This window comes from Delphinapterus leucas, chromosome 5 (assembly GCF_059928025.1).
Source record: "Delphinapterus leucas isolate spDelLeu-1000000601 "Yukka" chromosome 5, BTC_Dleu_Yukka2, whole genome shotgun sequence".
NCBI lineage: Eukaryota > Metazoa > Chordata > Mammalia > Artiodactyla > Monodontidae > Delphinapterus > Delphinapterus leucas.
In genome coordinates, this window is record NC_143133.1 from 27,476,326 (window position 1) to 27,620,504 (window position 144,179).

The 144,179-nt window shown below is 39.3% G+C and overlaps 1 protein-coding gene across 1 annotated transcript; it reads left to right on the forward strand.

Annotated features, from left to right (window-relative positions):
- The first annotated feature begins 8,491 nt into the window (after positions 1-8,491).
- Positions 8,492-74,515, forward strand: LOC111186131 (uncharacterized). Its single transcript, XM_089911243.1, is given in 3 exon segments — positions 8,492-8,838; positions 16,438-16,478; positions 73,818-74,515. Coding segments are annotated over 3 exon segments (876 nt in total). The 3' UTR covers positions 74,306-74,515.
- The last annotated feature ends 69,664 nt before the right edge of the window (positions 74,516-144,179 follow it).

Consider the following 144,179-nt stretch of genomic DNA (forward strand, 5'->3'; position numbering starts at 1 on the left):
TGCTCCATGATTGGCAGATCAGCCAGTGAATTCACATCTGTTAGGCAGCAAATAAACATCATGGAAACCAGGGCAAATTCAGTAAGTAAAATTTCATCTTTTCATTATTATTTTTTTCGAGCAATGAAGGCTATCAGTTCAGGAGAGTGCTAGCTCTCTTAACCATCTAACCGGAAGTCAGTCAGGCGAGAGGGAGCCCCAGAAAGGGTTTGTGGCCAGGCAGGGTGGTCACAGATGAGTAGGGATGCAGCTGCCCCCACGCCGATTGCACACACACTAGCTGCTCAGCAGAGACTTTATGAAGGAGACTTCAGGCAACAGAACAAAAATCTCTGGCTTCCTGCCATATATGCTGGCAGCAAATAAGAGACAACAGAAGGGCACAAGCTTAGGCACAGCACTGCTGAGGGTTGGAGCCTTCCTGGACCTGGGGAGGAGGAACCTGCTGAGTCCAGACAACTCAGGAAGACTGACATCTATCTGGGCCCACCTGCACTTACCCTTTCCTAAATGCAGAAAGCACAAAAGAAGAGTACCAGGAGTATAAAAGGCATGGTATTTTAATGTAGATATTGAAACAAATGATCATAATTACCTTATTTAAAACTATAGCTCTTTGAGAGAGTATGGCTAAGAAAACCCCGAAGTTCTCTCTTTTTGCTTTGCCCAGGAACTATTTAGCCCAGTGACTACATAGCCCTTGGCCCAGACATACTTGTCTGTCATTTACTTCAAAGACTTCAGGGTAGGCAGCGGGATAATGTGGTTGTACACTGATTTTAATCCACACTCTGAGGGCAGCTAAATCACGTTTCCTAGGGGGTGGTTTTTGGCACTGGACAAACCCTCACCAAGAGTCCAAATTCCCAAGGTTGCTTGGGCAAACACTTCAGTCATCTCCCTCTGAATCTGTGCAAGAGGGGTCATTAATGAACACAAGGGCCTTAGATATAATCTATTAATGGTGAACTGAGTGGTGCTCAGGCAATGGGGACTGGCTGGAAATGATGGATGGAAAGCTCTGCCCTGCAGGGTCGAGCACCTGTCCAGCCCAGCAGCATAACAATTTTAAGACAGCTCTTATGACAAAAACTTCATTTGTTCCTGTGTCTGTCACATAACAGAAAATTCTGTCACCTGATCCAAATACAGGGTTAGGAACCCTGCTGCCAGACTATCATAACATTGCCTCAGATGGACCTCCCATATGTTGGTGATTTCAGGAAAGCATGAAAGGGTGGAGACCAGAAGTTGCATTCCAGGTTGTATGACTGCTTTTGTGCTAGCTCGCTATTAAATGTATGTTCATGGAACACAATTTGGTCCAACACGTGCTTTTATTGTATTATGTCACATGGTAGTTAGGTTGTAGATGGGAGAGAAGACGACTCACTCACTTCCTCTACTCATAGCACCTACTATGTGCACAAAAAGAACCTGGGAACTGTGACTGCCCACACTCTGAAGAGAGACCAGTGGTGGGCGCCACTCATCCCACCACTGCCCACCTCTGCTTGTGTTTGTTCTTCCTGAACAAAGAGGGAATTAAAAGGGAAATTTCCCACATGTAAGTCCCCCTCTAGAACAAGGTATTACTATAAAAGTTTTGAAGTTACATTTACTTCTATAATCTCCAAGTTTGTTAGCAAAATGATAAAACAGTACAGACAAGAATGCTATATATATGGGTGACGTGAGGTTGGTGGCTGAACTTTAATTGATCCCACTAACTGCTGACAAGATGAGCACTGTGGGATTCTAGGATGACTAGAGGCACGGCCTCTGAAGGTTAAGTAAGCTGTGAAATGCACGTCCCTTTCAGTAAATAGGATCAGTCAGGCCCTTTGCTTTGGGTTTTGTTTTTAAGCCTTGTCAGATTATATATCAAGGTTTTTTTTTTGAATATATGCCGCAGGTTCTTATTAGTTATCCATTTTATATATATTAGCTTATATATCAAGTTTTGTTGTTTTTCACCAAAAATTATGCAGTGGACTTTGCTGCCAGTGTAGCAATTTACTGAAAATACCTGTGTATGTGTGTTAATTCATTGATTAGCATTCTGTAGTATATAATCATGAATCAATACTCCAGGTCAAGAAAAGAGAAACTTTCATGGAAGACAATAAGAGGGTAAATATTCTCTAAATCATCTTTGTCCTCAAAGATACTACATACAGCCATAGTCCTAAAGAAAATCATTAAGCCAAGCTGGACTTCTTTTCTAATTTTCCCTTTGTTTCAGTCAATACAAGAACTAAGATGGAGTGTAAAGAATAGAATCCTCCTGGAAAAATAAGAGACCTTGACATCATTCCCGTTACCAACCCCAAAATTGCTCTTATAGATTAGAAACAACTTAAAAGTCAAGCAGGGCTTCTCTGGTGGTGCAGTGGTTAAGAATCCACCTGCCAATGCAGGGGACACGGGTTCGAGCCCTGGTCCGGGAAGATCCCACATGCCTTGGAGCAACTAAGCCATGCGCCACAACTACTGAGCCTGTGCTCTAAAGCCCGTGAGCCACAACTACTGAAGCCCACATGCCACAACTACCAAAGCCCACGTGCCTAGAGCCCATGCTCTGCAGCAAAAAGAAGGTGCAGCAATGAGAAGCCCACCCACTGCAACGAAGGGTAGCCCCACTCGCCGCAACTAGAGAAAGCCCACGCGCAGCAACAAAGACCCAATGCAGCCAAAAATAAATAAATAAAATAAATTTAAAAAAAAAAGTCTAGCAGATCTAAGTTCAAATTTCCCTTCTTTCATTGCAGATACCTAACTTCTCTGAACTATGATTTCCTCATCCATCAACAAAACATATTTAATAATATCTACCTTGCAATGTTGTTTTAAGGACTAATACAGATAACAGATAAAGAGCACCTGAAAGAATGCCTAACACATAATCTGTGCTCAATATATGACAGTGTTATTATTTTTCTTATTGACCTTATTTCTGTGAGTAATAATATTGTCATTCATTAGTAGCTTGCCTAGAATGAAGGAAGCAGTAATATCTATAAATAATTCATGACATTCCATGAAATAACAGTCATCTTCATTGCCTGGAAGCAATAAATAAATTAAAATTCTGATTTTCTTCATGATGTGACAAGAATGTGAATGGGATCAAAATATGCTGCCCCCAAATATGCCACTTTGGCATAAAAATTGTTTTGAGCTGAAGGCAATTAAAATGCAGCGAATGTAGAATGTAGAAAGAGATCTCTGCTCTCACCCTATCTGCCTAAAAGTGAAACATAAATTTCCCTTTTTGAAGTTGTTCTCCCTTTCCTCTCCAAAACCAGGAAAAGGAAAACAACCATTATTACTGGAGACAGAAAGATGACACCAAAATCAGTCTGCACAAACAAACCTTACTAAAATAAATTTTATCTTTCATAACTTTCCCCCATATACTTACTTTCCCCCAATATACTTTCCCTAGAAGCCCAAACCCTTTTTCTCCAAAATTTATCACTCTTTGTTTAAACGGTATATGAGATCTCAAGGCTAACTGCTTCTTTAGATCTTTGTTTCCTTTCTATGAAGGGCTCTGTACCCTAAAATTAAACTATTAACATCAAATAAAACGTGTATGCCTTTTCTCCTGTTAACCTTTTTGTCAGTTTCAGTCTAATCTGAACATCTCAATAACAGAAGGTAAACGGTAGATTAAAAGTTTTTTTTTCTTCCCCTACAAATTTGTATATGTTTTGAAACTAAGAACTATTCATCTTAATTTTAGGGGAGACAAGTAAATAAACAGTTTGAAAGAGCACTTAGTGCTATTCCTTTTGAGTTAGATCTTTGCTACACATCCAAGGAGCAGCAGAATCAGCATCACCTGGGAGCTTGATAGAAATGCAAAATTTGAAGGCCTATCCCAGACCTACGGAATCAGAACCTGCATCTTAACAACCTCCAGGGGATTTGTATGCACTTTAAAGTTGGAGGAACACTGGACCCTTACTGTCCATATTCCTCCACTTGCCAGCCAACTCAGAGTGGTGACATTCTATTATTCTGTTTCTAATCAGTAGGAGGTGACTAAGTAAATTATTACAGCATAGAAACTGTTATTTCTTTTTTTAAAACCCAGTTAGAGGCTTGTACAATGTGTAAAAGGCTCGGAATACCCATGGTGCCAAATTCTGGACAAATACATTCTTGTGAATTTAAACATGGTGGAAGAATATTTCCTAATGATTTTTCAAGCTGCCTAAGCCTAACCATGAGCACCTGCCCTTTGTGCTATGGCCAGTGTAGCACAGATACATTTTACATAATATGTTATGGTGAGCTCAAAAAGCAGACTGCCTTACATACACTGCTGATTTGATATTTCCTGACTTTTTGAAATACGAATGCTCAGTAAGTCTGAGGAATACCTTCCTCCATTTCTTAGAAGACTAATTTCATCCACATCACATGTCTATTGTTCACAGTCCTTTTAAAATATTTTCTTTTTTTTTTTTGCTTTAATTGACAAAGACTCTTTTTACCAAAATTTAGTTAGGTTCCTTTGAGCCCTCAACTAAGCCTCAATCTTGACCCCCATCCTTGCTGGGACTGGAGAGCCCAACTTTAGCAAGAATCCTGTTAAGTCAGTTTGGAAAGAATCTCCCACCCAGGATATCTGAGCAAATTCTTCATCTCCCATTCTTGGTATCTAGTCACCCTGGCTTGCCTTCAGCAAGAATCCTAAGTCAGTTCAGCAAGAATCCTCCTCCTCTGGATGTCTCCTCTTATTATTTTCCATCCACTGGCCCCCTCACTCCGCTCACTAGTTCTAAATCCCCAGCTCTCTTCACTATATTGAGAGTTGAGCCTGATCTCTCACTTCTATTACTGTAGTCTTGACATCTTTCATAATAGTTCCAAGTAGTCTTCCTTACCATTTTAACAAGTGTCAGAATAATTTTGTCTTTAACAATACCCTTTTTAAAACTTCTTATTAAGAAGCTGCCAGAAAAAAAAAGAAAAAAAAAGCGACAGCCAGAGCACAGAAACATTGGCAAGAACTGTAGCTTACTCCCTGAGAACTGTAAAGCACTGGGAACAGTGTGTTTGAACCAAGTTTATTTTATTAAAAGTATATTTGAGACTATTTAGCTCAAAACAAAACAAGTTAAGTTATTCAAGGCTGTGATTTTACCCAGAATGCTAGATAGAGATAGTCTAAATAAAATCAAACATCTAAACGATGGTCCAAAGATGTGAAGCCCCCAAATATTAATGATCTATTTCTGTTGGGAGTATAAATAGAAATGAGCCAGCTGAACAGAGGTCCAGTGATCCCGCATTAACTTACCTCTTGGGCAAGTACCCACATCTAAGTTTCACTCATACTGCTCAATTGAAGTCCCAGAAACGAGACAACAGGAGACTCTTCTCACATCCCTCCAAAGGCCATCAAAAGGACAACAGGGTGGTCAATTTCCAAAGGTCCGGGCACTCTACATAATACTGCCCCCATCACATCAAGCATTCTCACTGGGGATAATTTTTATTTTTTAAAAAATATTTACTTATGTATTTATTTAGGCTGTGCCGGGTCTTAGTTGTAGCATGCAGGATCTTTAGTTATGGCATGCAGGCTCCTTTATTTTATTCTATTTTTATAGTTGCAGCATGTGGACTCTTAGTTGCAGCATGCATGTGGGATCTAGTTCCCCAACCAGGGATCAAACCCAGGCCCCCTGCATTGGGAGCACGGAGCTTTACCCACTGGACCACCAGGGAAGTCCCCCACAGGGGATATTTTTTAAAAGACCTCTAAATACTCTCAAGTCTAAAAATTAACAAAATAGGTCAAAGTAGATGTAGTTACTAAAATGTGGATAGACGATAAGACAATTTCAGGCCACTTTTACAGGCATCTCCTTGGTTGAGTGCTTCATTATCCATACCTGTGTTTCCCAGGGCTGCGTTCTATAGAACACTAGCCGATGAGATGTTTTAAAAAAAAAAAAAAAAAAAAAAAAAGGTTCCTTGATCAAATTAACTTGGAAAAGAATGAATGCTCTATCCTCCCTGAAAAGAATCATATGTTCATTAGCATACAAAAGATTCTAAATCATATTAGCATGTAAGGTTCTGAAAAGTTCCGAAGGAAAGGAGCCTGTATAACTTTCTTTAAGCCAGGGTCTTCCCAAATGCAATTGCCACAGAACGTTTTCTTTAAATCCCACACTGTATGGGAATTCCCTGGTGGTCCAGTGGTTAGGAGTCGGCGCTTTCACTGCTGAGGGCCTGGGTTCAGTCCCTGGTCGGAAACTAAGATCCTGGAAGCCGCGTGGCCCAGCCAAAAAATAAAAAGTTTATTTTAAAAATCTCACAATGTGAATTACTCACTGAAAATCGCTGAACCTTATGGTGAGGACTTCATCTTCTTGGAGAAAGAAAAGGAGGAGGAGATGGGAGGGACAGGTGTCTTATATTATCAGTGAAGCTTATTTTAAAAAAAGGATTAAGGTATGGCATTCACAATACTCGTAGACACACAAATACACTACCATCATTACTTCTCATCTCTCCAAAAGTATAGAATAATGAGGAAATTTTGCTTTTCCTTTAAAGGTGGAGAGCCTAGAGGTAGAGTGCAGTCATCCACAAGAACCCCTACTGGTAACAGAGTTAGAAAGTGAGGACAGGCATGGAGGGTGAGAGGCGTTCCGTATGGGGCTGGGACGAGACACCTGCACCTGACAAATCATTCCCATTTATTCAGAAGGATGAAACACAATCACTGAGGGCACTAGAAGACTGGGAGGAGGGCAGGAGAAAGCAAAGAATGAGGAGGGTAACAGAGGCGATCGCTGCACCCATTGTTATTCACCATTTGCTGTTTCCTTGAAGAGATGGGTAACTTGGTGGTTAAGCTCAGGGACTCTGAGTCTGAACCCTGGCTCTGTCACTCTCCAGGTGTGAGGTCTCGGATAAGTCACTTAACCTTCCTGTGCCTCTAGTTTTCTTGCATATAATCATACTTACCTCATAGGGTCGTTGTGAAGTTAGTATGTGTAATTCGATTATGGCAATGCCTGGCACACAGTAAAGTACTAGAGACATATTAGCTATAATCCTTACAGGTATTTCTGCTATAGCTTGATGTATACATCCTGAAAAAAAATTCTATATTCTACAAAACTGTGCTCTAAAAATACAGTCTATGGAGGGCAAAAGAGGAATAGAGGGACTTCTTAAAACCTATGCAACCTGTCATCAGGGCACTACCAAAAACTATAACTGGTATTGCTTGGACTTCCTGGCCAGGCAACTTAGCTGAAAGTTGCCTCAGCAGGTGTTCAAAATGCACAAAGACAATCGAGTAGAAATGTGGACAATACTTCAGTCTGAGCAGGCTGGTAGGTACCAAGAGAATGCAGATGGACACAGGACTCTGGGCCAGAGGGGCTGGCACAGAGGTGATCCCAGGAGGGCAATGCAACCCACCAGGAGTCGTAAGAGGCGTGCGGCCAGGGGTGTGTCCATCTGGGAAGGTAGCCCTTGGTCCAGACACTCGTTTTTAATTTTCACAAAATCCAGCAGAAAGTATCCCTGGTAACAGTGCAATTTATCTATTCCAGGGTCTCCACTGAGAGAAAGAGACAATTAGGAAGCTCACTGTTTCCACACATCTAAGCCACATCCTTTCACCCAGCTTTTTCAGTACTACAGTTAGTTGTTTGCTGTCTGTTTGCCTGAATCCTTTGTCATTCTCAGTTAATTTTCAACTCATGGAGAAAAGAGGAGTAATTATATATTAGCCCCCTGCTTAATACATTTTCCCATTTTAAGATGAGGAAACAGGAAAAAAATCATTAACTTGCCCAACGTCAGGCAGCCGTGCAGAGAGCAAGTTCACGGGCTGTGCCCAGAGAGTGGGTAGCCTGTCTTATTCAATGTATTTGTGGGATTAAGAAACTGAACTGCAAAAACAACACTTGTGTCATTCGGAGCTTAATGTTTAGAAACAAACTAAAATCTTTTTTGAGGTTTGTCTATATACCTTCAACCTAACTCTTCAACACCCAATCAGAAACACAAGTAATATTATACATAGACGCAAATAATCAAAATCAAGCCAGAGCACCTCACCCCCCATGCTACCCCATTCCTCCCACACCGAGCCCCTTCTCAGCACCCGGGCCTCCCATTCTTTTTCCTCACCCGAGCCCCCACCTCTGCACAATTGGTCCTAAACTGAACCCTCCATCACAAGCTCATTATGAACCCATTATCCATCTCTATCAGGTGTTGCTCCTGAATCCACTCTTCTACCTGTAACTCCAATCTTGATCAATCATTTCTCACTATCTCTTAGGCTAGAACTCTTCAGCACCTTCTTGAAATACTACTTCCAGACAGCTGAACTGCTGAATCATGTGGATCTAACCTCTCATTCCTACAGTACTGGCCCTTATCGTCTGTCCCCTGGAGTCTACAACACGCTCCCAACTTATCTCCTGCCTCCCTGCCACCACCTATGGGGTCTTCTACCAATGTGACCGTGCGGGAGCACAACGCTATCCCGCCACCACAGCACGGCAGGCCATACATCATCTGGACAGCCAGTGGACAAGACGTCCACTGTCTACGGGTTCCTCTCCTACCACGTGCCTTAAAATTCCTTAAACATGCCAGATTGGCTCTTAAATTTTTGGTCCTTCAATCATGTGTTTCTGCCTGGAAGACCCCTCCTCGACTCCCAGGCCCCACCTCCTCCAGTTCTACAATCTATATAACCTACTTCCTACTAAACGCCCCCCCACCCCAAGTTTATAAGACTCCATTTAAGAATTATTTCCAGAGGAGTTTCAAGATGGCGGAAGGGTAAGACGCGGAGATAACCTTCCTCCCCACAAATACCTCAGAAATACACCTACATGTGGAACAACTCCTACAGAACACCTACTGAACGCTGGCAGAAAACCTCAGACCTCCCAAAAGGCAAGAAACTCCCCACGTACCTGGAGACAAAAGAATAGGGACGGGACCTGCACCAGTGGGAGGAAGCCGTGAAGGAGGAAACGTTTCCACACACTAGGAAGCCCCTTCGCGGTGGAGACTGCGGGTGGCGGAGGGGGGGAAGCTTCGGAGCCGCGGAGGAGAGCGCAGCCACAGGGGTGCGGAGGGCAAAGCGGAGAGATTCCCGCACAGAGGGTGGGTGCCAACCGGCACTCACCAGCCCTAGAGGCTTGTCTGCTCACCGCCGGGGCGGGCGGGGCTGGGAGCAGGCTCGGGCTTCCGGTGGAGCGCAGGGAGGGGACTGGCGGCGTGAACACAGCCTGAAGGGGTTAGTGCGCTACGGCTGGCTGGGAGGGATTCGGCGGGAAAAGCCTGAACCTGCCGAAGAGGCAAGAGACTTTTTCTTCCCTCTTTGTTTCCTGGTGCGCAAGGAGAGGGGATTAAGAGCGCTGCTTAAAGGAGCTCCAGAGACGGGCGCGAGCCGCGGCTAACAGCGCGGACCCCAGAGACGAGAATGAGACGCTAAGGCCGCTGCTGCCGCCACCAAGAAGCCTGTGTGCGAGGACAGGTCACCATCCACACCCCCCTTCCGGGGAGCCTGTGCAGCCCGCCGCTGCCAGGGTCCCGGGATCCAGGGACAACTTCCCCGGGAGAACGCACGGCGCGCCTCAGGCTGGTGCAACGTCACGCCGGCCTCTGCCACCGCAGGCTTGCCCCGCATCCGTGCCCCTCCCTAGCCCCCGGCCTGAGTGAGCCAGAGACCCCGAATCAGCTGTTCCTTTAGCCCCATCCAGTCTGGGCGGGAACAGACACCGTCAGGCGACCTACAGGCAAAGACAGGGCCAAATCCAAAGCTGAACCCCAGGAGGTGTGAGAACAAAGAAGAGAAAGGGAAATCTCTCCCAGCAGCCTCAGGAACAGCAGATTAAATCTCCACAGTCAACTTGATGTACCCTGCATCTGCGGAATACCTGAATACAACGAATCATCCCAAATTGAGGAGGTGGACTTTGCAGCAAAGATACCTTTTTTTCCCTTTTTCTCTTTTTGTGAGTGAGTATGTGTATGCTTCTGTGTGTGATTTTTGTCTGTATAGCTTTGCTTTCACCATTTGTCCTAGGGTTCTGTCTGTCCGTATTTTTTTTTTTAGTATAGTTTTTAGCACTTGTTATCATTCGTGGATTTGTTTTTTGGTTTGGTTGCTCCTTTCTTTCTTTCTTTTTTTCTCCCTTTTATTCGGAACCATGTGGATGACAGGGTCTTGGTGCTCTGGATGGGTGTCAGGGCTGTGACTCTGAGGTAGGAGAGCCAAGCTCAGGACATTGGTCCACCAAAGACTTCCCAGCTCCATGTAATATCAAACGGCGAAAATCTCCCAGAGATCTCCATCTCAAAACGAAGACCCAGCTCCACTCCATGACCAGCAAGCTGCAGTGCTGGACACCCTATGCCAAACAACTAGCAAGACAGTAACACAACACCACCCATTACCAGAGAGGCTGCCTAAAATCATAATAAGGTCACAGACACCCCAAAACACACCACCACACGTGGTCCTGCCCACCAGCAAGACATCCAGTCTCATCCACCAGAACACAGGCACCAGTCCCCTCCACCAGGAAGCCTACACAACCCACTGAACCAACACTGGGAGAAGACACAAAAAACAACAGGAACTACAAACCAGCAGCCTGCGAAAAGGAGACCCCAAACACAGTAAGTTAAGCAAAATGAGAAGACAGAGAAACACACAGCAGATGAAAGAGCAAGGTAAAAACCCACCAGAATTAACAAACAAAGAGGAAATAGGCAGTCTACCTGAAAAAGAATTCAGAATAATGATAGTAAAGATGATCCAAAATCTTGGAAATAGAACGGAGAAAATACAAGAAATGTTTAACAAGAACCTACAAGAACTAAAGAGCAAACAAACAACAATGAACAACACAATAAATGAAATTTAAAATTCTCTAGAAGGAATCAATAGCAGAATAACTGAGGCAGAAAAACGGATAAGTGACCTGGAAGATAAAACAGTGGATATAACTACTGCAGAGCAGAATAAAGAAAAAACTGAAAAGAATTCAGGACAGTCTCAGAGACCTCTGGGACAACATTAAACGCACCAACATTCGAGTCATAGGGGTCCCAGAAGAAGAAGAGAAAAACAAAGGGACTGAGAAAATATTTGAAGAGATTATAGTTGAAAACTTCCCTAATATGGGAAACGAAATAGTTAATCAAGTGCAGGAAGGGCAGAGAGTTCCATACAGGATAAATCAAAGGAGAAACATGCCAAGTCACATATTAATCAAAACATCAAAAATTAAATACAAAAAAAAAATATTAAAAGCAGCAAGGGAAAAACAATAAAAAACATACAAGAGAATCCCCATAAGGTTAACAGCTGATCTTTCAGCAGAAACTCTGCAAGCCAGAAGGGAGTGGCAGGACATATTTAAAGTGATGTAAGGGAAAAACCTACAACCAAGATTACTCTACCCAGCAAGGATTTCATTCAGATTTGACAGAGAAATTAAAAATTTTCCAGACAAGCAAAAGGTAAGAGAATTCAGCAACACCAAACCACCTTTACAACAAATGCTAAAGAAACTTCTCTAGGCAGGAAACACAAGAGAAGGAAAAACCCTACAAAAACAAACCCAAAACAATTAAGAACATGGTGATAGGAAAATACATATAGATAATTACCTTAAATATAAATGGATTAAATGCTACAACCAAAAGACACAGACTGGCTGAATGCATACAAAAACAAGATCTGTGCATAGGCTGTCTAAAAGAAACCCACTTCAGACCTAGGGACACGTACAGACTGAAAGTGAGGGGATAGAAAAAGATATTCCATGCAAAAGGAAATCAAAAGAAAGCTGGAGTAGCAATTCTCATATCAGACAAAATAGAATTTAGAATAAAGACTATTACAAGAGACAAAGAAGGACACTACATAATGATCAAGGGATCAATTCAAGAAGAAGATATAACAATTGTAAATATTTATGTGCCAAAAACAGGAGCACCTCAATACATAAAGCAAATGCTAACAGCCATAAAAGGGGAAATCGACAGTAACACAATCATAGTAGGGGACTTTAATACCCCATTTCACCAATGGACAGATCATCCAAAATGAAAATAAATAAGGAAACACAAGCTTTAAATGATACATTAAACAAGATGGACTTAACTGATATTTATAGGACATTCCATACAAAAACAACAGAATACACTTTCTTCTCAAGTGCTCATGGAATATTCTGCAGGATAGATCATATATTGGGTCACATATAAAGCTTTGGTAAATTTAAGAAAATTGAAATCGTATCAAGTATCTTTTTCGACCGCAACGCTATGAGACTAGGCATCAATTACAGGAAAAAAAATCTGTAAAAAATACACACACATGGAGGCTAAACAATACACTGCTTAATAACCAGGAGATCACTGAGGAAATCAAAAAATACCTAGAAACAAATGACAATGAAAACACGATGACCCAAAACCTATGGGATGCAGCAAAAGCAGTTCTAAGCGGGAAGTTTATAGCAATACAAAAAAATCCTACCTTAAGAAACAAGAAACATCTCAAATAAACAACCTAACCTTACACCTAAAGCAATTAGAGAAAGAAGAACAAAAATCCACAAAATTAGCAGAAGGAAAGAAATCATAAAGATCAGATCAGAAATAAATGAAAAAGAAATGAAGGAAACAATAGCAAAGAAAAATAAAACTAAAAGCTGGTTCTTTGAGATGACAAACAAAATTGATAAACCACTAGCCAGACTCATCCAGAAAAAAAGGGAGAAGACTCAAATCAATAGAATTAGAAATGAAAAAGAAGAAGTAACAACTGACACTGCAGAAATACAAAGAATCATGAGACATTACTACAAGCAACTATATGCCAATAAAATGCACAGCCTGGAAAAAATGGACAATTCTAAGAAAAGCACAAGCTTCCGAGACTGAACCGGGAAGAAATAGAAAATATGAATAGACCAATCACAAGCACTGAAATTGAAACTGTGATTAAAAATCTTCCAACAAACAAAAGCCCAGGACCAGATGGCTTCACAGGTGAATTCTATCAAACATTTAGAGACGAGCTAACACCTATCCTTCTCAAACTCTTCCAAAATATAGTGGAGGGAGGAACACTCTCAAACTCATTCTATGAGGCCACCATCACCCTGATACCAAAACCAGACAAAGATGTCACAAAGAAAGAAAACTACAGACCAATACCACTGATGAACATAGATGCAAAAATCCTCAACAAAATACTAGCAAACAGAATCCAACAGCACATTAAAAGGATCATACACCATGATCAAGTGGGGTTTATCCCAGGAATACTGTGATTCTTTAATATAGGCAAATCAATCAATGTGATACACCATATTAACAAACTGAAGAATAAAAACCATATGATCATCTCAATAGGTGCAGAAAAAGCTTTTGACAAAATTCAACACCGATTTATGGTAAACACCCTCCAGAAAGTAGACAGAGAGGGAACTTACCTCAACATAATAAATGCCATATATGACAAACCCACAGCCAACATCATTCTTAATGGTGAAAAACTGAAAGCATTTCCACTAAGATCAGGGACAAGACAAGGTTGCCCACTCTCACCACTGTTATTCAACATTGTTTGGAAGTTTTAGCCAAGCAATCAGAGAAGAAAAAGAAATAAAAGGAATCCAAACCAGAAAAGAAGAAGTAAACCTGTCACTGTTTGCAGATGACATGATACAATACATAGAGAATCCTAAAGATGCCACAAGAAAACTACTAGAGCTAATCAGTGAGTTTGGTAAAGTATCAGGATACAAAATTAATGCACAGAAATCTCTTGCATTCTTATACACTAATGATGAAAAATATGAAAGTGAAATTAAGGAAACACTCCCATTTACCATTGCAACAAAAAGAATAAAATGCTTAGGAATAAACCTACCTAAGGAGACAAAAGACCTGTATGCAGAAAACTGTAAGACACTGATGAAAGAAATTAAAGATGATACAAACAGATGGAGATATACCATGTTCTTGGACTGGAAGAATCAACATTGTGAAAACGACTCTACTACCCAAAGCAATCTACAGATTCAGTGCAATCCCTATCAAACTAACACTGGCATTTTTCACAGAACTAGAACAAAAAATTTCACAATTTGTATGGAAACACAAAAGACCCCGAATAGCCAAAGCAATCTTGAGGAAGAAAAACGGAGCTGGAGGAATCAGGCTCCCTGACTTCAGACTATACTACAAAGCTACAGTAATCAAGACAGTATGGTACTAGCACAAAAACAGAAATATAGATCAATGGAACAGGATAGAAAGCCCAGAGATAAACCCACACAATTATGGTCATCTTATCTTTGATAAAGGAGACAAGAATATACAGTGGAGAAAAGACAGCCTCTTCAATAAGTGGTGCTGGAAAACTGAACAGCTACATGTAAAAGAATGAAATTAGAACACTCCCTAACACTATACACAAAAATAAACTCAAAATGGATTAAAGACCTAAATGTAAGGCTAGACACTATCACATTCTTAGAGGAAAACACAGGCAGAACACTCTATGACATAAATCACAGCAAGATCCTTTTTGACCCACCTTCTAAAGAAATGGACATAAAAATAAACAAATGAGACCTAATGAAACTCAAAAGCAAAGGAAACCATAAAGAAGATGAAAAGACAACCCTCAGAATGGGAGAAAACATTTGCAAATGAAGCAACTGACAAAGGATTAATCGCCAAAATTTACAAGCAGCTCATGCAGCTCAATATCAAAAAAACAAACAACCCAATCCAAAAATGGGCAGAAGACCTAAACAGACATTTCTCCAAAGAAGATATACAGATTGCCAACAAACACATGAAAGAATGCTCAATATCATTAATCATTAGAGAACTGCATATCAAAACTACAATGAGATATCATCTCACACTGGTCAGAATGGCCATCATCAAAAAATCTACAAACAATAAATGCTGGAGAGGGTGTGGAGAAAAGGGAAGCCTCTTTCACCGTTGGTGGGAATGTAAATTGATACAGCCACTATGGAGAACAGTATGGAGGTTTCTTAAAAAACTAAAAATAGATCTACCATACGACCCAGCGATCCTATTTCTGGGCATACACCCTGAGAAAACCATAATTCTAAAAGAGTCATGCATATATACACTACCAAACGTAAAATAGATAGCTAGTGGAAAGCAGCCGCGTAGCACAGGGAGATCAGCTCGGTGCTTTGTGACCACCTAGAGAGGTGGGATAGGGAGGGTGGGAGGGAGGGAGATGCAAGAGGGAAGGGTTATGGGGACATATGTATTTGTATAACTGATTCACTTTGTTATAAAGCAGAAACTAACACACCATTGTAAAGCAATTATACTCCAATAAAGATGTTTAAAAAACAACAACAGGACTTCCCTGGTGGCGCAGTGGTTGAGAGTCCGCCTGCCGATGCAGGGGACACGGGTTCGTGCTCCGCTCCGGGAGGATCCCATGTGCCGCAGAGCGGCTGGGCCTGTGAGCCATGGCCACTGAGCCTGCGCGTCCAGAGCCTGTGCTCCACAATGGGAGAGGCCACAACAGTGAGGCCCGCGTACCGCAAAAAAAAAAAAAAAAAAAAAAAGAGTCATGTACCACAATGTTCATTGCAGCTCTGTTTACAATAGCCAGGACATGGAAGCGACCTAAGTGTCCATTAAGAGATGAATGAATAAAGAAGATGTGGCACATACATACAATGGAATACTACTCAGCCATAAATAGAAACAAAACTGAGTTATTTGGAGTGAGGTGGTTGGACGTAGACTCTATCATACAGAGTGAAGTAAGTCAGAAAGAGAAAAACAAATACCGTATGCTAACACATGTATATAGAATCTAAAAAAAAAAAAAAAAGGTCATGAAGAATGTAGGGGCAGGACGGGAATAAGGACGCAGACCTACTAGAGAATGGACTTGGGGACATGGGGAGGGGGAAGGGTAAGCTGGGACAAAGTGAGAGAGCGGTATGGACATATATACACTACCAAATGTAAAATAGATAGCTAGTGGGTAGCAGCCGCATAGCACAGGGAGATCAGCTTGGTGCTTTGTGACCACCTAGAAGGGTGGGATAGGGTGGGAGGGAGGGAGACGCAAGAGGGAAGAGATATGGGAACATATGTATAACTGATTCACTTTGTTATAAAGCAGAAACTAACACACCATTGTAAAGCAATTATACTCCAATAAAGATGTTTAAAAAAAAATCATTTCCATTGTTGTGCCTTTACAAACCCACATTCCCTCCTCCATCCCCCAACTTCTGTAAAAGTGCCCATCCCTTCTTTTTGGTCCCCATTCTTTGTCATATAAAGTTCCACCTTAGTCCTTATAACACTCTTATTGCCCTTATTTCCTTACAGGTACATCTCCGTCTATTACACTCTAGGCTCCCTGAGGACACGTACTGTACCTAAATTGTTTGTTTCTCTGGTGCCTAACATTATTCCTGGCATGTAGCTGTGGGCTATTAAATGCTTGTTTACTGAATGAATAAATGACACGTATGTTTAAGGTATTTATTTCTACACCACTTTGTGGTCATTCCTAGACATGGCACCTTCTCCAGGATCCTGAAATCCTGTGAATTAAGAAACATTCCCAATTTCTCCAAGATTTCCTCCTATTCTTAACAGTTCAAAATATTCATAAAAGATGGAAGACTCAATTGATTAGCTAACTTGTAATAGTTGTTCTACTGTTAAAAGGAAGACTTTTTTAACGACTGAAAGTAAGAACAATAAAAGCTCAAGGAGTCAACCTCTCAAATTGTTCTGTATTTATTAGAAAAAACAACTGTGTGGATGTAAGTAAGACAAAACTTCTGCTTTTAATATTTTCCTTTAGTAAATTAAGTTCCAGTAGATACTTCTAGAGCATCCTTTGGCCTTTCCATCACATATTTTATGCTGTTGTACAAAGTCAATTCAAATTTACCACTATACATCAGAGAGAAACCAGAGTCATTATAAATAAATAACATTTTCTAAGATGAAGGGTCCAGAAAGTGGCTTTAAATATTAAATGTACCCAAATGTTTTCTTTTAAAATCAATAAGCCCAGATGACAACATGTCTTTTCTCCAAATTCCTGCTTAATTCCTTCTGATGCTTTCTTGATTGAGGCCATGTGTTATCTTGAGAGCTTTTTTTTTTCCTGTCAGTATTCCACTCCAATACTCTCACTTAGGATTCAGCAAAGAAAAGGGTCTTATATTCCAACAAGGAATGCATCAGAAGAACTCTAAATTGGATACTTACAAATGCCATGTCATTTACAGAAGTTCTTAACTAGGAAATGGAGACATTTTTTGTTGTTTAATATGTAAAGACTCACATCTTAGCCTGGAAATTTAACCTCAAACATATTAAATAACTCATGTTATTCTAACTTTCTTGACTAATCAGTTCCACTGATTTTTTTGTTGTGTTTAGTCCATACTAGACATGTAGGGAAAGGGAGGGCAGACATAAGAAGTAAAGGAAATCCTCTTGACCTCAATAAAATTAGTTGAAAAAATAAAACAAAAAATAAATAAGTTGAGAATTATAAAATAATAATTTTTAAGTACAATAGCAGAGATGCCAACTAGAGGTACACAAAGAGCCATCTAGGAGAGGTGGACAGTGAATTGGAAATTTAGGAATATAAAGGGTTAGGGGGCTGTCCTTCAAGGAGAAATGTCCACTTGGGGAAAGATGCAATAGGAATGAGCATGGAATGTTCCAAGAACATTATCTTTCTAAAGTGCTGTTTGTAAGCTGGAGTATGTTGTAAAAGAATGTCATGCATTAGGGCAATGAAGAGACACTCGAATGCCAATGTGCATCTAATCCAAAATACCTTGGATTTATAAACATTCTTCTTTAGGAAGCAAACCAGAAGTGAAGGAGAACACTTACAGATTGGACAAATCCATTCGAGGGTGCTAAGGGTCCGTCCTAAGTTAATGGTAGCAATACTGGAGAATGATCAAATTACCGAAGCATTTTAAAGAAAAGGAATGATACTAAAATACTCAACTTTGTGGCATATGAGGGAAGTCAAGTTAAAGGTGGTGAAAAGTTCTAGTGTAACAAGAGCAGTCGGGGAGGAGAGCTGTCTTTGAGGGGAATATGATGAACATGGATGCAGGATGAGAGTGGGAGAGCAGGAAGGAGACTTGTGTGTCAGGGGAGGAGGAGAAATGTTCCTCCCACTCCCGATGTTTCCTCCATGTGGACAGATGTCCAGTAGTGCAACCCCCTCGGCCTTGCTCCATCTCCTCACTCACTTCTCCCCACAGAAGGCTGACTGAGGAACTTGAGAGCAAAAGCTGGACATGTACAGCATCTCTCCTTTTTCTCTTTATCTTTGGGCAGCAATCGCCAGTAGGAAGTGCATCCTGCTGTACACCACCTGTTTAAGTTTTACAGTGGACTAATTTTAGGTCCAGCATTAGGAACTCTATTTCTCCCAAGTATAAGCCACCTTTTCCAGTTGCAACTTTATTAATAATAAAGATGGTATTTTGGTTTCATTTGTCTTACTCCTAGTCTATCCCTTAACTGGCTCATATCTTGGGTGTGGAGGATGAGTGCTAGTCATTGGTCCCCTAAAACCTCAGTAACATCCTTGAGGCAATGAGATCATACACAGCGATGCTAACTTAAGAAATATCAACATATAGGTCAAGGTTAAAGATGAATTCCCTAGGAGCAAGTATAGAGAAATAAGAGCAGAAGATGGCAGACAGAGAGATGAATGACCAAACGAGGGTCACCAGCACATGCTAATGCATTCCAAGTAAAAAGACCAGCATGGGCAAAGTCAGGAAACTATGGGGCAACACAAGGAAAAGGCGATTCACCTTGTTTAACTAAACTATAAAGTCTGTGTAGGGAATGGAAGAAAGGAACAAAGGATAGGCTGTAAAGGTAAGTCAGAGCCAGATTTTAGAAAAATTTAGACATTTCTGCACAGCAATGGGGAAACCTTAAGTATTCTAAACAGATCTATAACTAGACATATGCTTCTTTAAGAAGCATAAACTGGAGGCAGTATATTGACAAGCCTGGAAAGGGGAGAGATGTCATATAAGGAGGAGAGAGAAATCCATACAGGAGTGATAAACCATGTGTGCAGTGGAATGGAGACAGAGAGAGAGAATGGATATAAGAACTATTACCGAATTGAGTGGTCTTAGGCAACTCTTCATTATAGGGGACAAGAAAAAATAGAAAGAGATATTTCAAGACTTCAGAGCTGTATAATACAAAGACCGGTAATGTCACTGAAAGAAATAAAAAAGTTGGGTAGGACACCAAAACTACAGGCAACAAAAGCAAAAATAAGTGGGACTACATCACACTTAAAATCTTCTGCACATCAAAAGAAACAATCAATAGTGTGAAAAAGCAATCTACAGAATGGAAGAAAAAAATTGTAAAGCATATATCTGATAAGGGGTTAATATCCAAAATACATAAGGAAATTTCACAACTCAGCAACAACAAGGACAACAGCAACATCCAATATTTAAAAAATGGGCAAAGGACTTGAACAGACATTTCTCCAAAGAAGATATTCAACATCACTAATCATTAGGGAAATGCAAATCAAAATCATATGAGATGGGCTTCCCTGGTGGCGCAGTGGTTGAGAGTCCGTCTGCCGATGCAGGGGACACGGGTTCGTGCCCCTGTCCGGGAAGATCCCACATGCCGCGGAGCGGCTGGGCCCGTAAGCCATGGCCGCTGAGCCTGCGCGTCTGGAGCCTGTGCTCCGCAACGGGAGAGGCCACAACAGTGAGAGGCCCGCGTACCGCAAAAAAAAAAAAAAAAAACCATATGAGATAGCACCTCACTCTCATCAGGATGGCCACTATCAAAAAAAAGGAAAATAACAGGAATGGTGAGAATGGAGAGAAATTGAAATGCTTGTGCACTGCTGGTGGGAGTGTAAAACGGTACAGCCATTACGGAAAAGAACATGGAGGTTCCTTAAAAGATGAAAAATAGAATTACCATATTATCCACCTATCCTACTTCTGGGTATTTATCCAAAAGATTTCAAAAGAGAATCTCAAAGATATCTGCACACGCGTGTTCATCACAGCATTAACACAATAGCCAAAAGATGGAAATAATCCAAATGTCCACTGACAGATGAATGGATAAAGAAAATGTGGAATATACAAATAACAGAATGTTATGAAGCCTTAAAAAGAAGGAAATCTTGTCATGTGCTACCACATGGATGAACCTCAAGAACATTATAAGTGAAATAAGCCAGTGATGAAAGGACAAATGCTCTATGATTCCACTCATGTTAAGTATTTCAAGTACACAAAATCAGAAATAGAAAGTAAAAGGGTGGTGCCCAGGGCAGGGAGAAGGCAAGAGGAAGAATTAGTGTTCAGTGGGTGCAGAACTTCACTGTAACAAGATGAAAAAGTCCTAGAGATCTGTTGCACAATAATGTTAATATACACTACTAAATTATACACTTAAGAATGGTTATTATGGTAAATTTTGTTATGTTCTTTACCACATTAAAATAAAAAGAAATAGAGAAGTAAAGAAGAGGAACTTGTTTATTTGTTTGGTAGGGGGGAGTTGATGTTAAGCCTGATTTTATCACATATATATATACACCCTGCACCTAGTGCCAAAATTTCCTCTATAAAAATAGCAGATTATGTTGTCAACTCTGCATGCTTGAACACATCAATTTGTTTTACATGTCACTTTTTTGGGACTGTGCCCCACTTCAACTTTGGCCTCCATACAGATGCTCCTGTAAATCCCTTACATGGTTCAATAAACATGGACTATGAAACAACATTCTACCCTACTGATGCCAAAACAAAACACTCCAGGATAAATGCAATTTTGCAAATTGTTTCACAGTCCAGCAGTTGCTATTTCATGTTCAGAATCAGAAGTCTGCTCCTTTTTATTGCAAAACAGCATATGCACATCCATCAAACTCTTGTTCCATTCCTTATGAGAAGGGTAAGTCAGAGCCAGAAAAACTGACCTTTTTTTTTTTCTACTACAACTCCATTTCAATTCAGGTCAATGCACTTCAGTTTAAAAGACATTTATTTTATGTCTATTTTTGCCTGGCACCAAAGATCAAAGGTGAGTCAGTCAAGACTCCTATCTTCAAAGAGCTCAAAATCCAACAGGTGAGACAACTACGTACATAAATAAATATAATAATAAAAGTTCTCTTATAGAAGCATTATCAAATGCTATAAAAACAGATTGGGGAAACCAACTTCTTCCTGCAGTATTCACACACACACACACACACACACACACACACAAAATACGGAAGTGACATTTAAGAAGGAGAGAGAAGGAAGTGGCATTTTGAGGTTCTCCTATGGCCTGGGTACTTTACATAGATTCTCTTATTAAACCCATGCAATGAGGAAACCAAGGCTCAGATGAGGCTCTTCAGAGGCTCTCCAAGTCTGCCTAGCTCCAAAGCTCATGCCCTTTCAGGTGAGTAACGGTGTGGCCAGTGTACAACAAGGAGGCACCACTCAGGAATGAAGGAATGGGAGCAAACACAGACCCACAGGGGCCTGAAGTGTGTGAGAGGGGTGATTAATGCCATGTGACTAGAGCAGAGAAGATGATGGAAATACTGGCTAGAGGTAAGTTTGGGAAGGTCAGCTGGGCCTGGATTGTGAGGGTCTTCTATTTACCAGCAAGTAATCTGAATTAAAATCCTGAGGCCAGTAATTTTCAAATGACACTCTAAGGACAATGCCCATATAAGAAGTTCTGAATATTTTTTATATGGGGAATTGGGGGTAGGATTTATTTTAAGAAAAAAAAAGTGTTCTATTTCTAAAAATCGTATTTAAAGAAAACCCACAGGAGGAAATGGAGGGTCACTACAGACTTTTAATCATCCATATGTGCTTTAGAAAGATAAATATGGTGGCTGTGTGGGGAGGACGGTCATCTAAGGAAACAACTTTTGGACTAGAGACCAGTCAGGGGGCTTCAGAAATAATATAAGATAAAGCTTCTTAGGGTCTGCATAGACACAGACAGTGGTAGAAGGATGGATTCAATAATTAAAATATATAGAACTTGGTGGCAAATTTGTTGTGGGGAATAAAAAAATCAAGAATGACTAAGTTTTCTAGTTCAAACAACATAGTAATAACCACTAACTAAGACTGAGAAAATTTGGTAAGAGGAGTCGACTTGGAGAAAACAATTAGTTCACACTTGTTTCGTTTTGACATGTTGAGTTTGAGGTGTCTGCAGGACACGCAGAAGAAGACATCACATGTGTGAATTAATTAGATGGGGGAATTCTTTCACAGTGTATATCAAACCAACACAATGTACACTTTAAATATCTTATAATTTTATATGTCAATTATACCTCAATGAAGCTGAAATTTTTTTTAAAGAACTAATGAACCATAAAAAAAAAAAAGCATCACAGAGTAGATAGATCTATGAATGTGGAACATGAGAGAGTGGGGCTGACCCACTCATTTAGCAGGGACCACTCATTTTGCCTTCTCCTCTTCTTCCTCATAGTTATTAAACTCACCGTTTTCACAGAGCACATGGCCACTCATTTCCCAGCCCCTCTTGACGCTACAGGTGGTCAGGAGACTATAACCTCATCAATGCAATTTCAGCAGAAACACTGTATACAATTTCTTTATCATTTCCTTTGGAAATTCTTGACCTTCACTTCCTGGGTGTTGGAACATAGACATGGTGCCACTGGGCTACTGCAGATGGTGCAGATAAAGACAGCGCCTTAGGGGATGGTGAAGCAACAAGAGATAAGAAAACTGAGATCCTGGGTGACCAGATGGAGCAGAATCACACACCTACCTCTTTGTTACAGCAGCTTAGCCTCACTCTGACTAATGCATGGGGCATCAGCATATAGTTCAAACCTCAGGATGAATGAGATCAGCAGAAAAAAAGAGAGAAAACTTAAAGGAACACAAACATGAACAACAATCTCTAAAAAATGAAGAAAGGCCCTTTTACAAGACCAAAAAGAAACAGCCATAGGGGTAGGAGAAGGTCAAGAGAGAGGAGAGTACTTCGGACAGGAAGAAGACTGGTTTAGAGATATACAATGGGGCAGAGGAAAACTAAGATGGAGATTTAAAAGAGGCTAATCAATTTAGTGAAGAACAAAATTTATCTTTGTTCTTTGCCAGAACAAAGTCAGTGAAGCAGTAGGGGTGGTGGCCTATTAAAAGTTAATAGGAAGGAAGGAAGCAGCTAGAGTTGCGGAAGACTACTGTTTCAAGAAGTAAAGAGGGGGCTTCCCTGGTGGTGCAGTGGTTAAGAATCCTCCTGCCAATTCAGGGGACACGGGTTTGAGCCCTGGTCCGGGAAGATCCCACATGCCGCAGAGCAACTAAGCCCGTGTGCCACAACTACTGAGCCTGCGTGTCACAACTACTGAAGCCCACATGCCTAGAGTCCGTGCTCCGCAACAAGAGAAGCCACCGCAATGAGAAGCCTGCGCACCACAACGAAGAGTAGCCCCTGCTCGCCGCAACGAGAGAAAGCCTGTGCACAGCAATGAAGACCCAACGCAGCCAAAAATAAATAAATAAATAAATGTTTTTAAAGAACAAAAAAGGAAAAGGAAGAGAGACGGAAAAAAGTATTTTGACGGTCATTTTATATAAGCTTAAAACTCCTAAATGTATGGTGACTCAAAGGAATTAGAAACCAAATAAGAAGGCTTATTTTCCATTCTATCGATAGATCTGATGGGTTCCCCTTGCCAGTACCAACGCTGTAAGTCAGAAGTAAGGGAGGAGGCCAGTGTAAGGTTTTACCCTAACCTTAGAACTTCCAATAGTTAGACAACATCCCAAGAAAATCTCTAAGATTTAACAATAACTTTTGGAAATTCACAGTTTTGTAAACTCTTCAGTAAAATTTTGCATGTTGACAAATATCTCCAAACTGCCATTGGTGGTGCCTCTGTTACAAGATGGCAACATAAAATCCACACGGGTGCATAAGACGGGAAGCTAGTGATGGTTAATTTCCCAAAAGACATGCTATTTCCATCTATCACATCCCTGCAGGTACAACACTCCCATCCAACTTTCCCATCCCCAAGAGAGGGCTCCAGGTGCATGCTCTTCTTTAATTGGTTTCTACTCTCACCTTCCTTTTAAGTCATCATTTTCTGGGATAATTGGTATCTGTGAATTTTCACTAGAGTCCGTGTCCTTCTACTGAAAAGGAACTTAAATTACAACCTAAGGAAGAAATAGATTCTCTGTTTAACTGAATTTTCCCTGTTGTTTAATAACTAGTTCCATTTGCTGCATTCTGTAGTTATACATAGAGAGAAAAGTTAAAAAAAAAAGAGTAAATTATGTTCATCAATATTTGAGCCCCATCTTCAGATAATTGATTTTATTAATTGATTACAATTTTATTCTAATAACTAGGCAATAGATTTTACATTATTCCACATTCTTTTCTTTTACCTGCTAGTGAAATTTTATATGCACATTAATTGCTAAGTACAGGTTTTGCAAAAAATGTTTGAAAGCTATCTTGCAGTTTCCTTTGAATCACAGGATTTCATGAACCACTGTTTATCCCTTTCTACAGCTGTACTCTTCATATAGGTTATGGTGGGGATGCTATCAGTATAAACCAAGGGTAATATAAGAAATTTCTCTTTGAAATGCATCGCTGTGTTTAAAGATAAGCTGAATACATTATTCTTTATATTACACAGTAAACTCCTTCTGTTATACCATAAGAAGAGTTTCTCTCTGGTCCTGATTCCAGGAAAAACTGTTTCATGTGAGCAACTGACATCATAATTTTCTAGATATTGAAAATCAAATAACCAACTGCTTCCTTCATAGGCTTCCAGTAAGCTTAGCACCAAATTACTGTTCTCCCCTTACAAATGCGTAAGATTTTGTGGTATATATTTTTCAGAGGCTCAGTCCTAAATCCATTTTGTGGTATATATTTTTCAGAGGCTCAGTCCTAAATCCATTTTACTTTACAGCCCTTATCTTTCCTTTGCCTTAATTGTCTTACCTAATTTTAATTTAGCTTTTTCCTTATTCTCTCTCTATATATTTGGGAGTTTCCTCAAATTTTAAGTAGGGAAGGATATAAATGGATGGATCAACTGATGGATTATTGACATACACACTTGATATTGCTAGGATTTCCATCCTAAATTAATGCATTCATTCATTCATTGAGCCATTCATTTGCCAAACACTGGTCCAGTTCCTGCTAAGGGAAAAGCATTGAAACAGGCACACAACAGATATATTGATGGCTCCTACCCTCAGGAACTTTACTTTGTGCAGGTAAGCCATAATATACAACTAATAATATATGATTAAAAAGTGATCGGTGTCATAAGAAAGTGCAATGAAAGTCTTATCTGACAAAGATTGCGTTGCCAACCTATGCTAAGGACCATCTTTCCATGAACCCAGAAGAGGAGGCTAAAGCTCTCTTCACGTCACTGTTGGAAGTTTCAGGTGAATCAACATAAGTTATCAGTTACCATTCTGGACCGCTTCAGAGGAACTCTCTTCTCAAAATAGGGAAAAGATTAATATAATTTTTAAACTAATGGATTCCAGTCCAGCGATTCAGAAATAGTATTCACAGTAGTAAATTTTTCTACACGCCTTGAAAAACATCAAGACATTATCTTGCTTTTCGAAACAATTTTGTTTGTGTTGTCATAGTCACAAAATGTTTTATGCATGTAATATTATTCTAAATATTTATTAACAGAAACTTAAGTTATTCTTAATATCAGGTTTTTAATTTAAATTATGAAAGTTGGTTGCTTTACAGTCTAAATAAACTAAGTTCCACATAAGTAGTAGAGACAGAATTAAATAGGAAAAATGTCATTTAGGAGATATTTAGAGTCAGCTCCGCTATGCCCTTTTTATTTTCTTTATTTTTTCAGGGCAATATAGTTAGTTAAGTTTTAGAATGAAAGACCACATTAAGAACAACAGTTCCTGAACATGATACACTGGTATCCTTGAGAAGGTCATTAATAAGCATTCTTTTTAAATATATATATATATATATATAAAAAGAGAAAAATATTTCATTGCAAAATACATTTGGAATCACAGACAATAGCAAGAATTCTCTGTAGCTTTCCCATATGCTAATGTGTATTAAAGAGGAAGGTGAGTGGGAAATGTATAATAGATAGCTAGTGGGAAGCAGCCACATAGCACAGGGAGATCAGCTCGATGCTTTGTGACCACCTAGAGGGGTGGGATAGGGAGGGTGGGAGGCAGACGCAAGGAGGAGATATAAGGATGCATGTATGTGTATAGCTGATTCACTTTGTTATACAGCAGAAACTAACACATCATTGTAAAGCAATTATACTCCAATAAAGATGTTAAAAAAAAAAACAACAAGAGGAAGCTAAGTGGGTAGGAGCATACAATGTATTGAATATTTCAATGTTATTTGACTCAGAACACTTTTTTTTTTTTGGCTGCATCAAGTGGCTTGCAGGATCTTAGTTCCCGGACTAGGGATGGAACGGAACCTCGGGCCACGGCAGTGAAAGCGCGGAGTTCTAACCACTGGACCTCCAGGGAACTCCCTCACAACACTTTTTAACGCAGAACTTCTTTAACATTTCATGGGTCACTAGAGCGCCAGTTTGGTAAATGTTGCTCTAGGGCCCACTTCACATCACTGTCAGGTGTTCTCAGATAAATCAAATGTGAGACCTTAATGGAGCTTCTGGTATTTGGATGAAAACAGAAAGAAGAGTTGAGGGAGAAGTGCTAATTTAATATGAGTTTCTCCCACAAAAAATCCCTGAGCAAATCAGAGTCATATGTCTCTGTGGTAGCTAAGTAATGCCTCCACCACAAGATGTCCACGCCCTAATCCCTATAACCTGTGAATGTCACCACAGATGGCAAAAGAGAACTTGCAGGTGTGATGAAGCTAGGGATTTTGAGATGAGAGATTATCCAGATGGGCCCAGTGTAACCCCAAGGATCCTTATGAGGGAGGCAAGTGGATCAACAAGGGAGAAGGTGATGTGATGACAGAATCGGAGGCTGGAGTGATGTTTTTTGAATATGGAGGATGGGGTCAGGAGCCAAGAAATGCAGGCAGCCTCTAGAATCCGGACAAGGCAGGGAAACAAATTCTCCCCCAGAGCCTTCAGAGGAATCACAGCCCTGCCAACACCTTGGTTTCAACCCAGTGAAACCCACTTGGGACGGCTGATCTCCAGGCTGTAAGGTAATACGTTTGTGTTGTTTTAAGCCAGTAAATTTGTGGAAATTTATTACAGCAGCAATAGGAAATTAATATAGCCTCTTAGTAGTCAAAAATTTTAAAATAACTCTTATGAATCATAACTCTAGCTTTCAGCGGTTTAAACTATTGTTTTCTTTGGTGGAAAGACGGTTTTAAGAGAAGCACCAGATATCTGTGAACACTGAAAATACTTGGGGGTTGAGAGTCACTCACCTTTTACTTCAAATATTTCTTCTATTGAATTTTTTATAAGAAGCACTTATTGGGACGTCTCTGGTGGCACAGTGGTTAAGAATCCGCCTGCCAATGCAGGGGACACGGGTTCGAGCCCTGGTCCGGGAAGATCCCCCATGCCGCGGAGCAACTAAGCCCGTGTGCCACAACTGCTGAGCCCGCGCTCTAGAGCCCGCAAGCCACAACTACTGAGCCCGTGTGCCACAACTACTGAAGCCTGTGTGCCTAGAGCCCGTGTTCCGCAACAAGAGAAGCCACTGCAGTGAGAAGCCCGCGCACCGCAACGAAGAGTAGCCCCCGCTCGCCGCAACTACAGGAAGCCCATGTGCAGCAAAAAAAGACCCAACGCAGCCAAATAAATAAATAAATAAATAAAAGAAGCACTTATTATTTTAATGGAAAACAATTAGTTGAAATTAATAAAATAATTTGGGTTTGGATATTCAGTGGGGTCTACCAGAAGTTCATGCATCTTTTCATAGTCAGAAATAACCATGCCCTTCTGTAAAGCTGCAAGAGCTGACCCAGTTAGGCAAGGGTATTGATGAGTGCAGGAATAAGTGTTTATGCAGCAAACCTACACTAAGAATGATTGGGTCAGTGTTGGACAATGTTTTGTGGGTGTAATTCTTCCAGCAAGGAGGCCAGGAAGGTGTCTACGTTGCCAGACTACTGGGCAAAATTTCCAAGAAACGGCAGGCCTCTTGCTCCTACTCCTACAGAGAGAAAGAGAGCCACTCAATTCACCAGTTTCCTTCTGATCCAAGACAACTCCAGATCTGTTTGTAAGCCAGGTCTCTGTCAGCTGGCACAATATGTAAAAATGTTAAATAGCTCCTGAATAAGAACTCAGGCCAAATAACTCTCCATCTCAGAAGCTCAGACAGAGTTCAAAAGTGTTTTTCCTTGTTAACATTTTTTAAACTTGTTAATAATTAGCCATGTTACTGAACACACAACATGAAAGCTTTTAGATACTCAATCTGATATTAAAATCAGATAAAAGAAGCTAAAAAAAAATAAAAGAAACTGAAAGGTTGTTCAGCCTTCTAAATATGCACTGTGAGTTTGGGGAGTGTTTTGTTTGGTTGGTTTTGTTTTGTTTTGTATCACACACTTGCTTAAAGACTAAGATGTTGGGGCTTTAATCTCTAAAAAGAGTGCATCCAGTCTTCACTCAGGCAGTGAAGTGAAGGACCACATCTTCTGTAACAGGGATTTTCACTGCATCTAGATTGTAAAGTAACAACAAAAAGAAGCATGTAATTTCTTCTCTAAAACCGAAGCCAGTCCTAAAGGCATTTAAGAGGGCAGCTGTCAGGGCTTCCAGAAGTGTTGTGTGGCCCGTGGAGGAGGGAGGATATTACTTGGTGAAAAGCTGAAGAAATCAATGCTCAAGTAGAACAGTATGAAAGGTGTGCACTTCCGCTTTACCATTTTACATGATGCTGCTTCTAAGAGACAGCTGACTGCAGTGGTAATGAGCTAACCTTCTGTACTACACTTATCTGTGTTGGAATCCTGGGTCTTCTAGGGGACTCTGAGCATTGCTTAACCTTCCTGTTTCTTCATTTGTAAAATGAGGACAATAGTACTAACACAGTTACTCATAAGGCTGTTGGGATTGAATGAATTAATGTATGTAAAGTGCTTCTAAGCACCTAGGTATAACAAGACATTGCATATGTACTAGCTCTTATGGTTTTACCTCTACATTTTTCTGTCCCTAAATGAATGTTCAGAATATTAGCAGCCAGCTATATTCTCCCCTTGAACAGTCCAGGGACTAAATTATGGACCCTCTAGGGGTACAAGCCCTTATCCCCCCTCCCCACCACCCCTGACCCAACCCAGAATCTACCCCTCGATCCAGAACTAAGAATTTCTGGAGGACAGAACTCATACCATTCCCAGAAGCCTTTACACCAGCACTCAGCCTACCCCTTCCAAGGGAAGCTCCTTCAAGCCAGGCAAGGTGTTCTCCTTCTGTGGAGCCTCCCAGAAATATTAATGCTGAGTGGAAAGAAAGCTCTCTCTGAGGGATGTGCTGCACTGCATGCTGGCTGTTACTCTCCCCCTTAACCACCTTATTCCTACTATGCTCTGGACCAATGCATGAGAATCATCTGATGAAAATTCAGATTCCTCAGTCTATCCTGAGATTCTGACTTGGTAGCTGAGGTAGGGCCCCAGGAGAGGCCACAGACCACACTCTGGGAAACCTGCCTGTTCCAGGCAGAGATGCTTAACCTAGTGCCAGCTGTTACAGCAGGACCACATCTTATTTCTCTTTGTACCACCAGATCTAGCACTTAGTAGTTGCTTAATAAAATTACTGTCGCATGAATGAGTGAAAGCAGGAGGAATAACACTTGTCCTTCATAGATGGGAGAAACAATCTATTGCCCAACGCATAGAGGAGTGCAAACCTAGCAGAGAAAGATCACAAGTTGACATTTTTAAGAGGTTTTCCTCTTTAGGAGTTCCAGGTACAGAGAACGTACAAGACAAAATTTCAACTTCTACATATAATTTTTTAAGTCATCCTTCATCCTAGGTTTAGATTTTTTTTTTTTTTTGCGGTACACGGTACTCTCACTGTTGTGGCCTCTCCCGTTGTGGAGCACAGGCTCCGGACGCGCAGGCTCAGCGGCCATGGCTCACGGGCCCAGCCGCTCCGCGGCATGTGGGATCTTCCCAGACCGGGGCACGAATCCGTGTCCCCTGCATCGGCAGGCGGACCCTCAACCACTGGGCCACCAGGGAAGCCCTAGAAATTTTTTGATTGAAGAACAGACATGGGTCATTCCTGTTTAAAATTGATCACTGACATCTGAACTAACTTGTCATGGATTAATCATAAAGTGACTGAAAAAATAAGCGGCCTCTGTGTTCTTGACCTTCTTTCCTCTGCTTTATACTTTATTTTTCATTTAAGTAGCAAAGCCATTCTATGAGAGTTTGTGATACTCCAAATCTCAATTAATATACCAAATGGCAGTCATCTTAACCAAAACCACAACTTAATACTTAAAAGTCATTCAAATTTGGCAAAATATTTAGCCTCACCACTCTTTAAAGACTCAGCACACATTCATGGTATCTTTCTGTCAAAGTAGAGTATCACTAGAATTGCCAAAAGTACCTCTTGTTTTCCAGACTGTTACTAAAATATGTGTGTGCTCCTTCAGCAGACTTCATTGAAAATAGCCTTATCCTGGCATCAGGGAGCCAACCATCCTCATCCAGTCTGCAGGGCTGACTCCGTTATTATCTTCCGCATATCATTTCAAATCACTTAACCTTTCTGCATTCTGTATATCTAAGAAACCTGGGACCAGTGAAAGAAAAGTGCTTGTCAGCTATTCTATAGGAACATGGGAAAAAGAAATGAGGTAATGCTGAGAAGGGCCAGTTTTATCCAATCACATGAACAAAGGAATTGTGCAAAATGTCTCCTTACTTCATGGACAGATGGTGCTTCTGAGAATTGAAAGATTAGAGCAGAAAGTAAGGAGAGGAGGTGCTAGAAGTGTAAAACCCTAGGAGAAAGAGGGAAGAGTGGCCATGATTTGATAGGGAAAAGTAGAGGAATAAAGCTAAGATGAAAACCTCACTAAGATGAGGAACACATGGGAAAGAGGAATGCCAAGAGCACAGGAGAAATAGTCATTCTCATGAGTTGCTAGCAAAAATAATTTAGTGTATCAACTTTCAGGCAAATTGCATTTATTCTAGAGTAATGTTTGATGGGAATGTTAATTGGTCATGGTTCTATTTGGGCAGGGAGGGCAAGGCAGAGGAGAGGAACACTCTATTTCTACTGGTCATGGTTAGAACTTAGTGTTGTTTGCATTCTACCTATTCTTTTTTTGGACTGAGACAACCTGAAAAGCAGTTTCTCCGTATGTAGCCAGGCCTCCGCGACAGGAAGCTGCGGCCCCAGAACTTCCAGGTGGGTCTCCATCAAGGCTAATACTAGAGTGACAGAATGGTCTCTCAGCAAAAGGCTCAGAGGAGCTAAGACTTTTTGGGTTTTATTTTTACATTCCTGAAAACAGTTGGAAAAAGAACAATCATTACTGCTCAGATTGGGGGCAAAAGTGAAGAAAGGGAGAAAAGTAGCACTACATATTGAGCATCTATTTGCCAGGGGCTGTCCAATGGACTTTGCATGTGCTATTTCATTTAACCCTCAAATGTTAACCAAGTTCATCTTACTGAGCACTTAACTATGTAGTAAGCACTGTACCAAGCATTTTGATAGATTGTTTCAAAGATTAAATAAAATCAGGAATTGGATATTACTGCTATTCCCAATATATGAATGAAGAGAATGAGGCTTAGAAAGGATAAATAAGTTGCTCAAGGTCATGTGATTAATAAGTGATCCAGGGTTAAAATACATGTCTGTGTGACTCTAACTCTTAGGTTTATACTAAACTAACACTCAGAAAGTAAAAACTCCAATAATTATTTTTCTATTAAAATATAAATATCTTAAAATTCTATAGTTTTCTCATAGGCTTATGTATGTATAATGAATAGTAAATACAGTATGAAAAAATATTTAATCCAAGAAATAGCCAAAGAAACACTCTAAATACCCACAAATAGGGACCCGTTAAATTATGGTACAGTAAAATGCTATATGGTCTTTAAAAGAATAAGCCAACTGTACTTAGACTAATCAAAAAGTTGCTGAGGGGAACTTCTTTATTTTGCAATAAATGCAAAAATGAATGGAGAACTAGAAAATTATTTTGCAACCCCTAATGGAATAATGGACTGAGGCAGTAATAAACACTGGATGTCAAAAACATTAGACAAAATGTTGATGGGAAGCTTTACAATAGGTAGATCAGATTGACACCACCCAAATCCTCTGCTCAATCTTTGAATCACTCAAAATCAAACGTGAGACATATGAGCCTCTTAAGGTGATGCAGCAAGAGCACAGCAGGCACCATCTAGGAAGGATTCTTGCCAAAAATATTCAATCTGAATCCAATCAAGCCTCAAATACAAGGGACAGAGGAACAAGTTGAACAACACATGGACGGAACAGTCAAATCCAGAAGGTGTGGTCTTCTACAAGATAAATAACTTAAGTTTCTTAAATGAATGGATGCCTTTTTTTAAGGAAGAGAATTATTAAAGTTTAAAAGTGTCAATGGATGCCATATGTGGACCTATTTGACTTTTAATTTAAACAAAACAACTTTAAAAAGATATTTTTGAGAAAATTAGGGAAATTGAAAAATAGATTGGGTTTTAGATTATTAAAAAATATTGGGCTTCCCTGGTGGCGCAGGGGTTGAGAGTCCGCCTGCCAATGCAGGGGACGCGGGTTCGTGCCCCGGTCTGGGAAGATCCCACACGCCGCGGAGCGGCTGGGCCCGTGAGCCATGGCCGCTGAGCCTGCGCGCCGGAGCTTGTGCTCCGCAACGGGAGAGGCCACGCAACGGGAAAGGCCACAACAGTGAGAGGCCCGCGTACCGCAAAAAAATAATAAATTAATTTTCTGAGACGTCATAATGGCATTGTAGTAGGTTTTTGTTCAGTATGTCTTAGGAATACATACTAAAGTATTTATGGGTGAAATTACATGATATCTTGGATTTATTTTAAAACACTCCTGAGAAAAAAGGAGAGCTATAGTTGAAACCAGATTAGCAAAGGTATTCTTATGGAAATCGTCCAACATATACAATAGCAGAGAAATAATACAATGAATCTGCATTCATCCAACTTCAACATTTTGCCTATCTTGATTCAAGTTATTCCTCCCACACATATCTTTTCTTGTATATTTTACAGTAAATCTCAAACATCAGACAACATATCATTTCACTCATAAATATATCAACATGTATCACTAATCAATAAGGAGTTTTTCTTTTTCACATAACAACTAGGCCAATATCACATGGAACAAAATTAATGATAATCTCCTGATATTTTCTAACATACAGTAAGATTGTCAAAATATTGATATGTATGTTGAAGCTGGATAATAGATATCTGGGAGGGGTCATTATACATGCTAATCTTGTGTATGTTTGAAATTTTTCATAATAAAACACTTGCTTAAAAAATAAGGAACTTTGTATGTACTGATATGGGAAAATGCTCAAGACATATTAAGTGAAAAAAGACACAGAATAGTGTACGTACTATGCCACAATTTGTGTTTAACAAGATATAGAGATATGTGTGTGTACATACATACATCTATATAGATAGATAGATAGATATGTATATATAGAGAGAGAGAGAGAAAGTCATGAAATACAGCCGGAAAATACACATGGAACTAAAAACAGTGATTGTCTCTGAGGAGGGGAACTAGAGCACAGGGGAAGGAAGAAGATATGTTTATCCTTTTGTATCTTTTGAATTTAGGGTTGTATATTATATATTCAAAAACATAAATCATTCATAAATTAAAAGAAAAAAAACAATGTATAGACACCTGGTGTATCATGTATCATCAAAACTAATCATTAACTGTGATTATCAGTCACAGCTTAAACTAATCTAACTTTGGTATCCTACCAGATTTATGTTGGAAACTTGCTCTGATATCTCTAAAATCAGAAATCTCCAGCCATCTGTTTAATCCAATGTTCTGTTCTGGGTTTTCAAGCTACTATGGTCTAAAAGATTGCCACTTCAGCTTATTGTTATCTCCCTTACTTACTACCTCATGTTTGGCTTATTCTGGTTCAAACCTTTTTATATTTCTATGTTCCAGCGTTTCCTCAGTAGAGCAAAGCCTCTCTGTTTATTTCTCTGGTGGTTAAGCTGAAAGCAAGACCACCTTTCAAAACTGTCCCACATCCAAATGAGACCTGTATTACAATCCAGCTGCTACAGATCATTTTCTGCCCTTCCAACCTAGCTAAGTGTTGATCAACTAACATATACCAGTCTAGCTGTCATTACGGGGGATTTGCCTTTTTTCCAAATTAAATTTTAAATAATTTAAACAGATTAGTGCCTAAACACAAAAATATATAGTTGTCTCTTTACAGCAACAATTTAGGTTTAACTGAGGCAGCATATTGGGAGCTTATAAAGCACCAAGGCATCTCCTTTTTAAATATTTTTTTTTCTAAATTTCTTCTTTTCAATCCCAAATGGAAAATGAAGCCAGAGTACATAACAAATAGAAAATCATGGAATGTTATTCCCTGTGTGAAACTTTAGAGCAACAATTATTTTTAGTAACATCTGGGCCAAATGTTCTTACAGGATTCAGTTTATTCTGAAATTAAATACCATACAATATCAGGATGAGAAGTTTAAAATTCTGCCGTATTACTCCACAACTAACTTTACAACTAGAAAGAATATGCTTTTATATATACCAACAGTTTTAGTAAGCATAAAATATACAACATGGGGAAATAATAGTCTTTTCTGGACAAAACATAATAATTGTGTGACTGTGAACTCATGCAAAATCTACTTTGTAAATCAGCTTCATTCTTCATTATGGATGGCTTAATGTTTCTTTTATTATAAAACTCAATAATATTGAGTTATGAGGAAAAGTTATGAATGGCAGAGTTGATGTTTCAACACCAAGATGAGAAAAAAGATCTAATATGTAAACCTTTCTGGAACCTATTTTTCATTAACACTTGAATAGCACATTTAAGGGCATACTTTCAAGTGTCACAAACAAAACCTGCAACAATGGGTAGGTATTCTGAATGGCTAGCATGAAAGGATTTGTCAAATTGCTTTGCTAAAAACCAAGGCACAAGCAGTTCAGTTTGGATTACTTAGATATTTTCTGTTTTTCTACGATGTATTCTCTTAAGAAGTCAAAGAAATCCTACTTTGAAGTTTCAACCACTAAGCTTACACCTTTAGAGAGCTGGCCTCTGAGTGGATGGTAATTTTGTGAACAAGCAACATCCTGTACCAGCTACTGTGCCCAGCTGAGAAGGCAAAGGTAAAAGTCGGCCTCTCTCTCGAGGAACTTAAAGAAATCTAAGCTATGAGGGCAACTGACTACCCAAGTTTGGGGACGTGAACTAATATACAAAAGGAGGAAAATATAACAAATATGATAATGTGCTTTTTTAGATTTTTAGTAATATCGTTCTGTGAAATAACTGTATTAGTGCATTAAATTACATTGATTACCTTTAGGAAGTCCTTAATCATTGCAAAACTTTATAGTAAAAGTCTACCATGTTTTGGATAAAGCTAAAAGAGCTACCCTTTTAATAATAAGGACCTGTAATGCAAAATTTTGTTAAATTACATTTTCATTAGGAACTTGCTACGGGGACTGTCTTCTAGATACTGAAAGTAGAACTAACAAGCAGGTAAGTATTAGTTCTAAGCATTCCCTGTACCTTTCAACCATATCACACCAGGATTCATTAATACAATGAAATCTTACCTAAAATAAAGGCATTCCCTCCTCATCTGTAAATCAACATCCCCCCCATCACCAAATCTGTGTTGTATGTAGATAAAAAGGGCTTTGTCACAACCTTTTAGTTTGTGTACAAAACTCGATAGATATCTATAGTTGAAACAATAAGCATAAGTTATAAGAGAAGGCGCTTTAGACTTCGAAAGACCCGGTTGGAATCTCAGCTAACAAGTCATGTGCTTTGGGGCAAGTTTACCTTACCGTCTGTGAAATGTCCATAAATAAATGAAATGTTGGTACCGGGTATAGCATATGGGAAGTGCTGAGCATGTGGTAATTGCTATTGTTATTATTATTATTGCTTATGATACTTCCTCAAAATGTGATAAAAAGGCACAGATCAAATGGGGTAAGATTAAAATAAAGGATCTAACTGAGTCAGTAAAACCCAATACTGAGTCTTGAATGATAGAATTGTCTTTACAACTGAGGACAATAGATAGTCTTTTTCTAAATCAGTATACACAGAACGGTTTTTCTACCCAGTCTTCTCAAAGGCTGTGATGTAGTGGTGCTTTCAAATGTAGTGTTGTGCAAAAATCTTCATGCCTTCTTTTCCATGCTCAAGACAAAGGACAAAAATATGCTGAAGACCTACACCAAATCCAAAGCCCAAAAGACAATAAACAGTTTTCACAAGGAAGCCCTCCATCTAAACAGTTTAGAGAGTTGGGTGTAAATTAGGCTTAAGAGATTGTACTAAAAAGCAGCATTAATTAAACCAGACTGGAGTGTAGAAGCTTGAATTCATGATCAGAAAAATCAATCTATAACTTCCATTGACCCCAAACCGCAATCTCAGATTTCACATTGAAGCTGGCAGAGTTATAGCACAGTAAACAGTAGCATCTGGCTCTCATGTGGGATGGTGTATACAATGGACTGATCCATAACTTTAGTCTACTTTAGACATTTAGATGGATGGGCTAAGAGCCCAGTGTGTTATAATAACCCTGAAAAGCTTTTGGCTCTGCCTGTGAACACATTAGCATTAACTTAAATCTGTTGCTTTGTTTACCACAAGAGGTATTTTCTTGTGCTTTCAGCCTAAATGGAACCAGTTAAAGGCACCCAAGACCTAAGAGTGAAATTTACAACCAGGACAGCAGCTATTCACTGTATTGAGACTCCGGTGAACATCCTTTTTTTTTTTGGATTTCCTCTTAAGTTACATCTTTTTAAAATAAGTGGTACCTTTATTTGGAGTCTCTGTCTCTCCACAGTAGGAACATTAATGCCTAATTGCCCTTTTCTGTTTTTTTCCCCTCTCCATAACCTGAAGCTGAAAATAAAAAATCAGAGGGTTCCTTGACTATGTCACCATTTAGAAATGTCACACATGCAGCCATTTGTTTCTAAGCTAGAGAGTGCAGGCTCTTTAGAACAGTGTTCCAATTATTCTTGTTGAAACCACTCAAAGCTACCAGAACTAATTTCTCCCAATATATCACTATAGTTTAACATCTAGAATGAAAAGATGCCCTCACTGGACCAGTAGAAACTGACAATTGCACATTAAGGATATAATCAGAGGGCCTCTGTATTGTAGTCAAGGTTTCCAAAAAATGTAATTAAACAACACCCAACCTAATTATGTGTTTATTGCTTTTACAAATAGCATTAACATAGACAAATTACATGTGACATTTATTCATAATTATATTGATTTGAAAGAAATATGTGAATCTCACCCTGACTAAAATTAGACTGGATAATTTACAGATGGGCATTCTAATACCATTAAGGAACAGCATAACATTGTGTTACATTTTAAATTTCATTATACTCATAAGCAGGCATTGTAGTATTCTTTATATTCTATCACTCAATCAGTAAGTATTTTTTGAAATCTCTTTGGGGTCTAGCAGTAATCTAAGGAGAGGAGGTCAAGCTGAAACTTTATTTTAAATTAAACATCCCTTATACATGGTTTTAAATATGTCACCATAAATAAGGCCTGCATAAACAAAGAACATTAATATGACTCCGAAAACTACCCAACTGGGAAGAAGCTTCTAAATGATCTTGTGGTATTTGATTTGCCAAAACTGAACAATAATCCCTTTATTAATTAGGGTGGTCCTCATTTCCGGTACGGCAAGATTGGAAAACTAATGATCAGGTATTTGAGATCTCATCACATGACCTGCAAAGAATATATACATGCTATGCCCCTAAGAAAAAGAAACTTAATTTTCTCTTTAAGGACTTTCCAACCTATTCCAAGATATTCTTAGGCAAGTGAAATGGCAGTGGTTTTATTATTCCAGCAATACCATAGCTAAATAAAAAGAAAAAGAACCTGAAATTGAAAAAACACCTAAGTTTGTAGGAAAATACTCTTTCCTTAAGTTATGTGACTGCAGAGGTGCACTGAGATCTAGATTCTGGTCCTGATTCTGTCACTCATCACATGTATAACTCTGGTCAGTTTCCCCCTCTGTAAAATAAGGGGGTGAACTGTCAGTCCTTAAGGTTTGTTCAGCTCTAAGTTCCAAACTGCGCATGTCTTCCCTGAAAAGTAGTATGGGGTATAGGTGGCCTCTCTGCATTAATCATAACCTGCCCAAAGTAATGATTAAGACAAGAGAACACAAAGACAGTAAACGGAGCTTGTGCGAGTGAGATGGGGAAATGGGTAACTTTTCTTCCATTTCTTTTCATAGCAGTGTATTAATTTTTGAAGAAAAGAAATTCTAAAACTCCCATAAATGGGCATCTCTACCCTGAGAAGCAGGGCTTGTTTGCTTACAGAGAGATGAGGGCTCCTCAAGTTTCTATCCAAGGAATCAACACGCCCAAGCATGGACATCACTTCATCAGGCTTCCCCTCAGAGAGAGATGGTGTTTGGCACATGGCCAGAAAAGGGGGTGTGGTCTCAGGCTGGTCAGAGAAGGCAGAGAGAGAGGGCTGGGTCAGTAATACCTCTGAAAACATTCCTCACACTGGGCTCACCTACTCTCCCCCGGCAGAGTACCAGCTGCATTTCCTCTGCCCTTTTTGTCAGCGTCTCTGGAATAGCTCACAAATTTACAAGCAGTGATAGGGCCCTTTCCAGCATAAATCTGCCTTCACTCAACAATATGGAAGGAGGACAAGGTAGGGTGGGGCAGGACAGGGGGAAGCTCATTTTTCTATGCTTCATTTGATTTGGTTTGTACTCTATTCCACAGAGTCACATGATGAATTGGAACCCTTTCTGCACTGAGTGCTCATGCGATTTAGTGGAATAAAATGGCAAGTGAATAATCCATGTTCACAACACTATGGGTGTTCACAACACTGTTGTTTGATGTTCTGTGACTTAAATCATCTATTGCAAAAGGCTATAAAAAAGAATAGACCTCATCTCAGCTTACTTTCTTTGCTCCCATCTTACCATCTTTCCCACCCAAAAGTTTCTTCAATGGCTACATGTTTCTGGAACCAGTCTTTGGCCCCAAAGCCTACAGTTTGTGCAGAGACTCACAGAAAAGACTAGGGTTATCCCTCAAAATAAAACAAAAAAAAAAGAATAAATATTTTACGATGCTTAAAGATATAGCCTAATTATTTATTTGCTATTGTCTTTCAAGTGGACATCCTATACCTTGACCTAAAACTCTGTCAAGTTTTCATAGAAAAGTACTAAGGCAAAGAAACGATTTGTTCTCCTAAATGTCCCTTTAAAGTCCCTTCCAACCACACACACTTATTTTCACTTATCTCTAAAATAAATTTAGTGTCATATGCCCAGAAGAAACAGTAAGATGTTATTGAATTTATTCCCTTGCTCTCCAAAAAGCCCACACCTAAACATTGCCAAGGTGAGGATCTCTTCTGATGCATGAGTGTGGGAATGTGATGCTTGTTACCAGCAAAAAACCAAAAAGCAGTGCTTAGAAATCTGTGCTCTAGCACTTCTCACTGCTCCTTAATTGGGCTTTTGAAGCAGGCAACAATTTGCTTGCTGGGAAAAAGGGGAGAGAACTCCATCATTCTTCCACTACCGGCACCTGTTCTGCCAGCTGACCCCACCTAATATAAATTAGACCATTAAAAATCGCAATTTACCAGTAACTACCTAAATCTACATGCTCCTCACTGCTGGTTCACCCTCCTTCCTCTCTCACCACCCACTCACCTAAAGCAGAAAAGAGGCGGCAACCACTAAATATTTATCCAGCACAGACACAGCCAATATTTTAACAGAAGCAGTGATTCTGACCAAGAGAGCCACCACCCTCTTTCCCCTCTCCCTGCTTACCATACAGAGAATACCAAGTCCACTCATGGGTCTGTGAATCTGAAATCAATTCGCTTTAACCAGCTCTAACAAATCTACCCTACAATTACAAAAATAGAAAATGAAATTCAGAAAGACACATCCTGTGGAGAACAAACAGAAATCAGGGCTGGGGGACATTTGCACATCAGTGCTGCCTATGAACTCCAGGATGGCACAGAAAGCAATGCTGCCCAGCCCAGATCCGGGAGAGTGTTTTACAAAGGGCTTCCAGAAACCCCCATCAACACCAGTGTTTCTTTTCCGCTTCCAAAATGCTCTGAATAAAGACCTTCTTTAAGCACTTACTGGGAGCAGCAGCTTCTCTCAGCAATGCGCCTGTGAGTCACGCAGCAGGAGGGGTCCCGGAGCAAGGCAAATCGGAGAGCCCCCAGCTTCCCAGCAAGCTGATGTCTAGCAGACAGTAGCCCAGGAGCCGACTTTCCCATTACAGCCTCAGACTGTAATCCATGCGCTTTCGGCAGGCCAGTCCCAGCTGCCCACAGAGCACCACATGATCTGCTCTGACATCAGATCAGCCAGACGTGACAGCCCATCGGCCAGCCTCTTCCACACTCATGGGTTGCATCATTTGGGTGCCTTTAGCTTGCCTTTAAGCAGGTGGTACAGAGTAAGGAACTGTTGTTTTCTCACAAAATGTTTTTTTTTTTTTGCCTGATTCCTTCTGTTTCTAACAGAAGGAAAAAATAAGAAAGAAAGCACTTGGATTCGTTTGCAGCCAGAATTTATCAGCTATATGGGAAGTAACTGGACTTCCACACCTGGTTCAGGGAAGGTGAAGAATGAGCCCTGTCAAGATGCCAATACCACGGGGGTGATTTCATCTGCAAATCACCACCACTTCCCCCATGTTTCTGTAGTTCATCATGTATATAATATATAATATTATATATATCATAAAATAGCAGTGGGTTTTGTGTAGATTTTATAAGCTAGGCACCACTGATGTTAGTTCATGGAAGATGTCAGGGAGGTAACCACTAGACTCAGTGCCAATTACAATAATTCCACCGTGAGGGCACTCATATACAGTCCAACAGAAATGGACTTGTAGATCTAGACGGACAGAGGTAAGTAGGTAGAAAGTCAGGATGATCTATTCTTGCTTGTGTTCATTCATTCAGTAACGATTTATTGATCACCTGTTAGGTACCCAGCACAAGGGGGGAATATTAAATTGGGGGGGGTGAATATTTGAACAATATGCATAGTTTCAAGTTTTTTTTTTAATTTGCCACAGGGCTTCTAATTCTATTTCTGTAATATGCTGTGGAAATAATAGCTTTACGAAGGCTTTTTACGATATGTTCTGCGTCGAATACTGAATCTGACGGCTGATAACAAAACCATGTTCTACCCTAATTTCATTATGATAAATGGGGATAAATGTAACTTTTAAGGAAAGAATAACCAAAATTATTAAGCTTTTATGAAGCAAAATCATAGCCAAGGTAGGCAGCAAGGACCAGAAATGTATTCTTCCCTAATCAAGAGGAGAATTCACCCTGTGTGCTTTAACTATATTACTTCCTGTGGATTTGGTTAATCAACTGCATTTCAGATATTTATGTGGAAACAGGAGCTCCCTAACCAGCTTAGAAACCCATTGAATGCCATGTACCTCGGTATTATTTACAGTGATTTAAACATAATAGGTGTTCAATAAGTAGTAAGAATAAATGAATTGACTCAAACAGTTTTATTCTTTATGTGGCTTATTCCCAATAGAGATCAAATGGAAATTAGTTGCCTCATGGAATCTCATATTGAATTCCATAGTCACAAGCAACCAGGTAATCTTCTCAGCGGTAAACATCACAAGTTTGATGCAAAACAAATAGATGACTTAAATATTACATATAAAATAACAAATAGATTATTAGATTAATAATTATATAGATAATAGATTGCTATTAGATTAGATTGCTTCCATAACAAAGAGGATATGTAGATACTATCTAATCACTGATATTATAGCTTTAATAAATGCATAAGAAAACAATACAGTCCACTTTAAATATAAAGAACAAAGCTGAAAAGCTGCTCAACATCACTAATTATTAGAGAAATGCAAGGCAAAACTACAATGAGGTATCACCTCACAGCGGTTAGAATGGGCATCATCAGAAAATCTACAAACAACAAATGCTGGAGAGAGTGTGGAGAAAAGGGAACACTCCTGTACTATTGGTGGGAATGTAAATTGATACAGCCACTATGGAGAACAGTATGGAGGTTCCTTAAAGAACTAAAAATAGAATTATCTCATGATCCAGCAATCCCACTACTGGGCATATGCCCTGAGAAAACCATAATTCAAAAAGAGTCATGTACCATAACGTTCATTGCAGCTCTATTTACAATAGCCAGGACATGGAAGCAACCTAAGTGTCCATCAACAGATGAATGGATAAAGAAGATGTGGCACATATATACAGTGGAATATTAGCCATAAAAAGGAACAAAATTGGGTCATTTGTAGAGACCTAGAGACTGTCATACAGAGTGAAGTCAGAAAGAGAGAAAAAAATATCGTATATTAATGCATATATGTGGAATCTAGAAAAATGGTACAGATGAACTGGTTTGCAGGGCAGAAATAGAGACACAGATGTAGAGAACAAACGTATGGACACCAAGGGGGGAAAGTGATGGGGGGGTGGGGGGGGGTGGGGAGATGGATTGGGAGATTGGGATTCACATATGTACACCAATATGTATAAAACAGATAACTAATAAGAACCTACTATATTTAAATAAATTAATTAAATTTAATTTAAAAAACAAAGCTAAAATGTTTTTGGTTATTCTGTAGGAAAAAGCATATTAATAAACTAAGATACAATAAAATGAAAATGATATATTTTTCTACTTAAGAAATGTCCTTTAGTTTCTTGGCATTTTGCTCACCTTTAACTTTATAAACATAATTAACTCGAACATTTTAAAATAATACTTCCCAGGGCTTCCTGGTGGCGCAGTGGTTGAGAGTCCGCCTGCCGATGCAGGGGACAAGGGTTCGGGACACGGGTTCGTGCCCCGGTCCGGGAGGATCCCACATGCCGCAGAGCGGCTGGGCCCGTGAGCCATGGCCGCTGAGCCTGCGTGTCCGGAGCCTGTGCTCCGCAATGGGAGAGGCCACAACAGTGAGGGGCCCACATATCAAAAAATAATAATAATAATAATAATTCCCAGATATGTGTCTGTACCAACACTCCACTTAGTGATCTTTTGCCATTATCTCTTACTATATGGGCTAAGTGAGAAATTTGGCTTCACAGACAAAATGCTACTTCCAAATCTATACAGTTAATAAAAATTTAATATTCAAAAGACTATCACTGCTACTGCTCACCTAGTTCAATCTGCATCATCAATTGTCTACTAGACTATGGCAACTGCCTCCACTCTGTCCTCCATTCAGGAAGCAGAATGTTCTTCTTGAGCAAATTGAATCACTCTTTTACTTAAAACCTTCCACCAGTTTCCCATCTCATTTAATTCCTTACCATGGCCCTTAAAACCCTTCAATAATAGTGCATAGATGTTTCTCAAGAGCCTTTCCTCTCTAGTAGGTAACATACTGAACATTACTCTCCTTGACTGAATTATTGTTCTTTAAGGAATTAATACATTTTCTATAATTGATTTATTTCATTAGGGTAGACTATCAGAAAATGGAATTATTGCATCAAAGCATATGGTCTTCTTCCAAAGTAATAATGTTTAAGCTAGATACATAGTTGACTGTCCAAAGACTAGAGCTCCCAACCTCCCTTGCAGCTGGGTGTGGCCTTGTAAGCAGAATTCTACCTCTCTTGCTTAAAAGAAAATTGCTTCTCTTAGAGTTCTTTTTTTCCCCTTCATGCAAATTGGAACACAGACTTGCCTGTGACCGAGCTTCAACCACACAGCTTTAACACTTTGGAAATGGCAGGGCAAGAGAATGGAAGGAAAAGTGGCCCCTGAATAATGACAGAAAGCAGAGCTGTTCTTCCAACCCAGACCACTCACTATGGACTGTTATATGAGAGAAAAATAAATTTGTTTTTTTAAGACACTTTATTTGGTACCTCTTTGTCACAGAATCTTAGGCTCTGTCCTAACTAGTATAAGTGGTCATAACTTTCTTTTTTTTTTTTGGATCACAACTTTTTAGTATTGTAACTTAATTCATATTGCACAATTACTTAGCAGAAAGCCAAAAATCAAGTGACATTTCCACCAATGTGTACAAGATTAGTTTTACTGCATTCTTGTCAACACTGAAGCTTATTTCTTTTAAAGAAAATCTACTAAATTGATAAAGGAAAATAATAGTATATGTCCTCTCTTTTATTATTAGGAAGTTAAACATGATTTAGTGTTCATCTGTATTCCATCTTTTGAGAATTGCTTATTCATGTTGTTTTTCATTTTTATTGGATTTTTAGTATTCTTGTCCATTCTGTTGGGCTTCGTAGTTTGTCTTTTAATTCTGCTTTTGGAAAACATGCTGAAATGTTTTATTGTCATCAAATTTGTAATTTTTCTACTACAACTTGTTCCATGGAAAGCATTCCTAATGCCCAGATTTTGAAACCTAAATACCATTACCTCACTAAAAAGAGTCAGGGTTTTTAAGGGAAAAGGCTGATTTCAGATCTGAGGCAGAGAAGGTAACAAGGTAAACTTGGGACATTCTCTTACGCCAGAAAGCAAGGAAACTATTGAAGAGCATTGGCGTCGTGTCAAAGGACATAGGAATCAATTTGGGGAGGCTCCCAAAAGCCAACTTCATCAAAGCATCTGTTCTAGTTACTATGGATATGTAAGAGCCACATCAAACTTAACTTAAAACAACATTTATTTTTGCTAAAATCTTTAGTGTCGGCAAGGCTCAGTGGGTCAGCTGGTGTCTACTCTACTCAGTATCAACTGAGCATCTCAAAAGCTGGAGGCTGGGGACTTCCCTGATGGTGCAGTGCTTAAGAATCCACCTGCCAGTGCAGGGGTCACGGGTTTGATCCCTGGTCTGGGAAGATCCCACACGCTGCGGAGCAACTGAGACCGTGCTCCACAACTACTGAGCCTGCGCTCTAGAGCCCGCACACTGCAACTACTGACCCAGCGTGCTGCAACTACTGAAGACCACGCACCTAGAGCCCATGTTCCGCAACAAGAGAAGCCACCGCAATGAGAAGCCCGTGCACCGCAACAAAGAGTAGCCCCCGCTCCCCGCACCTAGAGAAAGCCCGCACACAACAAAGACCCAACGCAGCCAAAAAAGAAAAAAAAAGCTAGAGACTGAAATCTACTGAGAGCTTGTTCACTTGCATGTCTGTTGTTGCCTGGACGTGAACAGCTAAGGAATGGAACAATCTGGACTTCTTAGTTAACCCTCTTTGTCTCTATGGTGTCTTTTGATGTGCTCTTTCCAGTGCGATGTCTTCAAGGTGACCGAATTTCACTAAACACTCATGTCCCGAGAGAGTGCCAGGCAGAAGTGATGGAGAAGTGTCAATATCACATTATAAGAAGAACACGTGAGACCAAATATATTGGTGTAACCTTCTTTGGTAAATGTAATAATCACAGCATAATAAAGAATCCTATAATTGACTGATGTATTTGAATATATAAAAATCCTAAAGACACTCAACACAGGGAAAAAAACCCACATTTGCCACTAATTGAGATGACAGTTATACCAATTCCTTACTCAAAAACTGGTAAAGAGAGAAATTTAAGTATTAATTCTTTCTTTTCTACGTGGGACTCTATTTCAGAGTAAAAATTAGTTCCAGTGGATGAGGGGAAGCTCTTCTTGACAGAAGAATTCCAATTAATGAATGCAAAAGGACAGAAGGAAGTGGAAAAAACACCATTTTTCAACTTGTAATGGGATAAGTGGTTCAGGCAAGAATCAGCAATGGATGCTGAAAGCATTCAATATGAGGTTGACAAGGGACTGGATACTAATCTGCCACAAAGTTAACAACACACAGAATATTTACTTGTCTCAAGGGGAAAAATCATAACTTTACAATGGAGTAATATGGCAATTTTCACGTTAACCATTAATCCAGTGATGGAGCTTAGATTATTAAAAAGTAAAACAACTAGGTATTATGCAACCCCTAAAATAAACAATATAATATGCACAGCACCGGGTCTTCCCTGGTGATCCAGGGAGAAAGACTCAATGCTCCCAATGCAGGGGACTGGGTTCAATCCCTGGTCAGGAAACTAGATCCCACATGCATGCCACAACTAAAAGCCCACATGCCACAACTAAAGATCCCGCATGCTGCAACTAAAGATCTCGCATGCCACAGTGAAGACCTGGGGCAGCCTAAAAAATAAATAAATTAATTAAAATATATATATATTCACAGCATCACCCATGAAATATTCTTGACAAGAATGTTTTACCTGACTTTAGTCATAATGTGAGATCAAAATTTCATGTTTACAGAAAATACAGTGGAGAGTTAATAAAAAGTTAAATGAAACCAGAAGGAAACAATCATGTGAGTCCAGAGGGTGGAATTCTACCAGAAAATTGACGCAGTCTCTTCAACGAGTAAATATAATTTTTAAAAAGGGGGAAATAGAGAAGGGTGGAACTTTCCTGAACTAACAGAGAAATAAGTTCTACAATAGCCAAATGGTAAGAGCCATGTAGGTCATTGATTAGATCCTGGTTTGGGCAAATTAGCTAAAAACAAACAAATAAAACAAACAAAACAAACCACACCCTTTGGGGACAACTGAGGAATGTGTATTGGGTATTACAAGATATCAAGGAATTTTTGCTAATTTTTTAGATGTGATAATAATAGTATCATGCTTAGGAAAAATATCCTATTTTAGAGATGCACACCATAGAATGTAGAGACAAAACATGAATTTTTTCCAAATGTTTAAATTTGTTTCCAAATGTTTAAAAAGAAAATTAAGTAAATACGGCAAAATGTTAATAATTAGTAACGCCTATATAGGAGTATGTGGGTATTTGTCACGTTATTCACCCTATTTATTTTCATATTTGATAGGTTTTACAGTAAAACATAATAACACAGAAAGGTACTTCACAAGTCCAGGAGTTTTCTAAATATTTACTTCTAATTTTTCTAATTTTTATGGTTTGATTTTTTTTTTTAACCATTTAACAATTTAAGTTACCTGGACTGTTTTTTGCAGTATTTTGTCTTTCCCCAATTACGAAAGCAATTGCCCTAAAAAATTATTAAATAATCCTTCCATTTCTCCTCAATTGTTATACTTCTTTTGTCTTTTGTTAAATATTGATATATTAGTCTATTTCTAAGATAACTATTCCATTGATATATCTATACCAGTGTCATTTTAATTTAATTATTATAGCTTTCTGCAATGATAAAACAACCTTCTCTTTTCAATTTTTAAAGCCATTATTGCCCATTTGTTTTTCTGTTGTTATTATATTCACAAGTTTGGTTTATTTTTTATATTCCACATACAAGTGATATCATACAGTATTTATCTTTGTTCATTTGTTTTTTGGGGTAATTTTTGAAATTTGCCCCCAACCTCCAAAAAAAATCCTATTTTTGTTTGTTTGTTTTCTATTGGGGTTTGATTAAAGTTGAATTGGAAAGGATTATCGTCTCTATATTACTGACAATTAATACTTAATCTCACTCAAATTTTAAGAGCTCTAGTTTTAATTCCTCCTCATATTGAATTATTAGGTGCTTTCTTCAAATTCCTCAACCCCACAGTTTTAGTTCTGCTCTCTGGAGTGACATAAAATTTGTGAACTCCTTCTACGTAACTGAAGAGAGCAATTAAGTTCCCAGTTGATTCAGCCGTTTCCTGTTTGACATGATTTTTCACTCTCTTCATTGTCCTGCTTACCCACTTCGAAATATGCTCCACTTTGTCAGTGTTTCCTCTTGAAATGTGAAGCCCAGATCTAAGGACTCAAGACTCCAAATATATGTGATCTGAGAAGCACAAAGAAGGGATTATTATTTACTTTATCCTGAACACTCAGCTGTTATTAATGCAGTCTAGATTTGTATCCAATTTTCTTGGCAGTCCTCTACACTATTGGCTCAGAATGAGCTTGCAGTCAACTAAAATCATTAGAACTTTTCCACTGAATTGTTCTTAAAATAGATCTACATTTTCTTGAATATAAGCAGATGAATGCTGAATCTATTTGTATATATATTACTATATGTACCCTTGTGAAATTTCATCTTTTCAACATTGGTCCATCATTTCAGCCTGACTATAAATCCTAATTTTACTTTTCAAGCAATTAAAACTAAGTCATCAGCAAATTTAATAAACATGTCTGACAAAGAGTAAAGAACCAAGTCCAATGACAAAATAACCAAATGCTTCATTCTGGGGGATTGCCCAAGGCTGAGTTGAAATAGTGGATCTTCAGCATTTCCTTACTAACTAGGAGACCTATGAAAAAAAGGAGCAAGGTTAGTTTGATCTCACCTGCTCATCGTAAACCCATACTGATTCCTAATGATTATCTCCCCCCAATCTGAATGCTCACACACCTCCTATTTTAAAATTCATTCTAAATTTTGCTGAGGACCAACGTCAAACACAATTATACATCAAAATCCAAAGTTTATCCCCTTTCTGAAAATATGAATAAAAATCACCCATCACCTAGAATCTCTGCCATTCTCCAGCTCTCCTCAAAGAATAGTGACTGTGAATTGCACTTACATATTTTTCATTGCTCTGCTATACCATTCCTTAAGTCCTAGAGCCATGAACTTATTATGGTACCTGCATGTACTTCTATGAAGGTGTTTGCATACACATTTGTCTCCTCAATCAGATTTTAAGTTACTTAAACAATACTGAGTCACATTCAGTTCAATTCAACCTACACTTCATGAATGTCAGGTATTTTAACAGCAACTGTGAGAGTTGACAGGGAGGCAACAGAGAAAACAACAGAAACAGAGAACAGCACAGTGTGTACAGGGACTAGAAACAGTTCTGCACTGCTGGACTGAGAGTTATGGAGTAGCAGGGAATAAGGATGGAAGGTACCTTTTAAGTAACATCCTTTAAGGACCTTTTAAAGACCTCAATCAGAGAGTCCCTTGGAAACCATCCTAAGAAACTTCAACTTTATCCTTTAGGAGAAAGTTGGAAACAGGCCACCCAAGAGCCAGGTTCCTCTGCAGTCTCATTTTGTTTGCCCCACACAATCTCAAAAAAAAAAGATACAAAAATCCACAGACCTACCTACTTTGTCACAGTCCCTACATCCTTGTGGTCTTAAACTGCAACCAGAATATTGGCTCTTGGTACACTGGACCTTTGTCTGGATCCTTTATAATGGGCTCCTCGATGCCTAGGTCAGTGCCTGAGGTATACAAAGCATCAAAAGACTATGTTGCTGGTGGTAGGAATGTGAATTGATACAGCCGATATGGAGAACAGTATGGAGGTTCCTTAAAGAACTAAAAATAGAACTACCATACGACCCAGCAATCCCACTACTGGGCATATACCCTGAGAAAACCATAATTCAAAAAGAGTCATGTACCACAATGTTCATTGCAGCTCTATTTACAATAGCCAGGACATGGAAACAACCTAGGTGTCCATCAACAGATGAATGGATAAAAAAGATGTGGCATATATATACAATGGGATATTACTCAGCCATAAAAAGAAACGAAATTGAGTTATTTGTAGTGAGGTGGATGGACCTAGAGTCTGTCATACAGAATAAATTAAGTCAGAAAGAGAAAAACAAATACCATATGGTAACACATATATATGGAATCTAAAACAAACAAACAAAAACATGGTTCTGAATAACCTAGGGGCAGGACAGGAATAAAGATGCAGATGTAGAGAATGGACTTGAGGACATGGGGAGGGGGAAGGGTAAGCTGGGACAAAGTGAGAGAGCAGCATGAACATATATACACTATCAAATGTAAAATAGATAGCTAGTGGGAAGCAGCTGCATAGTACAGGGAGATCAGCTCGGTGCTTTGTGACCACCTAGAGGGGTGGGATAAGGAGGGTGGGAGGGAGATGCAAGAGGGGGGAATATGGGGATATATGTATAGGTATATGTATAGCTGATTCACTTTGTTATAAAGCAGAAACTAACACACCATTGTAAAGCAATTATACTCCAATGAAGATGTTAAAAAAAAAAAAAAAGACTATGTTGGTTTCATCCCAATAGATGCAAAAAAATCATCTGACAAAATTCAACATCCTTTCATGATAAAACCCTCAACAAATTGGGTATAGAAGGAATGTACTTCAATATAAGAGAGGTTATATATGACAAGGCCATATCCAATATTGTACTCAACAATAAAAAGCTGAAAGCATTTCCTCTAAGGTCAGGAACAAGACAAGGATGCCCACTTTTGCACTTCTATTCAACACAGTACTGGAAGTTTTAGCCAGAGTAACAAGGCAACAAAAATAAAAAACAAAAGGCAACCAAATAGAAAAGGAAGAAGTAAAATTGTCTCCGTTTGCATATGACATGCTCTTATATATAGAAAATCCTAGAGACACCCCCCCATAAAAAGAAAACTATTAGAATTAATAAACAAATTCAGTAAAATTGCAGAATACAAAAATCAATGTACAAAAATAAGTTGTGTTTCTATACACTAACAACGAAGTATCAGAAAGAGAATTTTTTTTAAAAAATCCCACTCACAATAGCATCAAAAAGAATAAAATACTTAGGAATAAATTGAACCATGGAGGTAAAAGAGCTGTACACTGAAAACCATAACATACTGATGAAAGAAACTGAAGATGACACAAATAAATGGAAAGATACCCTATGTTCATGAATTGGAAGAATTAATATTGTTAAAATATTCATACTCCCAAGGCAATCTATAGATTCAATGCAACTCCTATCAAAATTCCAATGGCATTTTTCACAGAAATAGAAAAAAAAAAAACTTCTACAATTCATATGGAACCACAAAAGACCCTGAATACCAAAAAAATTCTGAGAAAGAAGAACAAAACTGAAAGCAACATGCTCCCTGATTTCAAACTATATTACATAACTATAGTATTCAAAACAGTATATTACTGGCAGAAAACACACACATAGATCAATGGAACAGAATAGAGAGCCCAGAAATAAACCCATGCACATACATTCAACTAATCTTTGACAAGGGCACCAAGAATACACAATAGGTAAAGGATAATCTTTTCAAAAAATAGTGTTGGGGAAACTGGACAGCTACATGTAAAAGACTGAAATTGGACTCTTATCTTACACCATACCCAAAAATTAACTCAAAATGGATTAAAGACTTAAATGTAAGACCTGGAACTGTAAAAGTCCTAGAAGAAAACATAGGGAAACAACTTCTTGGCAATGATTTTTTGGATAGGACACCAAAAGCACAAGCAACAAGAGCAATACTAAACAAGTGGGACTATATCAAACTAATAAACTTCTGTACAGCAAAGAAAACAAACAACAAAATGAAAGAGTGACCGACAGAATTAGGTTGCTCACATATCCAATAAGAGGTTAATATCCAAAACATATAAGGAACACACACAACTTAGTAGCAAAAAATATCTGATTAAAAAATGGGCAGAGGACATAAATAGACATTTTTTCAAAGAAGACATACAAATGGCCAACAAGTACATTTTAAAATGCTCATTGCTAGATTGTTTCAAGATGGTGGAGTAGAACGAAATGCTCTCACTCCCTCTTTCGAGAACACCGCAAGCACAATTAACTGCTGAACAATCATCAACAGGAAGACACTGGAACTGACTAAAAAAGATACCCCACATGCAAAGACAAAGGAGAAGCTGCAATGAGATGGTAGGAGGGGCGCTATCACAAAATCACAAAAAAATCAAATCCCATAACTGCTGGGTGGGTGACTCACAGACTAGAGAACACTTATACCACAGAAGTCCACCCACTGGAGTGAAGGTTCTGAGCCACAGGTCAGGCTTCGCAACCTGGGGGTCCAGCAACGGGAGGAGGAATTCCTAGAGAATCAGACTTTGAAGGCTAGTGGGATTTGATTGCAGGGCTTTGGCAGGACTGGGGGAAACAGAGACTCCACTCTTGGAGGGCACACACAAAGTAGTGTGCATATCAGGACCCAGAGGAAGCAGCAGTGACCCCATAGGAGACTGAACCTGACCTACCTGCTAGTGTTGGAGGGTCTCCAGCAGAGGCGGGGGGCAGCAGTGGCTCATCAAGGGACAAGGACACTGGCAGCAGAAGTTCTGGGAAATACTCCTTGATGTGAGCCCTCCCAGAGTCTGCCATTATCCCCACCAAAGAGCCCGGGTAGGCTCAAGTGTGGGTCCCCTCAGGCCAAACAACCAACAGGGAGGGAGGCCAGGACCACCCACCAGCAGAGAAGCGGATTAAAGTTTTACTGAGCTCTGCCCACCAGAGCAACAGCCAGCTCTACCCACCGCCAGTCCCTCCCATTAGGAAACTTCCTCAAGCCTCTTAGATAGCCTCATCCACCAGAGGGCAGACAGCAGAAGCAAGAAGAACTACAATCCTGCAGCATGTGGAACAAAAACCACATTCACAGAAAGATAGACAAGATGAAGAGGCAGAGGGCTATGTACCAGAGGAAGGAACAAGAGAAAACCCCAGAAAAACAACTAAATGAAATAGAGATAGGCGAACTTTCAGAAAAGGAATTCAGAATAATGATGTGAAGATGATCCAGGACCTCGGAAAAAGAATGGAGGCAAAGATCGAGATGATGCAAGAAATGTTTAATAAAGATCTAGAATAATTAAAGAACAAACAAACAGAGATGAAGAATACAATAACTGAAATGAAGAATATACTAGAAGGAATCAATAGCAGAATAACTGACGCAGAAGAATGGATAAGTGACCTGGAAGACAGAATGGTGGAATTCACTGCTGCAGAACAGACTAAAGAAGAAAGAATGAAAAGAAATGAAGACAGCCTAAGAGACCTCTGGGACAACATTAAATGCAAAAACATTCGCATTATAGGGGTCCCAGAAGGAGAAAAGAGAGAGAAAGGAACCAAGAAAATATTTGAGGAGATTATAGTCGAAAACTTCCCCAACATGGGAAAGGAAATAGCCACCCAAGTCCAGGAAGTGCAGAGAGTCCCATACAGGATAAACCCAAGGAGAAACACACCAAGACACATAGTAATCAAACTGGCAAAAATTAAAGACACGGAAATATTATTGAAGGCAGCAAGGGAAAAATGACAACTTACAAGAGAACTCCCATAAGGTTAGCTGATTTCTCAGCAGAAACTCTGCAAGCCAGAAGGGAGTGGCATGATGTACTTAAAGTGATGAAAGGGAAGAACCTACAACCAAGATTACTCTACCAGGCAAGGATCTCATTCAGATTCGATGGAGAACTCAAAAGCTTTACAGACAAGCAAAAGCTAAGAAAATTCAGTACCACCAAACCAGCTCTACAACAAATGCTAAAGAAACTTCTCAAAGTGGGAAACACAAGACAAAAAAAGGACCTACAAAAAAAAACACAGAACAATTAAGAAAATGGTCATAGGAACATAAATATCGATAATCACCTTAAACATGAATGGATTAAATGCTCCAACCAAAAGACACAGGCTTGCTGAATGGATACAAAAACAAGACCCATATATATGCTGTCTACAAGAGACCTACTTCAAACCTAGGGACACACACAGACTGAAAGTGAGGGGATGAAAAAGATATTCCATGCAAATGGAAATGAAAATAAAGTTGGAGTAGCAATACTCATATCAGATAAAATAGACGTTAAAATAAAGAATGTTACAAGAGACAAGGAAGAACACTACATAATGATCAAGGGATCAATCCAAGAAGAAGATATAACAATTATAAATATATATGCACCCAACATAAGAGCACCTCAATACATAAGGCAACTGCTAACAGCTATAAAAGAGGAAATCGACAGTAACACAATAATAGTGGGGGAATTTAGCACCTCACTTACACCAATGGACAGATCATCCAAAGAGAAAGTTAATAAGGAAACAGAAGCTTTACATGACACAATACACCAGGTAGATTAAATTGATATTTATAGGACATTCCATCCAAAAACAGCAGATTACACTTTCTTCTCAAGTGCACACGGAACATTCTCCAGGATAGATCATATTTTGGGTCACAAATCAAGCGTCTATAAATTTAAGAAAATTGAAATCATATCAAGCATCTTTTCTGACCACAACAACACTATGAGATTAGAAATCAATTACAGGGAAAAAAACGTAAAAAACACAAGCACATGGAGGCTAAACAATATGTTACTCAATAACCAAGCGATCACTGAAGAAATCAAAGAGGAAATCAAAAACTACCTAGACACAAATGACAAAGAAAACACGATCCAAAACCTATGTGATGCAGCAGAAGCCATTCTAAGAGGGAAGTTTATAGCTATACAACCCTACCTCAAGAAACAAGAGAAATCTCAAATAAACAATCTAACCTTACACTTAAAGGAACTAGAGAAAGAAGAACAAACAAAACCCAAATTTAGCAGAAGGAAAGAAATCATAAAGATCAGAGCAGAAATAAAAGAAATAGAAACAAAGAAAACAATGGCAAAGATCAATAAAATTAAAAGCTGGTTCTTTGAGAAGATAAACAAAATTGATAAACCATTAGTCAGACTCATCAGGAAAAAGAGGGAGAGGACTCAAATCAATAAAATTAGTAATGAAAAAGGAGAAGTTACAACAGATGCCGCAGAAATACAAAGCATCCTAAGAGACTACTACAAGCAACTCTATGCCAATAAAATGGACAGCCTGGAAAAAATGGACAATTCTGAGAAAGGTATAACATTCCAAGACTGAACCAGGAAGAAACAGAAAATATGAACAGACCAATCACAAGTAATTAAATTGAAACTGCGATTAAAAATCTTCCCACAAACAAAAGTCCAGGACCAGATGGCTTCACAGGTGAATTCTATCAAACATTTAGAGAAGAGCTAACACCCATCATTCTCAAACTCTTCCAAAAATTGCAGGGGAAGGAACACTCCCAAACTCATTCTATGAGGCCAGCATCACCCTGATAACAAAACCAGACAAAAACACTACTAAGAAAGAAAATGACAGACCAATATCACTGATGAATACAGATGCAAAAATCCTCAACAAAATACTAGCAAAAAGAATCCAACAGCACATTAAAAGGATCATACACCATGATCAAGTGGGATTTATCCCAGAGATGCAAGGATTCTTCAACATATGCAAATCAATGTGATACACCTTATTAACAAATTGAAGAATAAAAACCATATGATCATCTCAATAGATGCAAAAAAAGCTTTTGACAAAATTCAACACCATTTATGATAAAAACTCTCCAGAAAGTGGGCATAGAGGGAACCTACTTCAACATAATAAAGCCCATATATGACAAATCCACAGCAAATATCATTCTCAATGGTGAAAAACTGAAAGCATTTCCTCTAAGATCAGGAATGAGACAAGGATGTCCACTATCACCACTATTATTCAACATAGTTTTGGAAGTCCTAGCCACGGCAATCAGAGAAGAAAAAGAAATAAAAGGAATACAAATTGGAAAAGAAGAAGTAAAACTGTCACTGTTTGCAGATGACATGATACTCTACACAGAGAATCCTAAAGATGCCACCAGAAAACTACTAGAGCTAATCAATGAATTTGGTAAAGTTGCAGGATACAAAATGAATGCACAGAAATCTCTTGCATTCTTATACACTAGTGATTAAAAATCTGAAAGAGAAATTAAGGAAACACTCCCATTTACCACTGCAGTGAAAAGAATAAGATATCTAGGAATACACCTACCTAGGGAGACAAAAGACCTGTATGCAGAAAACTGTAAGACACTGATGAAAGAAATTAAAGATGATACCAACAGATGGAGAGATATACCATTTTCTTGGATTGGAAGAATCAATATTGTGAACATGACTACACTACCTAAAGCAATCTACAGATTCAGAGCAAGCCCTATCAAATTACCAATGGCATTTTTTACAGAACTAGAACAAAAAATCTTAAAATTTGTATGGAGAAACAAAGGACCCCAAATAGCCAAAGCAGTCTTGAGGAAAAATACGGAGCTGGAGGAATCAGACTCCCTGACTTCAGACAATACTACAAAGCTACAGTAATCAAGAAAATATGGTACTGGCACAAAAAGAGAAATATAGATCAATGGAACAGGATAGAAAGCCCAGAGATAAACCCACGCACCTATGGTCAACTAATCTATGACGAGGGAGGCAAGAATATACAATGGAGAAAAGACAGTCTCTTCAACAAGTGATGCTGGGAAAACTGGACAGTAACATGTAAAAGAATGAAATTAGAACACTCCCTAGCACCATACATAAAAATAAACTCAAAATGGATTCAAGACCTAAATGTAAGACCAGACACTATAAAATTCTTAGAGGAAAACATAGGAAGAACACTCTTTGACATAAATCACAGCAAGATATTTTTTGATCCACTTCCTAGAGTAATGGTATTAAAAACAAAAATAAACAAATGGGACCTAATGAAACTTCGAAGCTTTTGCACAGCAAAGGAAACCATAACCAAGACCAAAAGACAACCCTCAGAATGGGAGGAGAAACTATTTGCAAATGAATCATCGGACAAAGGATTAATCTCCAAAATATATAAACAGCTCATGCAGCTCAATATTAAAAAAACAAACAACCCAATCCAAAAATGGGCAGAAGACCTAAATAGACATTTCTCCAAAGAAGACATACAGATGGCTACGAAGCACATGAAAAGCTGCTCAACATCACTAATTATTAGAGAAATGAAAATCAAAACTACAATGAGGTACCACCTCACACCAGTTAGAATGGGCATCATCAGAAAATCTACAAGCAACAAATGCTGGAAAGGGTATGAAGAAAAGGGAACCCTCTTGCACTGTTGGTGGGAATGTAAATTGATACAGCCACTATGGAGAACAGTATGGAGGTTCCTTAAAGAAATAAAATTAGAATTTTACCGTATGACCGAGAAATCCCACTACTGGGCATATACCCAGAGAAAACCATAATTCTAAAAGACACATGCCCCCCAATGTTCACTGCAGCACTATTTACAACAATCAGGTCATGGAAGCAATCTAAATGCCCATTGACAGACGAATGGATAAAGGAGATGTGGTACATATATACAATGGAATATTACTCAGCCATAAAAAGGAACGGGGCTTCCCTGTTGGCGTAGTGGTTCAGAGTCCGCCTGCCGAGGCAGGGGACACGGGTTCGTGCCCCAGTCCGGGAAGATCCCACATGCCGCAGAGCGGCTGGGCCCATGAGCCGTGGCCGCTGAGCCTGTGCGTCCAGAGCCTGTGCTCCGCAACGGGAGAGGCCACAACAGTGAGAGGCCCGCGTACCGCAAAGAAAAAAAAAAAAGAACGAAATTGGGTCATTTGTAGAGACGTTGATGGATCTAGACACTGCCATACAGAGTGAAGTAAGTCAGAAAGAGAAAAACAAATACTGTATATTAACACATATATGTGGAACCTAGAAAATGGTACAGATGAACCGTTTTCCAGAGCAGAAATTGAGACACAGATGTAAAGAACACACTTATGGACACCAAGGGGGGAAAGCGGTGGGGGGAGGGGGTTGTGGTGTGATGAATTGGGAGATTGAACATAATAATAAATTAATAAATAAATAAATAAATAAAAGACCATGGGTTCAAGGCCCAATCTGGGTTGTACAATATCAGTGGGAAACCCGATTTGTAGTCAGCTGAGCAGAAATGTGGGGTAGCCTGGGCAACCCATTTGTGGCTGGTGTCTGACATAGGGTAGCCTGGTGGGACAGAGGGGTATGAGCTAACTCTGATAGTATCAGAGTTGAATTGAATTTTTGGATACCTAGATGATGCCAGAGAATTGGAGAATTGGCTGTTGTTGTTGGAAAAGACACCATGTATTTGGTGTTAAGGAGGATACAAACTTCAAAACTGCCTACTGTGTGGAACTGGGCAAACCACAAAATTGTTCTTAACTGCAGTTTCCTCATTTATGAGCTGTGTATAATTCTTCCTTTGCAAGGTTATTGTACAACTCAGAAAAATTATACAGCAACCTCAAATAAACCTTGACTTTCACAGGTTAAAAAATAATAAAATAAAATAAAATGCCCATCGCTAATCATCAGGGAAATGCAAATCAAAGCCACAATTAGATATCACCTCACACATGTTAGCAAAAGAACGATAGATACCAAGTGTTGGTGAGAATGTGGAGAAAAGGGAACCCTCGTAGACTGTTCGTGGGAGTGTAAGTTAGTACAGCCATTATGGAAAACATCATGGAGATTCCCCCCAAAATTAAGAATATAATTACCATGCAATCCAGCAATACCACTTCTAGGTATATATACAAAGGGCATGGGATCAGCATCTTGAAGAGATATCTGCACTCCCAAGTCACTGCAGCATTATTCACAGTGGCCAAGATATGGAAACAAGCTAAGTGTTGATGGATGAATGGATAAAAGAAAACGGGGTATATATATGCAATAAAATATTACTCAGGCATAAAAAAACATAATTCTGCCATTTGTGACAACATGGATGACCTTAGAGGCCATCGTCCTAAGTAAAATAAGCCAGACACAGAAAGACAAACACTGTATGATTTCACTTATATGTGGAATCTAGAAAAGTGAAAACTCATAGAACCAGAGAATAGAACAGTGGCTGCCAGGGGTTGGGGGTGAGGGGAATGGGGTGATGTTGGTCAAAAGGTGTAAACCTTCAGTTGTAAGATGATAAGTTCTGGGGATCTAATGTACAGCATTGTGACTATAGTTAATAATACTATATGGTATACTGGAAACGTACTAAGATAGTAAATTTTCAACGTTCTCACCACAAAAAAAAAACAAATCAAAAGTTGGTAACTATGTGAGGTGATGGCTGTGTTAATTAATTTGATTTTGGTTATCCTTTCACAATACATACATAGAATAAATCATCACATTGTACAACCTTTAAAGAGGATTATAAATAGACTAAGGTTATTTTCATTATCATAAGAATTTTTGATTACTTAAGAAATATCCATTTACATACGATTATTGATTTCAAATTATTCCTATTTAGTGACATTTTCTTGTGCTTCGTTACTCTGTCTTGAAGTACTGCCAAAGAATGTATGTCAAAATAGAGAATGTAATTTTTTCAATCTTTCTTTAAATCAGATTTTAACTAATTCAGACATCTTTCCCGATTAGTTTAATTTGTGAGGCTGACATCTATGATATCACATACAAGACCTGGGTTCTTCTACTGAATACTTCTCATCATAGACAGCAATCTTGGTAGAATAATTAGGGAATATTATATAACATTTATGATTCTAGACTCAAAACCCTATTCTGCTACTTACTAGCTAAAGGTAAGTTACTCTACATCTTTGTGCCTCAGTTTCCGCAACTATAAAATGGAGATTAAAATAACATCTATTTTTAGAGGGTGTGGAGAGAATTACGTTAGTTAATGGGTATAATGTGTTTAGTATACTACCTATCACGTAGCAATGGCTCTATAAAGGTTCGTTGCTATAAGAATCAAAATTGAATCCCTAACTTTTTTAGATATATTTTCTCTATATTAAAGATATTTTTATATTACAATTACCAATAATTAATATACTAATAACTGGTATTTATATAAATAATACAACAATCTTTGAAGAAGGTATAAGAGAAAAGTGACCTTTCTAAGCCATGGTACTTGTGAAATTTACTTTTACATTTTAAAGAATTTTCAGGTCCCAAAGAAATAAGTATCATTTTGAGGTGCACAGTGAAAGAACAACAATAAATGCTTATTGATTGACCTGTAAGCAAACAAGTAATCTTTCTTCTCTGACACATTTTGTACATTTCTCTGACCTATTTTTCCTATTCATTTTTCTTTCCTCATTCTTGTGTCTTCATACACTTTTAATATATACAATTTTCTTTGTCAATTAAACCTCAATAAAGCTGGAAAAAGAAAAGGCTCTCTCGGCTGAGATGCTGGACTGGACCACTTCACTGGTTCACAGTACCTGTTATGAGGATGGGCAACCAACAGCAACTACTACAGATGCCTTCTGGTTTATTCTCCTCCCATAAAAATGTATGAAGCTTAACTGTAAAATTTTCTTTTTTAAAGAATTTTCTGTTTCTCTGGCACCTGCACATCATTCAACATCCTTATGATGCAATTAAACCTGAATTTTTGAAGCCTACTTTTCCTACAAACCATGGTGTAACTAAGCCCAGCCCTCCGTTCCTTGGCAACTTCATATTCTGGGATGATATGACCACGTGGTCATGCCCTCCCTCAGTGCCAACCACGTCCACGTTTCCAACCTGTTCTTCCTTGGCATTCAGAATCAAGTTCTGGATGTCCATTCTCTTGATTGCTTCCTTGCTATTCTGAGAGGTGAAATTAGCAGCAAAGCTAGTTGAGGGTTCATGAACTGCTTTTTTAGCAGAACAAGACTACCAGAAGTTATATTTACCAGTCTCTGTGCCTATGTTTCAATTTATACTTGGAAAATATTGGCCACGTCTTCTATCTTACCCGGCGTTCTATAGCAAGCTCCTTTAATCGTAGAAGTCTCGTTTTGCTCTCCTGTCATTCATATACAAATGCTTATCATTCTCCAATTTCTGGATTCTTTTGGAAAGATACAGTATCTTGAAATTCAATGCTATTACTACCACACCCCTCTTTTGCTGTACAAATGTACACATACTCATAAATATACACACACAAAACAAAACCACCAGAGTTGCTTATTTTAAACAAAGTATTGTTTTAAAAACTGTGAGATTAGCCATGCATTGATGATTGTGGAAGCTAGGTGATCCCTACATGGGGCTTCATTACACTATTCTCCCTACTTTTGAATATATTTGGAAATTTCAATAATAAAAATACTCTTTAACTATTTGTAAAATTATTAGGTTATTTATTTACTCACCAAACATCCATTTTACCAAATGCTGTTAAATAGTAATACGAAGATTAACGCAAGATCTCTATCTAGGGTTACCAAATAAAATACAGAATGCCTGCCCTGTTAAATTCGAATTTCAAATAAACAACAAACAATAGGTTTTCAGTATATTTAAGATATTTATTGTCTCCGATTTCTGGAGTTAAAGAGCATGAAATCAGTTTCGCTAGATCAAAATCAAGGCGTTAGCAGGGCTGCATTCCTTCCCAAGGCTCTAGGGGAGAATCTGTCCCTTAATTCTTTTAGCTTCTAGTGGCTTTCAGCATCCCTTGGCTTGTGGACACATCACTCCAATCTACAAGGCCGACATCTTCAAATCACTTACGGCTCCACCTTACATTGCCTTCTCTCCTGTGTATGTGTGTTAAATCTCTCTCTGCCTATCTCTTATAAGGACACTTGTAATGGCATTTACAGCCTGTCTGGATAACCCATCTCAAGATCTTAAACTTAATCACATCTACAAGGATCCTTTTTCCAAATAAGGTAACATTTGAGGGTTCCAGGAATTAGGACCAGATACCTTTGGGGGTCATTGTTCAGCCCACCACAGGAGCCATGATAGACATCTATCAGGGAACACTGGAAAAACAGAGAAGGAGTTGACAGTTCAACTGGAAAGGAGATGGAAAACAAGCAGATGCCAAGAAAGGTTTTCTAAATCAGTGATGCCAGAGAGTATAAATAACTAAAGCAGTAGTGATAATAACAACCAGTAATCAGACCAACCATAACAGACATTAGCTATAAATAACCACTATAGCCTACCAGGGAGTGCCGGTTGAGCATCAGTCTTGCTAACAGGTATAATGTTGGAGGCTTGCTACAGGAGAATAAATAAGCAGCAGCAACTGAATGACAAACATTCTTTACACATAGTTCCTGATATACCACTTAGGGAGGCAGGAAGGCAGAAACACCTGTTCCATGTAGTTTGTGGAGTATCCCCACACCTCCTATCACACTTCCAGTCTTTTCTTTTTTCTTTCTGGGTCTTCTGCATTGCCCTTCAAAACTTCCCCAACACTTTAACTACTTTTTTCAACTCAATGTACTCAAAATTTTTACTCAATTATTTACTAAATAATTTTCATTTTATTATTTTCATAAAAATAAAGTGCTTTGTGTAAAAAAAAATTCTAGCAATATAGAGGTATATAAAGTAATACTTCCCTCTCCTCCAACTAAACCCACTTCCTAAAGATGAGCACACCAACAGATATATCAAGACCTTATCTATGTATATATAACCATGTGTATATTTAAGTAAATAGGAAAGAGCAATCGTTTAGCTGTTGGCAGAAAGTGATAATCAAAACAGTGTTACCTCAGCCCATTATGCTCCCAAGAAGCAGCAAGTTATATACTCCTGCTTGTTATATGCTTTGGATCCAATCCCACAGGAAATATCTCTAATTCACAAATTATTTATTTTATAGTGGCATCCTAAGAGAGGATTGGCAATAAGGGCAAGAATTAAAACATCAACAACAATAATTTCCCCTAATCTCCCCCTAAACTTTTCACCCCAAAAGCCTTCTTGCTTGTTGCACAGGCACCTCAAAAAAAATTATCTAAAATTGAACTTACTGTCTTCCCTAGGAAACCTGATACTCCTAGTGTTTTCCATCTAATCCAGTGGCCAAGCCAGAAACCAGGGAGTCCCCCTTTTTCCCCACATTGTATATCCAGAAAGCTACCAAAGTCCCAAAAAGGAATTATAATATCCTAGATTAGTGAGCTCCTGCTTATCTCTCTGGCTTCATCTCACACCCTCGCAATCTGGTCTCAAACCATCACGTTCACATTTTTTCATTTTCTTAAGAGTGTATGCTTATCCACGCTGGGACTTTGTATGTCCTGTTTCTTCTAAAAAGAGTTTCCCCTCTCCTTGCTTAGCTAACTCCTATTAAATTGATAGGTCTTAATTTAGCCATCAGTTTCCCCAGGAGGTCTTCCCCCTGATTCTTCTGGTCTGAGTTAGGGGTCTCTTTTCTGTTCTATCTCAGCATCCTGTGCTTCCTCTCACTTATTAATACTTAGCAATTATAACTGCCTGTTCATTTGTCTTTCACCACCACTAGACCACAGGATCAGTTCACCTTTGTATTATCAAAGTATTATCAAATACTACCTAGCCTAGTAATGGGGACACAGTAGGATCTCAAAAAATACTTCTTAAATAAATGGAACTAAATAGGTAGAAAGAGCAATACTGATCCCAGTAGCAAAAGTAATGTACATTTTTGTTCAGGGAGGCAGTTCAATGCATGGCTTCAGTGTAATAAACAAAATGGCAGCATGATTGTTTACAGCATTTTGTTGACTCGGGCATAAGACAAATAAACCCAAACACCACGACCCCGCCCCCTCGCAAATAAGCCCATTCTCCTACAGGAAGAAAACCAGACTGTGATTCAGCTGCAAATTTGTTTCCACCTTATCTTTCTGAATTTATACAGAAAGTAAGAGCAGTAATGTGACAGCAGAGTTGACTGATTCCTGCATGTTTCTGCCATTATCATGGTCCAGTGAACAGTCCTCAGCTTTGCAGGCTCAGAAGCTCAATTTTATTATTTCACTCAAAAGTGGAAAGTCACTGAGGCAGACTTTCTCAACAGGGGTTCTTCATCTGAACACAGAATACAGAAAATTATTTGAGAGATTATTTCTCAGTTCTCTCAAGGATGGCAAATAATTACTACCATTCTAGATGCAATGAGAAGTTAATTACATGCAATGGATGCCTAATAACCATTAGGGCTTATTTCACTCCCAGAATTCTAGAGGGCTTGAATCCAATGAAGTAAACTATATATATATATATATATATATATATATGTATGTATGTATATATATGTATATGTATATATATGTATATATGTATGTGTATATATACATATATATACATATATATGTATATGTATATATATGTATATGTATATATGTATATATATGTATATATGTATATGTATATATGTATATATATGTATATATATGTATATATATACAGTTTATACATATATATGTATACATGTGTGGAGGTATGTACATGTAAGTATTATATTTACTAATTGGTAAAAGAAAATACATGTGTCACAAAAACTAGAATATAGTATCTAGTTATAATGTGGCTAATTATACTAATTATAATGTGGCTTGAAAAATATGGACTCTAGTGCCAAAAGGATTAGATGTTTATAAGGATTCATTAATTAAGCTGTCATATTTTGGTGACTCAGCTTCCCTCCTTGGAGAGATAAGAGACTGTGAGCTCTTTGAGAGAAGGAACAACATTTGTCTTGGCTTCAATTTTTATTGAAATTTGAACTCCTAATAATTAACATAGTGCATGGCACACACTCCATTTCATTAATGGATAGATGAATAAGTTGTAATACTTCCTGGATTATACTCTAATGATATTTCATTTCATATATGAAATGTGAATTCTTGCCCATTCATTTAACAAGCACCTACTATGTGCTTGGAGCCTAGACAGGTTATGCATTATGCATCATTTCTTTAGGATTAACCTACCACTTCACATCCATTAGGATGACATTACAAACAACAACAACAAAAAAGAAATAACAAGTGTTGGCAAGGATATAGAAAAATTGGAACCCTTGTGCACTGCTGGTGGGAATGTAAAATGCTGCAATCACTATGGAAAATTTGGGGACTCCTCAACATATTATAAATATAACTATCATTTGATCCAGTAATTCCACTTCTTTTTTTTTTTTTGGTACACGGGCCTCTCACTGCTGTGCCCTCTCCCGTTGCAGAGCACAGGCTCAGGACGCACAGGCTCAGTGGCTATGGCTCACGGGCCCAGCCGCTCCGCGGCACGTGGGATCTTCCCGGACCGGGGCACGAACCCGTGTCCCCTGCATCGGCAGGCGGACTCTCAATCACTGCGCCACCAGGGAAGCCCTCCACTTCTTGGTATATACTCCAAAAAACTGAAAGCAGGGATTTGAACAGATATTTATACACCTATGTCTATAAAAGCATTATTCACAATAGCCAAGAGATGGAAGCAACCCAAGTATCCATTGACAGAGGAATGGCAAAACAAAATGTGATATATACATACAATAGAATATTACTCAGCCGCAATAAAGAAGGAAATTCTGACACATGCTACAATATAGATGAACCTTGAAGACATTGTGGGAAGCAAAATAAGTTGGTCACAAAAGCACAAATACTGTATGATTCCACCCATGAGGTATCTAGAATAGTCAAATTTATAAAGACATAAAGTAGAATGGTGGTGACCAGGGGCTGGGGGTGGTGGGGGTGGGGAGTTATTGTTTAATGGGTATAGCGTTTCAGTTTTGGAAGAATAAAAAGTTATAGAGGGAATTCCCTGCCGGTCCAGTGCTTAGGACTCAGCGCTTTCACTGACAAGGGCCCAGCCAGGTTCAATCCCTGGACAAGGAACCGAGATCCCACATGCTGCTTAGCGAGGTTAAAACAAACAAAAAAAAGTTCTAGAGATGGATGTTGGTGATGAATGCACAACACTGTGAATGTATTTCATGTCACTAAACTGTACACTTACTTAAAAATGGTTAAAATAGTAAAGTTTATATTATATGTATTTTACCATATTTTTTAAAAGATTAATACAGTTGTCCTTTCTGATCCTGTCCCTGGACCTTGACATCTATCTTACTTTAGCATCTGTGGCTCTTGTTCATCTTTCATAGAGAATAACAGTAACCCACCTTACCTGAGCACTGGGACTCTATAAGCAACTGGGAAAAATCTTGGATCACTTCAACCTGGAATGAAGGCCTCGTTATCATCACGTCAAGTTTCTAAGTAAAAGATGAGGCTTCTGGGAATTGGAACTAATTGAATTTGCACTGCTTGAAGTTAGAGCAGGGGTCAGGAAGGGGACACAGTGGAGAATGGTAATCTCAATTGTATTTAAAGGCAATGTCCACAGATGGCTTCTGTGGTAGCCCAATGTGCTCTGTCCCCACTTCAGTTATTCTGCAGTTTAGTCTCCAAAGAAATCCGAAGGAAGTAGAATTGAATTTGTAGGGAGACAGGGAGGGAAATAAGACATGTAACATGCACCATATACTGCCATTGGTGCTTGACATTCATTATTTCATTTGATTCTTTTTTTTTTTTTGTGGTACTTGGGCCTCTCACCGTTGTGGCGTCTCCCGTTGTGGAGCACAGGCTCCGGACGCGCAGGCTCAGCGGCCATGGCTCACGGGCCCAGCCGCTCCGCGGCATGTGGGATCTTCCCAGACCGGGGCACGAACCCGTGTCCCCTGCATCGGCAGGTGGACTCTCAACCACTGCGCCACCAGGGAAGCCCCATTTGATTCTTATAACAAACATATTATTATACTCATTTCATAGATGGCCAAATTAAGGCTCAAAGCAATTAGTATTTCCTAAGTCTCAAAGCAATTAGTATTTCCCAAAGTCATTTGCCTGCAAGTCCTAGGACTAGCATTCAAACTTGATTATCTTCTAATTCTTATAGCCCAGGATCATTTTATTGTTCTGTCTCACAGTTGCCTATAGAGTCAATTTCTGCCATTGTCTCCTCCTTGGAAAGCGCTATATTACCCTGAAATAAAAAAACCTATACCCAGGGGCTTCCCTGGTGGCCATGGCCGCTGAGCCTGTGCGTCCGGAGCCTGTGCGTCCGGAGCCTGTGCTCCGCAACGGGAAAGGCCACAACAGTGAGAGGCCCGCGTACCGCAAAAAAATGAAATCTATACCCAAACTTTTATGCTGGCAGGCAAATAAGGCTCCTGGCAGCAAGTTCATTCTTTGATGAAAGTACTTAAGAATTGATTCCCAGGGCTTCCCTGGTGGCGCAGTGGTTGAGAGTCCGCCTGCCGATGCAGGGGACACGGGTTCGTGCCCCGGTCCGGGAGGATCCCACATGCCGCGGAGTGGCTAGGCCCGTGAGCCATGGCCGCTGAGCCTGCGCGTCCGGAGCCTGTGCTCCTTAATGGGAGAGGCCACAGCAGTGAGAGGCCCGCGTACAGCAAAAGAAAAAAAAAAAAAGAATTGATTCCCAGCTAGAATAATTAGAGGCAACAGAAGAAAGTGCTTCTTACCCCTGCATTCAGTACCTCCCTTGGCTCAAGAGGAAAACAGCCACCAACTCATATTGACGAAAGAAATTAAACCTGATGCCTGAAAATCACTAAGTTTAAATTCAGGCTTGGATATTGTACTCCCCTATAAGCATTCTAGGCACTTAATTATATTTAAATTGCATTTTCAGGAGTATTTCTTATGGGATTGATTTTACTTTATTGGCTAAGAATAAGCAAAGCAATAAACAAATAGGATAACTATATACTCTGTTTTTATTACTCATTTAAGTAATTGAATATCTTCCAACAAGTGACCTGATCCTCTTCCAGACAACAGCAGACTTGTCTATCAAAATACTGCATTAAATACATCAAATTCTTATAAATGAAATCTTACTACACAGCAATTGATTTTATGACTTCCAAGTTAGAAATCTATACAAATTAACTCTTAACTGCATGAAAACTTTCCAAAGGATTTTCATGACCTTCTATGGCTTGTCCTAAAATGAAATCCACTTTTGTCATAGAAGCACTTCAGAGTCTCCTGCATTGTTAATATATCTTCCAACACATTGGATTGCGGTGGGGGAAATCAACAATTCATTATTCCACAAACCCCACCAATGAAATGTGATGAAACCCGATGGGGTTGGGAAGGCAGGGGAGCTGCTAGTTACTCAATGGAGGAAATTATCTCATCTCCATCTGAGCTTCAGTTTTCTCATCTATGAAAGATGGAATTGAGTAAAATCATCTCTAATTATATTCCAGTCTTTGAGCTTCTATGATTTAGTTATTCAGCAATGTGATAAACCAAAATACAAAATAGTTCCTATCTAAATTTTAATAACTAATGGCATGATGACATAAAACTCTTAACAAAGGGTTTGCAGGGTAAATAATAATGATAAAAACTACATGTCATAACTACTTTTCTAAGTTATTACAGTATAACTAATATGCCTATAATATAATTAAATTCTTTGAACAAAATACAAATAATATTCCAGGCTTTCACATCAATAATCTTGATATGAACGATCTTAACACCTTAACTTTTGGCTCGTTTGTGACTTGTTTTAATTTCTTGGGCAAAATAATTTAATAAATGGCACCAAAAGATAAAAAATTAATTTGAAGATTTTCTTATATTTTTAATGCTTTTAGGTTCTTAACTCTAAAAATTGAAGTTCTTTTTAAAGTAAACCACACTGTTGTAGTTTTATTTTATACTTTTGGATCAAAAGGGATGAGTTCAAGTTATCCAAAAAAAAAAAATCTAGTTTTGAGGTAACAGATGGTAAGTTTAAAAAGAATGCACTCTTTTCCAAGTGTCCTATAATAAGCATGTATCAAATTTATAATAAAACAAAAACAAAAGAATAACATACCATGAAAATAAAATTCACATTCTCCTTTATATCAGGATAAAACTTTTCTATTTCTCTCTTTCCTTTTGGCCCTTCATTCCTCTACATTTGTAAAATAGTAGGAAATCAACTAAGCAGGGAAGGTAGAAAACTATATGATGTATAGCATCTATACGTTTCTAACGTTTCTTGTCACAAACCAAATATTTTTTTCTGCTGCAGTTAGCATAAAGTATAAATTTTTGTGTGACCCAAAGTAAATACCAAGCACCTAAGATGACCATCCACCTAGTAGCCAATCTATGGTCATCAACAACACTGAACAATGTAGACTATCATCTATTTTTCATGCTAAAAGCATTCAAATTCCAGTGCAATAAACCTGTATATAAGAATGTTTTCAAGGGCTTCCCTCGTGGCGCAGTGGTTAAGAATCCGCCTGCCAATGCAGGGGACATGGGTTCAAGCCCCGATCCGGGAAGATCCCACGTGCCACGGAGCAACTAAGCACATGTGCCGCAACTACTGAGCCTGCACTCTAGAGCCCGCGAGCCACAACTACTGAGCCCAGGAGCCACAACTACTGAAGCCTGCATGCCTAGAGGCCATGCTCCGCAACAAGAGAAGCCACCGCAATGAGAAGCCCTCGCACCACGAGGAAGAGTAGCCCCCGCTCACTGCAACTAGAGAAAGCCTGCGCACAGCAACGAAAACCCAACAGAGCCAAAAATAAATAAATAAATAAAGAATGTTTTCAAGTCATTCAAATGTTGATTGTTATTAGTTCCAATTCCGATATCCTAACAGAAGCAAAATTTACCTCACTGCCTACTGAGAAAGGAACTCTGTCAGGACGTGCTGAAGAATAAAATGAAATGAGGTTTATGTTCTCAGAAAGTAGTTATCAACATCCAATAATTACACAACATATTTATAATGTTATTATGAATTTGTCCTTTAAAGAACCAGCTACATGACAAATACATATGTATTCCCTTTATTTCTGTTATTTATGAAGATTAAGATATTTGGAAATTCTATCTAGGTAGATTCTAATGCTTTCAATTCTCATAGCTAACCAAGTACAGGCAGCTCTAGAGGTAAGAGGTTTTCTTTACTTCCACTATGATTTTCCAACACCTATAATTTTGGTTCCTAACAAGTTTCCAGAATAAAATCAAACCTTTTTTTTCAAATGTGTGCCCCAATATATGCCTATCTTCAAAAATCTACAGCTTGACCTTGTTCCTTCAGATTTAAGAAAACTGAGATCATCTGGCCAAGCCTCTCCTAGTCTGAGGATGCCCTCTAAAACTTTCCTGACAGATGGCAACCAGTTTCTATTTAAACACTCCAAACACAGTGTTCTCCTGTTTTGTTTGTGTTCCCCCAAAATTCATATGCCAAAGCCCTAACTCCAATGTGGCTGAGATGGAGCTGCTAAGGAAGCAATTAAAATCAAATGATGTCATAGGGGCCCTGATCTGACAGGAATTAGTGTCCTCATAAGAAGAGACACCAGAGCACTCACTCATTCTCTCTCTCCCTCTCCCTCCATATATGTACTGAGGAAAGACCATGTGAGGACTTAACGAAAAGGCAGCCATCTGCAAGCCAGGAAAAGAGCTCTCCCTAGAAACTCAATCAGCCAGAACCTTGACCTTGGAGTTCTAGCCTCCAGAACTGTGAGAAAATAAATTTCTCTTGCTTAAGCCACCTAGGCTATGGAATTTTGTTTTAGCAGCAGACTAATACACCTTGCTTCACAAGGTGGCCAATTCCACTCTCAAACAACTCCAAGTGTTGGAAAGTTCTTATTTTAAGCAGAAACCTGCTTTCTGCAGCTTCCACCCGATAATCCAACGTCTGCCTTCTGAAGCTACAGGAAATAAATTTAACCCCTGTTCTCAATTTTAAAAAAGATTACATGAAGAGTCCCCAATATTTTAACAACTCTCCTCTATCCTTTAGCCTCTTACTTAAACATACTCCAATTTACCAAGACTCTCTTTAAAATGTGGCAGCTAGAAAGACTCCTTAAGTACTCCATAAATATGAATAATAAGGGGCATGATACTTTGCTAAATTAGTCCTAAATTTTCCTGAGGAAAAGCTACTCTCTATAAACCCCTCAAAACCCTTAAGAGGAAGGGAACTTCAGTCGATGAGACCACCTATCTATGAAGAAAAACCTTCTGTAAGGTCCCCTCTGCTGGAAATCTAGTCAGCTGGCTCAGAAATCAACAAGATAGACTTCAAGATCAACTGGTTGGAGACCTGATACTTCATGAAAATAAATGAGTACATCATTGAGGACAGATTATTTCTATTTACCTCAAGGTCACTGTGGACAAAGAATCCATTCATTCCTTCTCACCAGTAAAATTCATTTATTTTGTATCACCTTTCTTATGTTCAAAATGTGTACATTAGTCTTCTCTTATTCATTCTCTTTTTTTCCATAGGGATAAACTAGTTAGTCCAATGCACATGTAAACTACTATATTAGAAGAGCAAATAAGCCTAGTCCTTTGGTGCCTGGGGAACTCCTCAGTGAATCCCTTGCTGTCACCATCTTGGGTAACTCTCTGGTGCTGCTTCCAAAGACCAAAGAGAGGGAGTTTTTTTTTTTTTTTTTTTTTTTTGGCTGCATTGGGTCTTCGTTGCTGCATGCAGGCTTTCTCTAGTTGCAGCGAGTGGGCGGTTACTCTTCGTTGTGGTGCACGGGCTTCTCATTGTAGTGGCTCCTCTTGTTTTGGAGCACAGGCTCTAAGCATGCAGGCTTCAGTAGTTGTGGCTTGCAGGCTCTAGAGTACAAGCTCAGTAGTCGTGGCACACGGGCTTAGTTGTTCCGTGGCATGTGCGATCTTCCCAGACCAGGGCTCGAACCCATGTCCCCTGCATTGGTAGGCGGGTTCTTAACCACTGCACCATCAGGGAAGTGACGAGAGGGAGATTTTTGCCTTCAAGTCCTGCACCTTTTGGTTCATGTCCTCTCCCATCCCTTTTTTCTTTTTCTCTAGCTTATTCCAACTGCTGTCCTTTTCTTGTAAATATGTCATATCTGAATTGTCAAAAAAATTACTTTGAATACTAACTGCTGTGGTCCACAACATAGAGATCAAAAGCACAGATTTACTAATGCCATTTGCAGCAATGTGGTTGGACCTAGAGATTATCACACTAAGTGATGTAAGTCAGAGAGAAAGACAAATACCATATGATATCACTTATAAGTGGAATCTAAAAAACAGTACAAATGAACTTATTTACAAAACAAAACAGACTCACAGACAGAAAACAAACTTATAGTTACCAAAGGGGAAGGAGGGAAGGGATAAATTGGGAGTATGGGATTAGTAGATACAAACTACCATATATAAAATAAACAACAAGGATTTGCTGTAGAGCACAGGGAATCATATTCCATATCTTATAATAAACTATAATGTAAAAAATAAAAAAGAATATACATATATATGTATAACCAAACTGCTTTGCTGTACACTTGAAACTAACACAATATTGTAAAGCAACTATACTTTAATTAAAAAATAAACAAAAAAGCACAGATTTACTAGAGTATAAAGGAGATAGGGAATGTAAACCACATACACCTGAGTAAATCATTGGTGAGATCTAAAGAATTCAGTAATCTTTGTTGTCCTTGTTAGTGCACGTTGCTTCTCCCCACACCTCCAAGCCCAGAATAAATTCAATTCCAAATTTAATAAATATTTTTATTTTTGCATTCTTACAGACTGTTGAAAAAGTTATTCCTCTCTAGGCCTTTCACTTCCTTGGTCCTCAAATCATCACTGTGCTCCGTGATGATCCACTAAAAATTCAAAGACGGAAGATATCAGTAGACTGCAATATTTGGGGCAGGCTTTGCCTACCTAACTCATTAATATTTCAGCTTGGTAAAATCAGAATATGTGTAAATTCATAGGGAATGCTCTATGGATAAGAGAATAAGCGTCAACAAAGGCAGAGAGGTAGAAACACCTTAGACACGTCTTGGACATAGCAGTCCCAGGGTCACACAGAAAATCTCATTCTTCTCACTGAAACTGCCTACCCATGACAGTGGTGCTACTTTTTCTTTACTCAGAAATGGCCACTGAGTAAACCAGAGTGGGCCTGACCCAAGGGCAGCAACTCCACGGTCTTGACTCATGGGGTGGCCCAATTCAAAGGACTCTTCCTACTGGAGCAGTGGAAATTAGTCCAATCAGACTATCTCTCTCCAGAATTTTTTTTTTTTTTTGCGGTATGCGGGCCTCTCACTGTTGTGGCCTCTCCCCTTGCGGAGCACAGGCTCCGGACGCACAGGTCAGCGGCCATGGCTCACGGGCCCAGCCGCTCCGCGGCACGTGGGATCTTCCCGGACCGGGGCACGGACCCGTGTCCCCTGCATCGGCAGGCAGACTCTCAACCACTGCGCCACAGGGGAAGCCCTCCCTCCAGAATTTATACTGGAGAAGGCAGAGAAGATTGAACACGGGGGAGAAAAATAGAGAGCAATCACCCAGAAAGACATCAGAAAACAAAGTCTAGGTCCTTGGTATTTACAATAAACCCCTTTTATCTTAAGATTACCTGAACGAATCTCCTCCTTACAACAACAAAAAGCCTAGTGCAATATATTTTGGGAACAGGCAATATATAGGTCTACCCTGATGAAGGGTTTATCCAGGGGACAGCAAAAGGTAAATTCAGAACAGTAGATTAAGGTCTTCACTTGTGAAGAACTTTGAATACTAGCTATATTTTTCTTTCTTTTTTATGTAATCTTACTTTCACTTTGCCATTGCACATTTGGTAACACTTTAAAAAAAAACAGAAGACTGCCTATCAGTCGAGACTGAAATAAATGAATTTGCAAGAGATATATGTGACTTGAGGAGTCAGTCACCTCAAGCCGGGCGAGCACTATGGGCCGAGCAGGGGCAGCGGCGCAGTGGGAGTGCAGACTGAAAAAACGCAGACCACCGGGGCACTACTCACTCCTCCTGCTCTGATCTGCTCTTGTACTAGGGGTCTGCTCAGGCCTGTGTCTGCCTCCTTCCTGAGGAGGCCAGAGGTCCCATCTGAACAGCCTTCCTACAGCAGTGTCCCACTCCCCGTGGCCAGGCGGGAGTTCCGGATCAGTGTTGTCTCCCGGGACCCTGACACAGCGGCCAAGTTTATCGGCGCTAGAGCCGCCACAGTTGGTGTGTCTGGTTCAGGGGCCGGCATTGGCACAGTGTTTGGCAGCTAGATCATTGGCCATGCCAGGAACCCATCTCTGAAGCAGCAGCTCTTCTCCTACGCCATTCTGGGCTTTGCCCTGTCTGAGTCTATGGGGCTCTTCTGTTTGGTGGTCACCTTCCTCATCCTCTTTGCCATGTGAGGCTCCATGAAGGTCACCTACCCACACCTGATGCTTCGACTCCAGGCCATGCCCAGTGCTAGAGTGTGCTAAGAGAGAGATGTGACTTGAATAGCATAAATAACAATGTTTGATTTTATATCTATTTGTCACAGATAACCAATGGTATTTAAAAATCTAGTAGTGTGTTGACATAATAAGATGCTCTCTAAATCTTTTTTTCACACACAAAAAAGATGTATATCTCCCACTAAGATCAGGTATATGGAAAGGACATTCCCCTCTCACCACTTCTTTGCAGCATTATAATGGAAGTCCTTGTTAATGCAGTAAGGCAAGAAAAGGAAATAGAATGTACACAGGCAGATTGGGAGGGAAGACATAAAATTGTCTTTGTTTGCAGATGACATAATCATCTATGTGAAAAACCAAAAGGATCAAACAAACTCCTAAAGCTAATAAGTAATTATAGCAAGGTTGCAGGATACAAAGTTAATATATAAAAGTCAATTGTTTTCTACGTACTAACAATGAACAAGTGGAATTTGAAATTCAAAACACAATAACATTTGCATTACATCAAAAAAAAATACTTAGGTATAAATCTAACAAAATAAGATCTATATGAGCAAACCTCTGATTAATGAAATAAAAGAACTAAATCAATGGGGAGATACTGCATCTTCATGGATAGGGAGACTCAATAACGTCAAGATGTCAGTTCTTCCCAACTTGATCAATTGATTCAGTGCAATCCCAGTCAAGATCCTAGCAAGTTATTTTATGGATACAGACAAGTCTGATTCTAAAGTTTGGGGACTTCCTTGGTGGTCCAGTGGTTAAGACTTCACCTTCCAATGCAGAGGGTGTCGGTTTGATTCCTGTTCGAGGAGCTAAGATCCCACATGCCTTGCAACAAAAGAAACTAAAAATATAGAAAACAAAAGCAATATGGTAACAAAGTCAATAAAGACTTTAAAAATGGTCCACATCAAAAAAATCTTTAAAAAAAAATAATAAAGTTTGTACGCAGAGGCAAAAGACCCAGAGTAGCCAACACAATATTGAAGTAGAATAACAAAGTTGGAGGACTGATGCTACTCAACTTCAAGACTTACTATAAAGTGGCAGTGATCAAGACAGTATGGTATTGGTGAAAGAACAGATAAATAGATCAATGGAACAGAACAGAGGTCACAGAAATAAACTCGTATAAATATAGTCAACTGATCTTTGACAAAGGAGCAAAGGCAATACAATGGAACAAAGGTAGTCTCTTCAACAAATGGTGCTGCAATAACTGGACATCCATGTGCAAAAAAATGAATCTAGACATAGACCTTACATCTTCACAAAAATTAACTAAAAATGGATCATAGGCCTAAATGTAAAATGCAAGAACTATAAAGCTCCAAGAAGATAAACTCCCAGATAACCTTGGGAACAACACCACCAAAGGCATGATCCATGAAAGAAATAATTGATAAGCTAGACTTCATTAAAATTAAAACATCTGCTCTGCAAAAGTCAATGTCGAGAGAATTAGAAGACAAGCCACAGACTGGAAAAAAATATTTGTAAAAGACACATCTGAAAAAGGATTGTTATCCAAAATATACAAAGAACTTTTAAAACTCAATAATAAGAAAACAACCATATTAAAAAATAGGCCAAAGGCCTTAACAGACATCTCACCAAAGAAGATATACAGATGGCAAATAAGCATGTGAAAAGATGCTCTACAACATACGTCACCAAGGGAATGCAAATTAAAACAATGGGATACCACAACACACCTATCAGATTGGCCAACATCAAACACTGGCAAGGATGTAGAGCAACAGCAACTCTCATTCATTTCTGACAGAAATGCAAAATGGTACAGCCACTTTGGAAGACAGTTTGGCAACTGTCTTAAAAAATTAAACATATTCTTATCTTACAATCCAGTAATCGTGCTCCTTTGTATTTACCCAAAGGAGTTGAAAACATGTCCACACAAAAACGTGCACACAGATGTTTATAGAAACTTCATTCATAATTGCCAAAACTTAGAAGCAACCAATATGTCCTTCAGTAGAGGAATGGATAAACTCTGGTACATCCAGACAATGGAATGTTACTTAGCACTAAAAAGAAATGAGTTATCAAGCTATGAAAAGACATGGAGGAAACTTAAATGCATATTTCTAAGTAAAAGAAGCCAATCTGAGAAAGCTACATATTGTATGATTCCAACTATATGATATTCTGGAAAAGGCAGAAATATGGAAACAATGAAAAGATCAGCAGTTGCTAGAAATGGGGGTGGGGGTGAAGAGACAGAGCATAGAAGGGTTTTAGAACAGTGAAAATACTCTGTATGATATTATAATGACATATTATTATATGTCATTATGCATTTGTCCAAACTTATAGAATTAGAACATATAACACAGTGAACCCTAAAGTAAGCTATGGACTTTAGGTAATAACGATGTGTCAATGGAAATTCATCCTTGGTAACAAATGTACCAATCTGGTGAGTGATGTTAATTATGGGGGAGGTGGGAATTCTCTGGTTGGCCAGTGGTTAGGACTCGGTGCTCTCACTGCCGAGGGCCCAGGTTCAATCCCTGGTCAGGGAACTAAGATCCCACAAGCCACACGGTGTAGTCAAAAAAAAAAAAATTATGGGGGAGGCTATGCACGTGTTGAGGCAAAGGGTATATGGAAAACCTCTGTACCTTCCTATCAATTCTGTTGTGAATCCAAAACTGCTCTAAAAAATAAACCTTTAAAAAAAAGATGTACATCTACATCCAAATCTCATATTGCCATATTTTCTTACACACAGTGAAGAATGGATTTTGCAAGCCAAAATATTTTGGTCAACATTGTAAAAAATTTATAGGTTATCTCAAAATAAGATTGATTTTTCTTGTAGTTGAATTTAAATATTAAAGGCTTTATGGTTCCAATTGGTAATGCATAATAACTGGGTCTGCTTTATAATGATTTTTTAAAGCAAAGCATAAATAGCAAGAAAGTTTTAAGGAGTAAGATGCTAAAATGTTCTTTCCTGTGTCTAGTAGTATGCTTTAAAAAAATTTTTAACCATAATTCTTTAATTGAAATACCTTCTTTGACTCTGTCTGAAGTGAAGGCAGCTGAAACCTTTTAATATTCAGAAGAAAAAAAAAAGCAAGTATCCAGTTTTCCAAGATAATCTCAACTAAGAATCTACCTACAGTGCAGGAACATTGACTACTAAGTATTGCTAACGTGGGAAAAAGAGAAAAGCTTACAGTTAAAAAACAACACCGACTGGTAACGATTTATTTTCCAAAGTCATTCCAGCACCTCTTACCTCTTTCTACAAATGTGTGTACCAAGAGCACAAGGGCCACGGCAGCTTGGCAAAGAAGATTCACCTTGGTATGCCCAGTGTTCATTATTGAAGCTCAGGCTTCCCTGTATCTTTTCAGGTTTTATGTAAGAAAGGGTCACTAATTCCAAGGGCCTCAAAAGGTCACCAGAAAGGCTAAAGATATATTATGTATCAAGGAGAGGTAGCAAAATAAGCGTGAGAGAGTGGGCAGTAAAAATGGAAAAATACTCCCACCAACGATCCAGATGTACAAACTCTTCCATCATTTACATCCACAGCCCACCATAGACTCTTTCTTTCTTCTTTCTTTATGGCTGCACTGGGTCTTCGTTGCTGCGCACTGGCTTTCTCTAGTTGCGGTGAGCAGGGGGCTACTTTTTGTTGCAGTGCGCAGGCTCCTCATTGCAGTGGCGTCTCTTGTTGCGGAGCACGGGTTCTAGGCATACCGGCTGCAGTAGTTGGGGCACACGGGCTCAGTAGTTGTGGCTCGCGGGCTCTAGAGCGCAGGCTCAGTAGTTGTGGCACACGGGCTTAGTTGCCCCACAACATGTGGAATCTTCCCAGACCAGGGCTCGAACCCGAGTCCCCTGCATTGGCAGGCGGATTCTTTAACCACTGCGCCACCAGGGAAGTCCCCCACAGCCCACAGACTCTTGAAGATGGATTTCTCTCAAGAGCAAGCAGCTGTTTCACCAAAGCTACACTGGGGTTACTTCTATAAGATAATATATTATTTTGTGAAGACTCCCTCTCTCCTATTTCTGGTTCTTTCCCTCTTTTTTATGTTATTGGCCACAGTATCAAACTGAGTAAAATTTTCCAGCTCAACCACATTATCTGCTTTGTCTATCCACACCCTCTTAAAGTTGCTCTTAAGGGGGGCTATATTTTTCTGTGAGAACAGATGAAATACAGTCTGTCATGACAATCAGTGCGAACCATCTGGAATATTTTCAGGAAGGACCAAATAAAATCCAATCAAATACATTTGAGAAGCAACAGAAGTTTAAGGTAGTGTTTTTATCCACTAATTGTAAAGTTTATAAATTGCCATTGTTGATAGGTGTTTATCCTTTGAACACACTCATACGACTATGCCCTATATATTTGTAGGAGAGTGCTTGTCATAACAAAAGACTAGAAACAGCCTAAATGTCTATCAGTAGGGAGCTGGTTAAATAAATTAGTTTACCCAATACAATGAATGGATACTATGTAGCTAATGAAAAGGAATGAGGTAGACCAATATTTGTGAGATGGAAAGCCCACCAAAGAATAATAAGTGACACTGAAAACAAGTTAAAATGAAAAGTTTAGCTTTAGTCCATGTATTTTGCTTTTGTTTTTGTTTTTTGCGGTACGCGGTACTCTCACTGTTGTGGCCTCTCCCGTTGCAGAGCACAGGCTCCGGACGCGCAGGCTCAGCGGCCATGACTCACGGGCCCAGTCGCTCGGCGGCATGTGGGATCTTCCCGGACCGGGGCATGAACCCGTGTCCCCTGCATCGGCAGGCGGACTCTCAACCACTGCGCCACCAGGGAAGCCCAAGTTCATGTATTTTCAATTGTGTACTATGCCAGAGTATGAGTATACCACAATATATTTATAAAACATATCAACATAAATGTATCTCATAAACATAAATTGAGGGCAAAATGCAAATCGCTAAAATACTAACAATATTATATCATTTATATGACATTTTAAAACATGAGAAACAATTCTACCTACTGTTAGGGACACATATATATGAATTAAGAGTACAAAGAAATGCATGGGGATTAGGAGGGACAATGTAATTGGGACAAGGTATTGGGTTAAACCACATGATATTGCCAATGTTCCACCATTTTTGACCTACAAAAACAACAATGTCATATATGGTTCAACCTCACAAAGTAAGTGGTCTTTGACTATGTTAAGTAGGTTTTACTTTTTAAGCTAAGCGGAAGATACACATGGGTTCATAGGAACCCATGTGGATCCACCGTTATTTAGCTCTATGACCCAAGACAAGTTATTTAACCTAATTTCTTTATCTGTAAAATGGGGATAATAATGAAACATATCTCACAGGGGTACCATGAAAATCAAATAAGTGAATATATATTAAGCACTTAAACAGTACCTGGCACATGGGTAAGCACTATTTGATTCAGCTACTATTATATTCTATAGCTTTTTGTACAGCTGTAATATTTCATGAAAATATTTTTCACTTATTTTTTTCACTTATTATTATGGAAAACTGTAAATATAAACAAAAGCAAGGAGACTAGTATAATAAGCCCAAATGTACCAATCACTTTGCTTTAATAATTAGCAAAGCATGGCCAATGTTTCACTTCTACCCCCATTCCCAGAAACGCACATTAGATTATTTTGAAGGGAATCCTAGATTTCATCCATAGATACATTTTTATGTCTTTAAAACATAAGGATTTCTAGAAACATAACCAAAAATACCATTACCACATTTTAAGAATTAACGATTCCTTAATATTATCAAAAATCTAGTCACTGCTTCAATTTCCTTGCTTGTCTCATAAATACTTAAGTAAATTTTGTTTTGCAGTATTTGTAAGTACACAGCTTGCTGAATTTTTACAAAGTGAACATTCCCATGTAACCAGCCAGCACTTGGAAGAAGAAATAGAATGTTGAGTTTTCCATATTTTTGTGTGTTCTTTACAATTTTTTTCAAATCAGGATCCAAATAGGGTTATATCTTACAAATGGTTGACAGTCTCTTTCACAGTAATTTTTCATTTTTAAATTAACATTACAGTGATGAATGATATGAGCCTATTTCTACTTTTTAGACAATTTAGGTGCTTTTCATTATTTCTAAAAGAAAATATAAAATACTGTTTGTTACCACTGGCAGTGAGAATGGAAGTCAGAAATATGCCAGGGTAGTCTTTCAAGGCATTACCAACAAACAGCATTTTTAGAAAGGAAATACCACTGAAAATTAAAAACAGATTCAACTATGGTCATTAAAGTATAGCAAACAGCCAGAGATCTATTCTCCAGCTAACTCAATATAGAGATTCGCTTTTAGAATTTACTTGTATTTTTCATTATCATAATTGTATTCTACCTTAACTACTGTGCTTCCTTACTTGGGTTTCCAGCCCTGAGTCGAAATGAAATGAAAGTGTCTCAATGGTGCGCCGGTAATAGAATTTGAAAATCTTTATTCTGAGATATTGTAGTTTTGCAACCCTTAATGGCATTGTCCTTGACTGGAGATGCACAAGCAAATTCATTTCCTGCCAGCCTCTCTGAGGCTAATGGGCCTTCCAACTGCAGAGTTTTCACTGACTTCTAATGACTGGGTGCAGCAGAGAGGGGCCTCTGGGAGCAGGATGCTTGCTGTCTTCTGGCAGAGTTCCTGGGAGAAAGAAAACCTTGAAAGATGCACTGCAATAAATCCCTTGTTCTGGGAAAACAGAAAGTCAAGCTCTACCATAAATTTTTTATTTTCCTCCATAATCCGATTTTAAGATTATGTTCAGGTGAAAGCAAGAGAAGATTGTCTGATAAAATAATTGTGAAAAGGTCTGAAATTAAAATATGTATAAATGCTTATGTAAAACAGTCATGTAGAGTATTTCACTCTCCAAGACTGAGAAAAATGCTAAATCTGGTGATAAAATCTGAGACTGTCTCTCATACATTTGTAAAATTAAGATAATTATGTGAGTAAATGAGAAGAAAATGAGAAATCTATATACTATTATACTGCATTGTCAGTAAGAATAAGGTGACTGATTTTTAAAGAAAATGCAGAATTATCAAAAAAAAAATCACTTACCTATTCCACATTTATATTATAAGATGTGTGTAGCTATTGAAAATACACCAGAACCTCACCCAGAGAGTGTTTCCACAGTCCGAGAAGACAGCATTGATAAATGGAAGTTGCATATCACACAAACTGAATGGTGATGTAGAAACCTGCACAGAAGCAGGCTTTCATTTCTGACCACTTTGGTACAAACTAGATTTCCCTAGAGGTTCAATTTGATGTAAAGAACAGGCAATTTAAGCTAACTCAGCAAGTCAGAAATCAGTGGTAATAATAAGTGGTAAGTGCCGGAAAAAGGTGATGTCGAGAAGTTGGAAGCGGGCTTCCCTGGTGGCTCAGTGGTTGAGAGTCCGCCTGCCGATGCGGGGGGCGTGGGTTCGTGCCCCGGTCCGGGAGGGTCCCGTGTGCCGCGGAGCGGCTGGGCCCATGAGCCACGGCTGCTGAGCCTGCGCGTCCGGAGCCTGTGCTCCGCAATGGGAGAGGCCGCAACAGTGAGAGGCCCGCGTACCGCAAAAAAAAAAAAAAAAAAAGAAGTTGGAAGCTATTATAAATTCAATTTCCCCATACAAAAGAAAAATTAGCAAAGCAACAAATGCAGCTCCAGGCAATGGTGTGCGGGATGGTTATCTGATAGTCAAGCCACTCTCTCATCATGCTCCCACCCCCCAAACACAAACAAGAATAATTTAGCTAGCCAATCCTGTTGCAGTCTGGCATCAGTTCTCAAAGATTTGGTTCCATGACATAGTTATTGCAAGGGGGTAAGCAAGGTACAGGGACCTGCTTTCAGAGGAAAGGAACGTACCGACCTCTCAAGGAAAGGAACTGTGTGTTCTATTTACCCTTGTCTTTCCAGCCCTTAGCACTACCAGGTCTCATTGTATCCTCCATAGATGTTTGTTGACATTGCAGTTGGTTGGAAGTCATAATATTTCAGGATTTGTGTTCAGCCAGACCTTGAAGTAGCACAGTAAAGAAGAAATCAGCTATGTGTATGAAACTGCTTTTAAAAGGATACATTATTTCATGAATAAGTTAAATTTTGTCAGCACCCTGCTACTTCAAGGTCTGGCTAGAATAATTATTATCCTGATTTACAAAAGCTGTTTAAGACTACCTGGGACTTCACTAAAAAAACCACGATAGGTAACAAAGATGGGGCTCAAACTCTGGTATACTATATCCAGTGTGATTTTCTCCATACCTCATCTGTTGAGCTATCAAATTCCAACAACCACAGAAAAGAGAAGGGCGGGTGACAGCCACCCTGATTGGCTCTTCAAAGTCTTACTGTTACTATCAGCAGGACCCTGGTCTTGTTTGTAGCCAGTACAGAGATCAACTGTCTTGACAATCCCAGAATCAGCTGTAGCTGTGGCCTCAGGGCCAGCATAGACTGTTTTCACTACATTCTGATGAGTGTTGGGGATTGGGAATATTCGTCTGGAACTAATAAGCAAGACCAGAAGTGACTGGAGGCAGGTAGAGCAGTTAAAGGACCACAAGAATAGCCCTAGAATAAGAGACTCTCTTAAGTAATATAAAAGGAAAAGAAATATACATCAAAAGCTAAAACACAGATAGATAATAGGTGGGTAGATATATATCTGATAGATATCAGATACATACATGTAAATTAGAATGTCTTAATTCTGAACTATATATCTTTACACGTCTAATGTTTCTGAAATAGGGATGCATTTTATAATCAACGTGCATATTTAACACAACGGTCTTTTTTTCCTAACACTACAGAAGGGAAGAAATATACATGTAATCTCTACTGCCTAACGACTTCTTTCCTTTCATTTGGAACTGTAGATCAGAGAGTGGTTGATCAATAAACTAAATTTGATTATCAGTTATACTCTTTTTATATTTTTGCCTTACTACGTATGATCTCTCTGAGACCAGAGGCCCCATTTTACTTATCTCTATAATTTCCCATAACACCTAATATTTCTTGATACACAGAGTTTAATACATATTTGCTAATGGGTATTGTTAAAAGTTACACACATACAATTAGCAAAAAAATGTCTCAAGCAGGTGATTCATGTCCAACAAAATGAAAGAAGTTGAGGAAAATAAAACTGTTGAGCATATTTAAGCACTAGATTCATCCATTAACTCAGATGAGATATCATCTAAATATCTAAACAGCAAGGAGAATGTTGCCAAAAATTAATTTCTGTTTATGACATTTTAGTAGAAATCCTCTATCATACAAAAATGAACATTAAGTCTTTCCTCACTGTATTTTGATTAGAATAAATTTTAAAAAGGAAACAACTGGAGGCAACAGTTAAATTATAATACAACCATAAACTAGAATGCAGTGCTGCTAATAAAAAATGAGGTTTCCAAAAGATACTTAATGACCACATTATAATATTTAGTGGAAAAAAGCATGATATAAAATTAAATCAATTATTTGATTTAAGTATTTAAAATATTGATTGAGTTCAGAGCATGCTGCCCCCAAAATATGGCTCCATGACATATTGAATACTTTAAGCTAAAGGAATTTGAGAAATGACAGATACGGAAAGGACTCTCAGACCTACCCCATCTCCCCTGAAACAGGTGATAAGACCATCATGTGAGAGATGCCATCCTTATACCTGGAAGAAAGTAGTGTCCTTATCTCTGAAGACAGAGGGGCACCAAGAAGAATCCCAATAAACAGGGCTTGCTAAGTTTCCCCCAGTTTACTACCCTTAGCTCATACTTCTTTGTCCATAACTATCCACTCTTCATCAAATCTAGAATAAAAACACTCAGGTTTAACTGTTTCTTCAGGTCTTCATTCCCTTATGAAGGCTCCCAAGTCACATAAAACTTAAATAAATGTGGTTGCTTTCCTCTTGGTAATTTATCTTGTCAGTCCAATTTATAGGGCCCCAGCCAGAGAACCTAAGAGTGTAGTAAAAAGAAAAGAAAAAAGAAATTTTCTTCCCCTACAAAATATATGAGACTAGAAAGAAATATACCTAAATCTTCATAGTGGTTTTATTTCTCAAATATGAAATTATAGATATTTTTAAAAACTAATTTCTATAATTTCCAATATTTTTATCAGCAGGGCTTTTAAAACGTTTACCTTAATGAGCAAGTTCCCCACAGTGTGATTTTGTTCATTTGAGTCTTCTATGTGCATATTGCTGGCCAGCTGTAGCTTACCCCTCAGAACAAGACTGTGTATAGAAACGACTCAACCGAATTAACAAAAATATACTACCCCAACCTTTACTGAGTTATTGTCACCAATATTATTTTTATTTTCCTCCTAATAAGAAAATTAAAATCTATTTCAATTTTTAGAAGCAACTCACATGAAATCTCAGAATATAAACTGGGTCTGACTTTTCTATTCCAGGAATGGGTTAAACCGATCAGTTAATGAAAGGACTAGCTACTGAGACCTGTAGGAAATGGATGACACCCAAATGAAAGTCATTCAGGGATTAAACAAAGTGAGAGGGATTCCTCGAAAAAGACCAGATTTCTGGGATTCACAGCATCCTCTCTTTCTCCAGGTTCTCCTCTGATCCTTCTTATCTAACTGTATACCTGAAATGTGCATATTTTATGTGCAAATATATGTGCGTAATGTACACATTTAATGTACAGTTCTTTTTCTTACTAAGCAAGGGAACACTAAGACATATCTATAAGTAGCTCTCACTAGCTCCTCTTCCTTCACTTCCTCCTTAAGCTGGGCACTGCCCCAATTCCCACCCTCAGACCTCTTCTTTCACTACATGCTTCTTTAGGCTGATGCTTCTCCAAGTGTGCTTCCAGACCAGCAGCATAAGCACGACCTGGGCGTTTGTTAGAGCTGCAAATTACTGGGCCTATCCCAGACTGAATCAGAAACTCCAGGCATGAGGCCCTGCGGTGAGTTTTAACAAGGCCTCCAGGTGATTTTGATGTGTGTTGAAAACCACTGCCTCCAGGCAATCTCATCTGCCTCGTAGGTCTGTGGCTCTAAACCTGTACTGCCTGGCTCTGACCTCTCTTGTGAGCTCCAGACCTGAGTTACCACCTGCCTGCTAAATCTCTCCATCTGAATATCCCCAGTGTAACTCAAACTCAGCAAAGTAATAAGCTTCGACCTTCCTACCCCTCTCCCTGACCACCTCTACCCTAAAGCCTGCTCCTTTTCCGGCTCTCCCATCTCAATTAATGATACCTAATATTCACCTGGTCCCTTAGCCTAGAAATCTTAAAAATCATCCATTTTAGTTTTCTTCCGGTCACAAGTCCTGATTCTACCTTAGCGATGTCTCTCATGTCCTACTCTCCTTTCTTACTTTCACTACCATACTGCAGTAACAGGTCTATTCACCACTGGTTGATCCCCACCCAAATCCATCCCTCACACTTCTGCTGGACAAAACAAATAAGAGGGAGAAAGACCATGTTGTACATCAATATAATCCCATTGCTGGTTTCTCCAAAAGATTCTTTTTCTGGGACTTAATTCTCTCTGTGACCCTGTTGCTCATAAATATTAATAGTATTGCGTTATTTTTCCAAAACATCAGTCTTTTCCTGTTAAATCTCTTCTCAAAAACTTTCAGGAGGAGGGGAAGAAAAAAAAAAAAAACAACTTTCAAAACTTCCCATTGTCGAGACTTCCCTGGCAGCCCAGTGGTTAAGACTCCGTGCTTCCACTGCACGGGGCACAGGTTCAATCCCTGTTTGGGGAAGATCCCGCATGCCGTAAGGCCAAAAAAAGAAGAAAAATTTCCCATTGTCTATTTAAAAATCTCAACTCTTTAAAATGATGTTTTTAAACCCCTGCCCCCTGCCATGACAGCGTGGTCCCACCCCACACTTTCACTCATGCTCCTCCTTGGATCTGGATTTCACCTCCCATTTCCATCCCTCTTTCTTTTTTTTTTGCCGTACACGGGCCTCTCACTGTTGCGGCCTCTCCCATTGCGGAGCACAGGATCCGGACGCGCAGGCTCAGCAGCCATGGCTCACGGGCCGAGCCACTCCGTGGCATGTGGGATCTTCCCGGACCGGGGTACGAACCCGTGTCCCGTGCATTGGCAGGCGGACTCTCAACCACTGCGCCACCAGGGAAGCCCCCCATCCCTCTTCATTTACCATTTTACTTTTTATCCTTCAAAGACCAGTTTGAATGCTACTTGCCTATCAGAACTCACAAATCAGTTATCTTTGTGCCACCCATGGCACATTTCTGTTTTTTATAATGTATTTATTTATTTACTTTTTGGCTGCGCTGGGTCTTTGTTGCTTCGCGCAGGCTTTCTCTAGTTGCGGTGAGCGGGGGCTACTCTTCGTTGTGGTGCACAGGCTTCTCATTGCGGTGGCTTCTCTTGTTTCGGAGCACAGGCTCTAAGCATGTGGGCTTCCGTAGTTGTGGCTTGCAGGCTCTAGAGCGCAGGCTCAGTAGTTGTGGCGCATGGGCTTAGTTGCTCCGCAGCATGTGGGATCTTCCCGGACCAGGGATCCAACCGTGTCCCCTGTATTGGCAGGCGGACTCTTAACCACACTGCACCACCAGGGAAGTTCCCCAGGGCACATTTCTTACACCTCCGTGAGAGCTTCCTTTCTTCCAGGCATAGTAGTTATTTGCTTATCTGATAACACATGCCCTAAAGGGCATGATGGAGACCTTAATTCATTTCTATCTCTTAAACTACTTAGCCTACTTTGAAAGCATTATGCTATGGTCTGAATGTTTGTGTCCTCCCAAAATTCATATTTTGAAATTCTAATGCCTAATGTTTATAGCATTAGGAGGCAGAGCCTTGGTAAGATGATTAGATCATGAGGGTGGAGTCTTTGCCAATGGATTAGTGCTCTTATAAAAAGGCTCACAGAGCTCCCTAGCCCCTTCGGCCATGTCAGGATACAATGAGAAGCTGGCAACAGGGAAGAGGATCCTCACCAACCATGCTGACATCCTGATCTTGGACTTCCCAGAGTCCAGAACTGCGAGAAATAAATTTCTGTTGTTTATAAGCTACCTAGTCCGTGGTATGTTGTTATAGCAGCCCAAACAGACTAAGACACACTCAATAAACACTAACTGAGCGGAAATACATATTGTATCAATTACCACACAAAGGTTAAGCCAAACCAATCTATCTTGGCACAAATTAAATGCTTGAATGGGTCTCTCCTAGTTTCTCCAGAACAGGGGCTGTCACACCTGGGTGATGGTGAAAGAAGAGGGCTGAGGATGGATTTTGCAGCGTGCCCAATTTAAGAAGGAAATGAGGGAAAAGGAGCTAGTGAGGGATACTTATAGATATGTTGTAGCGTTCTCCTCACATTGTAATAAAAATAGTTCTACATTCAGTATGTACATTTCTTCCCCCAAAAAGTAGATTCCCAGAATAGTATCTAGATAAAAACAGGGGAAAGCAATGAGTGATTACTTTTTAGTAAAGGAACTAAGGAGAAGAGGATGGAGTGAAGGTTTTACTATATTAATGTTCCAATATGTTCATTTTTCTATTCTTAATGCCAATATAGGTTATCTGAGGAATGTGGGCCAATGTTATGGGGTTTTTTTTTTTATAACTTTTTTAAAAATTTATTTTATTTATTTATTTTTGGCTGTGTTGGGTCTTTGTTGCTGTGCACGGGCTTTCTCTAGTTGCAGTGAGTGGGGGCTACTCTTCATTGTGGTGTGCGGGCTTCTCATTGCGGTGGCTTCTCTTGTTGCGGAGCACGGGCTCTAGGTGCCTGGACTTCAGGAGTTGTAGCTCACGGGCTCTGGAGCACAAGCCCGGTAGTTGTGGTGCACGGGCTTAGTTGCTCCATGGCATGTGGGATCTTCCCAGACCAGGGATTGAACCTGTGTCCTATGCATTGGCAGGCGGATTCTTAACCACTGTGCCACCAGGGGAGTCCCTCTTATGGGTTTTTAAAAAATAGTTTTCTGTATTTTTTTAAGACCTAATACATTGTATTAAAATTAAATTAAAATACAGATTCTAAGGCCTCATTCTGGAGGTTCTCAGCTGGTAAGTCTACAGTAGGAATCTGCATTTTTTTCCAATCTCCCCACATGATTCTGGTACACCCCCCTGGACACATGTTCCCCAGTACAATAACCTCCTACCTCTGGTGGTAAGTGGGTGGGGCAACTTCTGTTAAAAGTGTAACAGAAGAAGAAAGCAACTTCACCAGCAGATAATAAAATGGACTTGAAGGTGTGACCTGGCTACAAAATCCATCACACCAAGGGTACCAAACAGACTAAACAGCAAATGTCTTTGCCCTCTCCCTCTTGAACACACATTTCTTTCCTGAGTTTATGCTGTACTATTTAGTGAAGCTACATTTGCCTTAACTGCCTTCTTTTCCCCTCAAAACAGTCCTTCACACTCTTTTAAGCCAGATTTTAGGGGAATAAAATATTGCCTAGCCAAAAGGGGAGGGTAATCCAGGTGTGACACACCAGAGAGGGGATGGTGCTCTTGGCATTGTCGCCTCTCCGAGGTAGAATCCCCCGTCTTCACATCTGAGCTCAAGTTATGGAGGTCCTTGTTAACCGTGCTGAGGAGTTGGGACTTTATTCAGAGACAAAGTACCTTTCAAAGTGCAATTACCAGACCATCAGTATCAACACGGTGCTAGGAACCTGTTAGGAAATGCAATTCTTGGGCATCACCCTAGATCTACTGAACCAGAAATCCTGGAGGTGGGGCTTAGAAATCTGTGTTTTATAAAGCCCTCCAGGTGATCCTAATGTACATGAATCTGAGAACTACTGATGTAAAGGAAAGGTAGTGACTGGTGGTTTAAAACAAAGAAATGATGTATTGAATACTTTTATCTGTGTTTTAGAAAGGTAACTCTGATTGTATAAATTAAAGCAAAGAGAAACACAAGAAATCAAACATTTATACTGCACCTACAATGTATCAAGTACCAGGTACTTTACAGATATTTATGTCCTTTTTGGACTGAAAGTCAGTGAGGCGGTCTCTGTCCAGACTCCCAGAGAGCCCTCAGTGCAGTTCTCCCAGTAAGGGTCCCCTCAAACTGCCCATGCCTGCTGCCCTACTGCCCCCTGTGCCCACTCTCTATTCATTCTGTCCTATGTCCTTCTTAGACGCTGACCTTTGAGTCCCCCAATTCCTGTCTAATGGCCAGAACTGGTTTGCATGGACCTCAGTGAGGCACAAGAGATAATGCAGTGTCTGCTGTGCCCGTGTACCTTTTGGGCCTTTGCCACAAAGCTCTAGAGCTCCTTGGATCAGAATGGTAAGTCAGCCCCAAACTTTTCAGTATGGAATCCCTCCTCCGACCCCTGTGTCCTAGGGCCATAAACAAAACAGAGACACTGGTGCCAGATCTGGATGAGACACTTGCTAACTTCTTCCACAATAGTCTAGGGTCACAGTCCTCCCCAAACACTTCCTCACTTCATCCTCGTAGTAGAAATACTCCAATATACCACCCAGCTTTTTAGCCAAAAGAAATTTTAGATTTTCTTCTAGAAATGTCGAGCCTACAGCACCAGCTGCTGTTCTTGTAGAAAGTATGAAGATTTAAGGCTCTGAAAGGCATCAGCAGAGGCATGCCCAAGAAGATACCACAGAGGGACACTGCCATCCCAACCAAGATCTGCTTTTAGTGACCTCCTGTGACCCCAGCGTTAGAGGCCTCCAGAATCTGTCTCCAATGCTGATGCATCCAGTTCTCCGCTGATGACTGTGCTCTGCAGACCTGGAATCTTCATCAGCATTAGCTACAGTAAAAACTGCTCTCCTGGGCTTCCCTGGTGGCGCAGTGGTTGAGAGCCCGCCTGCCGACGCAGGGGACGCGGGTTCATGCCCCGGTCTGGGAAGATCCCACATGCCGCGGAGCAGCTGGGCCCGTGAGCCATGGCCGCTGAACCTGCGTGTCCGGAGCCTGTGCTCCGCAACGGGAGAGGCCACAGCAGTGAGAGGCCCGCATAACGCAAAAAAAAAAAAAAAAACTGCTCTCCTCGCATTTAACCAGGGATGTTACCGATGAATGGAATATGAGTCCTTGGGATGCCTTCTGATACCCTATCGGTAACCGAGCAGGACCCTATGGGGCCTACCCGGACAGATCCCTCCCCCATATCCTCTGCTTTTGCTTGTCTCTTAAGTACCCAGATAATACTGTCTCATGCATATTTCCTGAATTTTTCAGATGCTAAAAACCACCACCAAATGGAAGAAATTAACTACCTGATGATCATGGGCATGTAGACCTCAGACTTACTGGTGCCCAAGGATTAATAATGTTAACCGTCCTGTCACCTCAACATAAACCAATCAGAGAATTGTGCACGTGCTGATCACATACCTTGCAACCCCACTCCCTTACCTGGCCTTTAAAAATGCTTTGCTGAAACCCTTCGGTGGATTGGGGTTTTGGGGGGCATGAGCCACCTGCCTCCTTGCATGGTCCTACAATAAACCTTTCTCTGCTCCGACCTCTGACATTTCAGTATCGTTCGGCCTTACTGTGTCAGGCACACAAACTTGCGTTCAGTAACATACCCCATGCTGGATGAACAAACAGCACAGAATCTGCAGCAGGCTCACCCAAACCATATGTCCACACTCCCTGGAGCTCCTGACTGCGGCACAGGACTAGGAGGGCTAAAACATCTCTGGGGTTGTGAGTCAGAACTTCCAGAAAAGGGAAACCAAACTGACAGGGATCTGCAGGGTTCATGGAGAAACTGAACCAGTTTTGTTGTGATCTGATGTAAAACTTGATAAAATGGGGTGGGGGTGGGGAAGCCTACCAGTGCAAAGACTATTACAGTAATTCAGGAGAGTGATGGTTAAGGTCTTAAATCAATCAGCATTAGTGGGCACTGATGAAGAGAGACAGCTGATTCAATTCAAAGGAAGAATGAAGACAGGATCAAAACTCTTAGAGGAAAACATAGGCAGAACACTCTTTGACATAAATTGCAGCAATATCTTTTTGGAACCACCTCTTAGAGTAATGAAAATAAAAACAAAAATGAACAAATGGTACCTAATTAAAAGTAAAAGCTTTTGCACAGCAAAGGAAACCATAAACAAAACAAAAAGACAACCCACAGAATGGAAGAACATATTTGCAAATGAAGCAACCGACAAGGGATTAATCTCCAAAATATACAAAGACCTCATATAGCTCAATATCAAAAATACAAACAGCCCAATCAAAACATGGGCAGAAGATCTAAATAGACATTTCTCCAAAGAAGACATACATATGGCCAATAGGCACATGAAAAGATGCTCAACAACACTAATTATTAGAGAAATGCAAATCAAAACTACAGTGAGGTACCATCTCACACAGGTCAGAAAGGCCAACATTAAAAAGTCTACAAGTAACAAATGCTGGAGAGGGTGTGGAGAAAAGGGAACCCTCTTGCACTGTTGGTGGGAATGTAAATTCGTACAACCACTATGGAGAACAGTATGGAGGTTCCTTAAAAAACTAAAAATAGAACTACCATATGACCTAGCAATCCCACTACTGGGCATATACCCTGAGAAAACCATAATTCAAAAAGAGTCATGTACCAAAATGTTCATTGCAGCTCTATTTACAATAGCCAGGACATGGAAGCAACCTAAGTGTCCATGGACAGATGAATGGATAAAGAAGATGTGCCACATATATACAATGGAATATTACTCAGCCATAAAAAGAAACGAAATTGAGTTATTTGTAGTGAGGGGGATGGACCTAGAGTCTGTCGTACAGAGTGAATTAAGTCAGAAAGAGAAAAACAAATACTGTATGCTAACACATATATATGGAATCTAAAAAAAAAAAAATGGTTCTGATGAACCTAGGGACAGGACAGGAATAAACACGCAGATGTAGAGAATGGACTTGAGGACACAGGGAGGGGGAAGGGGAAGCTGGGACAAAGTGAGAGAGCAGCATGGGCATGTATACACTATCAAATGTAAAACAGATAGCTAGTGGGAAGCAGCCACATAGCACAGGGAGATCAGCTCGGTGCTTTGTGACCACCTAGAGGGGTGGGATAAGGAGTGTGGGAAGGAGACACAAGAGGGAGGGGATATGGTGATATATGTATACATATAGCTGATTCACTTTGTTATACAACAGAAATTAACACAACATTGTAAAGCAATTATACTCCAATAAAGATGTTAAAAAAAAAAATACCTGAAAAAAAAAAAGAGAGAGAGATGAACAAAGTAAAAGGAATTCACAATCCTATGTGTGATAAGAGGTGAAGGGGAATGAGGGACACGTGATTAGAAGGGTAAACTGCGATGGACTTTTAACACAAAGGACTCAGATGCAACCCAGGTAATCCATGAGAAGGCTCGCATACCCAGCGTTCAGCTGAGGGAACCATGGTGGACGGACCTGGCTGGGGTCCAGGGAGAAGACATGGGAACGATGCTGAGGAAGACCATACCTCTGCAGAGAAGCAAAAAGGGCTTCATACACCAGGGATGGGCAAAGCAAAGCTTCCAGCCAACACTCAGCTAATAACAGACATGTGAGGGAGCCAGGCCAAGCCAAGAACTAACCAGCTGATCCAGAGATGCACAAGCAACAACCTGTGCTTGTTATTTTCAGCACCAAGTTCGGGGAGGGTGGGCTGTTTTGCAGCGGTAGCTAAGGGATGCATCAGACTCAGCAACGCTGAGGCAACCAGAGGTAACTTCAGTACCATCTCCATTTGAACCAAGTATTTTCTTTGCTGTCCACCCTTTTTGTGTTGTTATAAAACCTCAAAAGTATATAATTCACCTCAACATAATAAAGGCTATATATTCTATATGACAAGCCCATTATAAAAAATACTATATAGATCATTCCTGGAATGTGACAAATTCAAATTTTGCTTTCTGGAACTTTCTGGAATTGTTTGTTTGGTTTTTTTCTGAATATTTTTGATCAATGGTTGGTTGAACCTATGGAGGTAGAACTTACAGATACAGAGGGCTGACTGTATTTATATCTTGTTATATTTTTTAACCACGATAAAAATTAAAATCACTGAAAAAAAAAAAGACATGGAAGCAACCTAAATGTCCATCAACAGATGAATGCATAAAGACGATGTGGTACATATATACAACAGAGTATTACTCAGCCTTAAAATAGAATGAAATAATGCCATGTGCAGCAACATGGATGGACCCAGAGATTATCATACCAAGTGAAGTAAGTCAGACGGAGAAAGACAAATATTATATGATATCACTTATACTTGGAATCTAAAAAAAAAAAAAAAAAGGATACAGGGACTTCCCTGTCGGTCCAGTGGTTAAGAATCCGCCTTCCAGTGCAGGGGATGCAGGTTCTATCCCTGGTCAGAGAAATAAGATCCCACATGCTGCAGGGCAACTAAGCCCGCGCATCACAACTACTAAGCCCGCGCATCACAACTACTAAGCCCGCGCATCACAACTACTGAACCCGCACACTCTAGAGACCCTGCACCACAACTAGAGAGAAGTCCGCGCGCCACAACGAAAGATCCCACGTGCCGTGACTATTTTTTTAATAAAAAATTTAAAAATTAAATTAAATTTAAAAAAAGGATACAAATGAACTTATTTACAAAAGAGGAACAGACTCAGATTTTGAAAACAAACTTATGGTTACTAAAGGGAAAACGTCGGGGGGAGGGATAAATTAGGAGTTTGGAATTAATATGTACACACTACTATATATAAAATAATCAAAAACGAACTACTGTATAGCACAGGGAAATCTACTCAGTATTCTGTAATAACCTATATGGAAAAAGAAACTAAAAAAATGGATATATATGTATAACTGAATCACTTAGCTGTACACATGAAACTAACACACCATTGTAAATCAACTACACTCCAATATAAAATAAAAATTAAATTAAAAAAAAGAAGACATGATCAACTAACTGCATGGCAAGTAAAGGGAATAGAGAAACCAAGGATAACTCTGGGTCAAACTTAGAAAAGTGCAGTAAATTGATTCCATTTAATGGCCCCAATTAAAGGGACTCCCATATCTAGACCCTTTACCCTGTATTTAGTTCCCTCTTACTCTGACTCGGCTGGGCTATATGACATGCTTTCACCAGTGGGACAATATCAAGCTTGAAGCAAGCAGTGACTTGAAAAAGCTTTTAAGAACTTCTACCTTCTTTTGCTTCTCTGTGATCGCTCTGAGCATATTCTCCAAGCTTGCTTGAAAACATGCTCAGGCTAGCCTACTACAAGGACATGAGAAACATGTGCATATGAGAGACACTTGAAGAAGAGCCCAGTTATCCGACTAAGGTCATGTTAGACCAGCCTATAGCCAGCTGCTCCTCAAACATGTGAAAGCCTCATCAGGCTCACCAGAACCACGCAACCAAAGGGCAGCTGACTTCACACTACATGCACAAAACCAGCTGAGACCTGTAAGCCATAATAATGACAGTATTTTAAGCCACTGAGCTTTCAAAGTGAACTGTTACACAGCATTTTTACAGCAACAGGTAAAGGTAACTGAGAGAGTCAAGAAACCCAGTGGGGGCTTCCCTGGTGGCGCAGTGGTTGAGAGTCCGCCTGCCGATGCAGGGGACACGGGCTCGTGCCCCACTCCGGGAGGATCCCACATGCCGCGGAGCGGCTGGGCCCATGAGCCATGGCCACTGAGCCTGCGCGTCCCGAACCTGTGTTCCGCAACGGGAGAGGCCACAGCAGTGAGAGGCCCGTGTACCGCAAAAAAAAAAAAAAGAAACCCAGTGGTTCTCTTTGCAGACTTTGAAACAGACGCAGAGCATGTGAGTAGAGAAAGAAAAATTCAAGTCTAGACATCATGAGTTTAAGATCATTATAGGACAACTAGGTAAAAACATGCAAAAGTAACATAGAAACACAAGTCTAGAACCCAAACAAAATTTTGAGCTGACGACATAAATTTCCTCCTTCAGCATAAACTGATCTCAGAGAGCACAAACAGTAAGATTTCTTTTTTAACAGCAAAATATAAAAGTAATAATAATAATAAAAATTTTTTTAAAACAGCAAAATAAGAAATTTGGGGAACACCGTTTAAAAGGTAGTCAGTAAAACAGGTATTCTCTCCTGCTACAGACGAAAATAATACTGCAAAATATAAACAAACAGAATTTCAAGAAGGCAAGCATGAACAATAGTACCAAGTGCTTCTGATTTCAGTTCGGATGAGGTCTGAAAATGTATATGCCTACTGATTATGGAGTAATGTCAATGCAGATAGAAGGACAACATATAAAGTTAAACATCCCTTACATCCATATGCCTTACTCTCATTCACCAGTAGCCATTCAAGAAATTTGCACATCAACGTTGTCTTCCCAGGTTTCTTCCTCCTTGCCCTCTCCCAGTCTCCTGCCCCTTTTGTGCCTCTCTGGCCCTATTCCTTTCTTCCTCTGATTGTTTTCAGCTAAAAGGCAAAGGGAGTATTTCAGACCTTGATATGGGATTGAGGAGATGGGAAAGGTATTCCTATAATAGGAGTATTTGATTGCCTGGGTCAGAAACCTCAGCCTTTTTGAGCATTAGTTCCTTCTTTCTTTTTTTTTTTGAATTTTATTTTATTTATTTTTTTATACAGCAGGTCCTTATTAGTCATCAATGTTATGCACATCAGTGTATAGATGTCAATCCCAATCTCCCAATTCATCACACCACCACCACCCCCCCCCCGCTTTCCCCCCTTGGTGCCCATACGTTTGTTCTCTACATCTGTGTCTCTATTTCTGCCCTGCAAACCAGTTCATCTGTACCATTTTTCTAGGTTCCACATATATGCGTTAATATACGATATTTGTTTTTCTCTTTCTGACTCAAAAGTCCAGCATTAGTTCCTTTTAAAGTTGAAAAAAAATGTTACTTCTAACATCTGCTAAGGTAACAACAATGGCCAAAAATGCAACCAATGAGGGACTTCCCTGGTGGTCCAGTGATTAAGACCCCGAGCTTCTATTGCAGGGGGCACGGGTTTGATCCCTGGTTGGGGAACTAAGATCCTGCATGCCGCATGGCAAAAAAAAAAAAAAAAAAATGCTACCAAGGAATAGACATTTAATTTTTAACAATAGCACCTACATATTCAAGACATATCCAAAAAGAAAATTTAGTCTATAAATAATATTTGCCTGCTGTCCATTCCCTTTGCCCCAGAGGTGAAAGCTAGGAATATATGGACTAAACTATATTTTTAGAAATTAAATTTAGCATTTTAACACATACTACCTTGAAGTGTTCTTCAATTATTTTACTAGAAATTTTGTTACCAAGGCTGTTGCCCCAGAATCATATCCCTGCCCTTCCCTTGAATAGAAACCAACTAATCTAAGTTTCAGGAAGAAGCTGCAAACAGAAAAAAAAAACCATGAACTGGTTAGAATCAATTAGGCCCAAGATGGGGGAGGATTTGCCTTCCAGTAGACCTGGAACTTCATTATAGCTAATTGTAATGCACTAGATTGCTAAATGACACACCCACCAGAGCCATGACAGATGGGGATTGCCATGACAACAACTGGAAAGCCCAAACAAGGAAGGAAAAGGAGAGTTGCATCAATTCTAGGTCCAAACCACACCCCTGTTCTTGGATAACTCATGAACACTCCTCCTACTCTTTCCAATTTCCTCCCTTTTACCTCCACCCTCCTATATATTTGGCGTCTCTGCCTGAATTGAGAGGGTGATTTGTGAACTAGGTTCCGGCTTCTGCATTCTTTGGCCATTGAATAAAGCCTGTGCTGTTCTAGTCTCAGCATCAGTTTCGTTATTGGCTGCACAAATCCTATCAGAAAAAGAACCTCCCTGGCTGAAACCTCCTATCTCTCTGAGGCTAGGACCCAGGCGCCGGTCTGGTCGACCAATTCAGTACAATGTGACACTACAAGTAGGCCTCAAGAAATACTTGTAGAATCGAATTAAACACTTCAGTTCTATTTGGGAATTCCCTGGTGGTCCAATGGTTAGGACTTCCAGCTCTCACTGCCTAAGGGCCCGGGGTTCAATCCCTGGTTGGGGAACTAAGATCCCACAAGCCATGCAGTGCAGCCAAAAAGAAAGAAAAAAAAAAAACACTTCAGTTCTATTTGGAATATTCCTTTAGTTTCTAGTTTCATGGTAAGACAGGGATGATGTTTTACATTATAAGATATTCAACATACACAAATAATATTTACTATTTAGTGTTGTGTCATAATGTTAAAATTATACTGTATAATTACATTTTTAAAATCTGTCCCTGGTTCAGATGACGATGACTGAGTGAATATTTGACTGCTGTTCTGTACTGAGTGATGGTTTTGAGCAGTGGAAATGCATGTTGTTTTGCTGTTTCCTGCTCAGCATCCATCCCCTCTTCTTTTGATAAAAGCATCTGGTGCAGATGGGCTAACTTCAGTGCCTGCCTTGAGTGAAGGAAAAGAAACAATCTTGCCTGACCTGTTAATGTACCCCATCTCCTCTGGCCACAGTGATTGGCTTAGGTATGAGCAGGTGATGCAAATGACTCTAGTAAGATGAAAGTGTGGGTTGGAACTGTTAGGAAAAGGAAATTCTCCTTTCTCCTGGACTTCAGGGTAAGGGGTATAAACCTTGAGCTGCTGGGCACTCTCTTGAGGAAAGAGCCCATCAGAAAGTGAAGCCAATATTCAGAGTAGAAAGCCAAAAGTTAAAGGAGATCAAGTGCCAATAATACAATTTACGGCCATGGATCTGGCAATTTCTGAAGGCAGATACCCCTGAACTTTTCAATTACATAATCCAGTGTGAACTGAGTTTTTCTCACTTGTAATTAAAGGAGTTCTAACAAAATAATTTTGTGTAATATGTGTGTGTGTGGCAAAACAGTCTGCTTTAAAAGGTCAAATTTCAAAACTCATTCATTCAACAAATATGTACTGAGCACCTACTATGTGCTGGTGTATCAGTCAACCAAAAGTAAATTACCTAGTGTCATCTATATAGTGTTTTTCAACATGGGCACTATTATAACTTTAGGCAAGATAATTCTCAGTTGCTCAGGATTATTCCAAGTAGGGAAGAACATTTAGCATCCCTGGCCTTTGGCCAATATACATGCCTAAGCCCCCAGTCACTGTGACAACTGAAATTGTCACACATTTCCAGAAATTCCCCTAGAGGGCAGTACTACTCCTGATTGAGAACAACTGAGGGGCGAGGAGGGGGGAGACCCTGATCATGACATCATAGAACTAAGGATTTTAGAGCTGTCAGGCATGTCCAGTATAAAGGACATATCAGAAGTACCCATCAAGGAAAATATATACAGAGAGAGAGAGAATAGGAAAAGTTGTTCAAGAAGTCAGAACAGAGTGATATCTACTATTAGAAGGTAAAAGACAAATAAGGGTTTCAATGAACAGAAAGAGATATGAAATAGTAAATGATTAAGGATGTAAAGAAAGAAAAATTCTTGAGGTCGCCAGCAGCCAGGGGCAAGACAAAACAAGTTAATAAAAAAACAGAGCTTCATTCTGACAAGTTCAAAACGGAGACATTCTGCAGTCAGTTGGTCCTCCCTCTCAGCAAGGCAAGGTCAAAACCAAGTTGGGGCTGGGGGGCAGTGAGAACTATTCTAGATTAAAAGAGACCTAAGAAACAGAACAAGCTAATGTGATAAGTATGCTGAGCGTGCTTGAATCCCGATGTGAACAAATTCTCTGTAAAAGACATTTGGGGGACAACTGGGAAAATCTGAACACAGACTGGATCTTCGATGAACACAGACTGGATCTTCGATGATATTAAGAAGTCGTTGTCCAGTTTGTTTGATGTAGTTATACAGAAAAATCTTCATGTTTTTAGAGATGTATAATTAAATATTCAGGGGTAGACAATCATCATGTTTGTTAGTATGTTAAAATATTTCAGATGAAGCAAATATGGCAGAATCTTAATAAGTGTTAAATCTAGGATACTGTGTTAGAGATTCATTTAGCATTTTATTTCTCTCTTTAACTGCTTTTTAATTATTTTGTTAAAATACTGCTGGATATATAGATTTTCACTAGCGTATTCTCTCTACTTTTCTCTATATTAGAAGAATTTTCATAATAGAATGTCAATTAAAAATTATAACTTTATCATAGTTAATTGAAGAAATAATACATATGCATCCTTCCTACGGTTTTCTATTTCTTGTCCTACATAGTTCCTATGTACTGATACTATTTAAAGATTCGTTTAAACAATTTCCAATTTTTTAAATAAATAACTGTTTATTTAAGAAAACACTGAAGGGTATGAACTGTGCTATAGTATTTTGGTCTCCCCACTCCTTTTAATTTTAAAGCTGAAGAAAAACTAGAGAAACAGCTTATACACACTTAGAACATCATTTCGAAACTACTTGAATCCAAAACATGGGCAAGTTGCTTAAAATCTCAACACCTCAATTTCTTCATCAGTAAAATAGAGATAATACTTATTTTATATGTGGTTGAGATTAAATGAATTAATACTTGTAAAGTGCTTCAAACAATACCTGGCACATATTAAACTGCATATAAATTCTTTTTAAGAAGATCATTTCAGTTTAATAAGTGACAATTTGGAAGGAAAAAGCAAACTCCTCATGAGACATTCTAAAATAATGGTTCTCAATTATAATTGTACGTTAAAACAACCTGGGTACTGGAGAGTATTTTAAACTTCTTTGTAGCCCCTCCCCTAGACAAATTAAATCAGAAACTTTGGGAGTAGAAACTGGGCATCAGCAGTTTTTAAAGTTCCTCCGGTCCTGTGGGCAGCCAAGTTGATAACCACTGACCCAAATTTTACTCTGCATTCATGTGTGCATGCGGGGGTCCCCCATCCTATCTGGGTGATGCCCTATCAAATTCCTGATACCAACCTGCAGTTCGGAATTTATACTGACTTGAGGCAAGAAGGGGTTTTTTAATAACCCTGACCCTGCCTTTCAGCATTTGGCTACTCTTTCTTCTAGGGCCATTCTCACTTTATGACCCAGTTCTGAAATCTGAGATAAACCGACTGGGTATCAATATCCCCATTACTATAAGAAGACACTGGAATGTAAATATATGAAAGATCTTCATAATTGAAGAAGTTTCTGATCCAGATAAGAACTCAATATCATGATTATTAATAATATTTATTATCATCCCATTTTGCAGACATGGCTCAAAGATATTAAGGACTTTTCCAAGTTCACAGAGCTCGTAAACAATGAAGGCAAATCATAATCAGAGGCCTCTGCCTCCATGTTCAATGCACTTGAAAAAAGTGAAACCAGGGCTTCCCTGGTGGCACAGTGGTTGGGAGTCCGCCTACCGATGCAGGGGACACGGGTTCGTGCCCCGGTCCGGGAGGATCCCATATGCCGCAAAGCGGCTAGGCCCGTGAGCCATGGCCACTGAGCCTGCGCGTCCGGAGCCTACGCGTCCGGAGCCTGTGCTCCGCAGCGGGAGAGGCCACAACAGTGAGAGGCCCGCGTACCTCAAAAAAAAAAAAAAAAAAGTGAAACCACAGGTTAACCCTGGCCTGTGCTTGAAGAATATAACTAGCAAGTGTATGCAGAATGAATTAGACCAGAGTCTTAAACTACAAATTCCTGAGCCCCATCAACAATCTAGTAAAAAAAAATCTAGTAAAACGTAATCTCAGGTCCAGGAATCACTCTAGCTAATTCTCATCCTTTGGGGAAAACTGAATTGGACTTATTGGTTCTTTGTAGATTGTAGAGGGAAGAGAAAACAAAGTATATTGTTGAGGGTCTGATATAGCCCAGGTGGTTTGAGAGGAGCGGAATAGAAAACTCTCTAGGTGATCTTTTTTTTTTCTTTTTTCTCTAGGTGATCTTGATTCATGATGACCACCTGTGTCAGCCCTACCAGTCAACACCGTAAATTAGAGGGGATTTATGGTGAGATCAAGGAGACCAATTAGAAGACACAAGGGAAAAAAATCAATGAGAAATATTTTAAAAAACACAAAAGTGGCTGGAATAGAAGGAGCCATAGATTAGAGAGCTACAATAGAAAAGAGATCAATGGGGCCAAGAGCCATCTGATTGGATATGCAGAGTAAGTAAAGTCAAAGATGATGCCAATATTTAGTGGCTGTATAATGGGAGGATGGTGGGGGGGAAATAATCATGAGACACAGAAGGAATAAATGTGAGAGTTACATTAAATTTTAAGTGTAAGTGAGATATCCAGGGAAAGCTATAGGACAACCAGGTGGCACCAATCACCTAGTAGGCCAATGGAAATGTTATCTATGCATCTCTGGAGATATGTACCTAGAAACACAGATTTAGGACTACTCTGCACGAAAACAGTGATTAAAGCATTGGCAGTAAGTGAGATCAGTAAATGTACAATAAGAATGTTGAATATAACGCACAAACCTTGACATAGAAGAAGTCCTTAGAGCTAGCTCCCCGTGGCCTTTAAAGATAGATTCCAAGTGTGCACACAGACATGGAACGCCCTCCAAGATATTCTCCTCCCCCATCTCCCTAGTTTAGCTGCAACCTGCTGTGGAAATTTAGCCACACTGAACTTTCATGTCACTAAGGCCAAAACTAGACTCGTCCACTTTCCCTACAGCAAGACCTGCTCTCACATTTCCTATTTCACAGTCTGATCTATCTTTAATGACTGTGTCAGAAGTGTGGAAGACTTCCTCTACCCCTCACTCTCTGGCTGACGTCCAATCAACACCAGGTCCTGAGAAATCTATCTCCTGAAGCCTTCCTGTCTTCCTATCACCAAGGCAGCCAGCAAAGCCAGGCCTTCAACTCCTACGTCTCTCCTGTCTCACCACCCTTTTAACTGGGAGCCTGGCTTTCAGTCCAGCCCCTGCAGTCACAGAGAGAGAACCTCCCTCAACCACAAATCTAATCCTTTCACTTGCCAGTGAAAAAATTGCCTTTGGGATAAAATCCTAAGCAATTAACATGACCATTACGGTTTGGCCTCAGCTTGCAGGCTAATGTCTATTCATTTATTTTAGATCTCAACTTTAATATCACCATGTTCTTTCTTGGTAGTAGTTAACTCATCACACCTTAAACTGACTGCTTAACTGTCAACCTCATATGCTACACTAGATAGTAAACTCATTGAGAGTAGAGACTGAGTTTGTCATTCCTATCATAGTACCTAAGCATAGGTACTCAAAATCTATCAGGTGGTTGGAAGGCTATGGAGTCTTCCAAACTTGGCAAACTCTTTTTATGGTTTTCTTGTTTGTTTGTTTGTTTTTGCAGGATCTCGCTTCCCTAACCAGGAATTGAACCCAAGCCATGGAAATGAAAGTTTTGAATCCTAACCACTAGACTACCAGGGAAATCCCCATGGTTTTTTGCGGGGGCTGCGTTGGGTCTTTGTTGCTGTGCATGGGCTTTCTCTGGTTGCAGTGAGCAGGGGATACTCTTCGTTGCGGTGCTCAGGCTTCTCATTGCAGTGGCTTCTCTTGTTGTGAGCACAGGCTCTAGGCGCGTGGGCTTCAGTGGTTGCAGCATGAGGGCTCAGTAGTTGTGCCGCATGGGCTTAGTTGCTCCACGGCATGTGGGATCTTCCCGGATCAGGGCTCGAACCCGTGTCCCCTGCATTGGCAGGCAGATTCTTAACCACTGCACCACCAGGGAAGCCCAAACCCCATGTTTTAAATGTATGTTTTACATGCAGTAACCGCTGCCCAAAAGGTGCTTACACCCCGTCTTAATTAAATCTTCTTCAAACTCTTTGACCTTATTAAACATTTTTTTAACTTTCAACTCTGGCATCACTACTTCAGTTCTCACTGCTCAGTCTGTAATTTCCTAGGACCCCAAGTATCATAACCCATATCAGAATAATGCCGTAGCAATGCAATCATACTGTACTGTAATGGTGTGTGTCTTTCCCATACTAGACCTTAAACTCCTCCTCATTGTACTTACTTGGTTTTAAATGTTTTGTTGAAGACTAATAAAGTGCACAAATCATGATGTACGGCTTTATGAATTTTCACAAAGTAAACACATCCATATAATAAGTAATCAAGTTAAGGAATAAAACATAAAACACCACAGAACCATTTTCCAATGTCCAATGATTAGTTCAGTGACTCTCATCTTCTCTCATACATTCACACACACACTAAATGAATGAATGCCTAAATAAATGAATTTGGAGAAGGACCAGTCAGATTGATGTGTCACAGAAAACAAAAGAAAGAGCTTCAAGAGAGAGGAAGGACTTAACAATGACAAGAGTAAATGGAGGTTAAAAACAGAAAGAAAGAAAATATGTTAGAAAACTGGTGATTGCTGATCTTAAAAAAAAAGCTTTGATCAAGAGCCAGAATGCAGGGAGTGGAAGAGTAAGCAGTTGATAAGGGAATAGAGATAGTGGGTTAATTTTGGTGATGAAAGGAAAGGAACATGTTGACAAGATCAGCGAAGGATTTTAAGCCAAAAAAGAAAAAAGAAAGAAACAAAATGCCTGCATAGCACTGTGGTTGACAGCAAGAACTCTGGAGTCACACTTCTCGATTCACATCTTCACGTCACCAAACGCTAGGTGTGTGACTTTGGACCTCTTACTTCACTTCTCCGTGTTTCATCCAGTTCCTCATTTGTAATACAAGGTTCATAGTTTGTACAACACAGGGAATTTAGCCAATGCTTTATAATAACTATAAATAGAGTACAAACTTTAAAAATTGTGAATCACTATATTGTACACCTGTAACTTATATCACATTGTACATCAACTATACTTCAATTTTTTAAAAAACTAAAAACAAAAATTTCATAGTAATACCTCCCCCATAAGATCATGAGGATTAAACGAGAGACTGCTAGAAAATACTGAAGTACTAAACACCCAACATTCGTCCTTGAAAAATCTCAGTAGGTGGACAGGTATTTGAAAAAAAGAGAAGAGGTCAGAGGTCAAGAAGATAAAAGGGAGACAGTAATTCAGTGGCTAGAACACTGCACCAGGATCTTGGAGATGTAAAATCTTGTCTTGGTTCTGCCATTATCTAGTGAACACTATCCCCCCAAATGTGGCACCTTGGCATACTGAATGTTTTAAGCCAAAGGAATTTGAGAAATTTGAGGAATTTGAGAAGAAATTCTTCTGCAGATGCAGGAAGGACTCTCTGACCTCCCCTGTTTCTCCTGAAACAAGTCTTAAGACCCTCATGTGAGAGGTGCCTTCTCTATACCTGGAGGAAAGGAAGATTCTTATCTCCAGAGATAGAGGGACACAGAGAGGAACAGGCCTTGCTAAGTTCCCCCCAGTTTATTACCCTTAGTTCATACCCTTTTGTCCTATCACATTTTTCCGGGATTCTTCACTCTTCATCAAACCTAATTCAAAAACTCTCAAGATTAACAGTTTCTTCGGGTCTTAGGAAGGCTCCCAAGTCACATAAAACTTATGTTAAATAAACTTGTATGCTTTGCTCTTGTTAATCTGTCTTTTGTCAGATCACTTTTTAGGGCCCCAGCCCAAGAAAAAAGAATTTTTTCAGTAGGAAAAAGAATTTTTGTTCCCCTACGCTAGCAAATCATTAACTGTTTCTGAACCACATCTGTAAAATGGGATCACTATAACCTATCCCGTAAGGATAGTGTAAGATCAAATGAAACAATGGGTGTGTACAAACGTACATCCATTGTTCATATATGGATGGTAAGTAGTCTAAGTAGAAAGGAGCACAGAAACAGCTGATTGAAAGAGATGGCCTAACCAACCAACTCACTACAAAAGCAATTATGTCAGAACTAGGTGGAGGGCTTCCCTGGTGGCGCAGTGGTTGAGAATCTGCCTGCTAATGCAGGGGACACGGGTTCGAGCCCTGGTCTGGAAGGATCCCACATGCCGCAGAGCAACTAGGCCCATGAGCCACAACTACTGAGCCTGCGCTTCTGGAGCCTGTGCTCCGCAACAAGAGAGGCCACGATAGTGAGAGGCCCGCGCACCGCGATGAAGAGTGGCCCTCACTTGCCACAACAAGAGAAAGCCCTCGCACAGAAACGAAGACCCAACACAGCAAAAATAAATAAATTAATTAAAAAAAAAAAAAAAAAGAACTAGGTGGAAATGATTTGGTAGATCCTATAGGGAGGCTGCATATCAATGACAAAGAAGAGCCTTGAAGAACAAAGTCTGTACCAGAATCCAAGAGAGGTAGCCACCGGGGGTATTGTTGCCTCTTCACTATAGTTTCAATTTAGAACTAAAATAGAAACCCTGGGCCCAGATATGAAGCCAGAGCACAGTCTCAGCATTCCTAGTAAAAAGAGAGGCTGGAAAATCCTAGGGGGCATAGGGAGTGCGAAAAAAGGTGATTTCCAGTGAAAGAAAAGACGACAAGATATGTTGAGAAGCTTTGCCCTAGAAATGTTTGCAACTGTCATTGCTTTAAGTTATTTTAATACTGTGACACAAGCTAGGTTCCTCTGGCTTACTTAACAGTCAAGATTCCCTGGAATTCCTGAAATTAGCTTCAGCAGTTGTATATGGGTTCTCCATTGATTGGGACTATGAACTACTGAGTTAGAGGGAGGAGAGAGTGCAGTCAGGAGACCAGTTAGAAGATACAGGGAAACACCTCAGTGGAAGAAAAGTGTGTGGATTCCAAGGGAATGATTTCTTAGGGGGGAAACTTCCTGTTTGCCAGATGGTAGGTTTAGTCAAAGTCTAGAATGAACCCTTAGGTGAGTGAACCTTGCATTCCAGAAGCCACCTTGGAGTCTGACAGTGTTAACTCCCACAGGCAGATTCCAATGGGGAAAAGCAGTGTTTTTTTCATGGGGCCTGGATCTTAATGGCTGTATCCTAAATAAAGTGATAATTGATATTAAATGTGTTTTGAAAAGTTTCAAGGACAATTCATAAAGTTGAATGGAAACACCCCAGAGTCCCCCAACAAAGACCCAAATGAAGCCCTAACAGTTACATAGTAAAAAGAAAAAGGTGCACAATAAACACTATTCACAGATCCAGAGAGAAATGTCTAGTCCCATTCCCTCGGGAGACTAATTCTACATGCCTTTATTGACCTTTCAGGCCTAGCCTCCTATATGCATTATAGTTTTGGTTTTTTTTTTTTCGGTACGCGGGCCTCTCACTGCTGTGGCTTCTCCCGTTGCGGAGCACAGGCTCCGGATGCGCAGGCTCAGCGGCTCACGGACCCAGCCACTCCGCGGCATGTGGAATCTTCCCGGACCGGGGCACGAACCCGTGTCTCCTGCATCGGCAGGCGGACTCTCAGCCACTGCGCCACCAGGGGAGCCCTATGCATTATTAGTTTTGAACTGAGAGACTGGCAAAATTTTCAGAATGTCTTAGCAGTTGCCAAAAGCCTGGTTGAAATATCCCTTTTGAATGGCCCTCCATCTCTGTCTCCTCATGCTCTGCCTAGTAACAATAGTAACAATTCCTAGCAATAAAAATAACCTAATTTTTAGGGACTTCCCTGGCAGTTCAGTGGTTAAGACTCCGTGATCCCAATGCAGGGGACACAGGTTTGATCCCTGGTCAGGGAACTAAGATCCGCATGCCGCAAGGCATGGCCTAAAACATTAAAAAATAATAATAATACAAAACCAAAAAAAACCTAATTTTTAAAGTTGTTCTAAAATTAGCAAGTGCTTTTTCTACACATTTCATTTAAGACACAAAATCAAACCAATAAACATTGATATTACAATTTCCACTTTACAGATGAGAAAACTGAAGCCCAGCAAGGATAAAGGGCAACAGCCAGTCGGAGTTGAAGCAAGTGTCCAAACTCAGTCTCCAGACTCTGGATCTTGAGCCCACCATTGGGGTGATAGCAAACAGGGTATTTTAAATATCGTGGGCACCACCCTCCCACTGGTGAGGTGACTGATCTTGAACTAGAATCAAGGTCTTTTAGTAAAGTTTTCAGCTGCATGACTCTGCCTTGAGTTTTTCAAAAGAAACATGACAGGTTATCTGATACTTTGTACCTCTATAATCTGATTTCTGGGATCAGGGAAAATTCCACTGCACTTAGTTATCTTTTGAATACAGCAGACTACTGCCTCCCGGGGGCAAAATTCCCTAATTATTGAAGACCTATAGATGAAAGAAACTATGTAAATTACCACTCCACTTTGTATGTTCTTGATTTCCTCTTGATTTGATATACTTAGCTTCCTAGATAAGTGTATCAGCTACAAACTATGAACTGTAACACTTTTTGAGAACTGTAGCCCACTGATTCTTTTGTTTCTTAAATGAATTTAATATTCATTAAATGTTCCAACAATGTTTCTAGGAGTTATTACTTTATGTTAATCCAAATTAGTACTTCTTCCCCATTAGTTGTAAGCCTAATTTTCTCCTAATGAAATGTTGAATATGCATAAAATTAACTATATCAAGTAGTATTGAGCATTTTCATAACACTAAATTAAGGATTTAATAGTTCATTCCTGCCACTAGAGGGCACGAGAAGCTCAGAAGCACAAGCATTTAAAAAATACCATAGTTTTCAAGTTGCTAAAAATTCAATTTTGAAGTATTTAAAAAATAGAGTACAGATTAGAGCGTCAAAATATTTAGAAAATCTAACTCATGGCTTAATTTTATCCTTTTCCATTAAATATTTTTAAACCTATTTTTTAAAACTGACACAATATTTGAAACACTTACAAAAGTAAAAAATTATCAGAATTATATTATCAAGCTTATTGCTATTTTAAATTAGAAGGTATTCTGCTTAAACCAATAAATTACCTCACTTTATTAAGGGTACAGATTTGAGCTTAGTAATTTTCACCTTAGCTAACATATTTCCTTGCCTTCTCTTATTTTCCAATGATTTATTTAATCAAAAGTTAAGAAAACTTTTTTTTTTACCTCTTTTATTCCAAAGAAACAGACTAGCCCTCAGAGGTCTATGTTTCAATCTTTCAATGCACTGATCAACTGGGGCAACAAGTCACACCTAAAATGCTGGAACTCTCCCTACCTTGGTGATATGATTCCTTTTACCTGAAACGTCTTTCCCCAAGCCCAATAAATTCAAGGACCAGCTCAAATATTGGTCCAGCTGCCTTTCACACTATGTCACCTGTAGAAAAATGAATCACTCCTTCCTCTGCTTTTCTGTACTCCTACAACACTTGGTGTTTCCAGTGTCATTAGATGAAGGAAATATTTCTTAAAAGCCTACTATATGCCATGCATCAGAGGCTTAGCTTTTTCCCTCAAGGAGTTTATATCATGGGGTTCAGAACACGCTTCCCTAAAATACGCCATCTTGGTATATTTAATATTTTAAGGTGAAGGAATTTGAGAAATGGCAGGTGGAGGAAGGACTTTTTGACCTTCCTCTAAAGAAGATCATGAAACCCTCCCTACACTCAGACAAAAGGATCATCCTTATCTCCAAAGAGAAAGGAACACAGAGATAAACCTGAATGAACAGGCCTTACTAAGTTTTCCCCCAGTTTACTGCACTTCATACCCTTTGTCCCATCACTGGGACCTTTCCCAAACTTTTCACTCTGCAGCAAATCTAGCATGGAAACACTCAGGTTTAACCATTTTGTTTCATTAGGTCTTCATTTCCTTATAAAGGCCCTGATATCACATAAAAAATATTAAATAAACTTGCATGCTTTTCTCTTCTTAATCTGTCTTTTGTTGAAGGGGTTGCAGTTCAGAACTAAAAAAAATAGAGAAAAAAGATATTTTTTTCTCCCCTACAATAGGTAATAGAGTGACACGAGAAAAAAAAAATACAATTACATGCAAAAATAGGTATATGATAATGGAAGAAGCACAGTAGAGGAAGACTAGCAAACATTAAGTAAGCATTCATTAGTGAAAGAAATATTTCCAAGTACTATCTTTGCACTCAACTTGGTAGAGAACTTTATTTTTATTAATTGAGATCCAGCTCAGAACACTGTATTAAACACTGTGAAGAAGCCTACAAAAGTAATACATGGCACAGTTTCAAACTTTATTTTAAGCATACACACCCAAAACTTCAGTACATTACAAAAGTAATATACATTCAAATGTAATATATTTACTATAAAGACAGTGCACACATGTTCAAGAAAAAAAGGAATAGTTCATAAAGAAGGTACACATAATTAACCCACCTAAAGCACTTTTGATTTCATATATCAGAAAATAAGTCCCATTAAGTCTAGAGGAGAAAACTCAGCTTTAAGAAAAATATTTTCAAAAAAGAAAAGAAAAAAGAAAAATATTTTCCTCCTAACTCTACAGAACGAACTGGAACTGGGGTGAGAATGAGGATGGGGGTGGGGACTAAGCAGTCAAACTGTGATTTATGGCCTGGAAGGCAGTGGTCCAGAGACCTGCAGGAGGCAGGGGCGGGCAGTGGACCTATAATCTTGCCAAAGTTACATAACATTCATATCTCAGTTTCTTCATTTAACAGATGATGTGTTCATATTAAATGGTCTCTAAGGATTCTTCCAGCCCCACCACGCTGTGATTTTTATGGTATCAGCTACTGGAATGGATGGGTTGAATCTAAAACACATAATAGTCAGGGAATCAATAGGAGCTTAACACAAATTGGGTAGGGGGAAGATGAAGGGGAAAACGAGTGAAATACATCATGGATGCAGAAGCCCTCTGAAAAGCATAAAGTCCTCTACAATGTATGAAACTCTAATAATCACTAATTATCAAATAAAGGTTCCAAGTCTGGATGACAGGAAAATGCTGGAGGGATACCACTGAAACCAATCAAAGCCACAGAAGTTAAGGATGAGAAAGAAAATGGACTTTCCTTTCATATGCTAATTTACTCACCACTACCACCCACTTCTCTACAGTATTGAGATGGAATTTACCACCAAGAAATGGACCAGAGGGAATCCTCTTATTTTTATGCAACTTCCACCTTTGTTCTTATTGTCTGATACCAATTCCTAGGAAGATAAAAGAAAATAGCAATTCAAGTTTGGTAATTAGAAAGATCTGCTGCCTTGTAAAGACTGTTCTGACAGTTTAGTAGATCTGATCCTTAGTATTGTTTTCTGAAAATCATAAATAGAAAAACTAATTTGGAAGGAATGACATTCAAAACTGATCAGAGAATTAAAATATATTTAGGTTTGCATTTCAAATCCAAAATAGACAATAAACAGAAAAAAATTCTATTTTTCTAACTTAGTGTTCAAACTTGTACATAATCATACACCTAAAACACTGCATCTTTGGAAAGATTACAACAGGGTTCATAATCAGGACATACTACCCAAAACATGGTGCTTTGGCATATTAAACATTTTAAGCTGAAGGAATGTGAGAAACAGCCGGTGCAGGAAGAACTTTCTTACCTACCACTGAAGCAGGTCTTAAGTTCCTCATGTGAGAGATGCCATCTCTATACTGGAGGAAATGAGCATCCTATCTCTTGAGAGAAAGGGACAGAGAGGAATCTGAATGGAGAGGCCTTGCTAAGTTTCCCCCAGTTTACTCCACTGACCTCATACTCTTTGTTCCACCATATCTTTCCATGACCTTCCACTCGCTGACAACAAAGCATAAAAAACACTCAGGTTTAACTTCTTCTTCAGATCTTTCCTTATAAGAGCTCGCATGTCTTATAACACTTATATCACATAAATTTGTATGCCAAAAAAAAATTTTATATGCTTTCTCCTATTAATCTGTCTTTGTCTCATTTTCAGACCCAGTCAGGAAACCTAAGAGGGTCAAGAAAAACGTTTTCTTCTCCTACAATTAACAACTCCAAATTATGAAGCCCTTGATATTTCTGTCTTTTACCACATACACCATTTCTCAACCCACAGACTTTATTCCTGTGTTAGGATGGGATGGTTACAGACACAAAAGGAAGATTCACCCTAAAACCTAGCAGGCAAAATGTTGAAAAGTGTAAGACATTCATGCTTGAGAAACTCTATGACTTCAATTTTGTAAACTGTGGATTACTTATTAAGTGACGAACTGCTCAGAAGTAATCTACCATAGACTAACCCTCTGTACTTCCAATTCCTCATCTATAAAACCAGAGAATATAGTAGATCCCGTCTCACAGGATTATTGTGAGACTTAAATAAATTAATACATGGAAAATGCCTGACACATGGGGTGCCATCAAGGTAGACTCATTAATACTGTTAGACAGTTACTAATAAGATATGTCACTGTCACTAAGAGACCACAGGAAATGCCAAGTTAACTGTCAACAATGAAATTGTAACATGGGAGTTGTAGGATGATGTAATCACAAATGGAAAAGGTGAAATCACAAGAAGGCAGGGATTGACTTTAAAACACTATAGCAACAAAAATAAAGGGAAGGGGCTTCCCTGATGGAGCAGTGGTTAAGAATCCACCTGCCAATGCAGGGGACACAGGTTCAAGCCCTGGTCTGGGAAGATCCCACATGCCTCGGAGCAAATAAGCCCATGCTCCACAACTTCTGAGCCTGCGCTCCAGAGCCCATGAGCCACAACTACGGAGCCCGCGTGCCACAACTACTGAAGCCTGCGGTCTAGAGCCCGTGAGCCACAGCTACTGAAGCCCGCGTGCCTAGAGACCGTGCTCCGCAACAAAAGAAGCCACAGCAATGAGAAGCCTGCGTACCGCAACAGAGTAGCCTCCGCTCACCTCAACTAGAGAGAGCCCGTGCGCAGCAGAAGATCCAATGCAGCTAAAAATAAATTAATTAATTAAAAAAAAATAGGGTTCAGATGAAGAGCAAATATTAATAACTGTTGAGTCAGAGTGATGGTTATAGAGAGGATTATTAAACTATTCTCTCTACTTCTCTACAGGATTGAAAACTTTCATAATAAGAAAAGTAATTTTGTGGGGGGGTTTTTTGTTGTTTTTTTTTTGGCTGTGCCACGCAGCATGTGAGATCTTAGTTACCCGACCAGGGACTGAACCTGTACTCCCTGCATTGGGAACGTGGAGTCTTAACCACTGGGCCACTAGGGAAGTCCCAAGAAAAGTAATTTTAAAAATCAGAAGAGCATTAAGAAGTACGCAACTCTTAAAACAATATAATTGCTATTATTTATTGTTGAACTTATTGAGAGCTCAAAAGGTTTTGTTTGTTTGTTTTTCAAAAGGTTTTAATCAACTCAGTTTTGTTTTTGCTGGTTTGTTCTTCTTTGGTCCTACTGCTGCTAATAAACTTGGCTTTTAAGTCAAGTTCCTAAATAAATCAAAACTGAACTTCTTCAATGTCAAATGAAGGCAAGTTTCTTCTCTGCTTTCCTCTTGTGCAGTCTCTCCACACACTGGAATTTAAGGTTTTTAGAAGAATGATGTGGCTGCATGATGTGATGAAAGATACCCTCACCTGGGATCCAAGCCACATTCTGTTCTCAACCAGCTGTGTGGCTCACCTTTCAGAACCCAACTTACTCACTTCTAAAATGAGGGATTTGAACTCCACCTTTCAGGTTCCTTCCAGATATAAAATATTTTGACTTCTAATTGCAAGAAGAGGGATTTCTTCAATTACTGATACACTATTTATCACCTGCATTTCATAAGGATAAGGGATAAAAAGGACTAGATTTGCCGACAAGGAATAACCTGTCTTTCTAGAGAATGAGATGGGGATTTGTTGATTTTTTCAGACATTTAGTATAACTGAAACTCAACACATTTATGTATGGCCTATTTTTCCTTTTAAAAATTAGATGCATAGGGGAAAAAAACAGAAAAGCATACAACAACACGTTAACGATGATCATTTTCAAGTGAATACTATCAGGGATTTTTACTTTTTTTCTTTTTATCTGTTTTCTTATTTTTATTTTTCTACATCTATAAGATATCACTAAAACTATTTTAATTACTACATTCAAATATTTTAAGATTCAAAAGTATCCTTCCCCTCCCCCAGTATAATCTCCTATCCCCATAGGGAACAAAGAATATCAGGTTCATTAGAATCCTACAAAATATGGTCTCTCTGTTTACAAGAAAATACTTGGACATTGCTTTGCAATATGGCAAAAGAGTGTTTTAAAGCAATAAATAAATAAACCACCAATGCTTTCTTTCTATTCTAGCCCCTCTTTGCACTGGCCTAACACACTGGATCCCGTTTTTCACTTGGTAAAGGCTCTAGTAACCAAAAGTCAATCCTGTATTCCTGCTTCATTCAGGGGCTAGCTGAGCTCCCAGCAAGGAAGGCCCTTTATTAGAGGAACTGAGGGGTCTTTCTGCCTGAAATATATTTTCCACTCATAGTCATTAAGGAGTACAGGATATTTTCTTCCCTTTTTAAAAACTATTCAGACACATAGTGACTCACTTTAATAATAATTTCAAATAAAGAAGATGATGTTACACAGATTATAAATAATGTTGAAAACTTATGAACACAATGGTTAGGAAATAATAATAAAACCATTACCCTATTTATAAGGATTGGCAAGGTTAGCCAAGGTTGCAAATCAAATACGGGGAAAAGCAATGCTAATTAAGTGCCATCTAAGTAATTGTTGTTTTACTTTTGCAACGTCTTCACTTTTTGCCTTCACTTTCTTGACTTAATATGGCCATCCCCCCCCCCTACATCACACTGCCAATCTTTGTTCACACCTCTTCCCTACCTCCCCAGTCTGTCAGCAGTCAAGGGGTAGGAGGGTCCTTACACATCATGTACCTTCTCACACACGGCAATAACTTAATGTCATTAATTGAGCTATATAATATAAATTGAGGTCAATAAAGATATATCAGAGAGAACCTTTTGGAGTCTCAATTTGTTTTCTATAAACTATGTACAAGTTTATCCACTCTCAACAGTCTATGATTTTATGAAGGCTAGTGCTATATTGGTATTTTTCCAACAAAACTTCATGCAAGGGCAACAATATACTTTGGCCCAAATTAAAATAGACATTTATTCTAAAAATTAGAAAAGGCAGATCTACAGAACAAACTAGATGACTTTCCTGAAAAAAATTGTAAATAGTACATTTGATTTGCGCATTTGGTGGTGTGAGATTTAAGAGTGTATGTTTTATGTGGGTTTTTTGTTTGTTTGTTTGTTTGTTTTTTGCCTGTATCGGGTCTTTGTTGCTGCACACCGGCTTTCTCTAGTTGCAGCGAGCGGGGGCTACTCTTCATTGCGCTGCATGGGCTTCTCATTGCGGTGGCTTCTCTTGTTGCAAAGCATGGGCTCTAGGCACTCGGGCTTCATTAGTTGTGGCATGCGGGCTCAGTAGTTGTGGCACACGGGCTTAGTTGCTCCGCAGCATGTGGAATCTTCCAGGACCAGGGCTCAAACCCATGTCCCCTGCACTGGCAAGCAGATTCCCAACCACTGCGCCACCAGGGAAGCCCTGTTTTATGTTTTTAACAAGGTTGGGAAGTCCAGATAGACCTGAACAGAGCTTGCAGGGTTAGATTATTAAGGCTCTGATTTCCTACTGTTCTCTGTAGCAGTAACATCCCTGAATAATAGCACTGATAAGGTAACTGCAGAAGGACCATAGTCTTCTATTGAACAAATATTTAGGAAGAACATTCCACCTGACCTTAGAGAATCTAGTCTTGCCTTTTTAAACTGTAGAAACCAGTCCCTATAGTTTACAGGGCAGGACCAAAGTCACATGACGTGCTGACATGCTGGAGCCCAACGACCTCCCTTGGGACCCATTTAGTAAACATCCTCCAGTGCATGGTGAGACCAGATGCTGACAAATTCATGGTCAGATATACTGGAACCATTATCCCAACAGATTCAAATCACATCGGTAAACCTCAGCCAGCCAAGAATAGCCCAAAGGATCCTAGGAACCAACTATGAGAAATACTGAAATATATGCTTGTCTCGAGTATACAAAGCAATAATCTTAAGATTAATAGTTCTCTTATTTCAATGAATAATCATTTATTCTGCACCAATATCACTCTGCAGGGCTTATAGGCTAGTTAAAAGAATGAACAAGAGCTGTTCCTGCCACAAGGTATATACATTGGTCTACCGTCAGACTTAAAATCTTGACAGAGTAAATATTAGTTACTTTTAAGTTTTTGATGTGCCTGAAAGTTTTCATCTTGGATTTTCCCCTCTTGTAAATTGTCAGGACACAGAGCTTAAGGTAGAAAGTAAAAGTTTCCTCTCCACGCCTCCTCCTCTGTCTCTGTTTACAGGGGTGACCACTGTCAGGTTAGAATTTGTGATTCAGTATTCATCCCCCTCAATCTCCACTCCTGGTTTTTTTGCGGAGAACAGGCTCTGGACGTGCAGGCTCAGTGGCCGTGGCTCACGGGCCCAGCCACTCCACGCATGTGGGATCCTCACGGACCAGGGCACGAACCCGCGTCCCCCGCATCAGCAGGCGGACTCTCAACCACTGCGCCACCAGGGAAGCCCCACTCCTGGTTTTTCTTTACATGATCCCTCACTCTCCCTTTTACCACTTTTCTTTCTAGCAATTTGTTCTGGGCAGTTTTAGGGCAGGGACTCAGATACAGTACATACAGTGGTTAGGAAATAACATGAAAAGCTGAAACAGGCTTGTGGACCTGGGAACTGGTGAACTTTATCCAGTCTGCAGGTGGTGGCCACAAGAAAGTGGCTCCAGCTGATATCTATCTTAAGGAAACCAAGTTTTTTCAAAAGAAGCTGGAAATCCATACTTTTATATGAACACTTTTAACCATTGGATACTAAAAATTTTTGAAATAATTCAGTCCACACATGCAACAAAAATATAACATGGACCCAACTCAGCCCACAGGTTGACAGCTACCTATGCTTTTAATTTACAAGAAGCTTTAGCTTGCTTATAGAAATTTAGAACTGAAAAAGATTTTAGAAATCAGGAAGTGCAAAAAACTTTGTTTTATGGCAGAAAGGAAACTGGGTCCCAGAGAGGGACCATGGCTTCAGTGCAGGTGAACCAGTGTTAACTGGGGTTGAATTACCATGCCAGACAGAGGACACAGATGCCCTCAAGGAACTGTCCTCAAGCTGCTCAGTCTAGTGGAAGAAGGAACCTGTGAACTCTTGGAAATCCGTGTCATCAAGGCCCAAGCAATAAGAGAAGATTGTTCAAGGCCCAGAAATAGAACAAAGGAGTAAGTAGTTGACTGATAGCCAGCTGATGTCTGTCCTCCCAACCCTGGTCTCTCGTTCCAGCCTCAAGCTCCCCCAGGCACACCAGACTGCCTCCTGCCTCCTACAAACAACCCCAAACCCTCACTCCAAGGAAACGGAGCAGTATAAAATGTGGCCGTGCTTGCCAATACAGAGAAAAGCTGCCAGTACTTAGAACTCCATGTACCAGAATCAGGCAACCTGTGAAAGAGAAGAAACACTTGGGCTTTAATTTTAAAAATACGATGGTGCAGCTAACACAGCCCTGGGTATGAGAAAACAGAGGTCTAGTCCTGGCTCAGCCATTAACTAGCTCAAGGATTAGGCAAATACCTAAACCAATGAGGTTAGACTGGAAGGCGACTTAAGGAGCTGCCAGTTCAGTCATCCTAAGACTTTTTATGACAGACTTCATTGAGATTCAAAGAGGAAACATACCATTGTGGGCAGGAAACATTGGAAGCAGGGGAAACTTTGCGGAGGAGTTATGGATTAGATTAGGTCCTAAAGGATGAGAAGGTTTAAGTAGTGGGGGGGCGGGGAAGGGATGGAATTAGAAGTGGGGGGCGGTGGGAGAGTTGAAGGAAACAACTTTAGCAAAACTGTAGGGAATGGAATGCATCCTGAGATATGCTAAGGTGTGGAGGGAGTTTACACCAGATGGCAGAGATCTTATCTCTAAAGTAGGAAGTGAGGTCTATCTGCATAAGGAATCCCAAGGGAGCTGTTAAGGACTTAAGAAGTGGGGCAAATTTTTTGACCTTTTCTTGTGGGGATGTGCTGAGGTCTCAAGAAGTGATGTTGCAGCAGAGCTGAGAAGCCTGTTTAGTGAAGATGGTGACATCTCAGGGAGCTGCTTGTACTATCAGTACAATGATAGGGGGAATATAGTTTGGGGCATGCTCTGGTGTTTTTGCTACAATTCTTAGGACATATTACCTGAAGATAAAAGACGATGGAAGCCAAGGCTTTTTATATACATGGCACAACCTGATCCCCACTCCCAGGAACTCTAGTTTCTTCAGGAGACAGAAAATCGAGGGGGAAAAAAAGCCAATCCGGGCTTCCCTGGTGGCGCAGTGGTTGAGAGTCCGCCTGCTGATGCAGGGAACATGGGTTCGTGCCCCGGTCCGGTAAGATCCCACATGCCACGGAGCGGCTGGACCTATGAGCCATAGCCGCTGAACCTGCGCGTCCAGAGCCTGTGCTCCGCAACAGGAGAGGCCACAACAGTGAGAGGCCCGTGTACCGCAAAAAAAACAAAAACAAAAACCCAATCCTTTATTCATCCATCAGTCATCCACTGAGTTCTATACGACACCCTGTTAGGAACCTGACTCTGTTACTTGTCCTCATTAGACTACTAACATCATTCTCTGCTCTTTACCATCTGTTTCAACCCCACCAAACCTCCTTGAGTGACATGCATCGGTGTGTGCACGGTAAGCACTCCACTCACACCTGGGACGCAAGGACGAAGCAAGAGAGATGCTTGCTCTCCAGGTCATTAAATTTTGGGCAGTTGGTGCCTGTTGCTTCATTCTAGGCCTGGCCTTGTAGTGTACACACAGCCTTTCCTTCCCTCTCTTCTAAGCAACACTCTCATGGTCGGGTTTGTCTCTTTTCTTCACTGCCTTCATTTCATAGCGATGTTCTCAGCAGCCTTCCAATGAGCCTGGTCCCTCTCTTTCCACAGGCCTCTGTTCCAGGTTCTTTTCTGTAGCCCCAGGCCCTTTCCTTCATAGAGTACCTCATTGTCTCTCCAGCCCTCACCTGGGGGCTTCTCCTGGGCTCGGAGCACAGGTCGTGCTTCATCTGCTGAGATTTGAAGGATTGCACTGGCAGGAGGTAGAAAGAGTTTAGGAGAAATCTCCACCTCCACAGATATATATACAATAGATACAAATAGTTATATTGTAGTAAATAGTAATATTAGATAGCAACATTGAATCTGGTTAAAAAGCAGTGTGCTGAGATTCTTGTCTGCCCTTATAACTCAACCAGATCTAAATACATAAAAGTCTGAAGGGTGATTTTTCTGAAAAAGAGGTAGATATTTCCTACTTAATGAGCTTCTGTCTCAAGGGCTTCCATTTCTCTTTATCTTTCCTTGATGTGCTGAATCACAAATTTGTTGGAATGGGGCAGGGGACCCTGGGGCTTTCTATAAGCACTGACTCCTCCTATTAATTACACTTGAGTTAACCTGAGATCCCCCCTTCACTATCTGCTTCCTGTAAGAGAAGGTGAATGTCCTTACACATCAAATAAAGCCTAATGATATCCATACTCCAATGCATGGAAATAAACAGGTGCTTACCTACTGTTGATCTGTTTAAATTTTTCTCATTCATGAACACTAGGGTAATCAAAAAAGTTTGGGGTTGGAGGCATCTTTCTTGAGTTTCCAAGTAAAAAATTACGTAAGTAAGAAAATAATGTGTTAGAAGGTGCCTAGAGCTGAATAATAGTGAAACGAACACCTTTTATTACTATGGTAAATCTCGATGTCAAAAATTTGCTTCCTTATTATCCAGCACCATCGAGAACATCATGGTGCAATCTTAGAAAATACTGCTGTGATTGTTTTCAATCCAGCGACATTATTCAGTAGCCAACCATCTACCTTACAAGCACTGCAGGGTTGGAACAGCTGACTCTGGGAAGTTTTAAGAGTGAACAACCCATGCTTTTCCATACTTTATCTGAATGTAACATTTTTTTCCCCGAATTTCAAGGTTTATTTATTTAGGTCCATAAGCAAATGCTTGCCATTAGTATCTATGGATCTAGTTTAACACCTAAGTGCAAAGTTAACCAAGACATCTTCCCACTAGAAATTTGAAATTCTCACATATATGTTACCAGTGACAACACTTTACAGATGGCAATAATTGCTGAAATGTGCAGGGGTCATAAAAGAGTTGATTAAAAGTGACTTAGAATCATGAATCAGTCCAATGCCTTTATTTTAAAGAACCACCTCTACTTTTACCTGTTATTTACTAAGTTGATTATCTGCAATTCTTGTTTCCAACAATTTCAAGCACTTTAAAAGTATGATTGTGTTTCATAATGTTCTCCAACAAAGTGGTTTTCAACTGCCTTGCTTCAGGGGACCATAAAGCACGTATATGAGAATCTTGTTTTCATCCATTCTCAGAACACATGCAGGAAAAAATCATCTTGTAAGAAACTTCAGGCCCAACAGCACTAGACTTAGAGGAAAGGAAATAAAATTAAACAGGAATGTGTTTTCTGTGTATGAAATTAACACACCCTTATAGGTTAACCATAAGACAAAGATAGAGCCAACTAAAAAAAAAAAGACAGATTTAAGGAAAGAAGAATTTATCATTGTTAACTAGTCCTCTCCCCAGGAATTAAAGACACTAGGGTCACTCACTTTCCTAAAAGTAAGTGCTTCAGGTTTGTTATGAAGATGTTCTCAACCTTTCCATAGGAGGTTCAGTTGTAGCAAGTCTGAATTAGATCTACCACACTTGGGGACCTTGCATTTTATTTCTGACTTGTGCCTCCATATTTACTCTATGAAATTCACAATGACCATTTTAATTTGCTATCTAACAATTATGACATGGGAAAAATGTTTGTGTAAAAAGGCAAATTTGGTGGTTTAGCTCCTGATTAAAAACTGATTTTTGCCTCACGTATCCCTTGTAAATTGGTACAGAAATTCAGGAACAAGAGAGTGTTCCAGAAGGGCTTTTAGTGTTCTACATCATACAATATTAATCACTACATTTTCTTGATGTCCTGAAGATATTGAATCACTTGGAGGATAGCTTACCAAAAAATGTATGTATGAAAACAGATTTTACTATATCTCAATAGCAAATGTAAAACTCATTATATTCTAGGATGATAGATCTTTTCATCAATGGGAAAAAAAAAGTAAATATACATACGATGACATCTTTGGGAAGCTCTACGATAAAGAACTATTAGCTCCTTGTGCCAGGATTATCCCGATAACATCAGCACATGATGTTAGATTTAGAAATACTTATCAATTTCCACCTTTTATCTCTTAATTAATATTTCTCCTTTTCAACCCTAGGATACTGAAGGGTTAAAGTATTATTTAAAGTCTATTGTTACTTTTGTCCTATCACTCTTCATACTTCTCCCACCTTCTTTTAATTCTCAATATTAAGAGGGCAGCTGAATTCCAATAAGGAGAACCGGAAATTAGAGAACCACCATTTTAAAAAAATCACTTCAGAGCAAAGTCAACTTGCTTAACTGTCAGCACTTAATATTTAACTTTTGATTTGCAAAATAAATCTACTTTTAAATTTAGTGCTTTCATGTAAAACTGTGCTTCCCGTACCGCCTCCACCCCAAAAGAACAGCCACCTTCCAACTCCCCTACAAAAGGTATTCACCCAACCAATTTGCGCATAAACCACTCATTTTCACATGCAAATATCCTTGTATGTTACCATTTAGCACCTTTAAATGTGATTTTTTCCATTTAAAGTCCAGTGGCAAGGCTTTAGAGATCCCAGCCTGTGGTCTCTGGATTAAGATTTCATTTCTAATTATCATTTCCTTTAGGTGCTAATGTGTTTGTTCCTTATTAGTGCCACTCACTGGCCTGGATGTAAATCAGATTAAAAGAAATTCCTTTGATTGTCCTGGTTTCAAAGATACAAAAGAATTTCTCACTTTGAAAATCCCCACAGAGTTTTGGGTGAAGAATGTATCACCTCAGGATGTTGATACCTTTCATTATAACTTACATTCTTAGGAATTCCTCAACCTAGAAAGACCTGGTTATTGTTGCTTCCTTCTTTTGGGGAAATTGGAGTCTGAAACTATTAATTGTACTCAATTCCTGAAATAATATAATATGTATTGAAATTCATTTTAGAAATTTTATAAATAAGTGAATATAGTTATAGACCTAGTTACTACTTAAAATTGAATATTTGAATGCATTTGAAGTATTTACAGAAAAATTAAGTCATGTCTTTTTTTGGTCACCAAATAATAGGAATAACTTTAATAAGCTTCATCAGGCATTCCCTGCTATGCATAGTTAACATTTAAAATAATAAATCAAAAAAAATCATTTACACCTATTTTAAAGTAATAAAAATTAATAAATTCTTTTAGATTAATATGTATTAAGTATTTGTTCCTATTTTACAAATATTCAGATAAAACTAAATATTGTTTAACAGTAAAGCATGTGTAAAACATAAGGGGCTCATCACCTGCATCTTTCCAATACAAGAAAAATAATGATATTTTTCTTTATCCAGAAAACTATGCACGTTAGAAAGAGGTAGGTATTTAAAGGCATTTTCTGGTCCCCAAGTTAACTCTGCCACCTCCACAATCCAAATAACATTTTATTTGGACTCTCCTTTTATTTGCATCATACTTGAGATTTTAAAAAAAAGGCAGTTTTAACTGATGTAAAACACACAAAAAAGTGCTCTTTAAATATACTTAGGAAACGACTCTTAAGATTGATATAATTTTTCAATTTTCTTAATTCTTGTACATTTTAATGATCAACAAAACCTGGCCATACATGCTAATGTATTTGTCATCCTAAATATGTGTAATCTTATCTAATAACTTCCAAAATATCTTAGCAGCTGTATAATTGAAAATTCAGTAGATTTCTTTCCAGGGATGAAGTGAGGAGCAGGGGTGGGTTAGAGGAAAGACTCAACGCTGTGTTGCAAAAAAAAAAAATGTTATTATAGTTATGTATGAATTCATATTTGATACTTATGTGTTGGTACCTGTACAATAGGCGTATATGTAATTTTTCTTTCTAAGTATTAGAGAAGTATATAATGAAGGAAAAAAGAGTGGTAAATATGACTGCCTGCTTATGAATATAATAAAGGAAAACTATGATAAATGGAATCCAAGGATTCCAATCCAACTGCAAAAAAAATTAGTTGAGGGTTTCCCTGGTGGCGCAGTGGTTGAGGGTCCGTCTGCTGATGCAGGGGACACGGGTTCGTTCCCCGGTCGGGGAAGATCCCACATGCCGCGGAGCGGCTGGGCCCGTGAGCCATGGCCGCTGAGCCTGCGCGTCCGGAGCCTGTGCTCCACAACCGGACAGGCCACAACGGTGAGAGGCCCGCGTACCGAAAAAAAAAAAAAAAAATTAGTTGATCACATATGACTTATACAAAAAGTCCTCACAAATCAATTAAAAAGAGACCAAAGCACGAATAGAAAATGACAAAGACTGTGAACTGACATTCACAAACAAGGACAATATAAACGGCTAATAAACTTATAAAAATATGTTTAACCTAATGACAAATGAAGAAATACGTGTTAATCCAACGAAATATGTTTTGACTGTCAGGTTGGCAGAGATAAAAAATGAGAGGAGGGCTTCCCTGGTGGCGCAGTGCTTAAGAATCCACCTGCCAATGCAGGGGACAAGGATTCGAGCCCTGGTCCAGGAAGATCCCACATGCCACGGAGCAACTCAGTCCGAGCGCCACAGCTACTGAGCCTGAGCGCTAGAGCCCACAAGCCACAACTATTGAAGCCCACGAGCCTAGAGCCCGTGCTCTGCAACAACAGAACCCACCGCAATGAGAAGCCCTCGCACCTCAACAAAGAGTAGCCCCCACTCGCCGCAACTAGAGAAAGCCCCTACGCAGCAACGAAGACCCAACACAGCCAAAAATCAATAAATAAAATAAATAAACTTTAAAAAATGAGAGGAAAGATTTATCATTGGCAAGCATTTGCTGAAACAGGCACTCTCATATTCTATAAGCAGGAATGTAAATTTGTGCTGTAAGCATAGAGGACAATTTGGCAATATACTCTAAAATTCAAAATACACTGAAATTTGACTTCTAGGATCTCATCCTAAGGAAATATTATAGGTAACATGAAAACTGGAAACAATGGAAATGTCCTTAGAGTAGAATTACCCATTAAATGTAATACTCTGCAGCCATTAAGTAAATGTATTTATGCTATTTTATCCAAAATGTTCAGTGAGAAATATAAACTACAGAATAATATACATCTACATGTATTGGTTTAAACAACAGACACGTGAAAAGTTGGAAGACTGTACTAGGGAAGTTATCTTTAGGGAAGAGACTTGTATTTTCCTTTAATATATTTCTGTAATGTTTCAACTTTTTACAAGCAAATACTATGCTGTAACCGGAAAAATGCATTATTTTAAAATAAAATTCAATATGTAAAACTGAAACAAAATATGTAAATAACAATTTAGTAAATAAACAAAGTGACTCACAGGATTCTACTCTAATGGACTTGTCAGATATCGACTATAGACTGCCTGTAGTTTCATGTTTCTGTCCCAAATGGAAAGGAAAGATCACAGAAAACCATTAAAATGGCGAGACTGGGGAAGAAGCCAGTTTCCTAACGACCGTGTTATTGACCTAGCAATGCAGTGAGCTGATGGGGGAAAAAATTTGCTTTCACAGCCTAAGGAAGATTAAAGTTCCATATTCTTCATGCAAAGTATCATAGAGTCAACATTTCGGCTTTGACCTGATTTGGTGGCCCCAGTAGAACTCAGAAGGACACGTGGAATGAAGATGGAAATCTCCAAAATCTGTTTATGGATTGTTATAATGGAATTTTGGATCATCTGGCATTTCATTTTGGGGGACTTTTACCCAATTTTAGTTTTACTCTGTTTTAAGAAGAAACAAAGTAAATCTGATCATGTTACTTCTCTGCTTGCAAATCTATTACGGGGAACCATTGTTCAAAGGATAATTCCCAAACTCATCCTTATCAAGGCAAACAGGCCCTTAGCATTCTGGCCCCAACCTACCTTAACCAGTCATACCTAGGATCTCAGTTCGCCCAATTCCACACCCAACCTACACACACACACACACACACACACACAAAACTCTGTGAAAAGTTTGATGAGGACACAGTGCTAACATAGGGTGAACTTCATCTCCTCTATGGAGCCTTCCCTGAGTTTGTGTGATATTTATCACACTTTATTTTGTTTGTTTAAGTGCTTATTCTCTGCTGTAAACAGTAACTTATTCAAGTAAAGTGTAAGGAAAATGCTTTGAGAAATGTTTAGAATCCAATACCAATTTTAAAGATTTACAAATCAGCCATTTCATAGGAAGCATAATGAAATCCAAATGGAATGGAGAACAAAAAACAAATTTATAATTATAAAATTATATCCAGAACAAAATCTGACTATGAGTGATTATCCTAGACAGCTCTACAGACCCCAGCCCTGAGACAGATGGCTGTGGTGAGGGACAGCCAGCAGCTCTGCAGACCACACTTCCCAGTTCCAGCCCTAAGAGAGCATGCACAGGGCAGCTTGCCTTGTCCAGATGCCCATGTAAGGAAAAAGGAAGCTGTCTACTGATACAGGGCCAACTGTAGAAGTGTCACACTTGCTGGAAAGAAGAGGACTTATTGGAAAGTGCTTTTGGAAAGAGGAAAGCCTACTGGTTAGGGAAAAGCCTAGTGGGAGCAGTTAGATCACTGAACAGAAGGGAGTCATGTTTATATCTTTCTCCTGGGTGTTTATGTCGGGGTGAGAAAGGCAAAGCTGAATCTCTGGATACAGAAGCACATGATAAATGGTTGTTGCTAGGGAGAGGATGGTTGTCATATGTGATAATAATCCTTCAGAGAATAATGCTTTTGGCCCTTTGGTAATACCTATTTGTTTCTGCTTTTCCTCTTTCTCCCCATCCCCTCAGTAAGAAACTGGACTGCAAATACTGACAGCTAACCACATTTAAAAGCAGCTGGCTGGTGGTGAGAATTTGGAAAACAAAATAGCCAGGCTAGAAAAAACCAGCCTGCAAGCAAGATTTTACATATATATATATATGTATATAATTTGTTTGTTTTGTTTTGTTGGCCATGCCGTGCATGTGGCTTGCAGAGATCTTAGTTCCCCAACCTGGAATCGAGCCCATGCCCCCTGCAGTGGAAGCACTGGACCACCAGGGAATTCCCAAGATTTCATTTCTTAAGAAGGGTTTTTCCCAAGAAAAAATTACCATTCATTTAACAATTCATATAACACACATCTTGTGCCTTCTCTGCACCATGCACCATGTGCCATGCTAGACACTGGGGATAAAATGAATAAGACAGAGCCCATGCCCTGCAGGATGTTACAGATGTTAAGACAAAGAAGTGCATTAAACTGTTAAAGGTGGAGACAATGAAAGCTTAAAAAGGTGGAGGCCGAGCACAAAGAAAGACTGATGAATTCAACCTGGGAGACTCAGAAAAGGCTCCCATAGAGGGTTGACTCTTAAGATGAGTCTAGAGATAGAAGTAGACTCCGTGGGTGGCAGGAAGGGGGAAGGCTTGGAATCCAAACAAAGGAATTTGTATAAGAAGCAAAATTTGCTTGGCCCATTCAGAGACCTGGGGCCTTGCTCAGAAGGGACAATTCAGACTGTGGAGGATCTTAGAAGCCTTATCAAGAATCTGAACTTTATCTTAAAGGCAATGAAGAATCATTGAATAGTTTCAGGCAAGGAAATAACAGGATCAAATTTGAGTTTTAAAAAGATCTTGCTGGCAACAAAGTAAAGGATGAAATAGAGGACACTAGGAGACAAGCTAGTAAGAGAGTAAAAAAAGCAAAAAGGGACACGTAAGAGATGTTACTTTATCATTCTAGCACGGGGTGGGGGGGAGGCGGGAAATACTGACAAGCATTAAATTTTAATCTATTGTTTTAGTATCAAAATGTTTGTATTGTACACCTCTTCTTCCAGCCCTGAAACTCCAGCCACACTTTCCTGATAGACCCAGAAGAAAGCATATAGGCATTTTCTAGCCCAGCATGAGTGTTAATGCTAATTATGCACTGGCAGCTAGAGGAGACCAGGTTTCTAATTCAGGGCAAACTGTTAGCCTCATGGAAATAGGTAAATAGAGGAACCACTCATTGAGAACTTAACCTGACATTTGCCTGGGTTTTCTTAGAGCTAGAAAGAATCTCCTAGGATGAACAGTAATCCAATCCATCTGGACTATGTCAAATTTCCCACATCTTTCTGAAGAAAATATGGTAACACAAAGTCATACTGATGGGATTGAAGATTGTCCTCCTCAAGTATCTATCATTCAATAAATTAGTCAAAATTGTTTATTATAAACAAAATATTTTAGATATAAACTTTAAAAGTATATATAAGATTATATATATGTATGTATGTAATTTTTATATATATAATATAATTTACCAATATTACTTAGTTCCAATTAGGTTTCAGGGTAAATGAACAGTGAAACATGAAACACAATCCCTGCCCTTGTGTAATTTACACTTGAACAACAACAACAATTTATATATATCCTCCTATTTTCTGAATATATATGTCATAAAGGTAAATTTGAAAATGTATTTCATAGCATACTTTTTTTAAATTTTTTTGCGGTACGTGGGCCTCTCACTGTTGTGGCCTCTCCCGTTGCGGACCACAGGCTCCGGACGCACAGGCTCAGCGGCTGTGGCTCATGGGCCCAGCCGCTCCGCGGCATGTGGGATCTTCCCGGACCGGGACACGAACCCGCGTCCCCTGCATCGGCAGGACTCTCAACCACTGCGCCACCAGGGAATCCCATAGCATACTTTTGATTGTATAAAGCATTCAGATATTCCAGAAGTTACTTCACCCTGTGCCTACATTTCTTTTTAAATGGTTTATACTCAGTTGATTATTTTTAACATTATTAATGCAAGATGACAATTTGGGCAATACAGAAAGTATTAGGAAGAAAATTTTAAATTATTCGAGCTATTATTTTTTTAATCACAAACCTTGCATCTTATTGCTTCCCTTCTTTCCCTCACCCACCAACCGTAGCCAATTTATCAGAAAGTCTGCAACTCTATCTTCTAAATACATTCAATACCATCCACTTTTCTCTATCTCCATTGATAGTACTCTAATCCAAGTTACCATTATCTCTTCCATGGATTGCTATATACTATCTTAACTAGTCTTGTTAACACTCTTGTCCCCATTCCACCTAATCTCTACACAGTAGTGATTGAATTTTTTTAAAAGTAATTCAGGGGATTTCCCTGGCGGTCCAGTGGTTAAGACTCCACGCTTCCAACGCAGGGGCTGCAGATTCGATCCCTGATCGGGAAACTAAGATCCCACATGCCGCGTGGCACCGCCAAAATTTTTTTTAAAAATAAAAAATAGGGCTTCCCTGATGGCGCAGTGGTTGAGAGTCCGCCTGCCGATGCAGGAGACACGGGTTCGTGCCCCGGTCCGGGAGGATCCCCCATGCTGCGGAGCGGCTGGGCCCGTGAGCCATGGCCGCTGAGCCTGCACGTCCGGGGCCTGTGCTCTGCAACGGGAGAGGCCACAACAGTGAGAGGCCCGCGTACCGCAAAAAAAAAAAATATATATATATATATATATAAAACAAATTTAAAAAATAAAGGATAAAAATAATTCAGATGATGTCACTCGCATACATATCTTTCAATGTGGTGACTAATAAGCAACAAATAATAAGCAACTCTTTATAGAAGTTCATCATCATGACAGTGACCTTCTGTCCAGCAGGATAACTGTTGCAGTTTTTCTCTACTTAATTTTTCCATGGTCGTGAAACACCCCCATTCCCTTCAGTATTATCCTGTCTCATTATTCTACATTAAATGAAGTCTGAAAATGATTCAGCTGCAAGGGATCTTAAAGATCATAAACTCCAGTGGTTTTTCAGTTTTGTTTTTAGCTGTATAACTCAAATGAACAATTATACAACAACCCCATATATAAGGTGATATGAACTGTATTTTATTAGGATAAATGTGCTATATAAATTCAAATCTATATTTTTTTGTAAAGATACTTGTTAAGACTTATCTAAGATAATAACTTGGAGCTGGTTATGTGCTTGACTCTACTTGGTGGACAGAGCATGCTGGTGCTGATGGGAGCTTGTGGAAGTTGCCTTCCGATGGCTTCAACTTTCTCAGTGAATCCAGAAGGAAGGTGAGAGTGAAGGTGAAGGAGGAGATGTTAGAAGTTTAAGAGAATGGAGAAATGAAATTATGAAACAGAGTGAAAAAGTGAATGGTCTAAGACACTAGTTTGCAAAGTGTGGTGCCCAGACCAGCAGCACTAGTGTCATCTGGGAATTTCTTAGAAATTACAAATCTCAAGGACCACCAGACTTACTGAATCAGAAACTTAGGAGGGGAGGTACTCCTGGATGTCTTGTTCTAACAAGCACTCCGCCCTGGTGAGAGTGATATGCAATGAAATCTGAGTACATGGGATGAGGGAAGTGCAGTAACATTTCTGGACAACAATAAGAGCCCCTGGAGGTTCAGGATTATGAATCTAAAGGGAAACCAGGCACCACTGTTGCATATTTTTCTTTGGCCAAATGTAACGGTGGGGTGCAGGCTTGAAGTAAATGGAGATTTTAATTTGACTCAAATTTATGGTTTCTTATTATAGTACTTTTATTTAATATATTTCAATGTTATGCTTTTTTTCCAATGTTTAAAAATGAAAAAAATATATTTAAAAAATAATACCCGAACCACATCATTTTCCTTCCTAAAGCAAAAACACCATGTGAAACCTAAACCATGGGATCTAACCCAACTTTCCCATTACACAGATGACTATGCCTCATTTGATTAAACTGGCCCCTGTTTTATTCCAATTGATAATAATTCATATTTTGAATAGGAAATTGGACAATGGTTATATTCAACAATGACAATGATATTTTTAAGAAATATTGGGAATCCCCTGGAGGTCCAGTGGTTAGGACTCGGTGCTTTCACGGCCTAGGGCCCAGGTTCAATCCCTGGTTGGGGAACTAAGATTCCGCAAGCCACGCGTCGCGGCCATAAAATTTTTTTGTTTTTTTCTGGAAACTTCTTAGCATACTTGAGTTAAATCGGCGGTTCTCTAATATTTTCCTCCGCTAACAAAAGAGAAGGTGACAACACAGATTTATCAGAAAGAGAGGTTGGAGGGGAGGTAGGAGGAAATTGCTCCCCGCCCCCCAAGGAAACATCAGGAAGTTGGTAATTTGGCATAAGGGGGCATGGGCATAGGTAGCCTTTAAAAGCTTCCATCCTGTGCAGTTTATTTATTTATTTTTAAGTAGAGCTGATTTACAATATTGTATTAGTTTCAGGCATACAGCAAAGTGATTCAGTTGTACACATACATATACATATCCCATGCACATTTGCCTCTCCCTCTCTGGAACCACTTAGGAATTTTGCTGATAACCTCAAGGTCGAAGTGTCAATCCCTAGATTCCTGAGTACCAAATGCACACTCCTCTCTGCTTGCTATTTTGCAAGCACACGCCCGTGGCTCTAAGTTAGAAAACAGGAAAGAAGCAGTACAACCTCAGCACGGCTGCTACAGAGAAGAATCACTCACCTCATTCACACACACACTGGCTTCCATTCTCAGCACTGGGCTTTTTCATCTGGAATGCTTCCTCCCCTACACCTTACCATTTCAGGCGTTTCACATCATTTAGTATCCAGACAAAAGAGACTTCTCCTTACCTACTTTAACTCTGCTTCTCTCCTTTCATTTGAACTCCTACAGAATGTATTGTTTTTACCTCACAGTTCAGAATTTTCCTGAACCCGCAGACTAGGTTAAGATCTCTGCTAAATCCTGCCAACATATAGTTCTTACCATTCTCAGAGCACGGTCAAATCACAGGTTAGTGAAATCACTTGTTTAATTGCCTGATGTACGCTCTATCGAGGCAAGGATCTTGTACATTTTGTTCACTTGTGTATCCCCGGTGCCTACTACAAGCCCTGGCACAGGATAAATGCTCAGTAAATAACTGTGGAAATAACAAATAAATATCCTCTTATACACCAAGGGCAGTCAAATATTTCTATTAGATTAAAGGTGTGGCAGTCTGTTACATTAATGGACCCTGATGAATCACACCTCCTACTATTCACATCCTTGCGCAGTCCCCTCTTCTTAAATCTGACACACTTTAACCAGTAAAATACAGTGGAAGATACTCTGTGCCAGTAACCAGGCCTAAACCTTAAGAAAGCTTAGCAGCTTCCTTTTTTTGCACATTTGGAAGCTAATCCATGTACATAGTCCAACTACCCTAAGACCATCAAGCTAGGAGGAAGCCCAAGTGACCTATATGCTGTGGCCACATGGAAGAGCACTGAGAACGCAGCCAACAGCAAGAACTGAGGACTAAGCTGAGCAAGAACTGAACCTCTCCCCGAGCCAGCACCAACTTCCCAGGCATGTGAATGGGCCATTTTAGAAGTGGACCATCCAGCCCCAATCAAGCAGCCCCAGCTGATGCCACATGGAGCAGAGATAAGCTAATCGGCCAAGTCCCACACAAATGGCAGAATCATGAACAAATAAACGATTTCCTGTAGTTTTAGGCCACTAAACACTGGAAGGGTTTGTTATGCAGGAATTGATAACTGAGATAGATGGTTGACGGACAAATATTAAATTTCATACAAATAATACCCAATAAATAAATATATACACAAGCATACTCAAAGATTTGCTTCAATGAAAGGCAACAAATTTACAGAACAAACCTGTATATTTTCTGGTCATATGAGAGTCTGATGTGTTATTAAATCAAGCAGTAAGAAGTGTTTGCATATTGTAGGCAACACTTAATCCTCACAATGATTCTGTGCTACACATATAATCCCCAATTTACAGATTAGGCAACTGAGGGTTAGAGAGATGAAGTACTCTAACCAGTCCAAGTTCACACAGCAAGCAAGATTCAGTGCCAGGATCTGAACCCAGACAATGTACCTTCAGATCCCAAGATCTTAAAAACACTACAGTGATTTTCAGAAAACAACCGCTGCCACCACCACCCAATCATCAGAACCATTTAACTGTGCTCCTTAAAGGAAGAAGACAGCAATCTGTCACACTAACCACTTCTCTTTCTCTAGTTTCAGCAGAGCTCCTCCAGGGCTACTGGTCAAGTGGGAGAATCAGCAATATTTTCTCTCTAAAAAGGGTTTGTAGAAAGACAGTCAACGTTGCCAACATTCAGCATCTACGGAAATGATGTGATTGCAAACAAAACCTGTCTGACCAAAAATTTCTTCCCCAGCTGGTAGATGCCTGAAGTGTGCCATCACAGAAGGGAAGTGATACTGATCTGTTACATACTTCTGTAAACCCAATTCTCTGGACTCAATTTCTTCATGTGTAAAATTAGAGAACTTTATTTTTTTAATTCTATGGTTCTATTTTTTTTAATATTTTTAAGATAAATTTAGCAGCTATGTCACTAAGTTAGGTAAATTAGGGAATGTAGCTGTTTAAGTCATTAAGTTAGGTAAAGGACTATAAAATATCATGACTTAATTGAAAGGTACTGGTAATACATGGGGTTTATTTCTATTCTAAAACTTATAAGAAAAGAGAGAGTTTAGGGAACACTTAGTACAAATGACTCCCAGACAAATTATCTACATTAAATCTGCCAGCAAAGTTAAAACTTGTTGAGAAAAAAAAATTTTAAACCCGAGAATAAGAAATGTTACATAAGTAGCCCTCATGATCTCCACTAGTATGCACGGCATGTAGCTAAAGCAATTCTCTGTATGGGTCAAATTGCTTTATTCATTTAACACAAGTTTATTGAACATATTTAACTAAAATTTTTCTGTTCTAAGAAACATGAACGATCAGAAAATGCACATTAAAAAAGAAAATGTACATGACAATATCTTTCCGGTAGCTTAAAATCTGATAGGAAAGAAAAGATGCATCTGTGAATAATTGCAATCAAGGAAAAATATAGTATATGAAATACTGTGTGATTCTACTTACGTGAGGTATCTAGAGTTGCCAAATTCATAAAAATAGAAAGTAGAATGGTGGTTACCAGGGGCTGGGGGAAAGGTGGAAATGTGGAATTGTTGTTTAATGGGTACAGAATTTTAGTTTTGCAAGCTGAAAAAGTTCTGGAGATCGGTTGCACAACAATGTGAATATACTTAACATTACCGGACTGTATGCTAGAAATGGTTAAGATGGTCAATTTTGTGTTATGAGGTTTTTTTACCACAATAAAAAAGAAAGGAAATAGAATATAAATACCACATGAATTACACAGATATTAAGTAGTGCAGGGATTCGAGGAGATAAGAGATACATTTGTTTGGTGTGAATGTTAGTGTGATAAGGGAAGCTTTCTTTTTTTTCTTTTTGGGAAGCTTTCTTGTAGGAAGTAAAACTGTGACTTGAGTCTTGACAGGTAGAGATAGGGAAGACTGAAGTGATGAAAAAAACTGGGGAAATAGAAAAGGCCAGTGTATTGGGAGATCAGAAGAGAACCACTCTGACTTTGCACTAAGCAATGAGCACAGAGAAGAAATACTTAAAGAACCAAAATCCAGGGAATTTTAACTTCACTGTAGTTAGAGTTATATTTCCACTGTGCACCATTTCATACCTGAGACAACATATGAGGTTGCCCTAGGGAATGAACTTTTTATTGCTTCAATCTTAGATTGGTAAGAACATGTTATCATGTATCATTAGTAACAGCTAATAACAGTAATGATTTAATAAGTTTAATGTAATCTAAGGCACTTTACAAATAAACAAATTAAACCAAACTGGGCAAAATGCCCAGATTACTTCCTACACACACCAACAAAGTACTATACAAAGTAAAAATGGAAACAAGTGTCTCACAATAATGCTGGTTATATTTTGGACGGTAAAATAATGAAAAAATTTTTTCTTCTTCTTCCCTGTATTACTTTTTATTTCTGTTTTAAAAATAAGCATGGGGGCTTCGCTGGTGGCGCAGTGGTTGAGAATCTGCCTGCCAATGCAGGGGACACGGGTTCGAGCCCTGGTCTAGGAAGATCCCACATGCCGCTGAGCAACTAAGCCCGTGAGCCACAGCTACTGAGCCTGCGCGTCTGGAGCCTGTGCTCCGCAGCAAGAGAGGCCGCGACAGTGAGAGGCCCGCGCACCGCGATGAAGACTGGCCCCCGCTCGCCGCAACTAGCGAAAGCCCTTGCACAGAAACTAAGACCCAACACAGCCATAAATAAATAAATAAATAGATAGATAAATAAATAAAAATAAGCATGAACACCTTGTGTAATGAAAAAACATTTCATGAAATAAATTTCCAATATAATGAATGACATTGGAAAGTGGAAGAAGTATTCTTTGAAAGATGGGGATCCTCTTTGATAAAATAAGGGGACATATTCTGTTGGTCTGATTCCCTCAAAGCCTTCTCAGACCACTCTCCACATCTATGTATCACCAAGCAAAGTGGGGATTACAGCTCCATGGTGGCAGGTAACTTGTGTTTCATTGATTTTACATACCCCTAACAAGGCTCTTTCCAGCATACTTTCTCAGTAAATAGTTCTTGAGGATTAGTGACTCTGAACACAAAAGACAGAAAGCACTAAGCCATCCCTGGGGTTCATCTTGGCCCTGAACTTAACTAGAAAGACAAAGATGGAACAGTGGGAATACTCCCATCACTTATTACGCTAAGGAGAATGTTTTTATAACTTGTCAAGTCCCATTGGTGAGCCAATTTGGGGAGTTAGTTCCCTCACCCAAAAAGTAGAAGACATGGCATCTTCTCATAAGAAGACACTGCGAGTAGGCTTACAATTGAACTCACGTTTTTCACCCCTAAAAAATACCAATGCTACTAGTTTCTCCCATTTTCTTCCATATTCTGTGTATATAGACACAAATATGTATGTTACACACACACATCACATCGTATTACATCACATAAGTGATCTCTGTGTCCGATTTTCCACTTTCTTTCCACCCCCAATATATTCAGCCTCTACCCATAGTATTAATCCTTGTTCATTTGAATTGAATTGTTCAATTGAATCAAAGAAAATTTCACTTATTCATTCAACAAATGCCTAATTTGAGCTAGATGCTGAGTCTACACCAGTGAACCAAACAGACAGGGTTTCTGCCATCACAAACTTTAGAGTCTAACTTGCAAAATCATAATAGGCTATTAGTCTAAAACCTACCTAATTTATGCAGAAAATACACTTGTATGAAATAACTAGAGAAAAATTACCAATGGAGTCAAATGTTTAATCACTGATAGAGCTACAGGCTACACATGGAACAGATGCTGAATCTCCAAACATTAGGGCCAAGAGGCAGAACTGGACAGGCTTCGGTTAAGCAAGAATTTTACGCCTAGAAGACACTGTAGATATAAGAAAATCCAAATTCTTTACTTTTTTGGTGAGGAATCTGAGTCTCAGGAAGAATAGTGAATACTATTTAGATGCAGAGGGAAACCCAGGCCCTTTCCAATCCAGAGTAAACGGTATTGTCTGGTGCTGATGAAAACCCGTATAGATGACTTTGAAGAGTACATTACAACCTTCAATTGTGAGGCTGCACTTTTTTTTTGTAGAAAACACTGTAAGGAGAGAACACCTCTTTGGGAATAATCAATAATAGCAATGCAAAGCATTTAAGGCCATGAACTCCAGAGCCTGACTGTTGCAACTAAAATTCCTACTCTGCTACTTATTATCTGAGTGACCATGGGCCACTGACCATAACTTCCCTGGCCTCCATTCCTTCATCTGTAAAATGGGAATGATAATGGTACTCATTTTATGGAGTCATTTTGAGATTAAAATGAGTTGATAAACACACAGTGGTGTGATGGAAAATGTTTAACAATTGGCCTGTGAGATAAGATTGCTTTGAAGAGATTGCCTATTTCCTTCCACAGCCAATTTCAAGCTACCAACATAAAGACAATCCGCTCACAGAATTCCTGATATTTGAAAAATTGGTTCTCTCAAGCTGGTACATGGCTCACCACTGCATGCAGAGCATTATAAAATACACACACACACACACACACACACACACTACGTAGATACTACTATATATATATACTATATATGTATATACACAAAATACGTAGATATTAGTTAATATATATACTAATATAATACATATGACAGCACTTTCTCTGATTTTGTATCATTCAAATACCCTACAATATTCAGAATAACTGAATTTATAGTAGTGCCCAGGGGGCCCTACTTCCCAGGAGGCCCCCCAAAAACATACAACCTAACTAAAATAGTATGCTTACTATACAGATCAACACAGATTCCCCCAATGTCTCTGCCACTTCTAGTCAGATTTCCACCCTTATTCCCCTCCTAGAGTAGAGCCACTGTAAATGCATGAATGATTCCTATTTGAATGACATTATTAATGATACATGATTTATAATTTCATGACAATTAATTGTGTAGCCCATGTGCTTTACTTTACTTACAATATCTCAATGAATCCTTACAGCCGCCATATTGGGTGGATATATCCCCAAGTGAAGAAACTGAGGCTTAGAGAGGATTCATAACTTTCCAAAGGGTACACATCTAGGAAATAATATAACACATATACTTAACCTAGTCTTTTGAGGGCAGAGCTTAGCTTGCTCCATTATCCCACATTATTTCAAAATTAGCAGAAATTTTTTTGTTTTGATTTTCATTTTTTATCAGTTCCATGTAAAAATTTGGGTTAGCTTATATAATAGTATTTTAACAATAACTCTCTCTGCTGCATACTACAGCTACTATATACTGAACCATGTACGTATTATTTAATTTTATATATACCGTCCATAGTAAGCTCTAGTTGGATATTTATAAACACTGAGAAAACTCATCTTAGTGTATATTTTCCAGTGAATTACCCATAATACCAAAATCAATAAGGCTTATACTTCGATTTCTGTAATTTTTAATTTACTTCCACAATAATGGAATTCTTAAAATAAGCTTTAATTTCCGACTCTGAAGATTTAGACACAATGTTAATTCTGTAATGTGAACATTCTGGAAACATATTCCTTTAGAAGAATGGCAAGAGGGGGCAGAGTTGGGGGGTTGAGGGGGTGAGAATCATACTGAATACAGTTAATGGAATGTGTGAGCCAACACAAACGCTCATCTGTTAACAGCAGAGGTACAGAGAGTGAAACATACATGATTTAGATCAATACAGTCATCTGCTTTCCAACAAACCGACACTACGCCTACAATTATAGAGAAATATAACACCCATATTTCACTCACGCGAGGACACGTTTATACACACTCAGTATCATAACCTGAAACACGATCTGTCCACCCCCACCTCTGCGAGGTCTCATTCTACCACTTTCCTCCTCACCTACTTTGCTTGAGCTACACTGGCAAGCTCCCTATTCCCGTAACACACCAAACGGGTCCTACCGTTGACCATTCCCATTTGCTTTAACATCTGCCTAAAACGCTCTTCCCCCAGAGGTGGGTCCCCTCCTTCACATACTTCATGCCTCTGCCTGACTGCCACTCATGAGGGAGGTCTTCTCTGATCACCGAATTATAAAATATCAATCCACACCCCTCCCCGCAAATCCCCTGTGTTCCCACACTCATCTTGTTTTATCTCTTCCACGGGCCTTATCACCACCTGACAGTTTATTTCTTTTTAATTGTGGTAAAATATACATAAAATTTACCATCCTAACTAATTTTTAGTGTAGAGTTCAGTGAAGTACATTCACATTGCTGTGCAGCCAATCTCCAGAATTCTTTTCATTTTCCCAAACTGAAACTTTATATCCAATAAACCACCACATTCTCGCCTCCCCACAGCCCCTGGCAACCACCATTCTACTTTCTGTCTCTATGAATTTGACTAGGTACCTCATATAAGTGGAATCAGACAGTATTTGTCCTTTCATGGCTGGCTTATTTCACTTAACAATGTCTTCAAGGTTCCTCCATATTGTAGCACATGTCAGAGTTTCCTTCCTTTTTAAGGCTGAATAATATTTCATTGTATGTACAGTCAGCCCTCCATATCCATGGGTTTCACAGCCATGATTCAACCAATCGCACATCGAAAAAACATTTTTTTAATTTTTCCAGAAAGTTCCAAAAACAAAACTTGAATTTGCCGCATGGCAGGCAACTATTTACATAGCATTTACATCGTATTAGGTATTGCCAGTAATCTAGAGATGATTTAAAGTATACAGAAAGATGTGCATAGATTATATGCAAATATTGATACTAGACCATTTTATACAAAGGACATGAGCATCCTCAAGTTTTGGCATCTGAGGGGGTCCTGGAACTGATCCCCTATGGATATAAGAGATTACAAGAGATGACTCTCTCTCTCTCTCTCTCTCTCTCTCTCTCTCTCTCTCTCTATATATATATATATATATATATATATATATATATATCTCATATTTTGTTTATCCGTTATTCCATTGATGGACACTTGGGTTGCTTTCACTTTTTTCCTATAATGCTTCTACGAACACAGATGTACAAATATCTGTTCAAGTTCCTGCTTTCAAATCTTTTGGTTATATACCTAGAAGTGGGATTGCTAGATCATATGGTAATTCTATTTTTAATTTTTTGAGGAACTGCCATACTGTTTTCCATAGCAGCTGTGCCATTTTCCTTTCCCACCAGCAGTGCACAGGGTTCCAATTTCTCCACATCCTCACCAACACTTATTATTTTTTGCTTTTTTTTTTTTGCGGTATGTGGGCCTCTCACTGTTGTGGCCTCTCCTGTTGCGGAGCACAGGCTCAGGACGCGCAGGCTCAGCTGCCATGGCTCACAGGCCCAGCCGCTCCGCGGCATGTGGGATCCTCCCGGACCGGGGCATGAACCCGCGTCCCCTGCATCGGCAGGTGGACTCTCAACCACTGTGTCACCAGGGAAGCCCCATATTTTTTGCTTTTTGATAGTGGTCATCCTAACGCAGGTGAGATCATATATATTTATTCTTATGTCTTTATTTTCTATCTTTGCTACCTACTAGAATATAAGCTCCATGAGGGCAGGGACTTCATTTTTGTCACTGTTGTATTCCCAAATCCTATAACACTGCCTGATACATATTAGTTATCCAAAAAATATTTGTTGAATGAACTAATGATAGCCCACCTTAAAGATTTCATTCATCTTAGCATAAGTTTCAAATTGAAAAGACAAGAGAATAGTTATTGTAGGAATTATTAGATAGACCATCTTTAACAGATCCCCTCAGAAGTTTGAGTGTAAAATTGAGACTCTTATCACTATTGATGACATTTTAAAATTCAAAAGCAGATGTAACTTCAGTAATGTAATGCATACATCACATCAGCTGAAGAATCAATTATTTCAAAACACATTCTCAGCAACTGTCAAGAACCATATTTGTTTGTTCCTGTGATCATCATCTAAACAGTTTCCTTTGCTGTTAGGTTCTAAAGGAATGCTCTTAGATGACAGTGTTTTTGATCACCATGGAAACATCAACCACAAAGCTTATATCAAGCCCTTGTAGAAATAGCTAAACAGAAAAAGAATTTAAAAATGACTTTTCCTTCCATTGAGGTAGATAAATTGAACATAAGACACAGCATTTAAACCTAATTGTGGTAAATATCCAGTAAATTAATTGCAGATTCATGAGCTCTAAAATTCAATTGAGTTCTATCTATGTAGATGTAGCAGATTTCTTGGTTGGCTACCAAACACCTTTCTCTAATTTTTCCCAACCATTTTGGTTGGATGATAATGTATCCAACCTCTACACATGGCATCCTGTTCATTTTTAGGGATTTTTCAAAGGACAGGCAGGCACACGATCCAGTTCTAACAATGAAAGGAAAGGAGGCTTTTGCAGGATGGCTTCTAGGAAAGATTTCCCTCCCTTATAAGAAAAACATATGACCAGAGGAAGACCTGGCCACCACCTGCCCCCTCGCCTTACCCTTGCTTTAGGCTTTGGCTGTTACACAAAGACACGATGCTTGGAACTGTGGCAGCCATCTTATGACCAAGAGAGATAACATAACACCTGAGGACTGCAAAGCAGAGGAATCAGAGAAGCTTCAATCACTCATAACATTACTGAACCACTGAACCAAACATACTGGGACTGATAACTTCAGCCTCCTTGTTAGCTAAACAGTAGATATCTGTATGGCTTAGAGATGTGTGTGAATGTGCGTGTGTGTTTTAGGTAGACTCTTCCATTAAATAGCTGTGATTCTAGACCTCAGCTTCATCTTTTGCAAAGAGAGAGAGGGACAGAGAGACAAAGAGACAGAGAAAGAGAGACTGTTAGGTGGTTCAAACTTATAAGCTTTGGGGACCAGAAGTAAGGATGAGTTAAAAGAGAGTTGAAGACTAAACACAAGATAAACTGCAACTATATTATGTTTGTGGGAACTGTCCCTGCCAGCCTTGAAGCAATTTAGAGCACACAAAATGGTGGTAGCTAGTTAGAAATCACTCAGATAATATGTCTGCAGATACAGGAATCTATGGACATAAAAGTTAACAAAGCAGAACCTTTAATAAAAGTTAATAAAACAAAACCTTTTATGAGATTACATTTTTTTCTATTAAATTTGAGGACAACAAATGAAGTCTGATAATAATGCATGCAAGATAGGCAAATTCCCTCTCTGATGCCTTCACTTCTCTTCTAAAAGAAACCCATTTTAATCACTCTCCATGCCATGAGTTTAGATTAGTGTGATCCCAGGTGATTCACTTACTCAAACAATGACTTACTTTTGATATCTTTTCTGTTAAGGCTTGCAATTCCACTTCCATCACACCTGCATGTGAGTTGCTAGCTAGACATAATAACTCCTGACACTTTCAAATCAGGATGCACAATTTCATTGTTACGTTTCCCTTTGACAAGAGCAATGGCTTTGGAATCATTTCTCCTACTTTCCACTTCTCCCACAATCTAATTTGGAAACTCACAGCCTTTTTCCAGGTGTACAGGGACACTGCCTTCCTCGGGGCAGCCAAACTCCTAGTGAGCTCCAGGGTGATGAACGAATCTCTATTACCTTCATCACAATGGCAAACCCAGTTCGAAGAAACACAAAGGAACTCTTCATCTTCTGTCCTACCTTTTCCTCAGCATCCTTCTCCCACCCTACCTTTCAAGTACCCAACCTTTAGAGTGGCCTGGGAGCACAGGGGCTTTTGAACTTTAAGAAGAGAGTAAAAAGAACCCACAAAGTTGAGGGGGGTGGCATGGGGGACTTTTAAAAATACTGAGATAATCCCATGTAACTTTTCAGAAAAACAACAGGTAGGCAAAACTTCTTAGTCATGGACCCATTATATCTTTCATCCCTCACTGACAGTCACAGCCAAATTTAAGCTCTTTTTCAGTACATAATGGCTTTTCCATTTGTCAACACAATCTCTAGACAACACATATCTGAGTTATTCATTACATAGTAAAGTGCTCTGAAATAACTTAATCATTAAAACCAAACTCTACTTTTGTCCTTCAATCTAGTCCACATATGTGAGACTTTTTGTGGGGTAGGGAGAAAACAGTGACTTCCTTTTAGACAATATTAAATTTGAAGGACCTGAGGAATAAAAAGGAGAAGATTTACAGAGGTCAGATGAAAACATTAAGAGAAGCGTTGGCGCTAAGATAGTGATGGAAGAAAGATCAGCATTTGAAGGGTAATGGAGGCTATAGGACTTGATGATTGGGTCTGGGAAGAAGTATAAACACATAAGAGACGAAAATCAAAGATAGCAAGCAGAACTCTGAGAGACACTAATATCTAGATAACAAGGGAAGGAAGAGGAAGAGATGGAGGAGAATGATAAAGAACTGCCTGGGAAAACCCTAGGAAGAAAACCACAAATGAGTCATGATAATAAACAAGGCTTCTTATGATCTGGCTCTAGGCTGACTCACCAGTCTCATCTCCTGTGACCTCCCCCAAACACTCTGCTCCAGGCATTCAGGACTGCTGATCACTCCCTAAAATGCAACGTGCTTTCTACTTCCATGCCTTTGCACCTGCTGTTTCCTCTGCCTGGAATTCCCTCCCTATCTTACTCTTCCTTCAAGCACCAGCTTCTCCTTGAGGCCTTTGCTGAATTCCCTAACCAAATAAAAGCCCCCACTGCATTGGATCATACCTCCATATCAAAATCATCACATTCTACCTGTTTAGTTTGTTTTCCCTATAACATATATGCCATATAACTATAGCGTAAGTTCCATGAGTACTGAGTGTTTTCACCTCTGTATTTCCGGTCCCTACCAGGGAACCTGGCATGAAGAGGTGGTATCATATGCTCTGTTTAAGGATGAGGGTTCTGATGCCTAACACACGTGAGTATGAATCCCTCACTCTGCCGTTTACTTGGCTGTGTGATCGTCAGCAAACCACTAAGCCTCAGTTTCTTTATCTTTAAATTGGGATAATTATTGTACCTACTTCATAAAATGGATGGGAGGATGAAATGAGATAATACATGTAAAGAACCTGTCACAGAGCTTGGCACACACTCAGGCTCAGTTAAGTGTGAACATCATTACTTCAGAGGAGTTAATATAATTATTGAACATATGAATGGAGATCTACAGTCCTACTGGGAAGAGTTTCAGGAAGGAGAGAAAGATCAACAGAATCAAAACTTCTGAGACATCTAGAAGGATTAGGGCTGTCAGTTTGCTAAATTCTCAACCAAAGCATCCTTCTCTCCACAGCCGTTGGGTTTCCTTACCCTCACCATCAGGCTCACCCCTGCCCTAGTCTCTATAACAATGAAGACTGAAAAATTGGGAAAAAAAGAAAAGCACCTCCTGGACATAGTCAACTCCTAGGACAGGCAAAAGGAGTGTGATCGAGGTCAGGATAACTCTTCCTCTGAAATAGGAAGGAAGAAAGCAAGAATATGTGAAAATACGAGGTTTAGAGGTAGAGGTATGTCCCTGGTTTTCTTTTATAACTGAAGAAGGTGGCTATAAAAGAGGCATTCATGAATAAAACATTTTGTACTCTCAGATGAAAGAGTTAATTCAATGATAAGCAATCCAAGCTTTTATCAAAAATAGAGATAGGATTTTCTAAGTTGCCATACGAGGTCTTTTATCCAATTGGAAGTCTGATTTAGTCAACAGCTCTGTTACTGTTGTACATTTTAGCTTCTTATATCTATAAATTCATGTTTTTTTAAGTAAATATTCATTGGTGTCTACATAAATTGTATGAGAACTTCTAACAAAGCTATACAAATACTTGATAACTATCATGGGTAGGGAATAACACTAAATATACTGATTTACTGAATAGTATTTTTAGCTCAATGGTGCAAGTGTACAAAACAAATATTTTTCTTTATAAATTGGCACTATGAAAGTCATTAGTCCATATAATTTATGTTAAATATAACTGTTACTCTTAAATTTATAAGCTTGCACAATTTAAGCAATATCACAAAATCATGCATCTAATACTTTTGCTTGTGTTCATGATTATCAGTCATTACATGGGGCAGCAAATTGGTTAAACCAGGTCAAATCCAGTTCCAGAAAAGGTTTATTTGACTTGCCTGATCCCAAAATAAACTAGGGTGAAATAACCTTATGATATTAAAGCAAAGACACACATCAAAAGAGAAACACAGTATTCATAAAACCTGTGGGAAGATCTCTTTTAGTTTCACAAGCCTATCCTTTAGGACAGTCAGAAAAAAGGTCAGACAAACCCAATTTATATTAGATCATACACTGAAGAAAAATGATGTGATCCTTCTACATTTATTACCATAAGAGTTGAATAAAGGTTAATGGATTTGAAAAACTGCATCTCCAGGAGTCTGGTTTTTAATACCAAGTGGCTGGCAAGTTACCATCTATTATAAAGGAAAATTGTCGAGCTAAATAACTTGTGTATAAAGATAGTGTAGCAGATTCAAGGAGATTTGTTACTACCTCAGTCTATGTGAAATAAAGCATTTAACAGAATTAAACCGTTTTCAGACCTCCTCAGGTAAAACAAAAGAATGTTTGTTTAATTTCCATTAAAAGAAAAAAAATAAATTCCAGGTGTAGCTCTTGACAAGAACTCAGATCTTGGTGTTTCCTCTAATTCCTTTCAGCTGTGAGATACCTTGCTCCATGAGCACGATCGCATCTTTGCTTTCTTGTTAGGCTTCCATTGTCTAAACTTGAGTATATCACCACAGATTCTGCTTCTGGTCATGTGTGACACAGGAAGTACCAGCAGTCTGCCCAAGGGGTTCTGTTTTCAGCCTGAACTCTCATCAAGAAATGACCTAGTTGGGGCTTCCCTGGTGGCGCAGTGGTTGAGATGTCCGCCTGCCGATGCAGGGGACACAGGTTCGTGCCCCGGTCCGGGAGGATCCCACATGCCGCGGAGCGGTTGCGCCCGTGAGCCATGGCCACTGAGCCTGCGCGTCCGGAGCCTGTGCTCCGCAGCGCGAGATGCCACAACAGTTAGAGGCCCGCGTACCGCAAAAAAAAAAAAAAGAAAAGAAAAGAAATGACCTAGTAAGCTGTAACTTAAAATACCCCTCCCATCACCTACAGCTCACCAAATGATGACCATGGCCAAATACACATTCTCAAGACGGAGGACACTGATTCGAGAGATATGATTAACACGTTAATAGACATATAA